The following is a 144,179-nucleotide window of genomic DNA, read 5'->3' on the forward strand; positions in this document are numbered from 1 at the left end:
TAATGACCACTAGGTGAGCAACTTACACAGTATGGCTTTAATTACTCGAATTAATTAATTAATTATCAAAAATATTCAGATCCCCCCCTGGTCAAGACTTTTTCCTGCAGGAAACCCTGAACACACTAGGGCATTAACGACTTGTGATTTTTGCAAGTCGACTCGACTCAGTAAAAAGTTGAGTTGAAGCCGACTTTATCGTTTGATGATGTCATCACATCACACACGACCCCCCCCAATTATTTTGGGGGGTCCCCAGATGATTAACTTAATGTGCAACATTGTTTTCTCACTCAACAGTAAACAAACCAACATAAAGTTTAAGTGTATAAAGGGTATCTGCACATTTCTAAAGTGACAATTTAAGGACTTTTAAGGACTTTTTAATACCTCTAAAATGACAAATTAAACATTGTCCAAATTGTCAAATATATAGAGGCAGAAATTGTGAAAATAGCAGATCTACATGCTCACAACGTTGTGAGCATGTAGATCTGCTATTTTCACAATGGAATGTTTTTATTTTTTTACTTTTTTTACTACTGACTTTCGACTTATGTAATGAAGACGACTGAAGCCCGTATCAGAGTCGGGTCCGGTGTAGTGCGGTGTAGTCTTTTTGAGCGTTAACGTTGTAGTTTTATGACTCAAAAAGACTACACCGCACTACACCGCGGACCCGACTCTGATACGGGCTTGAGTCAACTTGTCGACTTTTTTGTTAATGCCCTAAAACACACACAGACATGCATAGATTTGTATGACCTGCTTATGCTCCAGCAGAGCGGGCCTTGTAATTTATATCAGGTAAAATGTGTGTGCGTAGCATCATGTTTGTCTAGTGATGTCATATGTCGTAGGCTATGTCTTAAGCCTTTTTCCTCAGCGTTTTGCCATAGCAAAATGTGTGTGTGTCCGTAGCTGTGCGTGTGTCCGTAGCCTTTTTCCTCAGCGTTTTGCCATAGCAAAATGTGTGTGCGTAGCATCATGTTTGTCTAGTGATGTCATATGATATGTCGTATGTCTGTAGCCTTTTTCCTCAGCGTTTTGCCATAGCAAAACGTGTGTGTGTAGCATAGCCTGTACATCCTAGACTCAAATCCTAGTCTGAAGATGTTATGCAAGCACGACCACCGCTCACTTCACATTGGGTGTGATTTTTTTAGTTTATAGTTAGATAGTGTGGTTGCTATGGGCAACACACTATTGCAGGGGTCAGCAACCTTTTTGAAATGAAGTGCCATGTTTTTGCCAGACCCATGAAATGGGTAGGCCTACATAAGCAAATGTCGGTCTGTCCGGGTTTTCTATATAAAGGGTATGATGATGACATGATGATGACATGCCTACAAAAGGCATGATGTCATAAATGATGATGACAGACAGGGGGTCTGGCACAACCAGGTTGACCTGGTCTAGTTATTTTGTAGATAGGCAGTGTGCCACGTCATTTTCAACATAGATTTTAATGACACCCAATCAAATATTCAGACATATTTTGATTGTCAGGACAATGTTATAATGATCATTAGACTCAATTAGCAATAGCCCACCTATCTCCCCGACTCCCTCCCCATGTCAAAGTTCAGAATTTGAATCAATGTAGAATTATATGCAAGATGTAATTTGTTGCAAATTAGGTGACTTCATTTAATTGACCGTTTAAAACGATATTTGATTTTAGATTCCTCCTGCCAGCAACGTGAAAACTGTTTTTGAGCGGTGGTAAACCGCTCCATAGAGTGGCTGTGCATGTGTATGTAGCCTTTTTCCTCAGCGTTTTGCCATAGCAAAATGTGTGTACGTAGCATCATGTTTGTCTAGTGATGTCATGTGTCGTATGTCTGTATAGCCTTTTTCCTCAGCGTTTTGCCATAGCAAAACGTGTGTGTGTAGCATAGCCTGTACATCCTAGACTCAAATCCTAGTCTGAAGACGTTATGCAAGCACGACCACCGCTCACTTCACGTTGGGTGTGATTTTTTTGTAAACATTTTGAGTAATGTTAACCAGGTTGTAAGGCTGCACAGAAAGGTTAAGCTGTTGGTCAGGCAACCACACTTGCAATTTCCCAGAATTGCAACTTTCTAACCAGAAATACTGTTCCTACGAAACAGTGTGGGCTCACATGTAGCACCATGTATGGGCACAAAGATCTACCCTTTGGCTGCTCCTCATTGGCTAAGGGCCCTGCCTTTGTACTGTCGAGGAGAACTTGACTGATAGATAAATAATGAAGATAACATGTGTTTATTAGTGTGGGCAACACACTATTGTTCCCTGCGTTTTTACTCATCATCCCTTGTAACCCTTCAGCCAATAAGACATCACAATCTCCCCATATATACCTTGTTATCGTGGGCATAGACGGCCCCTCTCATGGCCCTTATATATTGTATGCCTCAATATTATGACATCACCCTTTAATTCAGGGGTGGGCAACTTTGATGATGGCGAGGGCCACTATATTTCCACCTTCACTCCAGAGGGCCACATTGCTACGTTCTACTTTGTCATTCTAGTATCTTATACAAAAGAAGCAAAAATAGCAGATCTACAAGCTCAAAACGCATCGCGCTGCGGTAATCCTGAAATCTAACCTTTTGTTTTCATTTCAAACGTTTTTAGTTATATACTCATGTTATCTTTATGAACCTAAATACAAATACATTGGACATAAAAAAATATATACATTTTAATACTACATACTAGTCATTAAGCTACTAAGATCTTCTTTCTTTTTTGTCTTTACAGAACATGAAGTTGACAAGAAGAAGTCATCTGTGCGGTGGAGATAACCAGGAAGTGGTGTTAGGATGACGACCGGAGCGTCGTTGTGCTGTTACAGGGTCCACATACACAAGGGTTCAATACAGCACTGCTCAACTGTCACTCAACTGTCACCCGGCAGTGATAGACACTAACCAATGGGACAGACCTAAATGCCGGTATAAGAACTGGCACTTTGTTGAGCCCTCCCATCAGCTGCTCAATAGTCAAAGTTCAAAGGTACGGCAGGAATTGCATCTGTACAAAGCAGAGATCCACTCTTTACAAATCCTACTGAGTGGCCGCAGCCAGAGCAAGGAGGATGTGCCACTACAGAGCGAATAAGATTTATCCACTACACCCGAGGATGCCCTTAGAGATGGAGATCTGGAGATCTCTCTCCAACCGAGGATGCCCTTAGAGATGGAGATCTGGAGATCTCTCTCCAACCGAGGATGCCCTTAGAGATGGAGATCTGGAGATCTCTCTCCAACCGTGGATTGGTCTGCGTGGGAGGAGTGGAGGATTCCTCTGTGCCGCCGGTCTGGTCTTCGGTGGTTTCGTGCCCGTTGACCTTGGTGCCCGCCGGGGGTTTCTTCTGAACACGGCTCTTGGTAGGACCCCCATTTAGGGCTGTCACAATTATGACGTCTGAATTGACGTTTCTCGCAAGGCTCTCGACCAGCCTCTCCCCGCGGCCGCCTCCGTAGTGGACAACGACGGGACCCGGCGTCGCCTCCTCGCGCTTATAGAATATAATTGTGTCCTCTCTATTCTTCTTATAACTCTATGCATAGGATTGCCGCTTGTTGGCCTTTTTGATCTTGCAGAATTGCATGACGCCGTCTGGAAGAATACATTGTACATACATACATACAGTGTACTTAGAAGACCTCAAGAATCATCCGGCCCTATGAATTCAACCCGTCATGCAATTTTAACAAATGGAAGACGGGTCTTTTTTAAAAGTACATTATATTTAACGGTTAGCCCTCAGCTACCAGCCATTGCGCAACTGTGCAAGAGGCAGTTTAGTCATTTTAGGCTTCCATTGCTTTTGCGTTTGCTCAACTGTGCAAATGCATTCTAAATTTGTGTAGCTGAGGGAATTTAAGTGTTAGCCCTCACCTACCAGCCTGTGCAAGAGGCATTTTAGTCATTTTAGGCCTCCATTACATTGGCATCATATAAAAATATCAATATATCAATATCAAATAATGCTTTACTGGCATAATATTACTCTTTGGTATGGGTGTTACATTGTGCAGTGAAGAAGCTTGTGTGGCTCTTCTGGGACAAACAACAGCCGCTAGAGGCCCATGGGCTCTGTTTCTCTACATTTGATGTTTAGCTGTAACCACAATCCTTGTGTTTGCAGTTGAAGTTCCCTGCATAGATGGCAGGTGCAGGTACGAGTGGGAGTGGCGAGTTCACATTGTCATGTCTTCAACAGATCGGCTTCCACCACCTCCTTCTAACACCTCCTTCTAACACCTCTTTCTAATCCCAACTCCTTCTAACCACTCTTTCTAACACCACCTTCTAACACCACCTCTTTCCATGAGGTCTTAGTGGTGGTGGTGGAAGATGGTCTGTAGAAGACACATGACAATGTGACCTGCCACTCCCACTGGTACCTGCACTTGCCATCTAGGCAGGGGACTTCAACTGCTAACACAAGGATTGGGGTCACAGCTAAACATCAAATGTAGAGAAACAGAGACCATGGGCATCTAGCGGCTGTTGTTTGACCCAAAAGAGCCCCCAAGCTTCTTCACAGCACAATGTAACACCCATACCAATCCAGACCTGGCCTATGCCGTGTCAGCAAAGGAAATAATTTGTGTAGCTGAGGTAATTTAACTGTTAGCCCTCACCTACCAGCCATTGCGCAACTGTGTAAGTGGCATTTTAGTCATTTTAGGCCTCCATTACTTAGTGAACAATGTTTTGCGGTTGTGCAACTGCGCAATTGCGTTCAAAATTTGTCTAGCTGAAGCTGAGGAAAGCAGTGCGTTGTGCAGCTTTTATTTGATATGAAAAGCAGTGCAAATGTGTTGCTTTCTAAATTAGTTGTTTGTTGGTGTTGATTGGGGGTGGGGGGTATCCATGAGATTTCTCTTTCAGGAATCAATTTGCATGACGGGTTCATTCATAAGTAAGTCTTGTCTGGAGTATGCAGTAAGATCCTGTCATCTTTCAAACCTGTAATCAAATCCAATTTGACTCCTGCAGTGTCATTTGGCACAGCAGACATTGGACTGGCTTTGTTAAACCTCAAATCGCAAATAATATCAAACAATGCTTTACTGGCATATATTCATCTCTGGTCATTGATCCCTACTGCTTTGCATCGTAAGCCATAAGATGACTAGAACTCGAAGTCGAAGAAGAACCATCTGTGGAAGCCGTCAGCGAAAACGTTTGACCCCTGAATGACCTACTGGAATGACAATGGCCATAGATATCCGACAGACGGTATGGATCAGCTGTTCTCGGCAAACCAAACCTCAAGCTTGAGGAAGTCTGGACTCAAACTATGGAAGTGCACATGGAAACCATCACGGTTGCCCTCCCAAATCTCTCACATCACCCGCAACCCCCTTTCTGTACACAGAGCTACCAGAAAGATGCAAGAGGAAATTTCACATCAGCATCTGCGACTTCAATGCCCAGAGAACATCATGGGCTTATGAGAACAACAACCAAGATGGAGGTGAAATTAGACCCCTACTGCTTTGCCTCTTAAGCCATGAGATGACTAGAACTCAAAGTCGAAGAAGAACCATCTTCATTCCATCTTTCAAACCCGTAATCAAATCCAATTTGACTCCTGCAATGCATTTGGCACAACAGACCTTGGACTGGCTTTATGTTAAGCTTAAATCCCACATGTCAAAAAGGTTGACACTGTAATCAACAACTCTCTCTGAACCATAACTGGCCGCCTGAAGCCTACTCCTGTGTCCTACCTGCCAGTCCTTGCAGGAATTGCCACCTCAGACGAGAGGACAATACAGCACTGCTCAACTGTCACTCAACTGTCACCCGGCAGTGATAGACACTAACCAATGGGACAGACCTAAATGCCGGTATAAGAACTGGCACTTTGTTGAGCCCTCCCATCAGCCGCTCAATAGTCAAAGTTCAAAGGTACGGCAGGAATTGCATCTGTACAAAGCAGAGATCCACTCTTTACAAATCCTACTGAGTGGCCGCAGCCAGAGCAAGGAGGATGTGCCACTACAGAGCGAATAAGATTTATCCACTACACCCGAGGATGCCCTTAGAGATGGAGATCTGGAGATCTCTCTCCAACCGAGGATGCCCTTAGAGATGGAGATCTGGAGATCTCTCTCCAACCGAGGATGCCCTTAGAGATGGAGATCTGGAGATCTCTCTCCAACCGTGGATTGGTCTGCGTGGGAGGAGTGGAGGATTCCTCTGTGCCGCCGGTCTGGTCTTCGGTGGTTTCGTGCCCGTTGACCTTGGTGCCCGCCGGGGGTTTCTTCTGAACACGGCTCTTGGTAGGACCCCCATTTAGGGCTGTCACAATTATGACGTCTGAATTGACGTTTCTCGCAAGGCTCTCGACCAGCCTCTCCCCGCGGCCGCCTACGTAGTGGACAACGACGGGACCCGGCGTCGCCTCCTCGCGCTTATAGAATATAATTGTGTCCTCTCTATTCTTCTTATAACTCTATGCATAGGATTGCCGCTTGTTGGCCTTTTTGATCTTGCAGAATTGCATGACGCCGTCTGGAAGAATACATTGTACATACATACATACAGTGTACTTAGAAGACCTCAAGAATCATCCGGCCCTATGAATTCAACCCGTCATGCAATTTTAACAAATGGAAGACGGGTCTTTTTTAAAAGTACATTATATTTAACGGTTAGCCCTCAGCTACCAGCCATTGCGCAACTGTGCAAGAGGCAGTTTAGTCATTTTAGGCTTCCATTGCTTTTGCGTTTGCTCAACTGTGCAAATGCATTCTAAATTTGTGTAGCTGAGGGAATTTAAGTGTTAGCCCTCACCTACCAGCCTGTGCAAGAGGCATTTTAGTCATTTTAGGCCTCCATTACATTGGCATCATATAAAAATATCAATATATCAATATCAAATAATGCTTTACTGGCATAATATTACTCTTTGGTATGGGTGTTACATTGTGCAGTGAAGAAGCTTGTGTGGCTCTTCTGGGACAAACAACAGCCGCTAGAGGCCCATGGGCTCTGTTTCTCTACATTTGATGTTTAGCTGTAACCACAATCCTTGTGTTTGCAGTTGAAGTTCCCTGCATAGATGGCAGGTGCAGGTACGAGTGGGAGTGGCGAGTTCACATTGTCATGTCTTCAACAGATCGGCTTCCACCACCTCCTTCTAACACCTCCTTCTAACACCTCTTTCTAATCCCAACTCCTTCTAACCACTCTTTCTAACACCACCTTCTAACACCACCTTCTAACACCACCTCTTTCCATGAGGTCTTAGTGGTGGTGGTGGAAGATGGTCTGTAGAAGACACATGACAATGTGACCTGCCACTCCCACTGGTACCTGCACTTGCCATCTAGGCAGGGGACTTCAACTGCTAACACAAGGATTGGGGTCACAGCTAAACATCAAATGTAGAGAAACAGAGACCATGGGCATCTAGCGGCTGTTGTTTGACCCAAAAGAGCCCCCAAGCTTCTTCACAGCACAATGTAACACCCATACCAATCCAGACCTGGCCTATGCCGTGTCAGCAAAGGAAATAATTTGTGTAGCTGAGGTAATTTAACTGTTAGCCCTCACCTACCAGCCATTGCGCAACTGTGTAAGTGGCATTTTAGTCATTTTAGGCCTCCATTACTTAGTGAACAATGTTTTGCGGTTGTGCAACTGCGCAATTGCGTTCAAAATTTGTCTAGCTCAAGCTGAGGAAAGCAGTGCGTTGTGCAGCTTTTATTTGATATGAAAAGCAGTGCAAATGTGTTGCTTTCTAAATTAGTTGTTTGTTGGTGTTGATTGGGGGTGGGGGGTATCCATGAGATTTCTCTTTCAGGAATCAATTTGCATGACGGGTTCATTCATAAGTAAGTCTTGTCTGGAGTATGCAGTAAGATCCTGTCATCTTTCAAACCTGTAATCAAATCCAATTTGACTCCTGCAGTGTCATTTGGCACAGCAGACATTGGACTGGCTTTGTTAAACCTCAAATCGCAAATAATATCAAACAATGCTTTACTGGCATATATTCATCTCTGGTCATTGATCCCTACTGCTTTGCATCGTAAGCCATAAGATGACTAGAACTCGAAGTCGAAGAAGAACCATCTGTGGAAGCCGTCAGCGAAAACGTTTGACCCCTGAATGACCTACTGGAATGACAATGGCCATAGATATCCGACAGACGGTATGGATCAGCTGTTCTCGGCAAACCAAACCTCAAGCTTGAGGAAGTCTGGACTTAAACTATGGAAGTGCACATGGAAACCATCACGGTTGCCCTCCCAAATCTCTCACATCACCCGCAACCCCCTTTCTGTACACAGAACTACCAGAAAGATGCAAGAGGAAATTTCACATCAGCATCTGCGACTTCAATGCCCAGAGAACATCATGGGCTTATGAGAACAACAACCAAGATGGAGGGGAAGTTAGACCCCTACTGCTTTGCCTCTTAAGCCATGAGATGACTAGAACTCAAAGTCGAAGAAGAACCATCTTCATTCCATCTTTCAAACCCGTAATCAAATCCAATTTGACTCCTGCAATGCATTTGGCACAACAGACCTTGGACTGGCTTTATGTTAAGCTTAAATCCCACATGTCAAAAAGGTTGACACTGTAATCAACAACTCTCTCTGAACCATAACTGGCCGCCTGAAGCCTACTCCTGTGTCCTACCTGCCAGTCCTTGCAGGAATTGCCACCTCAGACGAGAGGACGCTACCCTCACGCTGGCAAGGAAAGCCCAGATACACAACTGGCATATCCTGCACAACACTAAAGTGGATACAAAGCCTCCGAACAGACAAGTCCTGCCACCTTTACAACAAGGCTGCACAAGAGCTGCTTCGCTCCATCCTGGAGGACTTGTCCACATCATCACCACTACATCTGGGATCCGGGAGCAGGCGTTGAAGGAGAGTACCTACCACACCGGCAATGGACTCTATTGAACTGCCTGCGCACTGGAGTCGGCTGCTTCAAATCAGCTGTGAAGAAGTGGCGCTTGGCAGACAGTGCAGCATGCAAGTGTGGCGAGCCTGAGCAGTCTGCAAAGCACATAATTAACACCTGCCCCTTGTACAGACCACCTTCTGAGGCCGGCCTCTTCCAAGTGGGACCAGAGACAAGGGCGTGGCTACACAATACTGAGTTGGACATTTGAGGATGATACACGAAAGAAGAAGAGAAGCTTAAATCGCAAATAATATCAAACAACGCTTTACTGGCATATATTACTCTTTGGTATGGGTGTTACATTGTGCAGTGAAGAAGCTTGGGGGCTCTTTTGGTTCAAACAACAGCCTCTAGAGGCCCATGGGCTCTGTTTCTCTACATTTGATGTTTAGCTGTAACCCCAATCCTTGTGTTAACGGCTGAAGTTCCCTGCATAGATGGCAGGTGCAGGTACCAGAGGGAGTGGGGAGTTCACATTGGCATGTGTCTTCTCCAGATCAGCTTCCACCACCTCTTTCTAACACCTCTTTCTAACCCCAAATCTTCTAACACCTCCTTCGAACACCTCTTTCTAACACCACCTCCTTCTAACCACTCTTTCTAACACCACCTCCTAACACCACCTCTTTCCATGAGGTCTTAGTGGTTGTGGTGGAAGCTGATCTGTAGAAAACGCATGACAATGTGAACTCGCCACTCTCACTGGTACCTGCACCTGCCATCTATGCAGGGCACTTCAACTGCTAACACAAGGATTGGGGTTACAGCTAAACATCAAATGTAGAGATACAGAGCCCATGGGCTTCTAGCGGCTGTTTGACACAAAAGAGCCCCCAAGCTTCTTCACTGCACAATGTAACACCCACACCAACCCAGACCTGGCATATGCCGTCAGCAAAGGGAATATGTTGGCATCTCAGATAATTAATCTGACTGTGCATCAAGAAGACTGATGCCTTCTCACTTATTGAATATCCTGAGCTGGCCAAATTGACCTGACAAGTGCAAATTGAATTGAATTGAAGATGACCTGGCTTTATGTTAACCTCAAATCACAAATAATATTAAACAATAATTTACTAGCATGTATCCTCTTTGGCCATAGATCCCTACTGCTTTGAATCGTAAGCCATGCCATGACTAAAACTCAAAGTCGAAGAAGACCCACCTGTGGAAGCTGTCAGCGAATAAGTTTGACCCCCTGACTGACCTACTGGCTTTATGTTAATCTCAAATCGCAAATAATATCAAACAATGCTTTACTGGCATATATTCCTCTTTGGCCATGGATCCCTACTGCTTTGACCCCTGAATGACCTACAGGAATGAACATGTCCATAGATATCCGACAGAGACGGTATGGATCTCAAACCTCAAGGTTGAGGAAGTCTGGAAGAATACATTGCACATACAGTGGACTTAGAAGACCTCAAGAGTCATCCGGCCTTATGAATTCAACCCCCCATGCAATTTGAACAAATTATTCATTTATTTTCTTTCTTTTTTTGCATTTTGCGTGAAGAAGGGCCGGTTGGGAATAGCTGGCATCTCTCCCCCACACATCAGAAGAATGCATATTGCTCAAGATGAAGGAAGAACACAGGAGAGGGGTATTATACACCCCTTGCATTACCAGGTAGCCCCCCCACGCAGGCTCAGTTTTATGCAGACAGTCCTGCCCTCCAGACAATCAAAGAAGAAGCAAGGGCCAACATCTGGGAAGATGACTGGCAAGTCAATGACACACAAGCTCCTGAATGGTTGGACAGGGGAATCACACCAATGGAAAGCCTCGCTATAGTGGCCACAACCTTGGCTGGACAGTCTGGAAGTCACTTAATAGACTGTGTGTGAACAAGGGAGGTGCAACGCATGAAAGTCTGGAACTACACAACATGACACGTGCAGCTGTGGATCAGTGCACACAAGGTCCACCTACTGGGAAATGCAGTCCAGAATACCTGGCAGAACCTACCCCATCAGCTGTGGCTTGTGCCCAATATTGATAGCACGTCGTCTGCGATTACTACAGACTTGAAGAAGAACACAAAAGGAGAGATGGGGTAGAGTCACACCGATGAAACCTGATGCAAAGCAGCTTGTCAGATTTGTACAGGACAAGCCAACGACAGCACACTGGAAGGACTTGTTTATAAGCTATGCCTCATCTGTGTGACAGACACTTAAGTTGATTGTTTTCATGATGAAGGTTGTTTGTGCGTCATTCTGTAAAGATCATTAGACATGAGATGCTCAACTCCACCTCTGGGGACATATCCAGAGATGCATGGTTGGCAGCAGCTTGGAAGCAGGAGTGGGAGCCAGCCGGGCCCTCCCGCATCCATCGCTACATCAGGGACCTAGGAGGTGGCGCCATAGGAGGAGACGACCTACCACGCCGGAAATGAACCACACTGAACTGCCTACGAACTGGGGTTGGTCGCTTTAAAACATCAATGAAGTGGGGCCTGGCGGAGAGTGCGGCATGCGAGTGCGGTGACCCTGAGCAAACTGCCGACCATATAATCACCACATGCCCCTTATATAGACCACCCTTGGAAGCAAGCCTCATCAACCTAGGACCTGAGATGCGGGCATGGCTATGCAACACAGAGTTGGACCTCTGACGTTACGCAAAAGAAGATTGAATAGATAATGCTTATTTTGTTTTCTCTACATTTGCTGATGTTTGGCTGAACTTGTCATTGTCATGTGTCTTCTACAGATCACCTTCCACAACCACCTTCTAACCCCTCTTTCTAAAACCACCTCCTTCTAACACCACCTCCTTCTAACACCTCTTTCTAACACCACCCCCTCCTAACACCTCTTTCTAACACCACCTTCTAACACCACCTCCTAACACCTCCTAACTCCTCTTTCCATGAGGTCTTAGAAGGAGGTGGATGAAGATGGTCTGTAGAAGACACATGACAATGTGAACTCGCCACTCCCACTGGTACCTGCACCTGCCATCTATGCAGGAGACTTCAACTGCCAACACAAGGATTTGTGTTTCAGCCAAACATCAGCAAATGTAGAGACACAGAGCCAATGGGCTTCTAGAGGCTGTTTGACCCAAAAGAGCTCCCAAGCTTCTTCACTGCACGATGTAACACCCATACCAACCAAGACGGAAATACGTCATTACCTCCGAAAATCCATCTGACTGTGCACCAAGAGGACTGATCCTGCAGGAACCAGAGAGTTGGTGGCCAAATAGACCTGACAAGTTCAAATTGAAGATGACCACAAGCTGAGACAATAGGCCTACATACATGTCACACATGCAGCTGAAGACGGATGTTATGAGCAAGCTCATCAACCATTACTCCAGTTGATGCCTGTTGAGAGCTGTGGCCTGGATTCTATGTCTTGGGTCTACTTCTACAATGTTGCAGAATCATGGAGATGTTCAGACAGATCCCAGCTTTCAAAAGACAACTCTGATGGAGAAAAGACGTGACCAGTCAGCCCTGAAAAAATGCTCTTACACTTTGTTTGACTCAAGTTCGAAAAGAGGAAGTCATGCGTAGAGTCATCCATTGACGGAGCTTGGTCTAATAATACAAGATGGAGTATTGAGAGTTGGAGACCGTCTCCATGCATATGCCATGCCAACATAGAAAGCATCCAGCTATCATTCCGAAAGACTTGCACATCACAATGCTGATTCTGCAAGACATCCATGAGAAAATCAGACTTTAGGTAAGGAACTAACTATAATGCTCTCACAACTGTGTCAGAGATATATGTCCCCCTCGGCAAACTCTGTAGTGAGGAGGTTCCGGCAACCAGGATGTATTACCTGGAGAATAATCAAAGGCAAGGCACTAGGATTGAATATGGCAAACATACCTCAAGACACATTATTACCTGCATGTCACCGTTCACAAACATGGAGGTGGACTATTTTGGACCGTTAGATGTGAAGCAGCGTCACGGTACTGTGAAAGGGTGCAGAGTTCTTTTGACATGCCTCTCGGCCAGAGCAGGACATCTGGAAGTAGTGCACACATTGCACACTGATTCTTGCCTGAACGCTAGCCGTCACTTTCTGTGCAGACAAGGTAAGTATCCATCATGCTTTCTGATAATCAAACTAATCAATACCGAGTGTGAGCTGCGAGAAACCCTTCATCAGTGGAACCAGCAGAAGATCCGGGACACACTCATGATGCAAAAAGCAATACAGTGGCTGTTCAATCCTCCTGCCAGCTCTTCTGTGTTCAATCCACCTGCCAGGTATCACTTTGGAGGGATCTGGGAGAGACAGATTTGTTCTGAGAGGAAAATAATAGTATGTTCTGAAGGAGCAAAGCATCGACAATGAACGTTTATGAACATTGTTTTGCGTAGTGGAATCAATATTAAATGGCAGACCACTTACCAAGTCATCAGATCATCCAACAGATCTTGAGCCATTGACTTGTAACTATTGCTAATGAAGGAACAGACTGTCATGCCGCTTGGAATGTTCACAAAGGATGCACGCTAAAGTTGGAAGCAAGTGAAGTGTCTTGCTGACTTGTTTTGGAAGAGACAGAGTAGTCACACAGATGACCTGATGCAAAGGGGCGTGTCAGATGTGTGCAGGATAATACAAAGACAAACCACACTGGAAAGATCCTTTGACAAGATGTGCCTCATCTGTGAGACAGCCACTTAAGTTAATTGTTTTTATTGTTTGTCTCATGCACCTTCCTTGAAATCTCATGTACATGAATGTTTGGATGGATATGTGTAAATATGTATCTTATTGTAACCATGTTGTATACATATCTGTTTCATGTTTTCTCGCCAGAGTTTGTCTTGTCTTGTCACCCCTCCCCATGTGTTCTGTCCTGTGTCCCCTCTCCCCCGTGTGTCCCCCACTCTCGGCCTGAACCTTGTCGTGGTGAGTGGGCTTTAAACCAAGACAGGCCATTTTAACGACAACATACAGTATGAGATGGTGTTGCTGTACCTTGGACCACTGATCTGCTGTAACACAAGGAATATCAGAATAACCATAGCACTAATGACCTTTAATATATTGTGATCTAATTCTCTTTAATTGTGGGCCCGCTGAAAGCGAGACCAGTATGTTCTCCCAAATATTTATATAGTAAGGTTATTCTCCTCAAAACTGGCCGACAGTACAAGGTTTAGCCAATGAGGTAGCAGCGTTTTTGGTGACATCACCACCAACAAGTGCGACCTGAGATAAATAACACCCACATGAAATCTTTTGTAGTTTTTGAAATATTTAACTTTTAGCATCCAATGCATTTCCAATCGGACATAAGTCGGAAATCTATCAGTCAAGTTCTCCTCAAAATGACGTAATATGTCAATCAAGTTCTCCTCAAAATGATGTAAGACACTGCCTTTGTACCGGCAGGGCCCTTAGCCAATGAGGTGCAGCCAAAGGGTAGATCTTTGTGCCCATACATGGTGTTACATGCGAGCCCACACTGTTTCGTAGGAACAGTATTTGTGGGCTCACCTGTAAGGCGAGCACACTTTAGATATTGTCATTATTTATTTATCTAGTAGGTCAGTCAGACAGTTCTCCTCAATATTTTGGCACCTTTCTACTCCTGTATACTTCGACAGAAAATGAAAATAAAAACATCAATGTGTTCAGCTTACAGTGGCGACGTGTGCTATTACTTTGTACAGCAATCGGCCAAATGGTGGCGCTGTAGGAAGCCTTCGAAAGTGCGAAGGTATAGATCATGCTCTGTTTTAAGTACAGCCATGAAACCTGTATACACGTATGCGTCTCCTCATGCCGAACAACTGTTACGCTCTGACTTTTAACCTCTGACCTTTAGATCCCCCAGAATTTTGAATAATATGAAAAACTGTAAAAATCTATCTCCTCCTGGGATTTTTGCGTTAGGCGCACAAAGCTTTTTTCACATGAACTTTGGACCAATACGGTCAAACTGTCTGGTCGGATTTCTTTTAAAGCGAAAGATTATTTTTTAATAATTCAATAAATATTGCGGTTTTATGCAAATTATTCTTCTGCCTCTAAATCATACATGCAATCTTATTCCAATCGGCCAAAGGGGGGCGCTATACGAAGCATTTGAAAATTCAAACTTCAAACGGGCATAAGTCATGACTCGTTTCGTTTGAAGACATGCAACTTGCTTACACGCGTGCTTGACTCAAGCGGAAGACATCTGTGTCTTTGTTGAGTAAGCTCCGCCCTTAGATTTTCCGCCATTTTGAGCAGTTTGTAAAACGCTTAAACCCGCTTTTATTCTGGAATTTTCGTGTCACGTCCACAAAACTTTTTTTACATGAACTTTGGACCAATATCTAAAGATCTGTCAGATCGGATTTTTTTTTTAAATTGAAACATGCTTTTTTTATAATTCAATAAATATTGCAGTTTTATGCAAATTATTCTTCTGCCTCTAAATCATACATGCAAAATAACATGTTCATGGCATTTGGCAAAGATGTAGAGTGTTAGTCCAAATATCACTAAAACCAATCTTACTCCAATTGGCCAAAGGGGGGCGCTATATCATTTTGAGCAGTTTGTGAAACGCTTAAACCCGTTAGGATTTTTTTTAACAATTTGCATGAAACATTCTACACACAATCTAAGGACCTTTATTGTGTGTGTGCCTATGAAGTGCACACACACAAAAAATAAATAAATAAATAAATATAGCTGCAAGCAGCGATAGTGGCCAAAGCCAAAAACACCTCAAATCATGAACACATTCCCAATAGGTCAAGGAACAGATACCACCCTTCTCACATTGGCCTGTTATAGCGCCACCAGCGGGTCAACTTTTGCACAACACATTTTTGGAACAAAATGGACCAATCTTTGACGTCAGTAACGTCAAAGAGAGCACCGCCTGCGATCTTGACATTTTGTACTTTTATAGCCATTGTTTTCTGGCTTGAAGCGAGCCCACAATTGTTTCGAAGGAACAATATTTTCTAGTTATTTAATCTTTTCCCAGAAATTATTTTCGGAAAATGCATTACAAACATTACAAAACACAATTAAATGCAGCAGTATACAAAAGTAAACAAAACAACTTGGCTTTGAATATCAATAGTCTACTGTACTGTACAACACATGGCTTTATTTATTACATATTGAGAGAAAAGCTGTGTTTTTCATCAGTGCATAATATGGAAAGGAAGGAAGGAAGTTACATTTTTAACACAATAGACAAACAAACAGCGTGCATGACGCTTGGGTGTAGCCTACCACTGTGAATGAAGTAAAAAGAAAAAAGAATACTGATTGAGAATGGGTTGATCTGTTATTGAATGCAAATAAGATGCAGCAGCAATATTAGGATTAAGTGTCTCCCATTTTAACTCAGGATTCACTCCTAATATTAGAATAAGAAACGGTGTACAAATATAATTGCGACCAAAGGTTGCAGTATACCATGAGAAATGCCGCAGCTTGTCTCCGTCTGTCTGTCTGTCTGTCTGTCTGTCTGTTTGTCTGTGTCAGGCCCTTGTCACTGTGACATCACTCTGACATCATGCTCTGATGTCACTGTGATGTAGGGGAACCACTCTTAACAGAATGTTTTACTGCTCTGACATCACACTCTGGCTTTATGTCCCATTTATGCCCATTTATGTTATTCATAGTCAACAATGTGATGTCAGAACATGCCCATATATGGGCATTACCAGATCACACTTGCAAATTAATCCTGTCCGTGTTATGCCCATATATGGAGATCCCTGTCCCAGTGTCATCAATATTAAGGGCATATCTGGGAATGACCATATATGGGCATTCCCAGATCACACTTGCAAATGAATTACGTCCTTGTCCGCTCTATGCCCATATATGGAGATCCCTAGTCCGATGTCATCAATATTAAGGGCATATCTGGGAATGCCCATATGTTCTGAGAAAAAAATATCTCAACAGGCACTGTTGAGATTGGGTAACTGGTCCGATATACATCACTGGCCAGATAGCCCTTTAGGGCGAGGTTGCATGTCGCCCTGAGGCGTCTTATGGCTTACAAGACACACACAAAATATACATAAAATGTACATACACCAAGATACACCACAAACAGAATACACAAAGAAACTTATATTGATTGATTGTCCAAGCTGTCTGCCATGCTTTGTCTATCAATTTTGCCAAAACAAAAACGTCTTCATTGAACAGCCAGTTTAACATATAACATTCTGACCTCCAAACAAATCTGGATTCTTGTCTCTAATTTAATTTCTTAAATCATGGTACAGTGGACAAAACTAAATTAAATTCATCCTCCACAACTCCCAGGTCACAAAGAACACACAAACGCTGCTCCTCAGGAATTCCAGTATACCTACCCACCTCAACTGCCAGAGGTAATGCACCAGATCTTAATTGGGCACAGAGGGACCTCTGTCCTCTCTTTAAATTAAAAGAAACAGTTCAGTGCCATACCCACTTTAAATGGAATGTAATTTCTTAACTTTGCTTTTTTACAAGTGTCCACCCTCCATTGCTCCTGATGTAATATTGATAATGTATATTTAATAGGGCTGGGATGCGATTAAAATTTTTAATCTAATTAATTACAGGCTCTGTGATTAATTAATCGTAATTAATCACATTTTAATCGCACATCAATATTTGACCTGAGAAGCATTTTTTTCAAGTAAAACACATTTTGTTGTACAAGTGAATCAACACATTTTTAAATCTAAATTTCGCATCCACTGGGCCAAGCAAAGTGCTCTGATCAGCTACTTCTCCCTTTGCGTTTGTTGTCTCTTCTTGGTTGGTGCATTGCTATGATCATGATTGATGATGATTGCTATGCCCGAAACTGAAGGTTCTGTGGTGCAAAAACTAAGTGCGATTAAAATGCGTTAATTTTTTTAATCGCGTTAATTTTCTGTAATTAATTAATCGCAATTAATCAGTTAAAGTCCCAGCCTTAATTTATTTAACCGTATTTATATTACGTGGAGGCTATTCATGAAATTTAAGAGACCTAACAATAATAGTCTGTGTCAATAAAGGAAAGTGTTCCATTTCCAGCTATGACTTTGACACTCCTTGTCACTACAGCAAGAATCAAGAAGGTACAAGGAGCAAAATGTTGGTAGGAAACATCTACTGATGAGGTACTGAAACATCATTGTTTTCTTGAAACTTGAGTTCCTCAGGAAGACTTCTCATGTCAGATTGGGCGAAAACGTATACATTTTGAATGTAAGCCACTCTTGTTTGTCTGCAAAATGTAGAAAGTCCAATCCTTAGGCTAGGGCTAAAAGTACACTCTAAATAATTATGTATGTTCTCCATATATATTCTCTAAAACATAATTTATTTTTGGTGAAGGGAAGCTCAATGTTTGATGTAAAAGTTCAAATACATTTCTGTATTTTATGCTTTAAAATCTCTTTTATGTCTTTGAATGACTTTTCCTCATGAAAAGCACTTTGAATTGCATATTTCATTATAAATTACAAAACCACTTTAACTTGGCATCCTTTCATTTTTTTAACATAATAGTGAAAGTATATTGCCTATTCATGTTGTGGGCTAGAATAGGGCTAGAACCATAAAAAAGTAGTTTAGCTTAGATTAGTTGTTTCTCCATACTATACTTACGTCGCTTTTAGCTTTGAATTCCTCTTGTTCAAAGCTTATCTTCTCACATGCTTCTACTTTTTACATCAAATTTGAGAAAACTCAGGACAAATTACAATTGTGATCATTGTTCATTGTCTTGACACAACAGGTACATATGAAAGAATCATAAAGAAACCCTATAATGGAGTTTGTACAACATGTTCAGGAGGAAGACTACGCCTTCAAATAATAAAATCTTTATTTACCATGCTCGCCTCTCTACTACATGCTTCCTTCCTGCTCTACTACTCAGGTACGGTAACAGAACTCCTCCGCAATCATATGCCATGGTAACTGATTATAGCTCCACCTTTTGCCACACACAGTGGCACTGCTGCCATGGAAACCGATAGCTCTCCACCCCTTTTACAAATAAGGGTGGAGTATTTAAACCTGCCAGTCTTGCCAGTTACTCGAGCATAGAACTTTGCACCCCTCCTTCTCTCCCATTTTACAGTTCTAACCTGCTTTTCAAAGTTCCAGGTTCCAGATGGGGGTCTCGGAGTGATGGCGAATCCACAGACGACTGCTGAGATGGACACTAACTCTCCAGATCCCTTGCCAAATACTTCACCCCCCCTGGAGCCACTGGCTATGCTTCTGCCCTCACCCCCGCTTCTGTTAAATGGCCCAGCGACTTATTTCCCTCAGCATCCCTATGCTAAAACCTACCTGAGTACTTACCTTGCTTGGCCCTATTCTAAAACGTACCTGAGAACTTACCTTGCCTGGCCCGGTCCAGGAAGAAGAAACCCCAATGCTGGAAATAGCGGACATTATTACTATTATTTCATTTGCCATTATTTGTGATTATTTAAATAACAACAAAAGTACTTACCTTTTTCCTACCTTCCTGCAAATATCTACCTGTGTAAACGCTTTCCTAAATATATACGCCAGTTGGCTTTGCATTGTTTCACTGTGTGTTGTGTCTTGTTTCGGATCATTTCACCACATTATATGTAACCTTGCTTAACATATTTCTCATGCACCTTTAAAGCAATTATGACATATTGTTTTTACCAATCATAACAGTCTTTGTCCTGGTCCTTAAAACGTGTATTAAAATGTTAAAACTGAAAACTCCAGTGAGCCATGGCAGGATTTTTTCTCTCTATGTTCTGTTGCATTTTGACTTTTGACTAGGTGTCGCAGTTCAGTAACTTTCTTGTTAATCGTCACCTCTTTTGGAACACAACAACCACAGTTGTAAATGTTAATGGTAAAAATTGGAACGATACACAGTGGAAAGTAATAGGTAAATGGTAAATTGGAACGATACAAACACGGTGTAAAGTAAAAGCAAATGTGATAAAACCACACCCTCCCCTGGACGATGATGCATACGTCCAGAGGCCAATGAACTCACTTTTTTGAGCCTATCATTTTTCTTTTTGTGTAATTGAGGTCAGGAAACATGAAAGAAAACATAACAAAATTATGTCATATGACACCGTAACTTTAAGAAATGATCAAATTCCCTGTCATCAATCCGAACAACAATTCTAAACTTTCCTTCGCCGCAGTCCTAAGGGGTCAATGAGTAAGAAAGTGCCAATTCGATGTATATTTGTGATTCTTATTTATATTGAAATTCAACGTTTGTTGCGATTACAATTTATTGTGTTTTTCCCCCCCAAATACTTACTTTGCTTTTTATACACTAAAACATTTTAAAACAATTATAAACAATATAAACCATGAAAAATAGAATCATACACTGCAATGCAGCCGGATTAGCCTGGTAAACCACCAACTTCCGTAATCCAGAAGCAAATGAGAAATGAAAATGCTTTCCGGAAGAGGGCGGTTTATGAGGCTACAGCCAGATAGCGTCGGTCAGTCTTTCTGACATATAAAGAAAAATGATATAAATAAAATGAATAAAAACCCCTAATGCGCGCATGCATGCCTGCATGTGTTACATAGTCTAGCCTACATGTAATATGAACCATTCACTGTGTGGTTTCAATCACATGGTCTGTTGACAGAGTGAATGTTGATGGGTTTGGACCTGTACCACATCCTGTCACTCTGGGGGAGAGGAGTGTCAGTCAAAGAGATTCTCTGCTGAAATATCCATGTAGCCACAGATAATATTGTGCCCTGATAAGATTTATGTAGGCCTACTGATGCTAAAACACTTGCTTCATCCTGTGGTAGCATTATAAGACAGGATGTGACCAAGTACACAGTTACACAGAAACAGTCTTGCTTTGAATTTTCCTGTCAAGTGATTGGCAATTGGGGAAAAAAACATTATATTGGGCATATAATGTTTTCTGAGTTAACTGCAATTCCTGCGATATGAGCCTTCCCTGTGCTCTTTCAAGGGGGTTTGTGGTTGAAGCAGTGAGCATGAGGTTTTTACTGTTCCCTCACAAAACAAAACGTTGGGTTGTGAACACAGCCTCATGCCAGGTTCTCCCATTTTAATGGGCTAGTTCTTCCTCTGTTCATATCTGGGTGACCATTATGGCTGTCTTGGCTGATGGGAGATAATAAGCATTTTGATGTAGGCTATTTGAGTCCAGCAATGTAAATCTTCCCTTTTAAAATAAAGGGGAAAATGTTTTGTTTCTAATTTACCATTGGTCTACGGATCACATAAATGTGCTCATGTGAGGTAGTGGCAAATGTCGTCTGATGAATTTATTAGCGATTTCTAGGCATTCCCGTCCACCATCAGAGATATCTGTTTATGGCCTTATTGAATGGATATGAATCCAGTCTTGACTGTTTTGACCAGATTATGTATTTTCTCTTCAATATGTTTTTAATACTATACATTACAAAATATTGCTTACAACGTGAAATGAAAAAACATTCCAAGTCGTATGGGGATATATTATTAAATTCTCCATCAGGGACAAGTGATTAAACAAAGGGTGAGACTATTACACATGCACAGTTTTGGTCAAGTAGACCTATGTGATCCTAAATGCAGGATAATCTACAGCTTTGTGATCATAAGGGTCTGAAGGTTTTTCTGCTTAGGAGCATTTTAGGCAATGTTATTCTGGACATATACCGTATAGTACATAAGGCATGCATGGGATGTTATGCTTTAGGCAGCCATAGAGCCATTCTTCGCACTGAGCAACAATGCGCCTTTGTAAGATATCAGCAAAGATTGAAATGTGCAGAATTTGAGGATTAAACCCTCGTAGGGTCTTCGGGTCACTTTGACCCGGTTTTCAATTTTCAACATCAAGAAAAAGTATGTTAAAATATATTTTTTTCCACGAAACTTCTTCTGCTTGGCTTATTTATTGTACTAAACATGTGATATGAAAATGGTACATGTCATGCATTTGCAACACCCCCCTGTATCAACATATAACACCCAGGGTCTTCGGGTCACTTTGACCCGGCCATTGAAAGTGTATGCTAAATGGCTAATATTTAGACCATTTCTTTCTGAAAAAAACATTGGACAAATGAATTCTCTAGTACATAATTTGCTCACCATTAGAAACTACATTGATAACAATTCAATCAATATTATCTCCGCCAGGCCGGGATGGCCAAAGGCGAGTGATTATGTTTTCGTTGCTTCTGTCTGTGAACAGCTAATCTCAGTCACCGCTGGACCAGTCAGCGTGAAACTTTACATGTACTCCCCCAGGAGGCCTAGGAAGATATTCAACCCCAAATCATCCTGTTATAGTGCCACCATGAGGCAGAATTGAGCAAAACAAGTTTTGGGGGATATTTCCAAATTTTCTCTGGTCATTTTGATCAATGTCATGACCTACAGTATGTGTCACATTTTCTATTTAGAGTGGCCACGATTCCAAAGGTGCTTACGATTTTTGCGGGAGTGGCACATTTTGCTACCAAATGGGAACTTCATCCCTATGCCACTTTACAAATTCCAAGTTCCACAGCTTTCCGACGTGATTTGTAGCATTTATTTTATTTTATTTTATTTTGAGTAGCCAATTATGGTTTACCCACTTTTTCTCCCCAATCCAGTCCTTATGCCAATTGATTCCTCCCCTATGTTGTCACTGCTGTTGTAGCCTACCAAATCACCTGACAGTGAGGAGCCCCCACCGAGAGGACTATAGGGCCTTCGCCCTTCGTCCTACTCCTCCCTCCCAAAACCAGCTGCCACCCAGCCTGGCTGTAGGAATTCATGTAGTGACAATTATCACCCTCTCCGCCCAGCTTCCCATCCCTCGAACAACAATTGTGTTTACATAGATGCCCCACGATTGATTCAAATCCACAACCTCTTTAGTGGTAGCAGGGACACTGTGCCACCCGGGCACCTGTAGCACCTTGTGCAAATCAGAATGGGAGAAATATTTGATATAGTTCTTGATCAAATGACAATAGGGATAATATGTACCAATTGGTGTGAGGTTTGGACAAAGTCTATATGGTAATACCAACAAAATATTTTGCAAAGATCAGTCTCATGGTGGTGCTATGAAAGACAGATGGGAAAGATTTCTAGTGGAGTTTCTTTCTAGGCCTCCTTGGCGTATGTGTGCCAAGTTTGATGCTGAAGTGGTGCCTGAGATTAGCTGTTCACACAACGGCCTGATGGTGGCGCTGTGAAGAATTTGGGGAGGAGGTTCTTCCTAGGCCTCCTGGGAGTGTGTGTGTGTAGTTTCACACTAATTGGTCCAACTTTCCCGAGATTAGCTGTCCACAGACAGAGGGGTGAAAACATAATCCCTCACCTTTGGCCATCCCGGCCTGGCGGGGATAATAAAAAATATTGATTGAATTGTTAGTAAAGTAGTTAGTAATGACAATCAAATTGTGTTTAATATGATTTTTTGGGATTTCTAACTACTTTAGAATGGTTTAATATGAGCCGGGTCAAAGTGACCCGAAGGCCCTGGGTGTGACTAGAACACGAGGATCCTAAATGTGTACTGAGCAGGAATGTTTCCCTTGAAATGACTATATTAACACAATGTTTTTTTTTCTTCCTTCCACTGGTATTCTGTGTCTGCAGGGACAGTTTGTATTTCTTATTTCTGAATGCTTGGAAATGTTCCAATTCATCAAACATTTGTGTGATGTCAGTGACAGTTGGCCATGCCTGCAACCAATACCACTCCTTGCAACACACACCAGCAGTTGTTTGAGCCGTGGGCACGTGGCACGGTGTCACCTCACAGCTAAGGTCCCGGATTCGATTTTCACCGGGGACGCTGGGGCCGTGTTCTCTCCTCTACGTCATCAGTGCCCATACCCTAGGTGGGGTTTGGCAAAAGGGCCTTTCCGTGTGGAGTTTGCATGTTCTCCCTGTGTCCCTTAGGGTAGGTACCGTCACAAAAAACATGCAGTAATCCTGGTCTCTGTACTGCCTCCCCCTGGCCAGCCGGGGTGCTTGACTGAGAGGAAAGGAACTGGTTGGAATAACGTGTTCCTTCCACAAGCTACGTCCTACCAGGGAAACGCCCCCTTGTCAGGTGATAAGAAGCAGCTTGCTCACTCCTCATGCATTGAAGGAAGCATGAGTTCAGTTCGGGGCTCTTGGCAGAGGGAGAGTAGCGCGCAGGATTACAGTTTAGGAAATTGGTACAGCATGGGTGAAAAAAAAGTTACAACATTGTGTAAAAAAAAAGGATTGTGGGATAAGAAAAGCTGAGAGAAGAGAATCTATATGACACTTTCTGCTCATTCAGGGTCTGAATCTGGTGTCCATGGTAACGACTAAATAACATTAGACTTATCAAATACAGTACACAGGAATCAAGAGGAAGAAACAATAGATTAGACTGGCATGCACTCACAACTGATGTCACACTTTAAAAAAATACAAATTTAGATTACATGACATTTATATTACTTCCTTTCTTTAAAGATATTTTTTTAAGATGCAAGTAAATTATGCTAAATGTAAGATTGCTGTTGAATGAAACATTCCATCCATGCTCTGCATGTTGCACAGTAGCTTGTTCTGTGATTGCGACCGTCAGGTCGCAGTTACTATCAAAACCTCCACCGCCAGTCTGTCCGTCAGTCAGTCCGTCAGTCAGTCAGTCAGTCAGTCAGTCAGTCTGTCACGTCACGTCACGTCACGTCACGTCACGTCACGTCACGTCACGTCACACTTTTGCCCTACTCATATCTCCGCCATCGTTGCCCCTATCCCTGTGAAATTTTCCACACACAATCCTTGTCTGCCAATCCACAACCTCCACCCTTCCAGGGACCCCCGCAGCTCCAGGGACCCCCAGGGACCCCCGCCAAAAAGCTAAAAAATACCAAATGACGCCCCAAAATCGCCTGCTCAGGAGGGAATATGGGTACACTACCTCTGCCTTTCCTCTATGCCTGAGGAGTCCAAGCCGCTTCTTTTCACCTGACAGGGGGGAGTTTCCCCATATCTGGAGGTAGCGTGTGGAAGGAACATATCATTCCAACCAGTTCCTTTCCCCTCCATCAGGCACCCTGGCTGGCCAGGGCTGGCCAGGGGAAGGCAATATAGAGACCAGGATTACTGCATGTTTTTGTACTATGGTGATACATGGGAGAACATGCAAACTCACACAGAAAGGACAGCGCTATTGACTGCACCACCATGCCCCAGAAGTATTTTAATTTCTAATAGCCAGAAACATCAAATATCATAAATGTCCTGTTCTTCCAGTAATGGTTAATGAATAATACCAGTAAGACTCCCTAAATCGGGAGATAAGCGACCCTCAGGTTGCATGCACAAACTTTAGAAGGCATAGCCAATCAGGAGGGAATATGGGAAATGGGACAGATCCATGCTGATGTACTACTCTAATGTGACACTGCTGTCATTAGGCTACTCTACTCTGAAATATTGTGGTGATGTGATGACAATTTGGTCTATTAAAAATGTGATTAATAAATGTTGCTATTTCTTTTTAACCTATTCCCTGTGGTTGGTCTAAGGTTTAAAACCACTGAAAGCCCTTAAGACAGGCCGGAGTCTGTCTTTACGAGGTAGTAAACTGCGGCTCTTATAATCACCCTCATCTGAATCTCACTCCATTACGCCCAGACTCACCAACATCCCATGATAAAACAGTTACAGATCTCCATTACAAACATAACTAATTGGCTAATGGGGAATACACGTCATCATCTGCATTAGATGAGGAGATTTGGTTTCCCAAGGAATTGGATACATAATTTCAATCCGTCTGAGTGGCATAAACACACCATCATAACAGGGGTGTGGTGAAACTACAGGCTCAGTTTACGGAACATTTTTAAATATGATTATATGTGCACGCATAAAAAAACTGAGAATGCCACACTCATCAGAGCAATGTCCATATCAAAATTGTCAAGTACCAAAATTCCAGATACTGCAGATAGTGAAAACTAGCCAATGAAAGAAAGTACTTTTCACCATCAGGAAAATGGACAGTAACTTATATGAAAACTCTATTCATATAAAAACTGTTAATATTAATTCTGTAATTGTAATAATTCAATCTGATAATATAATGTTTGACAGGTGATGCTTTCCCTTTTTACAGTTTACCAATCATTTTTTAGTTTTGATTGAATCCTTCAAAAGCCTACTGAAATGATCAGTAGGCTACACAGTAAAATCCTCTGAGGGCACTATTTAGAGTTCTAGACCATCTATGGTGCACAGCACGGAACACAATATAATGGGCGAAAGCTGTGTGTAAGGTGTGTCCACCACCATTTTATAAGGGGTGGTATATTAAACCTCTGAATTAGTCATGGGTGTGTTTTGGGTGTTACATTAAAGGTAGTGTTAAATTGCTCTATATTCTGATAGTACTCATTGGTTACTATAGATTATCCCCCATCCCTCCAGCTCTTGATCTCTTAAACAGAACATGCATTTACAGGTCAGGATACCAATTCTTTACAATCAGGAGAGAGAGAGAAACTCTCCCCAGGATAAGCAAGTGAATTTGGAAGTGATGACATGAAGGAATATAAACTGTAACACTGAAAATGAAGCTGATAAATGGGTACTCTCTCCTGATTGGCTGAAGATTGGCCACCTTATTAAAGAGCTGGAGAGGAGACCCCTGTTACTCATCACAAATATAGGCATATAGTGTTTTAAACCTTTTAACAAGAAATATCCATGTAACAACCATGTAACAACGTTTTGTTTTAGTTTCAAATAGAAGATTCAAATGCTTCAAATATTGTTTATCTGCACAAAAACGATTCAGTGTTTCATGATTCATGTCATGTCTCTCTGAGAGTGAGCAAATGGAACCAAATGGACCCTTCCATAATGTTTCATGGACAGCTCTCACGTGAGTGGAACAATTCACTACAAGAATTGTTCCTGTAGTGGAAAGCCTAAATTGGATTACATCTCTCTCTCTCTCTCTCTCTCTCTCTCTCTCTCTCTCTCTCTCTCTCTCCCTGTCACACACAGACACACACACACACACACACACACACACACACACACACACACACACACACACACACACACACACACACACACACACACACACACACACACACACACACACACACACACAGTGCAGCACAGTACAGTAGCACTTTAAAGCCCCCTCCCTCTTCAGCTCATCGCTTTCCATCACGGCGGCTTCCCTCCCTGTGCCCTGCCCAGTTCATAGCAGTGATTCTTTGATTTCCCTTCTGAGCTTGCCCGGAGGCGAAAGTAAAAACAAACAAAAAATTAACAAAATTAAACAAAGAAGGGGAAACAAGAGCTGATCTGTGGTGAGTCATTCAGATACATTATGTTGATTTAAAAATCTTGCATGGGACCTGTTGAATGCGGTCAGCATCGTCTGCTGTTGTAATCTTTTATTTAGTTTGAAGCTATCACAGAGTAGGCTACTATTGGTACTGTATGATGCCATGCTGTTTTCTCTGTGAACTGAGATAAATGTTTTTTTGTTTGTTTTTATTGTTTGTTATCAGTTACGATATCCCCTCATAGCACATTCAGACAGAGGTCAACTGAGGTAATGCCTCTAGAGCTTTGACTTTCTGTCAAATTGTTGGTATATGCATGTTGGGGAGTCATTTCAGCATCTGTGTGTGAATGTGTGTGTGTGAGTGTGTGTGTGTGTGTGTGTGTGTGTGTGTGTGCGTGCGTGCGTGCGTGCGTGCCTGCGTGCGTGCCTGCGTGCGTGCGTGCACATGCATGCATGCATGCGTGTGTGTGTTAAATCAAAATCTTCCCATGTAGGTTATGATGTACAGTAACTTGTAGTGATTGGATGAATGCCTCTGTAGAAACCTGTGAAGAATTGGAGGCATTAAGGATTTGTCTGTTTGAATAACGCCTCCCAGTGACACACACGCACGCATGCACGCACACACACAACCCCAATCAAAGGTGGCGTCACTGCCATTACACCTTCCTTCACAGTGTTCCACATTATCTCATCTCATGACCACACCCTGGGCCTCAGTCTCAACAGTCAGATCATAATATGCTGTTTGGGGTCATCTGGGTGACTCAATTGGCTTCCTAAATCACAGCAAACCAGCCTATACAACCTGTGGTAATCTAGAGCTGAGCCTGTAAAATGTCTATCTATCAAAGTAATTAAGCCTATAATCGAAGGTAAACTCAACGGATATCAAAGCATCATTTGCCATGGCGTCCTGTCTTTAGTTTCACACAGGAAACAAAATGACGCTAGCTGAGTCCTACTCTTTTCCTTTGGTTAGACAAAAGCACTGTCCACAAATTCATATTGGAGACCATGATAAGTGGAAAATAAAAACATGCATTCTTCACCTAAGAGTCCTTTTTGTCATTTTGTTAAGTACGCTGTACTTTGTACTTTTGTTAAGTACAAAGGTCAAGGCCACAGAGTAACAGCACTTAATCAGTGAATGGAACATTATCCCAACAACCTTTATCCAAATATTGAGATAATGTTACAAATCGTTTCCTTCTAACCTCTGCCTATGATCATCTCTATGTGTAAGTGTCAGCTGCATGCATGGTACTGTATTTCCTAATGGGCATAAAAGTGATTCCATAACCATACCAACCGCAGAATGTCATTATGACTCGAGGCTATTTCAACATAATTATTCTCAAATGACTTGTGGCTAGGGGTGTAACGATATTGTAACAAATATTGTAATAAATTGAAAAATCGATTTTAATTTGCAATGATCTACTAAATCGATATGCAAAGGCAAAATGTCGTACCGTTTGGCTTTGTGTCGTATCGTATCGTATCGTTTTACAATGCAGGTAATCGGTATCGAATCTTTTTGCAATGCAAATTATCGATTGTATTGAAACTATGTATTTGTGTATTTTATTTAGGTATTTTAAGAGGGAAAATGAAAAAGAGGGGTCCAATTACTGTTCCATTCCATATAGCTACTCTTGGTCTATTGATAAATGTGTGTAATCTCTGTGTTCATGTCAAGGTGCGGGTTTGTCCATATGTGTTGAAATATAATGTCCATGTATTTGCTAGAGAATCACAGTGTTTACTTATTTACATCCATAATAATAGATTTTCCCTTAAAACCCTGCACTATAGGTGGGGTTGGCAATAGGGCCTTTCTGTGTGGAGTTTGCATGTTCTCCCCGTGTCCCCTGGGTAGGTACCCTCACAAAAACATGCAGTCATCCTGGTCTGATGGTGCCTCCCCCTAGCCAGCCTGGGCACCTGACGGAGGGGAAAGGAACCGCTTGGAATAACGTGTTCCTTCCACGTGCTACGTCCAAACCGGGGAAATCCCCACTGTCAGGTGAAAAAAGAGCAACTTGGACTCCTCGTGCATGGAAGGAAGCATGAGGTCAGTCCGTTATCTCCCCAGGCGCGGCAGAGGGAGTGCAGAGCCCAGGATTACATAGACAATTGGCACTGGGTGAAAGGGGGAGAAAATGCATTATTGACACGCTTCACACAGATTTCATTTCTTTGCTAAATAGTTACTATATCGATTTTAAATCATTGATTCTTATCGTATCGCCATGAATTAACCGATATCGTATCGTCAACCATGTATCGTGATTCGTGATGCGTATCGTATCACTATTTAATGTATCGTTACACCCAGGGGCGTCACACCAAATTCTGGGCCCTGGGTACAAGGATTCACTGCGGGCCCCCCATGAATGTTAACTATTGAAAAATAGCAGATATACAAGCTCACAGCGCGGCAGCTGCGAGCTTGTAGATCTGCTATTTTTGAAAAATCGTGAAAATGTGTGCCAAGAAACCTATGTTTCCATGTCAGTGATGCTCAAATGTTTTCATGTGAAGGACCCCCCCCATCTCAAAATATTTAGTTCCAGGGACCCCCAGAAGCAAAATTTGAGTTACAAATGTTCACTAAAAAAATACATATATTCAAAGATTTGCGCACATTTTCACGACTTTTCAAAAATAGCAGATCTACAAGCTCGCAGCGCGGCACTCGGTGCCGCGCTGTGAGCTTGTATATCTGCTATTTTTCAATAGCTAAAGTTACTAGGGCCCCTCCACCTTGGGCCCTGGTAACTCAGTCCCACTTTCCTACCCCCTGTGACGCCCCTGGTTACACCCCTACTTGTGACCCAACATGTTTGTTTTTCCTTTGTCTCTTTCCTCAGAGAAAGATCACACAACATGCGCAGACGAATTCTGAAGATGTACCTATCAGCTGCTCTCCTTTGGATGCTCATGGGTAAGACAGTTATTTGAGCCTATGCCAGACTCTGATCAAAAGGTTGGGGCTGGGGTGGACGAGGCAGCTAAGCAGCAGCGGATCCAAGGCTTCGGATCAAAAACAAGCAGAGTTATAGGCTAGTGAATGCAAGCCGTATTTAAACAGCCTCCATTAATGGGCGTGAGCTCTGATTGGATTATAACAGTGTGATGTAATGATCATCAATGATCAACATTTCTCTAAATTACGTATTGATTGATCTTGTAGATTTTCTTGATTTAAATAAAATGAGAAGTAGCGAGGGCATCAATTATGGAAAAAAATTATAAAATAATACAAATAAGCTCAAATAATTGGAGATACAAGGTTTCTGCCCAACAGAAACAACATGTGATCATGTATATGTTTTGTTGTTAAGCTTAGGGACAGTGGTGGGTTGGTCTTCAGATGTTTGGTAGAGTCCAGTATTTTGTGTCGTTGAAGTAGAGCAGCTTTCTCTGAGCCGCTGCTTCCATAAACAAACTCATCAACCAAGCTGAATCAACCTTAATCAGATCTGCTCACTGACTGGATTGGATTACACTGCCTGCAGAGACATTGGTTGTTGCTCGTGACTTTTACTCATGTTTGTACTGATACTGTTGTTTATAGTTTTCTTTTAGGTATACCCTCTGATAATTTAAGATTATATATATTTGATTGTATTTTCATATTATTATTTGTGTTGGGAGTTTCATTGCATAGTAATTAAGTAAGCAAATAATCCTTGTCGAGCTATGAGGCCCAATAGAGCAGGAGCCTAACTCCTGTTTCTGTACGTAGCATGAGGTATTTTAGCTTGATGTACAAGCACAGCCCCTGGACATGTCCCAGGGACTCAACCGTTGTGCTGAGTGCCAAGCAGGGAGGCATTCCGGCCGGGGACCAAACCCCAACCTCCCAGCCTCAGAGTGGACACTCTGGTACTGAGCTGGTACTTTTACTAATACTAATACTAATACTAATACCAGTAAGACTCCCTAATCGGGAGATAAGCGACCGTTGGTCGCTTATCTCCACAATCTGACGGTAGATAATGCCGGTCTTATATAAGGGTCATTTGTGTACGGTGTGATGTCATACTGATGTCAGCAGTGTGATGTCATACTGATGTCAGCAGCTATGTCTCTATATATGGAGTTATATGTTGTTCGTGTCCAAATATGGGGCTTGTGAGGTCAGACTTAGTGAGATTCGTCGGTTATCTCCATATATGGAGGGATGTGTTGGTTATCTCCATATCTGGAGATTCAACCTTCAACGTGTAACTATGGCTACCTAACGACTAGCCACATGACGTGAAGGTGAGTGAGGGTCTTTGTAACAGCCACCCCCAGATTTCCCGTGGAAATCTGTACAATATCGAGAAGGCCCGAACGGAAACTCTAGGTCAACTGGCCACCCCATCAAAGAGTAAAGGGACATCAAGGCCTCTCTCTTGTCAATGGGCTGGTGTCGGCCACCCCGTACGGGTTCTAGTCTGAGGTGATAGCCTGCCACCCCGTTAGTAGGCAGGGGTCCCGACAAGCCAAGGGGTCGATTGCACCAGCTTCCTCCTGCCGCGAAGGGTGCCAGCATGACTCACACCATCCTTCCTAGACGATTTTGACATCTTGTTACTAATCTGTCGGTAGATAATGCCGGTCTTATATAAGGGTCATTTGTGTACGGTGTGATGTCATACTGATGTCAGCAGTGTGATGTCATACTGATGTGGAGATATGAGCAGGGCAAAGGTGTGACATGTGACGTGTGACCGACCGACGGACGGACGGACGGACGGCCGGTGGAGGTTTTGATACTAAACTGCGACCTGACGGTCGCAACTAATACTATGGCTAATACCAGTACATTCGAGGTTGCGCCATGTCTTGGCCATCTGACCTCATATGGGAATGCCCATATATGGAGGCCACATCGGTCACATACCGGTACCACACTAACAGAATCCAACACAGATGGCCAAGACTGCCCATATCTTTGTGGCTGGTTCTACAAACAGGGATCTCCTTTCATCAGGGATCTCCATATATGGGCATAAAAGAGATTCGGTGATTGTGTTTCCCCTGACATCACAGTGATGTCAGCGTGATGTCAGAGCAGCAAACCCATAGACCATAAAAAAGCGTACACGTCCAGGCGTGGAGACATGATGTGCCGTTTCACATAACATACTAAGGGCGAAAAGCAGGGCGAGGTCGCGCCATCTGAATTGGCCATCTGTCTTGGCCATATATGGATTCTGTTAGTGTGGTTCTCCTAACAGGGCATCATCTGGGATACAATCCTTTTATGCCCATTTGGAGATCCCTAACAGAATCCCTTTTATGCCCATATGGAGATCCCTGCTCTGAGTATCTGACATCACTGTGATGTCACCTGTGATGTCACAGTGATGTGTCAGGGGAACCACAGCGGCAGGCGCTACCCATCCAGACGGACGTCTGGACAGACACGGACAAGCTGTGACGGTTCTGATAGTAAACTGCAACCTATGGTCGCAAGCTTGTTATCGAGCATAGCAGCGTTTGTCAATTGTCATCTCCATAGATGGTGGTCAGCCACAAACTCACAGTCACAACAACTGGCCAATAAAAAAGATACCAGTTCTGTTCAGAATTTGTCAGTCTCACATCTTTCAACAAAATATTAGAAAACGCTCAATATTGGGCTAGATAAAAGCCCGACTCCATAAGCAGGATCGATAAGGTGCTCATTATCAATAAGAATTTACAAGCTCCATCCCTACTATTGTTCTAGTCCTGTTTTCATATAACTTTTCTCTAATCCCAAAAGTCCATTGAGTTCAATGGACTTTTTCTGTCCCTTTTCTGATTGGAGAATAATGTCCAGTCAGACAGGATTGGTCAGGCTTCACGAGTAAATGGTTAAGACAGAATTCATTTCCCAGCAGATTCCTTGCAACCCTTGCAATTTCCCGTAATTGGACCTTTCTAGTATTAATACTAATACTAATACTAATATACCAATACTAATACTAATACTAATCCTAAAACTACCGTTGCTGCTGCTGCTGCTACTTCTACTACCAACACTAATAATAATAATAATAATAAGGAAGGAAGCTGTTTAAATTCTGAATATGGATTACAAAATAGTGTGCAATTTATTTTCAGGGGGTTGTTCTTCGAAGAAGAAAGGTGACTTTGGCATATTTACGGCCTGTACCAAGAACAACACCCTCAGGTTTCCTTTACTGCTACTCTATTACTGCTGCTATATGCTGCTGCTGCTGCTACGATATATCTGATATATCATGTACATACACCTTATATTGTAACTTTGAAATATTAACCAATATTTTGATTATTTAAGGTTGGAATGCATATATGCACCCTGCAAAGATGTTCCTAACTTCGACTGTGAATTCAAGGACGTCAATGGCACCTCGTTGCGCAACGGGACCATGGACAAATCGACAAATGGGACCGTGGACAAATGTCAATACATTTTCCCTGGTCATAAAGCACTGTATCTGAACCAAACCGAAACCTACAACTGCACGCTGACACGAAAGGGCAGGAGAGAGGACAAGAAAATCATCATTACCTACAGAGGGAAGGGTTAGTGAGCTTTGTCACTTAACAACTTCAGCCCCATTTTCAAAAATGCACTGAGAAGTTTCTAGCTTGAACATGGCATCTGACCACAGTGAGACTTGAGTCTCAGCAACACTTCAGGCCATTTATATTTTCCTTCATGTTTCTTCACCATGTGTGCCAGCAGATAATTAGAAGCAGTTCAACCAAATGCTTGATATTGCTTGCAGCATCCAGGTTGTGGCCAGATTAATGTCCGGACATAACTGAGATCTAAAAGGAAGTCGAGCCAGGCCACCTCAAAATGTGAGATTTGAGATCAGATCTCAACATCAGAATGGATGATAATGACTTCTTTGGGCCAAAATAAAATAAGATGAAATTTGATGGAGCACTAATTGAAAGTAAATGTGCAAAAAATAAATGGTCTGAGAACTTGAAGCTTGGTGAATCATTTCTAATTGTTTGTATTCCATTACTATTTTTGAGCGGTGGTAAACCGCTCCATAGAGTGGCAGTGCGTGTGTCTGTAGCCTTTTTCCTCAGCGTTTTGCCATAGCAAAACGTGTGTGTGTGTAGCATAGCCTGTACATCCTAGACTCAAATCCTAGTCTGAAGACGTTATGCAAGCACGACCACCGCTCACTTCACATTGGGTGTGATTTTTCAATACTGATTAAATACATTCTTCCTGTCATTTTTTAAATTAAATGTATTTAAGAAATATGTCTCTCTACTGAAGTGGATTAGAATAAAAACTAGACCAGGTCAACCTGGTTGTGCCAGACCCCCTGTCTGTCATCATCATTTATGACATCATGCCTTTTGTAGGCATGTCATCATCATGTCATCATCATATATACCCTTTATATAGAAAACCAGGACAGACAGACAGACCGACATTTGCTTATGTAGGCCTACCCATTTCATGGGTCTGGCAAAAATCAGATTTAATGGATTTGAATCATGTTGACATTAAAGATTTTAAAGACTAGACTTAGATTTGATCATTGTTGACTTCGAGTCTTGGCTTAGCTTCTGACTGAGCGAGTGACATTGCCCTTTTAATCTATAGTCATTTTTCTGTTGTAAAATAATCTAGTGCCTGCATTTTATTTTATGGACAGAATTTGCTTCATTAAACATTTTACAACTATGATGCTCAGCTTTGTCACTATATATAATCTGTAAAAATCCAAGGTAAACACTTTATGTCAACTGCATACAAAGTAGTGCCTCCACTTACGGTACACTACCACATCGGGTCAGACTGATTAGTAATAACCTATTTCTTTGCCGTAACGAGTACCGACTAAGATAATGAATTTAATCTACATTTCTTTGCCCTCATGCAGACAGGGTCAAGACCTGCGCCTCTGCAGGCTTGCTATTGCATGAAGCTCCAAACATGCTCTGGGCCGGGGTATTCCTTTTGCTGTGGAAGATCCTCACTGTGTCTGAAGCTATAACTGCTGAAGATATGACTGCTGTTTATAATGGCAATATATAAACTTCTATGAAAAAGCTTCACTTGAAAAGAAATGTACAATCCTTTTTGAAGAAATCTTTAATTTATGACTGTTTTCTAAGTGTATTGTCAAGACCAGTTTTTGTTTTGCTCGAATCAACACTTCTTAACGTCTTAAAACCATTATTAACTACTGAGATCAGCCATAACAAATGTATTGACTCTGAACTCACTCCTCAAATTCAGGTAATTGTTCCCAAAGTACCGGTATAACTGTTATTCTATGGAAGATGGATTATATACTGTATGAAAGATTCAACTTAATTTTACTGGAGGTTGTCCATGACAACAGAATTAGAATGGATTTTAACCATACAGAGGTTGAGTGTGCAATGCTGGGATCCAGGTGAGTTTATTTCTAAATCAATTGCACTGAAATATCTCATCTATGGCTTCCTCACACACATTTTCCAGATCAACCCATGTCCAGTGTTATCACTCATCTCTCTCAAGGTGCAATTGGGTGGTGCTTTGTTGTCTCATGCTCATATAGGCCTATACAGCTAGTATCAACTATTTTAAATATGTTTATATATGTATTCATAACATGTATTCATGTGAGACAGTAAGCGAAAGGTCACAGATCTAGATAGAATGTTCCCTTTTCTCTCTCTGGGTAGCCTCCAGATGTATAACTTAAGTAGGCTAAGTTCTGGAAATTTCCAGCAATGTTTCTTTTTTCTTTCTTAATGAATGGGGACACCCCAATACACCAATGCTGTATTATGCAGTTGTAGTTGTTACAGTACTCATTCTCTGATGATAGTTGTATGATTCAAGCTCTTAATAAATTATACCTGAAAGACTATTGTGTTTGTGTCATCTGATGATTCTTATTTTGGCAGGCATGCAAATATAAAAAATCACACCCAATGTGAAGTGAGCGGTGGTCGTGCTTGCATAACATCTTCAGACTAGGATTTAAGTCTAGGCTATGCTACACACACACACACACACATTATGCTATGGCAAAACGCTGAGGAAAAAGGCTACAGACATACGACATCACTAGACAAACATGATGCTACGCACACACATTTTACTATGGCAAAACGCTGAGGAAAAAGCCTACGGACACACGCACAGCTACGGACACACACACATTTTGCTATGGCAAAACGCTGAGGAAGAAGGCTACAGACATACGACATATGACATCACTAGACAAACATGATGCTATACGCACACACATTTTACTATGGCAAAACGCTGAGGAAAAAGGCTACGGACACACGCACAGCTACGGACACACACACATTTTGCTATGGCAAAACGCTGAGCAGTGAGCACGAAGGCTACAGACATACGACATATGCCATCACTAGACAAACATGATGCTACGCACACACATTTTACTATGGCAAAACGCTGAGGAAAAAGGCTACGGACACAAGCACAGCCACTTATAGGAGCGGTTTGCACCACTCAAAAACAAGAGAGATACGTTCCAGCTAGGTAGGTTATCACAGCACCCCCAATGTCTCTATCTCTAATTACTTATAATAACCTCTTCAAAGATTTTCCATTGAAAATATATTATTTTAAAGTTTGAAGCAAACAATCTGCTCTGTTATGTAGGCTAGTTGCAGTACACAGTGTGCATGCAGTTAATTTGGTTGTCCACTAGAGAGCGCCAGAACTCTCATTGTTAATGTTTGGAAATGCTTCAAACTTTATGTGCATGACATGTCATAGGTGCATGTTCATCATGAAATACATTACCATTTTCACAGAACATTTTGGATAAAATAGACAATTTTACATCGAGGTGGCAACATCCTGTATCCTCTTTTAACATTAAGAAACTAATGTATTTTAATTAATATAATGCAGCACTGGGCCCCTGAAATAAACTACAATAAATTACCACAAACGTCTGCAACACAGCGATCACGGTGAAACTGTGAGTTGCAAACTTGCAATCATAACTATCATCTATGCCTGGGTTCAGGTTGAAATGCAACTCGTAACATCTCTGTGTGGCGACAGAGTTCGATAGGACACTCATTTCAGTGTAACACAGTCGCGCGTGCGCAGAGCAGACGGTGAGCCATCCGAGTCTGTTGACAAATACCGGGGGAGGGACCACTGCTGCGTCGTAAGTAGATCTTTGTCCAGATGATGGCATTTTAACAACAATATCCCACCCTGTAAGCTAAATATAACTTATTAAATGTTGTGTTTCATAATTTCTGCCAGCTAGGGCAAACACACACCCCAATAAGCCTCATAAACCACGGCTAAGGGAAAAGTGCATAAAACATCTGCATAGAACCGCTGGGGCCGAGTAGTAGCATTGTGTAGGATATCCAGTAGCAGTGTAGCATTTATACTGTGTGCATTACAATGCAACAACCACGGTTCAACACAACTAGCTTATGGAGTGTGTGCACCACCACGCATTGACTGCATTAAGTCGTATTCTTGCGCTGGCTGCAAACCTTTTGCTCACTCGTTTCGTGTTTCTCTTTTCAAACTTGTGAACTTTTCTTCTCCTAGTCTGGGCTCCAGACTCCAGAGAGTGAGAGTGAGTGAAGGAAGGCGGTCTCCTCATCTAAAGACTGTTGGTGGAAATGAAGAGGTTAGAATAAACTATTAGAAAACCCCCATTGTTTTCTGTACATATAGTTAATTGCTATCTTGATTAATTGAATACACTACAAGGTCTAGGACATGGGTCTTCAACGTTTTCAGGCCAACGACCCCTTAGCTGAGACAGAGATGAAGCTACATAATGTATAAAATTGTGTTGCAGATTAAAAATGTTCATAGATTTCTTAGACAGCTTAGTTTAGACTTGTTTAACAGCACTGTCATCATGTTGGAGTAATGTGTATTTTCAAACATTTAACCACTTTAACTGTCAAATACTTTAGTCTTTTTCCTTTTTTTTGTCTTTTTCCCCTCACCTCTTTGCTAAAAAATAGCCGATCTACAAGCTTGTAAGCTTGTAGATCTGCTATTTTTTTTGCTAATATTCCACTCAGAATAGGGATCCTAGGGTTCAAGTGGTTAATGTAAAAAACATAATCCTATCACACAAAGATTTTGCAGCCCCCCTGTAGTAACTCTGAGGACCCCCTAGGTGTCCCGGACCCCCTGTTGAAGACCTCTGCACTAGGACCACAAGCTCTTAGGACTGTTTTTTGTTACCTATTTAGCATCATTGTATAACCATACCATTGTAGACTACTATGTACAAACTGTTAAGTGTTAATAACGTATTCAGTCAATCAATCAAACCTTATTATATATATATATATATATATATATATATATATATATATATATATATATATATATATATATATATATATAATGAATGAAACGGCCCATTGTCAACACTAATCATAACCCACCACTCTATATCTCTGTATGCAGTCAGCAGAAGAGCCCGGACCCAGATGGGACCATTCCTGTCAACGAGGAAGGTTGGTGTATAGTCAAGAAAAAGTTCTGCTGTAGATTACACTGTTTCCCAAACAGAGCTGACAGTTTTTTTGTGGGTCGCGACTCGCGAGTAAATACATGTCTAAACCTCAATTCAAAACAATTCCTTCGTTTTTTAAAAGTAATTCATAAATAAAATCTGAAAATCAAATACATTTTCCATAAATACATTTAAAAAAGGTTTAAGAATTAGTGAAAATAGCTGATCTACGAGCTTGTAGATCAGCTATTTTCACTAGTTTGAGTCGCGGGCAAACGTCTAATTTCTCTTTTGGGTATCGAGCTAAAATCTTTGGGAACCACTGGTGTAAACACATAATCTACGAATAATGGGAATTTGACCAGTCCATATCTGTTTTCTTAGGGTCCGTCGCCACAGCAGAAGCTCCAGCTGCTATAGCCACCATACAGTCTGCCACCACCTTCTCTGACCCACATATCAAATATCTCTTCAAGACAGAAGGAGCTGGTGGGCAGGTAGGATTTATGGAAAAGCTATTTCCTTACAGTAGCTTCTCATGCTTATTTTCAATTCAGAAACTAAGGGGATGCCAGGAGGGAACAACTGGGGAATAGATCTAACAACATCATTACCCTGTATAGTGCTTTTTAGGGGTTTCAGTAATACAATCTAGATCAAGGGTTCTCAAACCTTTTTAGGCTGAGACCCCCAAAATAAACATATTTGAACTGGGAACCCCCACCCTGACAAGCACTTGGAATTGTAGGTATTACATTTAATGTGACTCGGTTCCATAGATAAATATTGTGAAAATATATACTTCACAATGTTCGCCTATTGCTTACTTAATATTTGACTGACATTGTCACTTTGTGAATGTGCAGATACCCTGTATACACTTATACTGTGTGTTGGTTTGTTTACCATTGAGTGAGAAAAAAATTACACTAAGCTAATCATCTGGGGACCGGGACCCCACAAAATAATGTGGGGTCCCCACACAAGTTTGAGAACCACTGATCTAGATCAGGGGTTCCCAAACTTTTTGGTCTCAGGGCACCCCATAAATATTGTTTTAATCCGAGGCACCCCTACATTATAATTTTCACTCCCAGCACCTCATATTTATAGCATATCGTCGTTGTCGGGTGGAAACCTTGTATGTCCAAAACCGTTCGTTTTGTATTTATCATCTATAAAATTAACTAAACTAGTGAAAACAGCAGATCTACAAGCACACAATGCCTTCCATCGCGAGGCGTTGTGTGCTTGTAGATCGGCTGTTTTCACTAGTTTTGTGCGACAGTCTTGTATGATGAAGCAGGGCTTTGCTTTACCAAAAGACGTACACATTTGAAACTTGGAGATACAAGGTTTCTGCCCGACAGTGACGATATTTTAGTGATTATGTTGCGAGGAAAACATTGAGATAATAGCAATTTTGGTTAGAACTGACTGAAAATAACTTTGTACTTCAAGTTTAAAATGATTTCGCGGCACCCCTGGACTGCCGTCGCGGCACCCCTGATCTAGATCATAGAAGTGTAACTAGATATAAAAATGACTTATACAGCTCAGAACTGAGAACTTATTGCCACCAGTGTGTGCAGGACAAGTGCTATGAAAAGAGCTCAAAACACAATATCGTGGCTTTGCTGATTTAAAATGTATTATTATTATCATGAAAATCAGTTCAGATATTTATTTTAATGTTAGATGAATATCTGAAGAGCATGGATGCCACACTAATTACACCCTGGATTTTCAGCAGTCAACCATGGCGTCCATGATACACTAGGGGTGTCTTCTAAAAATCGACGAATCGACGCGTCGTTTTAAGCCCCGGGAATCGACGCCAATTGTTTGAGTCGAAGCGAAAATATATATTTTTTTATATCACCAGTTATAGCCTACTACTGCCAGTACTGCGGTGCACTCCTGGACTGGTGTGGTGTCATGTACTTCCAATGAGAAGCAGCAATTGGCGAACAGTTATTTATTGTCTCGCACCAGCGTCGGGTTGAAAGTGAGACGGAACGGCCAGAACGGTTCAGAACCGCCGCTTCGTTAAAACAGAGCCGGGACAGTGTTCCGTTAAGAGGAGGAAGCACGCTGTCAAAATCCCATATTAAATAACCTGCCACAGCACAAACGCGCGTCCACTAAGTAGTAAACAATCTTCTGAAGTCAAATTAACATACACAAGTGTAGGCTACAAGTTACATTTTCTAATTAAAGTGCTTCTGAATTGTTCCAGTGTTGTAATCCATGATGAATGATTGTGTTTCGCTGTGTTTGCGTCCATGACATGTCCACACTCCTGGCTCAAGCGGGAGCTGTGCCTCCACCTTTTTATGATCAGTTTCTGAAAGGAATCCGTTCTCGACACTGACTCATTACTCTGTCAGTGCTCTGTGTCCCGCGACTGCGGACTGGATCCCATCGTTCATTTAAAAGAGCCGTTCAAGAGAGCGGAATCGTTCGCGAATGTCTCATCTCTACTGCACGCTGCAGACAGTGCAGAGAGACGGGGCAGAGTTGAAACAGCGGAGATGTTTTATTTGTTTTAACGGTGTGTTATAACTCTATGATTGTACACTGCTATGCAGATAACATTTGTGCTCGCGCACCGATATCACCGAAAACACTGTGTATTCAATTCATCTCTTAATGTATTATTCTATTATGTTGACGTGGTTTAAAGCAACACTTTTTTTTTCTTTTTTTTTTTACACAAAGTAGACTATAAAACGATTCGTCGACGCGTCGGATTAACCCCCGCGACTCGAATCGACTTCATAAATCCTGTGTCGAAGACAGCCCTATGATACACACGATGTAGTTGATTTTTTTATCATCTATTCCCAGAGTTACATTATAAACGCACAACAAAGTTGGTAATTTAAGTGACCAGGTTAATATCGATGTGAGCATCAATGGAATAATCAATCGTAAGCATTCCAGATGTGCTGTATGATAAATGAAATAGGGCTGAAAGGATGAAAGAGTATACTGTACATTCGAATGGCTGTCATACAGGCTGGCACACTGAATTGACAGGAGGCAAATGTCCCTTTTTGTATTTCATTATAAAGCAAATAGATTTATTTCTTAATAAAAAGATGTGTGTACTGCAGCATATCCAGGATGGAAACAAAAAGCAGAGAACCAGGCAAAGTCCAACCAATCATAAGCGAGAATACAATCACAAATTATATGAATCACTCAGAGAATATGTGATTACAGTATGATACTGTATTATGTTTAAGCATAAATGACTGGCTGAGCTGTGTGTTATTTATGTCATTGTTATCAAAATAGTGTTGTGTTCTTTTCCTAGGACAATGATTACACTGGTACTAGTCAGCAGAGTACATAGAAATAAGTTTTAAAGGACAACTTTAGTTTTTTACAACAAGGGTTCATATTTTAGATTGTAATTAAAGAATATAAAAGATGAGTGTTAAAATTCTTTCTATTGTTTTAGAGATTCTTATTTCAGTGGCTGGGGGCATGCGTACAAGTGGCTAAATATGTCATTTTACACAGAATAAGCCCATTCCCAAGATACAACGCAACCTTTCATGGTTGGATGTGACTTATGGGGGCTAGAAGTGTTACTGTAAATAGCAATAAAGAAACTGCTGGCTTATTGTGTCTAAAGACTTATTTAGCCACTTGTACGCAAAACTACGCAACTACGCATGCCCCCATGCGTACGCATGCCCCACATTTTAGCATGGCAAACGCGATAAAACAATAGAACGAAGCAAATGAAAACATTTTAACACTCACTTTTTCTTTTCTCTAATTACAATCTAAAATATGGACCCTTGTTTTAAAAAAAACAAAGTTGTCCTTTAAGCATCAAGGCACATTTAGCATTACACATTCTCGGATTCCTTCACAACATTTTAAAATATATTCTTGAATACTCATAAGTCATAACCAGCTAATTTGGAGCATGAACACTACAGGACACTGCCAAGGCAAAGACCAAAGTATAGGGTGTTGAACCACGCTTTTGGATGATGGTGAAAAATGTTTGTTAGGCATTTCCCTGCTTCAATTCTAATGCAGATCAAATTATTCAGTAGAGGATAACAGCATTATCCACAGCCAAGCTAGAGCTAAAAGTTTATATTTATATTCCCTGGCATTTCTTTGCCCTCTAAGTACGTCATCAGACCTAACCCATCCCAGGAATGTGTTCTCCACTCCACTCTCCTTCTCTAAGCTTAACTTAACCTCTTCTGATTGATTGACCCGCCAATTAAAAAAGTAGAATGTTTGTGATGTGGCATGTTGGTTTTTCCTGGTTAGTGTAAACCTTTCCTCAAATTTCCTAACCCATGATGGAGTTTGAGTGTGCAAACTGCCTGGTTCCTCAAAGTTCACTGTGATACATATACTGTACTACGCAAAGTTCACCAACCTGCCAAATGCTTGGTATGCCATTTACTTGTTGAGAGATGCTATGTTCTGTTATTTAGACCAGTGGTTCTCAACCTTTTCAAGCCGCGACCCCCAAAATAATCATATTTTAACTGGGGACCCCCCACCCTGACAAGCACTAAGAGTTGCGACATTACATTTTGTATAACACGGTTCTATTGTGAAAATAGCCGATCTACACGCTCACAACGCCTCGCAAATTTCTGCATCTAATATTTGACAATTTGGCCAATGTTTAATTTGTCATTTTAGAGGTATTAAAAAGTCCTTAAATTGTCTCTTTAGAAATGCGCTTATACCATCTATATACTTAAACTTTAAGTTGGTTTGTTTACTGTTGAATGAGAAAACAGTGTTGCACATTAAGTTAATCATCTGGGGGCGCCCCAAAATAATTTGGGGACCCCCCTAGGGGTTCCGATCCAGAGGTTGAGAACCACTGATTTAGACCGATGCTAGGTTTGTTATCCATCCGTGGTACTGCTTATTCTGATCTGGCATTTTGTAAATGGCTCCTGGATAAGGGCTGTCTTAAATGCCTAAACTTGTGAATTGTGACAGGTGACCTACAGAGTGATCCAGGTGTCAGACGGTCAGCTGGAGGCTCAAACAGATGGAGGAGCCGCAGTCAGCCTGGTCACTGGCTTTCCTGCTGCTACACAGTCTGTCACACAGGTGACAATCCAAGCTCTTTCTCAACTCCATTTCACAGCTCTCCACGTTAACATAGTCACACCATTTTCATACCTATATATCCATCATTAATGCACACTAAATACTGGCACACTCAACACGTTCGAAATGTATAACACTGATGTGCAGTGTTTTGTTTTTATGTAGCGTGTATAATATACAGTAGCTGTCAATAATGTGTTGTTAACTGTTGTACTGAGCCTACGTGGGACCTAAATAACCAAGTCAAGTCTTCCTAGTTCACATGGTGATAAAAACTATTCTATTTATATATGAACAGGGTTTAACTTACAGACACACTGGACCTTATCTTGCTCTTGGAGCAAAGCAGCTCAAAAGCACAGCACAATTGTCAATGTCATTTTCACGCACAACGCCCACGCTGTGTAGTCACCCAATGCACTTGCACCTGTCTGTGCAGCCATGGCCGTGAACGTTGGTCTTTAAATGAGGTGTGGTTAGACTTACTGTAGAGCCTGTCTCTCTCTCTCTCTCCAATGTACCTCTCAAATAAAGCTAGCAATGACACTTGAGCTGTGCTTAAGTTGGCACCGTGTTGCACTGGGTGTATGATAGGGCCCATTGTATTATGTGTCTACATAAAAGATACACCCTTTGTCTACAGACGCTCTCTCACTACAGACACACACTGCCTTGACATACAGACACACTACATCTACAAGCACCGTCTATCTATAGACACACCACAGACACAAATGCTGTCTGCTCAGCAGTATACCATGTCAATTTATATATCGTCGCTGTCTGTCAGAAACGGCTAACTGCATTTTTCATAAATCAGTGCTATTGAACACCCTTTACATATGTGTGTTGGTTAAAACAATATTGAGCCATTGAAAAGTAGAAAAAAAAAGCGCTTCTCCACTTGAGCTGGATGTTTTTTAATTTCCTGAAAAATGTACATTTTGGAGTTAGCTTGTTTCTGCCTGACAGCAGATATGTATCAAATAAAAGTGCCTTAAAAGACAGTTCAGTAAGTGCTAGTATTCTCTTACAGAGATTTATTGTAAAGTATTTTTTCCAGACCGTGCACCCAGTAAGAAAGTTCAGTAATGTTCAAACGAGTTGGAGTCTTGCTCGCACCCTTGATTTAAATACAAACACACTGCTTTCTACAAATGTGGTCTTTGTACTACAGACACACATTAGTCTCTACAGACAGCTCTCTGTTGACACACTCTGTATCTACAGACACACTGTGGGCCATATCTTCTGTGCATAACTCAACAAATGCAGCTATGTCTTAACTTGTACCATGACGGTGTGTCCCGTAGCACTATGCCAAGCACAACACCAGCACTAGACAAAAAAACGTCTCCTGACGTCAGGAGACGCGGGTGAAACATAACTATGGTCTCTGCTAAACAACACATTACTTTGAAAGGAAAGATGTCCAAACGCAGTCTAATCACTGTATCCTCTGCCTAATCAAGTCTCATGTCCAAAAGACATCTTTGATATCTTGACATACCAACCAATATCCACATTCTCAGTTGGCGTATTATTATATTAACTCTTATTGTGCCTATCCCGAACTAGTTCGGGATAATTATTAACGTCCTGGGTGCCTATCCCGAACTAGTTCGGCTTTTTTTTTATATATTTTTGTAATTTTTTTTTTTTTGAGCCGCGCCGCCGGCCGTCATCTGTTTACACGGCCCGCGAGAGCGTCGCGCCGCCGATATTTACCATCCACTCCAATGCAATCCAGGATCTTTAGAGCTCATTTTCTCAGTTACATGCATATCCATGAGGTGTGCAAGGTTTAATCATGGCTAAATCGCCAAAAATAGGGCTTCTAAAATGCTTGGTAGCCAATAGCTAACTTCAAGCTAACTTCATCCTGTTCCTGTACATGCACAAAGGAAAGTGTTCAGGCGCATCATGGCTGCGCACGGCTTGTGCATATACCAGCGTATCTCTATGGTGTTTTCTATGGCCACTGGGCGGCCTCTAGTGGTGAAAAGGTGGCATTGAAAGGGTTAAAGAGATATTTCACTTTCAAAAAACATTTGGTAATTTTATCATCTAATCAGACTTTTGAGAACACCCATGACAGTTTTTGAATTGCTTGATTCAGTATTTAGATATTTGATATTCATTTGCCCCCTTCCTATACAAACCCATTGTAACTTCAAAGTCCATTTAAACCATGGTAGATTGAATGAAAACATGCGTAATTATTTCTGGTGACACTGTCAGGAGTCGAGTGAGAGCGAGTGCATTCTCCGGCTGCGGCAGAAGCCACGGCAACCTCCGGACCGTTACCTAACCCTACCCTTAACCCTTACCTCAGTAAAACTATGCCTAAACCTAACCTTAACCCTAACTTCAGTAAACTATGCCTAAACCTAACGCTAACCCTAACCACCGACTAATGGGACATCGCAGGCCTCCGTCGCGGTAAACTTTCCACTGCCGGTCCGTGCGGTAGTGGCTACCACGGCAGTTACCGGCGATGCTGATCCTATTGCCGGCAACGCAGTGCGACTGCTGGTCCGTGCGCCGGTTCTACTGCCGCGACTGCCAGTCCAACTGCCGGTCCGTGCGGCGGCCGCTGGTCCTATTGCCGGCGGTGCAGTACGACTGCCGGTCCAACTTCCGGTCAGTGTAGCGATGCCTGCCGCGGCAGTTCCACGGCTGCTGCCGCTGCCGGAGAATGCACTCGCTCCTGATTCACCAGAAAATATTACGGGTGTTTTCATTGAATCTATCACGGTTAAAATGGAGTTTGAAGTTACAATGGGTTTGTATAGGAAGGGGGAAAATAGGTGCAAATGGGGGGAATGAATATCTAAATACTGAATCAAGCAATTCAAAAACTGTCCCAGGTGTTCCCAAAAGCCTGATTAGATGATAAAATGACCAAGTGAAATATCCCTTTAACTATCCCTTTAAAGCATTAATCCAAATGTGTATGCGTTTCTCCCCCTTATCTCTTATCTCACAGTGATAGCCTTACAAAGCTCTCCAAAAGCACTTCGAGTTGAGAGACATTTGTATGTTTCACTTAGTTGCGCGCTACTGCTGCACAAAGATATCTGATCAGCTTGATTAGCCTAACTGGTAATACAAACACAAATGACACAAGGAATTAACAGTCACACTTTTGCAGATTGCATGAAAATTTGAAGCACTATCACCTAATTCAGAAGTGCCAATGTCCAAGTGTACACGCGCTGTGAGCCGCCTGCCGATGCGTGTGCTTGTGTACAACCAAACCCTTGCGCTCTGTGGATAAGATGAAAGTGCTCTGACTGCGCTACACCATGCCTCATTTTAAGATCAACCACACCTCCACTCGCAAAATCTAGACAATCTTAAATGAAAAGCAGTTGCGTGTCGGGACGATATCTCATAACGCCTGTGCAAGACACTATAAGTTCTAGTGCATAGTCCTGGTCTCTATAGACACACTGTTTTACAGGCTTTCATGCCCTGCAAGCTGAATTGATTCTTACAGACAGCTGATTATTCTGTATTCACCATGTTTTGTTTTGTATTGTTAATCATGTTTTGATAAAAAAAAAACGTGATGAGTAGACAATTAAATAATTTCTTTTTTTCTTCGTGTGAAAACATATTCCGGACACACAGACGGCTTACTTTATGTGCGTTATGTTTCAGGCTGTGTTCTCCCAGTCAGAGAGTTTAGAGGGAGATGCCTCAGAGACACAGTACACGTACTACCCTGCCACCATCGCAGACGCCACAACCGCTACCATGGTTACCACCGTTCAGGCCTCTGATACGTTGCTGGGACAGAGCACTCCAACAGGTGTGTGTGTGTGATTTACATTGAAAAGTTATTAAGAGTGCTCTGACATGGTAACCTTGCTAAGCAATAATGTGAATATTATATACAGTATATTATTAATTATTGTACGGGTACATTTATTTTAACATTCCTTTTTTTTCCACAGGGCAGGTATATGTGATGATGTCACCACAGGACGTTTTGACAGGAGCCAATCAGAGGACCATCGCGCCGCGTACTCAGCCGTACATAGCGTAATGGCACATTGTGTATATTACATTATCTAAACCTTTACGGTTTGAATGTAGCTGAATGTAAATAATTTACACATTAGAACAGTGTTTCTCAACTAGACAATTTAACTAAAACCTCTGTCACATACTGAAAACTCATCTCTTCTTTCCACTTCTTCTCCAAACACTGTATTTGTTGCCTATTTAGATCTATGTTGATTGTTGATGTCCCTGGACCACTTAACCTGTTGTTAGTTGACTAGAATTCATGTCTCTTACTCCAACCTTGTACTTTATAAGTCACTCTGGAATGGATGAAAGCTGGCTAAATGGTAACAGACAATCTGTGATATCTAAAAAGCTATGTTGTACTGATTGGTTTGTAGAAAACAGGACACTCCTCGGGCTTCAAGAGATGAGAAAAGACGAGCCCAGCATAACGAAGGTGCGTGCTCAGACGTTAATTTTTTTCCATATTCAGATATGCTTTATTAGGAAATACTACCAGACCTATGAATCCACCTGATAATAAAATGTGCGTTTTCTTTCCTGAAGTCGAGCGCCGGCGCAGAGACAAGATTAACAACTGGATTGTGCAGCTCTCCAAGGTTATTCCAGATTGTAATGTGGACTACACCAAGACGGGCCAAGTGAGTGTGAGTTTATGCAGCTGTAAAACTTTTTTCTTGGTAAAATTGAATGAATATGGATCTGAGCAAAATGGAAGACAATATGATCAGTGCAAAACACAGAGCTACAAAGATAGTAAGTTAAATTGTCAGTAGGAATCATAGTAGTCAGGAAAATGTCAAATGTACATCAGAGTGTATTATTTCACTCCATAGACAGCTGAGACTAAAGGCACATGAAGGCTCTTGAATTTGACAACATATAAAACTTATCATGCCTCTTCTTTTGTCTGGTTTCAGAGTAAAGGAGGCATCCTGTCCAAGGCGTGCGACTACATCAAGGAACTACGGCAAAGCAACCTGAAACTGGGAGAGGACATCAGCACCCTGGATCGTCTCAGGATTGACAACCAGTTACTGAGGCAGGAGGTAGAGTAGGAATTTTAGAACATCTCTGGGTGGATCGGTGGTTATGAGCACATCTACATGTTTCCATAACTGCCAATCAGAGCTGGAGAAATACATACCTGTGCCTACTGCAGAATAATTTGTCCCTAATGCTGAGTGTAACATTTCCCAATGAAGTCAAAAGTTGAGCATATACAGCAGTAGTTTATGAACTTAACACTTGCTCAATTTATCAATTGCATTGTTATGAGCTTGAATCCATGTTCCATTGTCCCTAGTTTTAGTAGAGGACATTTGCTGCATCCAGCAGGTTTTTAGAGAGAGAGTTGTTTTCGATTCATGCTCTGAAATTTTAAGATTCATTGAAAGAGCTGGAACAGAACACTGCCGACTTTGCCTCATAGTCGCCACTGCAATGCTTGATTGATTGATTGATTGATTGAAGACTTTATTAGAAGTTTGCATAGGAAAAGGTACAGTTTCACTGGGACACGGTCTACTAAAAGGACTTCCTAGAAAAGACTAAGCTTATTTCCATAGGAAACCATTGCAGTATCTCATATAACATTGAATGACAGACGGATAGAACACAGTACTATGCAGTGCAGTATATACTGTATATTATATGCTCATACCTTTTAGTCCTTATGATCAGCTATGATAACTGAAGTCACCCACTCCTTTATACATTGTGTAAACTGGACAGTAAGGCTGAAGTTAAAGTTAAAATAGGCCTATATGAATGAAACCAAGTCCAAAATCTGGATTTAAGACTGAAGATGACCAGTCTTTTGCACCTCAGCTGTCAAATTGTGGAACCCAGCATGGACCTAACGCTAGCATTAGCTTCTTAACAGTCAACTCTTTGGATGAGCTTTAATGTATCCAATCTGGAATCATTGTAACCTGGTCAGTGTTCTCTTATTTACAGTATGGTTCAACTTTTCCCTTTGCCTTATTGTTTTGTTGTTGTGCTTCACATTCAACACTTCTGATCAGATTGCAAGAGGTTAAGCCACAGTCTTTCCCTGGGTCATGAAAAGCATGAGCATCTATTGTGTTGTTTGGATGTTTGGTTGCTCAGGTGGCAGTAGTGTAAAGTGTCAAATTTTCAATCATTTTACTTCTACTCCACTACATCTTGGATCCAAATATTGTACTTTTACCCGTACTCCACTACATTTTCTTGAAAATATTAGTTACTATTTACTTTGTAGATTCATTATTATTACAAAACATTACTAAGCACTTAAACCTTATATACATTTTGGCCATCTAAAAGCCGATCAAAAAGCTTGTGATGCGACGCATTGTGAGCTTGTAGATCTGCTAATTTTCCAAAGATTTTTTATCATTTGAAAACTTGAAATTCTGCATAATGAGTACTTTTGTACTTTTACTGAAGTAAATGTTGAATTGCAGACTTTTACTTGTAACAGAGTATTTCTATATTGCAGTAATGAAACTTTTACTCAAGTAAAAAAAAAAACTAAGTACTTTTTCCACTACTGCTCAGGTGGAAGACTGGAACTCAAAGAACCAGATCCTGAGGAACCTGTTGAGACAACATGGCATCGTGGGCTCGTCCACCACAGACCCTCAGTGAGAAGAAGTCAAGTGATGACCACCACGCCCAAGATGACGTCAAGCCAAAATAGTACTTGAAAATGCTTTCAGATACATTATGTGGGACCTGCTCTCTTCCAATCAGTCAGATGTCGCTCATCATGTGGAGTTGAATGTGAATTTATGTTAACATCTTGATTTTTGTCTGTGGTTGACTTTTATTGGATTATATATTTTTTTTTTAAAGGACAGTTTTAGGATTTGTAAATACTGTTGTCCCGTTCACATAGGTTGGAGACTTGTGGATAGGCTTGTATGCCTGCCTTTATAAAGACAATCGTTAGAATCCTTTAAGGATAAAATGGAAATTCTGTTGGACGTGAATATTTTGGCAATAACACACAAATATAGTGTACTGTGAAATTGTAACCCTGCTGTGTCGTGCCAAGTTCAACCCGATTCCTATAGACTAGTGAAGTGTGACGTAATTTACACATCCTACCTGGTTCGCGGTTTTCTTCCCCCATTCTGAATTCCCATAGACCTTTTTCATATCGCGTCATATATACAAACTGTGTTCCAATTATAAACAAATTATCTCAGCGGTTTGACTCACATGGATATGAAGAATCAACTGATGGTGAAAAAAAACGCTAATGTTACTGTCGCCGAATTAGTTACATTTTCTCTAGAAACAGACTTTATCACTTATGAGTGACTGACTATCATAAACCATACAGAGCCACCTCGCCGACAATATCGCAAAGGCTGTTTGTTTATTTTTGGACCACAATGCTTATATGAGACGATTTAAGATGACCCAATGTTATTCTCCCTAGAGAATTACTTCTGTGGAACCACGGGATGAGCGAGTCACATCATGACTTCACTGTTCTATTGTAATTGCTTTACATCATACACTTTGATGTCATTTTGGTGGCAGTTGATACAGTATGTGAGTTGCCCATTTTGTGTGATTATTTGGAGGTAAAGAATTTTGGTCATTCAGAAGCTGAGAACCTCTTTTCATAACTCGGTGACATCTGACTGATTTGGTACAGCAGGTCACCCATGTTATAGATTGCGCATGAAACATCGCAGACCTTTGAATATTCATTGAATAGTAAGTTAAGCAAATGTATATTCTCTTTGACTCACATTCAGCTTCTTTGCTCTGAAATATTTGGAAGTATTCAAATACTGTTCCTTTTTTGTTATGAAGACACACCTATTGACCATTATCTATTGAAAAAAAGGATTGAAGTAATGTCAAACATGTTTTCTTGAGAAGCCCTTTCTGAATGCCTCCTTCAACAAACATGTTGTGATTTTCCATCAACATTTAATAAGCTCTTAACATATGAAAACATGTCATGTCGTATTTTTATTTTATTTGTTTATATTTTTCTTAACCTTTTCAGTACTGTTTTTTTTTATTATCAAAACGCACTCATATTGAAGTCTCCAAAATATTTTTTTTCTCTGACTTTGTCAGATTGAACAGATGATGTATAATGCAATTCATCAATGGTTAACTATTTTGCTTTGTATTTCTTTCCATTAAGCTCACTGGAGACAATGTATAATTGCATTGCAACAATGTAATAACTAACTAACTAACCAATTGAGAATGGGTTTCTAAGCATTGCATTGTATGTAGCCTATGTATGTCTTTATAAAATTAATAAAAAATAAAAAAAATGAGCGAAACCACCTGGGTCACGACAGTGTTACATTATTATAACCAGTGGTGTAAAGTACACTTTTTTATTTGTACTTGTATTTCCAATGTTCAGTACTTTTACTTTTAATCCACTACAATTATTTTAAAACTTTAGTTACCAGATCTTTTGAAATGTTTTTACATATTTAAAAACTTCATATGTGTAATTCCTACTTTTGGTACTTTAACTAGTAGGTCTACTTTTGTACTTTACTCAAGTATTCGGGACTTTTAACAGAGTATTCCTAGATTGGACAACTTCACCACCTTTCAACCTATCCATGTAATTGGTCCTCACTAATGTTTATGATAAAATAGCAAATTGTTTTCTACTCAGTCTCTGTCTCATAGGAGGGCTGTGGACAGTTCAGAAACCTGTCTACCAGTGACATCATCGATGGGGAAGTTACCATGCTATAATGGAAGCCATTGTTCTCCTGATAATAATCAAATATATATGGAGAGAGAGCGAGATGGATAGATATAGATAGTTTTTAGATAAAATCTGCCTAATGATGATGTCACTAGTAGACCATTCTCTCGAGACAGAGTCATGATCGCTTACGCTTCTGAAAGGAAGAGGGACAGACCGGGTGGAAAGCTTTCCACCTCAAATCAGAAAATAAGTGAAGGCCATCATAGTCAGTCACGGTGAAGTCCTTTTCACTGTGACTGACTGGTCTAGATCGACCAATCAATGAACGGGGTGAAGAGCCTGTCTGTCTGATAGTAAAACAGAGAGATGTGTCGGGACTCGCGGTGGAAAGCTCTTCACCGCGAGGAATGACGTAACGTTGTAGTTTCATGACTCAAAAAGACTACACCGCGGATTCTGATCGAGGCTTAACTGCCCACAGCCCTGCTAAGAGACACAGACCGAGTAGAAAGAAATTGTGTTATTTTGTGACCAATCAATTAGGCCAGTGTTTCTCAACAGGGGGTACTCAAGAGTCAAGATAATGTACATGTACTTTTTGAAGCAAAAAGTACATGGTGGCCGTTTGAGGTACTGCAGTTGGGTCAACTATTCATACAGTTAGTTCAGTTGAGGCAGATAGCCCCCCACTACCCCCGCCTCCCCGTTTCTCGCTCCCCGACCGTCGTGATTGGCTCAGAAGCCAAATAGTTGACCCAATACGTCACTTTTCAGAGGCTTTTCAAACGCGGAAGTACGCTTCATGCGCTGGGTGAGCAACTCAATGCAAGTGGACGGGCAGGGATATCAGTTGCCCTCTCTATTCTTATTATAACTCTATGGGGCCTTTCCATAGCATTGAAAGCTGACGTTTTTCTTATCAAACTTTACCATATTTAGACGGATTTTCATTCGGAAAAAAATGGCAGGCTGACAGAGTGGTCACTCAGGATCAAAAACGAGTGTATATGGCGTGTGCACGACGTGCACTCACTCCAGGATGGCTCCCGTTCGGCGGACCGGGAGCCATAATGGCGGCTCCATAGGCGGCCATTATGGGGCACAATGATGTCCAGGCTGAGTCCAGACTGCAAGACCTAATCGTTGGGCACACTCTAGTGGTATAGTATGTGTACTACATTCTGCAATTATATTATCCCTGCTGGGATAGGCTACTGATAACTTGGAAATTAATAATATTCCTGGCAGTATAGGCGCACAAGCATATTGTAAATGGCTGGGAGAGAATTATTATATACCGCTAGTTATGGTTTTAATTGCAGTTGGGAAAATGTTGTTGTCGGGTAAAGGGGGTACTTGGATTAAAAAATCAGCAAAAGGGGGTACTCAAGCCAAAAAAGATTGAGAAACACTGAATTAGGCTATATGAAGAAAAGGTTGAAAAGTGGTGAAGTTGTCCTTTAAGTAAAACATTTGTGTGCTTTAATCAAGGACACTGGCCCTTTAAGAGAAGGGGGCACTGGCTTTCTTGACGTCACTCTAGACTAGAGCTAAGCCTTTTCATTCCGTATTTCGTGTAGCCTACACTACAGTCATAGAAGTAAACACACTGTAAACACACTGTAACCAGCTCTCAGGTGCTGTCAATGATCTGTATATTAGTGGTGGCTGGCCACGGCGCCGTTTTAGAAGCCCAAATAAAGGTAAGTTGCTCCGGTGGTGGAAGTCAGAGGTAGGTTTGGCTCTGGACCAGAGCTAGTTTGGGTGCAAAGCTCACACATTAGAACCTACTGTTGACGCGTAAGCCAGAGCACCGACTTGAAGTTTGTTTACAGCAGCGGCGTCAGTTCAGAAAAAGCTAAGGTATGGCAACATGACTGGTGTCTTGCACGCAAGACACCAGTCATGTTGCCATACCTTAGCAACAGGCACGATTACAGTACATTTTGTTATTTCCCCCTGTAGCCAAGGTATGGCAGCTGCCATAGCTTGCCATACCCAATTGACGCCTCTGGTTTACAGTTCATATAACTGCCTTGAATATTCACCAGATCATCATTGTACACTGATATCTTGACATGTCCCAGAGCTATGGCAAGGTAAAGGTGCACTCATAACGGACCAAACCTGTGTGGCATTATTACGTCGTTATATGCCAGTTAATTGCCGATATAACAGGTGTGATTGTTAAGTTTAGTGGGCTATATTATGTAATAGAGAAAGTACAACCCAGTGTGTACATTTTTGAAAAAAGTGCAAAAAAGATTAAAAAGGAACGTGGCAGACAGTTCAAAACACCTAGTGTGTGTGTGTGTGTGTGTGTGTGTGTGTGTGTGTGTGTGTGTGTGTGTGTGTGTGTGTGTGTGTGTGTGTGTGTGTGTGTGTGTGAGTGTGTGTGTGTGTGTGTGCGTGCGTGCGCCGCGCGTAGCCTGCCCTAGTACAGCCAGCCTTCTTGTCAATGTGGATGAATGAACTGAGATATAAGCTTACAAGAAGCACAGTGGAAACATGTGGGGGAAGGCGGGTTATAAACAATGTAGATTTAGAATAGGGCCTATTTTAATTACACGTTGTAAAGCACCATAATTACCTTGTAATGCTTATCCTATAATTTATAATATTATTAATCATAATAATATAATCAATCATCATGTATTTGCATCTTATCAGCTTATAATAGGCTAATCATGGCAAAGCAATTTAAAACAAACATTATTATGTATTCAGTTGATTGGATCAAGACCTGTCATAGATTTATTTAGCCTGAATTGACATTTCAATTTAAAGGGGTGTGGCTAGCTATTCAGCGTCTGAACCAGGCAAAGATGTATTTTATTCTGACATACACAAATATGATCCAAGGCTATAATGGTTCCTCAACTCCAGTGGCCACGCAATGCCATTATTTGTTTTAATCACATGTACCGGTAATACCAGTATGGTGAAGTGCAGTCATTTTTATTTGAATGTCACGCCACTCTCTTCTCACAGAACGATGACACAGGCCTGTACGGCCACCTGGCCGGGGTCCCTAAGGCCCTGCTTCCTGGGGTAGGAGGAAAGAAGATACTGGACTTTTGGTGGGAAACTGTCAATACGTACGTTCAAGTGGCGAGTACAGATTGTTGTACTAAAGCCATTTATTTTAATTTGTTTGAAAGATGCTTCGTGCTTAGCCTATTACAGTTTGCTGGAGGTTTTGCCTCCGTCCTGCTGCAGAGGTTGAATTTACTTAATACCAATGTCCGTATAGAACTAACATCAACACCGTGTTCTTCCAACATGTAAGGTTTTACTATCCAAAACCCCATCATTTGATACAGTCACCTTAAACACAGCGTTAGGGCACAGCCACAAGTTCTCACAACACACTTTTATTCTAAGTGGGTGGATTCTGCCAATGCATTTCAATGGGAATGGAGCTTTTTTTTTTTGTTGCAGAAATCCTCAAATGGCAGCAAACCATTCCCATTGAAATGCATTGGCAGAATCTTCCCTATATAGAATAAAAGTGTGGTGTGACCGTGTCCTTAGAGTCATATACATATGCCACCACACACCACACCAGACAGGCAACACAAGGCCGGTTATCACTTCCCAAGGCAAACACTAATTTCTTGTAGTGCACAGTATAGTACAGAGCAACGGAAACATGAAATAATTGCCACTGCTAATGACCAAATTGAAAAGAAATATCAGGGAATATATTTGTATGATGTCAAGTGCAGTCTCAGGTGTTTGCCATAATGTGTTAACTGTAACGTTTAATTGAAGTTCTCACTAGATTGTTTAATGCATTTTTATGTGTCTTCATAAAATGATTAGGTTTTGCTTTTCAAATGTATGTATTGTTTTTGTGTGTGGACACCAGGAAGACTAGCTGTGCTTTAGGGCACAGCTAATGGGGATCCTAACAAAGAAACAAAATACTGTACTGTATCTCACATTTATTCTCTCCAGGCGTCAGCTGTTCACTGATGTTTATCTGGTCACGAATGCAGACAAGTGAGTAGAACTGCTCATTAATCTCATATTATTTAGAAACAATCCATGATATCGTCGCTGTTGGGTAGAAATCTCATTATGTCCAAAACAGTTCCTTTTCATGAAATGGAACGAAATTATTCAGAAATAGTGAGAATTGCTGACCTACAAGCTCACAATGTGACTCGCTTACTCGTGACGATTTGTTAGATTGTAGATTGTCAATTTTGACTGCTTTTGCTTGACACTCTTGTATGGCGAAGTAGGGCATTGATTAAAAAACATAACATTTTGACAGTGGTTTCTGCTTGACAGCCATGATATTCAGCTGTCACTGATGGTGGAAGAGCCTTTCTTTGCTTATTCTCTGTTCTCTGGCTCCCCTGCACGTGGGGCTTTGACCCGAACCACAGGATCAGCTTCTTGCCATGTCTTGCTCAACAGGCACCTCAACAACCCACCTGAACCAAGGGTCCAAACGGACAATTAGAAGTCTGTAACTGAGAGTGTATAAATGGAACCGAATGACCAAATGTACTGGAACCCCATACACTGTATTCTATTTAATCTAGGGGTCCATTTGGACCCTTGGTGGTCCTCGGGCCCGACATCGAGAAACAGTGACTTAGATCAGTGGTTCTCAACTTGTGGGCCGGGACCCCCAGAGGGGTCCCCACGTTATTATTATTATTATTTTAATTTTTATTTATTTTTTTTTGGGGGGGGGGGGGGCATTAAATTTAAGGTAATTAGAATACGAAAAAAAGACCACTACTGCATCAAAAGTAATCACTTTGCCAAATTGTCATATAATATAAGAAAGAGGTACAAATGGTGAGAATAGCTGATCTCAGCGTTGTGAGCTTATTTTGGGGGTCCCACTCCCCACTCCCCAGTTCAAATATGATTATTTTGGGTGCGACTTGTGCCCTGAAAAGTTTTGGAACCCTTGTCTTGTCTTAAATGATGCCGTCCTATGGTTGCAGGTACAAGCACTATGAGCGCTGGGCGACAGCCAACGACTTCCCGGTGGAGAACGTGGTAAACGACGGCAGCACCACCCTGGAGGACCGCCTGGGGGGCGTGGCTGACCTGGAGCTGGCCATCCGCAGCCGCAAGCTGCAGGATGACATCATGGTGGTATGCTCTGCTGTCTCTGTGGCTTTCTCTCTCTCTCTCTCTCTCTCTCTCTCTCTCTCTCTCTCTCTCTCTCTCTCTCTCTCTCTCTCTCTCTCTCTCTCTCTCTCAAACTCACATTTTGTTTTTGGAGAATGATGTCACATGGCTGTTAGCTGAACAACTCTGTTCAATGTAACCAGGGGTCATCGCCGTACTGGCTTGTGGTGGACATTTTTGTCAAAATATTTTTTTTGCCATGGACGTACAATAATATTACCATATAAACACATACTGTATAGCTAGCCCTGAATGACCATAACAGGTCTGTAACTCTGAGAGGGTACACAATCACATGGAACCAAATAGAACTGTACAGGTCCATTTGATTCCATTTGTACACTCTTAGAGTTAAGGGGGTTCTTGCAAATAAAGCATTTGAGAACCACTAGTACTAGTTGGACTCATAATATGCCATAGTGTCGTAGTAAACCAGTGTCATACTGTACATATTCTGAAGAAAACCTAGAGAGTTGACATCCAGTAATTGGTTATTATGATCAAAATAAGAATATTATAATGGTGGTCCGTGTGTTTCTGCCCGACGGCAATGTTTAGTGTTGTGATGGTGTTGTTTTTGATATGATATTGTGATGGTGTTGTGACTTGATTGTTATGTAATGTTGTGTTCATGATGGTCTTGCGTTTGTGATTGTGTTATGTTATTGTATTGTGTCATGACCGTGTGTTGTATTGTGTTATGACAGTGGGTTATGTTGTATTGTGTTATGACAGTGTGTTATGTTGTATTGTGTTGGTGAGCAGATTGCAGGAGACATGCTTTGTGCAGACCACAACTTTGACATCGCTCAAGTCATACGCTTCTTCAGGTCAAAGGTAGAATTCTCACTTTGTTTGTTTTGTGTATTTTGTCAAACTTGTATATGGGCAGTACAGGGACATGTTAGTGAACATGATAGCATAGAACCGAAACATTTTATTATTATTATTATTTCCATTTGCTGTGTGAATACTGTAGATAGGGTTATCCATTTGTAAGTATGAGAGTGTTCAAATCTAACCAAATAGACCCTTATTTGTACCCTCTCAAAGTAAAATTAACACTGAGATTAAGTGTATAAATGGTGTGTTGTTGTGTGCTCTGTAGCCTGGAGAAGTGGCCATCTACTATGAGCTTGAAGAGGGAGAGAAGAGCAGCTCCAGAGGGATTGTAGAAGTCTGCCCAAACACACACAGGTCTGAACAATTACACACAGATCTGATCAATTATCACACAAAACACTACAAAATAAAAGATGCAAGACTGTCTCAGATGTAATGCCTTCCTCAGAGTAGATTAAAAAGTATTGTGATCTAGACTGTAAAGCAGGGGTCTTCAACGCTTTCAGACCAAGGACCCCTTAGTTGAGAGAGAGATGAAGCAGGGACCCCCACAACCTTTTCATAAATTCCATATAGTTTAATCGTTTGATGACACAATCTTGTATTTTGGGTTCATGTCAATTTGTGTTTTCAGATATTTAACCACTTGAACCGTCAATACTTAATAAACTTGACCTTTCACTCTGTACTTGGTCTGCTCTTTTTTCCCCTCTACACTAAACCTCTTTGCCGAAAATAGCTATTCAGCTATTTTTGGCTAAAGTTCTCAGAATATGGACACTAGGGTTCAAGTGGTTAATATAAAAAATCAAACCTCGGTTCGAAGTGAAGCGGTGAATTTCTATTCTATGTGTACTAGAGCTTTGAAATCAGTGTTCCAGATCTATACATTCTGTGTTCTAGATCTATACTTTCTATGTGCTTTAGTTCTATACTTTTATGAATTCTGAATGAATGAATGAATGATTTTGTCTGGAGGGCCAAATTGTCATGTGAAGCTTGACCAATCCTCAATTCTGCATGCACGGGACATGTACGGGACAGACATTCTCACTCCTTGAGAATCTATGGGAATCCTCAAAAAAAGACAGGTACGGGACATGTACAGGACAGACATTCTCACTCCTTGAGAATCTATGGTAATCCTAAAAAAACAGGTACGGGACAGACAAAGCCACTCCTTGGAAGCGGCTTTCACCGCTTCAACAAAAAGGAGAAAAAAAAGTTTCTATCATAAAGATTTGGAGGCCCCCCTGTAGTAACAATGAGGATCCCCTAGGGGTCCCGGACCCCCTGTTGAAGATCCTTGCTGTAAAGTATTTTAATCTGCTTTGAGGAAGGCAGATTGGGTCAGTGTTCTTTGGTTTCTGTATCAGGATAACCCGCTTCCTGGAGAAGCCCAAGGAGGGCGTGACGACATCCAGACTGGCCAGTGTGGTGTTCTACTGTCTGCGTAGCAGCACATTGCCATACATCTCTGACTTCCTGGCTCTGCAGCTGCAAGCCAAAGACAGGAGCTTTGGCCGATTCTGGGTTTGTAAACAGAACATTTCCCCCATACACTTTCTACCAGTGAACATATCACATGTACTCCACTTGATAAAAGTACTAATAACCAGTAAGACTCCCTAATCGGGAGATAAGCGACCATTGGTCGCTTATCTCCACAAATAGGCCAAAAGTTTGTTTTACCAATTATTACACTCTATGTGAACATTTACATCAACAAATCCCAAGTACTGGTTTTTAGGGGTGCTAATAATTATTTACTTCCTGTGTTTCCTGTCTGTCCAGGAATGGCTTATAAATGAGAGGCAACTGGAGGTGTTTGGGATGAAGTTACCTACAGGTTTCCAACTCATTGGACAAGTGGTCAGTACCTTTACCCTTATTTTAGAAGACTTGTAGACTTATTTTTACTACATTGTAAATAGCATGACGTTTCTACTCTACACATGCTTTGCCATTTAGGTTTCAATGCTTTCAAACAACAGTCAGAAACATGACGTGTTCCATTTGTAAGCAATGAAATGGAAATTGGTCTATGTGCAGTGGAGTGGAGTTGGAACTGGACAATTATTTGCACATGCATAAATCTAGGACTCGCTGTGTACAGATTATTCAGGATTTTATTTGTATTGATCTGAACGGAAATGTAATTTTCCATCCTTCTATTCATCTTGTATATGGAGACAGCTGTGTCTTGCTCAAGTGCACTTAAGCAGAACAGACAGACAGACACGCAGACAGACAGTGTGTTACCAGTGGCTTTTAACTTCTGGTTGTTTTGTGTTGCCCTGATAGGGTCTCTCAGACTACACCAAATGGCTCACTCATTACTCTGCCAAGCAGCAGAACAATCCTGCTAATCCAATCATATGTCGCTCATATGCCAGGTAACACATTCAGTCATCCTCACAACATGTACTGGAACATTCATACAGCATGATGTATAGCCTACTTGAAATCCAATCTATACTACTGATCTGTACACTAAAATACAGTCTATATGCTGGATACAGTGGAAAAATACTGGTCTATATTCTGAGAATATCCTAGTCTATATACTGGAAATATTCTAGATTATATAGTGAAAATACCCTAGTCTATATACTGGAAATATTCTAGACAATATACTGAAAATATCCTAGTCTATATACAGTACTGAAAATATACTGGTCTATATGTTGGAAATAGGCCTATATGGCCTATAAAGACCTATAAATAGGTCTTTACTGGAAACTGTCAATACTGCTTTCTCATTTGAACGCCGGGGAATCAGGTTGGGACATTGTCCGGTGTTGGCCTTTCACACACGTAGCATGCAACACAAGAATGTCCGTTTCAGATGCGTTCACACATGGATTTTTTTACTTTTGTCAGAACGTTCTCCACTGCACCTCTGGAAAGTGGTGCAGCCTGTTCAAATATCCAGCCCCCACACACACTTTTATCAATGTTTTTTCAACATGTCAATGGGTTCTTCACAGGGTGGGGCTCATGGGAAACCCCTCTGATGGATTCAATGGAAAAACCATCGCTATGTCCATCTGCAACTTCTGGGCTGAAGTTACCCTGGTGGAGAGCCAAACTCTGGTAACACACACACACACACACACACACACACACACACACACACACACACACACACACACACACACACACACACACACACACACACACACACAAACAAATATCTCTAAAACACTAATATGTCCCGGTTTTCAACATTCACTGCAAAACTGTCCCGGTTTTCACCAGAATTAAAATAATAGTAGCTGTTTTCAGTGGGTGCATTTATCATGCATTTATCATGTTCTTTTCATGAAAACATGCTCACCTAACCAATCAGAAAAAAGGAACAAATTCATTGCGTGTATGAATTCAACGCTGAGGCTGTTTGTCAATCACTCACTGCCTGTTTGCAACCCTGCGGTGCGTGTGTGCGCGTGCACGAACGTTAGAGAATGGGCACGCGCGTGCGCGGTAACGTGCGCATTGCTTTTAGGGTCCCAGTTTTAGGCAACAGTGTTTTGCGTCCCGGTTTGAGTGGCTGGAAATATGGTCACCCTAACATTTACATCAAATATCTAAATATTGAATCAAGCAAATTAAAATCTGTTAAGGGTGTTCATAAAAGCCTGATTTAGACGATAAAATTACCAAAGTTTTTTTTTTAAGTGAAATATCCCTTTAACTTAATCTTCCTTGTACTGCAGGATGGGAATACTAATTATTGTAGCATAATTGGACATTCGGTCCTCATATGTACAGAGTAGACCAGTGACACACATACAGGTTATGAGATATCAAACATATAATTTTCGGAATGTCTGAGTGAGTGTCTGTCTGTCTGTCTGAGTGTCTGAGTGTCTGTCACAGCGTTTCTCCTCAGTGGCTGGAGCAATTGATCTGAAATCGCATCACCATAAGCATATGAACACACCTGACATAACTGTGAAGCCCGTTTGTCACTTTCACAAATCATATGCTGTATATTAGCATTTTTATGGTGTACCTATAGCTATTCTGCATCTAGCTTGAGGCATATCTATTCTGCATCTAGCATGAGGCAACATGTTTAACCAGCTCTGTGTGTGTGTGTGTGTGTGTGTGTGTGTGTGTGTGTGTGTGTGTGTGTGTGTGTGTGTGTGTGTGTGTGTGTGTGTGTGTGTGTGTGTGTGTGTGTGTGTGCAGGCGGGCGGGGGGGGGGGGGGGGGTCGGTTGTCTGGCCCTGTTACAGATTTTGTCCAAAAATCATGCAGATCGGTACACAGTATCTCTGTAGCCATTAAACGAAACGGGTATTTCTTACATTGATGCTCCTACATATTATCATGCAAGCACCAGTTAAAGTTACTTTCCATCCCTCATATACTGTGTGCACAGTGCACATCCCATAACCCACCCACTGCACATCATTTCGGAGCTCATATCTTTGAACGGGTAAGGGCTAGTTAATATAAAGAAAGAGAGCGATTATAAGGAATTACATAATGATGAATGTATGTATGTGTTCCAGGTTCTACTGCCTCACCCACTCAACGACCCCACAGAGTTTGGAAGCCTGCAAGATCTGTTCTTCATCAGCCGCAAGGAAGGGTGTGTACACAGTGTATGCACCATGGTGGATGTGGTTCTGTCTCTTCTCTCCTTTACTTTAAATTCACAATGTAACCTAAGGAATGGGATGCCTTTTGTGTGATGGAACAGTGTGTAGTAACTGGTGTTATCATGGTGCTGGAGAGCAGAGAGTGAATCCTGCCAGAAACCAAGTCTATCTCAATACTGTATTATAATGTATTATAAATCAATGTAAATGTATTTCAGGTACCTGGGAGGTCTGAGATTGCTTCAGGCTACCTGTAAAAAGTTCTATCAGTTTTGCTTCAAACAAGGGTAGGACTGGTGACACTTGGCTCTTTTATATGAATAATTACCGGACAGGAGTTTGATATTTCTTATTGTCAGCATTGATAATCTAAGTAAAATACCATTTCCTCTGTCTCAGTATTACTTTGACGAAGCAGAACTTCACGCTCAAGTACGATACCAACATTCCTAGACAAGTGGTGAGGATCTGAAAAGATGTTAGTCAACACAGTTAATAGCCCAATGAATAAATTAAAGATTCAGTAATTGTATGAAAGAGGCTTTTGTAAATATACACAAGTACTTTTCTCTAATCATCATCTGAATCTCTTGTCTTTTTCACTCTGTTTTGCTGCAGGGCCTCGCAGGAAGCAGGTGAAGAATCCCATTGACTTTGTTACTTGAATAGATCAACCAAGGGTAATTGGGTTTTTGGAGCTACATATTAAAGACTATTTCAAGTTAATTTCTTTTTAAATCTTCCTTTGCAGTGCTATCGTGTCAGCTACCCTGAAGTGTCTTATGAAATTCTACAACATCACAGACAGTGTGAGGATGTTAGGCTATTTCCACAAGTTCTATTTATGCATGTGTGTCACATTCATCTGTCCGTTATTGTCGTGTTATATATGTTGACATGTTCTACCTCAGGACCTTCCTAAACCGATCAAAGCCAACTTCATCCTTAACGTGGAGACAGATGAGCTGTTCATCACAGCGGGCCTACAGGACCGAGTTGTCCAGGTCAGCAACCACACCATGCTTTTAAAAATATATATGTTATTTCAATATTGGTCCATAATACGGTTTTTAGCTTAAACAACCACTCGGATATTGAAATGTCATGTTCTGTCTGTCTCTAATTCCAAGCCATTTCAGATGCAATACCAAAATGCCCTTTGTTGGCAACGGGGCGCTGTCTTTGGGCTAAAAACTGAACGATACAGAGAAGATTCTGTATCGTTCCAATTGTAGCATGGCACCATGCTAATCTTCCCTGTATCGTTCCAATTTTAGCACCACTTTACCCCAAAAGTACCGCCCCCTTCTCTTCAGTTGCCAGGAAACTGAAGTGGAGGGGCGGTACTATGTAAATCACACCAGTCCTCTTTTCAGGAGAGAACCATTCGGATACACCCACTCTGAGTCAATGAATTGTATTTAGCTTTGGGTGAAAAAATACACAGGGAATAATAAATACATGAAAATATAGACATTTTTGAATGTTATGGTGTGGCCCCTTTAAACCATGTGTGGTCTGTTGTGTTGCGTCACATGCATAGTATCTATTCAAACCTATCCTAACCTGACCTGGGCAGTGGTCCAGGCACCTAAGCAGCTTGTCAGCGCGTCGTGGGTTCATGTCCAGATTGTAGATAGGGATTTACTATCTCCCTGTATACTATCTATGTTGCATTGTTCTCATGTTGATGATATGAGAAAGTCATTACTACTCTGCTCTTTACAGGTGTATGAAGGTTTGGTCTACATGGATTTCAGCAAGCAACTAATGGATGAAAGGGGCTATGGTAAGGCCCAGCCACTTGAAAACATTCTTCTTCATACATCACACCTCTCTGTGGTGGCAGAATTTGGCCTTGTCTCAGCACATCTCACATCCTGTTTCACATCAGAAATAATATGAATATACTTTAACCTGTGAAATGATGATACCATGAGGGTTTATTTATTTTTTTCCTTTGTGTTTCTCCAATATCCTCAGGGGAGTACATAGAAATGGACATGACGAGTCTTCCTCCATTCTGGTTAGCGTACCTGAGTGACCCCAGTGACTCTGGACGCATTCACAGCAATGTCCGGCAGCGCTGGCTCAGTGGTACACTTTCATCTGTTCACCTGGTTCACAGACACATTGGCCTCGTTTCAGTTCCCTGCTAGCAGGACACTGGAGGCCACATGCATTCTATCTGCTGCTGCTTGCCTGGTCCCTGTTTGCTTGCTAATGACTTTTGTGTCTTTGTTTTCCAAGTCACATATCAAGCACAAAGTCGAAAGAGCGTATGCCCTGATCTGATCTGATCTGATCTGATAGGCATTATGCACTGGCGTATGCCCTGGCCACAGGAATAGCCACGGAGCGTATTCCCTCAAAGAAATTCTAGAACACACCACTGGTTATAACTGAATGAATCAACACAGTATTTTACTGTGCATTTCAGCTGAGATGATTGAAAACACAAGTGTGGCTAATGTTACATCTGCAGTGATCAATGCTGAAATGCCCTTGAGCAAGGCACGGAACCCCAAACTACTCAAGGAAGGCACATACATAGTAGTGCAGACACCCTGTGCTATGACAATATTTGTTTTGGAGATGTGATGAATACGTGGAAGGACAGATTTCAGTTACATTATGTGAAATGACTATAACAATACTATAACTGGATATCTTACATTGGCTAGCTGCTTTCATATGGAGCCAACTGTTCTGCAATGTATTTCTGTCTGTTTAACTACTTGTATCTTAACCTCTCTTTGTCAGGGGAGCCTCTGGTGGTTGAAGCCATGAAGTCATTTGCTGAGCTCACCGATAATGCCAGGTTGGTTCAGAACTTTTTGGATCTGTTCTATACTATCCTACGTAAGCCATTTACCATGAGAGGGAGTGGGTTGTTGGCGAAGCCGAGTGCCAAACAACCCTGAAACAGTGGTAAATCAGCCAAGAACCCACAACCCTCAAATGGTAAATTGCTTTTCTACCACTTCTACCATATAAATGAAAGAAAACACAGTTGTAACTTGCAAGGATATTTAGTTATACAACTGCAACACAACAGTGGGCGGGGTCCATGAGCCAACTCAAGGTTGTTGACTGATTTACCACTGTTTTAAGCCAATCAGAATCCAGTGTCTGAACGTGTGACCACAAAAACTGGTAGAAATACAATTAAGGGAAGTCACTCACACTCTCTCCAGTCACACTCTCTGTTCTGCATTTTTTTTCCTCGCTGGCTTGCGCAATTGATCTCCACTTGCACATGGCATTGACCATTAGCATTATTCAGACCGTGAGGAAGCCAGTTTTTCACTTTGTCCAAACTCAAGCTGTTTATTAGCATCTTTGGAAACTCAGTTTTCGCTGTTACTGCGCCGAGCCACTGGCGTATGCATCCACGGCCACGGGGTCTGTTTTCACAGCTACAGTCCCCCAGGCTATGGGATGTACTCACGTGTTATCACGGTCCTAACCATGCAGTGAGATTGCATTTGCTGCACACAATAACACAAAAATGCAAAGAGGAATGAAGCATCTCTTCTTTCTTTATGTCCTGGCTCTACAGGGCAGCTCTGCAGGCCAGAGACTGGAGCAAGCTGGCCCAGCTGATGGACCAGAACTTTCAACTGCGGAGGTAAGCAACATTTTGAATGTGCAGCTGCTGCACCCACTTGAACCTTAGCATCCCTATTCGGGGCCGAACATACAGTGAAAATATATTGAAGAAGCATTGCGATAGTTCAGGCAGGCACAACGATCAGGTATTTCTCCACACTCAGCCTCTCAGTCTCCCTTCATTCTCATTTGCGAACAAGCTAACACATGCACCCTCAACCTATTGGTTCTTTTTAATCATAACACTGTTCACTTTTCATATTTCATGCTCAGTATTTGTCACAGCACTGTTCTGCAGCCTGTCAACTCCCTCCCCAGCCTCTTCCTTGTGCCATCTATCTCTTCTCTAAGTTGAATTTATGTTTCTGTGGATTGTATGATGTTATAACTGTGTTATATATGTATGTTCATGCAATAACTTTGTATCTTATTGCACTGTTTCAGGGGGATATTGATCTCAGATTCTGTAATGCTTGCTCCTCCGATGACTCTGTGCAGAGTCACACCGCCAAATTGAATGCAATATCATTGCGGAATTGCATTTTATGGTTAATTCTAATGAAAGTGTCTGACTGAAATAGTGTAGGGCGAAAACAGGAGAGAGATCCAGTACAGTCATACATAGGGTTTAAGTGGTTGAGATAACAGACAAATGTACTGTTTGTGTTACGATTGTTTCAACAGGTCTGTCTACACAGACGAATGCCTAGGTCCTGGGAACCTCAAGATGGTACAATTGGCCCAGCAGGTTGGTCATTGTCTGAGATCTTACTTTCTTACAGTACTGCTTCAGTGCTTGAGTTTCCAACAGAATGCACAATCCCATACAGAACATAAATTATATATATTTCATATGTTTCAAAATATTTTAATGACTATGATATTTATTTTGTGCAAAATATGTTTTTGGCCCAATTTTCAAAAGCTGTTTCTTCTTTCTGCAGTTTGGCTCGGCTGTGAAGCTACCAGGCAGTGGAGGGGCAGTCGTGGGATTGTGTCTGGACCAAACTAAACTGGTAAGAAGGCTACCTGTAGCCTGATTCATAATCTTATCGTGTGACTGTGTAGAAATGAAGCATTATATTGACCAGCAAAGGCCATCTTCCTGTTAGCTCAGACATTATTTATGAATATTCTCTTCCAAAACTAGAATCCAGAAAGCCAAGACTCTACAGTTAGTTAAATAAATATATGCATCTCATGTATTTGTAAATATAGTTTAGACTGAAAATATTGTTACCATGTCAGCTCTGAACAAATAGTTCTAAAATCAGTTTCAAAATGTCACTGATACTTGAGCCCTTTAGTAACACTGGAACATTGGGCTGTTAGTTTGTGTGTGAATTGTGTGACAGTGCTGAGCTACTTAACACTTGGACTGTTTTATATTCCTACAAGGAAGTTAATTAATTACATGGCTGCATTCCACTTGTCTAAAACCTCCTGGTAGGTTGGAAAAACAACCATTGTTGGATTACCCAAACCCTGCTGTGTATTTCATCTGTTTATTGTGGTTGTGTATATTTTGCTTCTGATTGGCTACTTTAAATACACCATCCACCTTGGCTGTAGCAGGGCACTTATATTATAGCCCATATGCCTTTATAATAGAATCATTGTACATAGAACTCACTAGCATCAGATTAGATTTGTAGTTCTAATTTTAATGTATTACTGTGTGAGCAAGTCAAAATCCGTGAATGTACGACCTTACCTTACTCAGTCTGCCCTGCCAAATTAACTCTTTCTGATTGTGATTCTAATACTTTATCCACTAGGTGGCGATGAGACAAGCTTTCCAAGAGGAAGGCTATGTGTTCTGTATGATTGTTCCATACAATCCATCTGCCAGCACTTCCTCTCATCATCACAGTTGAATCAATCTGCCAGAGATCTGGGATATGGGGATAGATGACATAAACAATATGTTTATATTCTATAATATATATGACATATCAATTAAAATCAACACCATTTCACATGATTAAATCATGTGGAATAATCATGTGGAATGGTGTCTCTGTGTTGATTGTGTAAGGGTTGAATGTGGGATGAAATCTCTTTTATTTTTTAGATTGAATGTGATTTTTATACAGAATAAAGGCAATGTGCTATTGTACAGTGTCGGTTTTGTCATGTCATCATTTCATCTTTCACAATGAAACAGAAACACTGTCCCAGAAAATGTCCTTGGCTACTGTATTATTGCTGTTAATTAATTAATTTATCCGTGTTACTCTCAGGGCAATTTTTTTGTAGGCCTACACTTAGTGATTTTGTGACTGTGGCTCTTAATTCTAAACGTATAAACTGACCATATAGCCTAATAGCCCCCTTGTGTGAGTGAGTCGAGTGACAGGCATTCATTATCCTCACTTTCCATTAATCTCTCTCGTCTCTCTCTCTCTTATTCAATTTCTATCATGTGTGATCACATTGTGGTCTCCTCAGTGGTGTGTACACGTCACGTACACGAACACAAAAATACTGAGCATGTATAATTTGACGTTTCCTCTTCGGGGGCGGGGAAACTAGCAGCACTGTATTGGTCACATACACACACACAGCTGCGTCGCGCTGCGCTGCGTTGTTGAGTCTCCTGTAGGCTAATATTACTACTATACACTGTCTGCATGATCTGATCTCCTCTCATCTATGAATTGTTCTGTAAATCAATGGAACCGTGAACCATGGCAGCAAAGGAGGACCTCTACAGTAAGATCATCCCGAGGAGACTGAGGCAGAGCCGACCGGGAACTGTGAAATGTGGATCCAATTTGGACGTCCTCTTATCAATGGGCTTCCCCAGAGCAAGGGCGTAAGTACAGCATAACCCAGCGACAGGACATCACATTTGGGGATTTAATTGGGGATTATTCCAACAATATTTAGACATTTACTGAACCTGCGTCCGTCAGATATATAGATATAGGCAGGCTCAGATCAGATAAGTCATCATGATGACTGTATGTCTAAATAACTGTCTGTCATCGTTTTAACCGAGTTAATGTCATAGAATAGAGCACATCTCCCGTGCATACCGAGAATAGACATGTTTAACATCTGTTTCAAAATGCAGGCATTGACCAAATTGTATGGGCTATAATTTAGCCTATATTTTACACTTGGAAATGTTATTTATTTTTTCCTTTATATGGGCCCAGGCAGACTGTTCCCCGCTTCCCCCCATTAATCTCCAAATATATAAATATATATTGTTAATTAGAAACAAGACTTATTTTCACTGGGCTATGTTCTTGCAGTCTTGCTCTTGCATTCCCTTTCCCGTTGACGCTTTACGTTACGCTGCCTGCGGATGCAGATAACGGTTTACGGGTCCTCCTTATGGAGCGCTACAATGTAGGCTATATTGTATTTGTAAAGAGCTATTATTATAGTTTAGCCGTATTATGAATGTTGGTGGTATTTCAGTCCTTGGTATTTCAGTCCTTCGTCAGGACTTGTCTGCAAAACTTGAGAAGATAAAGATATGAGAGAGCTTCATAGTTCATACTACTGCTTTAACTGGTGATGAATCGGAAAATTGGAGTCAGGAGGGAGCATGAGTTTCATAACTCTCTCTCTCTCTCTCTCTCTCTCTCTCTCTCTCTCTCTCTCTCTCTCTCTCTCTCTCTCTCTCTCTCTCTGTGTGTGTGTGTGTGTGTGTGTGTGTGTGTGTGTGTGTGTGTGTGTGTGTGTGTGTGTGTCTGTCTCTCTCTCTTTATCTCTCCCTCTCTACAATCTCCACTCACCCTCTCTCCCTCCCTCTCTCTCTGTCTCTCTCTCTTTCTATACCTCTCCCTCTCCCCCTATCTCCCTTTGTGTGTGTGTGTGTGTGTGTGTGTGTGTGTGTGTGTGTGTGTGTGTGTGTGTGTGTGTGTGTGTGTGTGTGTGTGTCTCTCTCTCTTTATCTCTCCCTCTCTACAATCTCCACTCACCCTCTCTCCCTCCCTCTCTCTCTGTCTCTCTCTCTTTCTATACCTCTCCCTCTCCCCCTATCTCCCTTTGTGTGTGTGTGTGTGTGTGTGTGTGTGTGTGTGTGTGTGTGTGTGTGTGTGTGTGTGTGTGTGTGTGTGTGTGTGTGTGTGTGTGTGTGTGTATTGTCACAGTAATCAGCGCCAGTCACACTGAATGGGGGACTATCTTGTGTGTGACTCTGGTCAGCACAGTGAGTTCACAACTGTTGGTGTGTGACAGACGCGAGACGCCTCACTGAAGGCCTGGACTGTTACACCAGTGGTTCACAAAGTGGGGCCTGAGTGAGGACTGCCAGGGACAGGGTTGCTTGAGGGGGTATCCACTGAGATAATATGGATAATATAGCTTAAAAATCAGTTTAACCCCTTTAAAGGAGTAGTTCACCCCCAAAATGACTTTTTTCCCATTGATTAGTCACGCCATGGAGACTAGAGTTCAATAATATTTTTAGTTTTTTGTCGCATTCCTAAGACAAAAATGTGATAACAATAAATTTACCCCCATTCGTTCCGGATGGGGACCAGTTTCGAAACGGGTCCCCATCCGGAATCAATGGAGGTAAATTTACTCTAATCAAATTTTTGTCTTAGTTATGTGACAAAAACCCAAAAATATTATTGAACTCTAGTCTCCATGGCATGAGTAATCAATAGAAAAAAAGTCATTTTGGTGGTGAACTACTACTTTAACCTTTATACATTGGCTATTTGCAAATAGCTGATATACAAGCCAGTGATGTGACACATTGTGAGCTTGTAGATCTGCTATTTAGACAAAATGTGAATAATTTGGAATATTTCTGTCTTGTATGTGGAGTCACTCAGATGGGGGTCCTTTGGCCAAATAGAATACATCTATACTATAATTTTGCGAATGTCTGTCTGTCTGTCTGAGTGAGTGAGTGAGTGAGTGAGTGAGTGAGTGTCTGTCTGTCTGAAACAGCGTTTCTCCTCGGTGGCTGGAGCAATTGATCTGAAATCGCATCACCATAAGCATATGAACACACCTGACATAACTGTGAAGCCCGTTTGTCACTTTCACAAATCGTATGCTGTATATTAGCATTTTTATGGTGTATCTATATCTATTTAGCCTACAGTACCTTTTGTGACCACACATGTTAAGGGAGGGGTGCTGTTGTTCAGGCCATGCACAATCACACACAAACCCACACACACACACACACACACACACACACACACACACACACACACACACACACACGGGGGGGGGGGGGGGGGTGTGCAGGCAGGTCTGTAGCCATTAAACGAAACGGGTTTCTTACATTGATGCTCCTACATCATGCAAGCACCAGTTAAAGTTACTTTCCATCCCTCATATACTGTGTGCACAGTGCACATCCCATAACCCACACACTGCACATCATTTTGGAGCTCATATCTTTGAACGGGTAAGGGCTAGTATTATTAATTTGAGGGCCTTGACATGAAAAGGTTTGAGAAGCAGTGCTGTAGAACAGTGGTCCTCAACCTTTTCAGGCCACGACCCCCAAAATATTTTAACTGGGGACCCCCCCCCCAACGCCCTGACGAGCACTCAGAGTTGAGGCATTACATTTTGTATAACATGGTTCTGAAAATAGCAGATCTACATGCTCATGCTACATGTTGTGAGCATGTAGATCGGCTATTTTCACAATTTCTGCTTTGAGACGTTGGCCAATGTTTCATTTTTCATTTTAGAGGTATTAAAAAGTCATTTTTAATTGTCACTTTAGAAATGTGCAGATACCCTCTATACACTTAAACTTTATGTTGGGTTGTTTACTTTTGAGTGAGAAAACAACATTGCACATTAAGCTTATCATCTGGGGACCCTCCAAAATAATGTGGGGACCCCCCTGGAGGTCCTGACCCACAGGTTGAGAACCACTGCTGTAGACAGCAGATGGGATACAATATGTATCGCATGTCTGAGTGCCATCCAGTGGCCTTTAGTGTGGTTCGGTGCTGTTGTAAGGTCATGTCCAAATAGCAGCTGACAATTTCTAGCCATAAGTCGTTGAAACTTTCATGTTAGGCATGGTGTGTGTGTGTGTGTGTGTGTGTGTGTGTGTGTGTGTGTGTGTGTGTGTGTGTGTGTGTGTGTGTGTGTGTGTGTGTGTGTGAGTGCAGTGCGTGCACGTGGTTCCCTCAGAGGAAGTCTGCTGTGGTTTTGCTGAATGGACACAGCAGGGCAAAGATACACCCCCGCCCCCGGGGCTAACCCTCCGTTAGCAGCACACAGTTCCTTAGAGAGACCGCAAGCTCTTCAGAAAACAAGCTATGAAATAACCCCCCCCCCCCCCCCCCCCTCCTCTGTGTGTGTTCTCACTGTCTATTTCTCTGACCTACTCTCTTTCTCTATCTAAAGCACTGACCCACTAAAGGTGCCCTGGTTCTGTTCTAACACGATTTATTCTTATCCAACACTCCACACGGTCCATTGTTTTGGTTCAGACGGTCGATCTGTCTTGTGTTGTTCGGCGGTCTGTCTGAGGAAGAGCCAACCCGGCTCGAAATGTCACTTTTTGGTTGTTAATAGACCCATTACGTTTTGGGTCATTTAGTGTGAGGACTCAGTACAGTAAAATGTTTTTTTCTTAATGACAAACAAAATCATTTTAGAATGTTATATTTGCATGGCACATTCTAGAAGTGCTTCAGCAATAAATAAAATAGTAAATAAGTTATAACAACGGGCCATAAGAGTTGTGCATAGACATGGTTCATTGTAGACATTTGACTCTTAACCACCAAATAGTGGTTAACAGCAAAAGCCACTTAATATTGTATTTCTGTCAAAGTAGGAACTTTCTATCTGTCTTTAGAGTTTCCTTCCTCATGTCTATATCGTCGTTGTCGGGTAGAAATCTTGTATGTCCAAAACCTTCCTTTTTCACTATTTAAAATAGTTAAAATATCTGCGACACTTTTGTATGAGTTAGGATTTTAATTTACAAAAAAAGAAAACTAAAAACATACACATTTGAAACTTGGAGATACAAGGTTTCTGCCCGACAGTGACAATATGCAAAATAGAGGTATACTACGAAATTGTGAAAATGAAATCCTCATCTCATACCAATGTCAATACAATGTTAGCCTCGTATCATGCTGCATCATATGATGCAAAATGCATCATCATGTTGCTGAAATACTAAAATATCAAATGACAAATACCTGGCTGATGATAATTATATCAAATATTCATTATCAATAATGAGATATTTTGAAATGCATGGCGCCATGTTGCCCTGCATCAATTTGTTTGTGTTGTTTCCTTTTTTTAATCAAGGCACCTCTATCTACATATTCTGTCTCTAATATTGTTCATTCAGACGTCTCATCACTGTAAATTAATAGTTTACAGTTTTAAGTCTCATTTTTAAATAAAAATTGCATCGCTAGATGCAAGGTAGATAGTGCATTAGCATTGCTCCATTGCATCACCCTTAACCTACGTACAATTAAGTTAACTATGCGTCACACACATTGGAAAGTTGGGGTTCAGTCTGTGGCTGAGTGGTACCCAATTCATTCCTGCTTGGCACTTAGCATCAAGGGTTGGACTGGGAGTTAGGGTTAGGGGCTGCAACATTCTAATGCAGGGGTTCTCAAACCTTTTTGAGCGGTGGTCACACCGTCTCCATAGCGTGGCCGTGTGTGTATCCGTGTGTGTGTGTATGTATGTGGGTGGGTGCGTCCGTAGCCTGAGGTATTTAGCCTGCAATACCTTTTCTGACCACACATGTTAAGGGAGGGGCGCTGTTGTTCAGGCCAGGCACACTCACATTCACACACACATGCACGCACGCACGCGCGCACACACACACACGCAGCCTCCACCGCTCAGTTCACACGAGTGTGATTTTTAGGCTGTGACCCCCAAAATAAACATATTTGAACTGGGGACCCCCACCCTGACAAGCACTTGGAATTGTAGGTATTACATTTAATTTGCTATTTTCACAATGTTTGCCTCTTGCTTACTTAATATTTGACAGTTTGGCCAGTTTGGTATTAAAACGGTCTTGAAAGTCCTTAAATTGTCACTTTATAAATGAGCAGATACCCTGTATACACTTATTCTGTGTGTTGGTTTGTTTACCGTTGAGTGAGAAAAAAATGACATTAAGCTAATCATCTGGGGACCCCACAAAATAATTTGGGGACCCCACTCGGGGTCCAGACCCTAAGTTTGAGAACCACTGTTCTAGTGTCATGTCCAGGGTCATGGGTTAGAGAAACACTGTTTTAACATATATTTAGTTTTATTCAGGCTATGCTTTATCTGCGCACGAATGAATAAAACAGAGACACATATGAGGAAGAAAGAAATCGTTAGAGAAAGCGGAGAGAGTCTTTCACAGCCCTCCATTATCTCCAGTTCTTTTTCAGTGTTAACTGTGGCTGTGGTTTCATTAGTACGAGGCATCATCTGACATCATTGTTAAGTCTGAACAGTAGTTGGCTCTCTATGGCTGAAATAATCAGCCGTTTCCTCTGTGCCACTAGAATACATGTTGTGGTTCAACACTCACAGTTTTCTTTTATTCTTTTTCTTTATTTTTTTCTTTTCTTTTTTTCTTAAATCAGACTATATTTTACTATATAATTGATACTGTATACGGCTGAAAACATCTTGTTGACTGTTTCACATTTTTGTGAATTTAGTAAACCTTAGTTGAGATCCCTCTATTAAGGGTGGTGGTGGTGACGTGAATGATAACTACTTCTCTGTAATCAAGCAATGAGCTTGGAGAACAAGATGACCAGGCAATATCGCTCAACTAGACTATTGAAACTTGTATAGACAATATACAGTATAGTACAGGTCACAGAAAGGAACAGAGTATGATATGAATAAGTAAAATAAAATGTGATGTTCTACAATGAACTGTAGATGAGTTGTACTTCAACTGTTCAACACTTGTATCATTGTGCATGCAGTGTCCCCTGAAGCAATGACCTTGGCGTCACAAGCTGTATGTATGCTTATGCAGATGAGAGTGAACCTATTGAACAGAATAGGCTACAGGACAAACCAAATATATATTATGACACTACCAATGTTTCTAGTTTTCATTCAGAAACATTTAGTACCAACAACTTATATATATAGCAATGCAATGAAACACAATTAGCTATTATGCCATCATAATCATTTTGGTTAGAAAGTGTGGTTCTTTTTAGATAAGAGGGGATGTCCCCCTGCTTCCTGTGTAGATACTGTTACATTCACAACTGCTCTAGTAGCCACAGAAGATACTATCATTTCACAGTTGTAATGCACATTGATTGTCTCACTCTGCATTCACGAAGCTTAGGAGGGTCAATTAGAAAAGTGCAGTCTTCGGAGTGCATATCTCTGCCTGTGGCCGTCAGGATGTGAGGAAGCAGGTGGGGTTGCATTTCGACAAGGTTTCTGGAGGTGCCATGTTGTGGGAGCCTTTGTGGTGCCCCCTAATGGGTGTAAAAGTGAAATCGCTTTTGGATCTGTTGTTTAGAGCAGTGGTTCTCAACCTGTGGGTCGGGTCCCCACATTATTTTGAGGGTTCCCCAGATGATTAACTTAATGTACAACATTGTTTTCTCACTCAACAGTAAACAAACCAACATAACGTTTAAGTGTATAGAGGGTGTCTGCACATTCCTAAAGTGACAATTTAAGGACTTTTAAATACCTCTAAAATGTCAAATTAAACGTGGCCAAATTGTAAAATAGTGGAGGTAGAAATTGTGAAAATAGCTGATCTGTAGCAAGGCGTTGTGAGCATGTAGATTAGCTATTTTCACAATAGAACCATGTTACAAAATGTATTGCCTCAACTCTTAGTGCACGTCAGGAGTTGGGGGGTCCCTGGTTAAAATCTGATTATTTTGGGGGTCGCAGCCTGAAAAGGTTGAGAACCACTGGTTTAGAGGCCCCTCGGTGTGATTCTGTTTTGGGGTAGATCAGACATTGCATTCATGATTTGTGAATTGTTTGGGATGGCAATTAGAAGCCAATCAGAATGGAATATAAAAAATCGGAATGATACATCTTGGTCACATCATGTCTCCATAGATAATTGTAGTGATTTGTGTGAGACAAAATCCGTTAAGAGTAGTAGCAAAAAGTGGGTTTAAAAAATGTTAGGCGTAATTGGGCATGGCGTGGCATGATCGAAGGAATCCAGGATTTCTTTTGATTGTATGTGACCTAGGGTTCAGGAGTTATAGGCCAACATGTAAAGCAGTCTGATTTTCTTTCATGTATATCTTTTAACTTAGCTTAGCTTATATATATATACCGGTATATATATATATATATATATATATATATATATATATATATATATATATATATATATATATATATATATATATATATAGACGGTAAAGAGAAAGGAAACTAGTGCAAAGAGGGAGGACATGCAACAGAGGTCACAGCCGGAATCCCGGGATGTCGCAATGATGTGGTCACACCACTACAAGACATTTCTCATTGCTGGCTCAGTGCCAACATGTTCTGTTATCATTCAGCAGTAGCGTTGAATATTGACTTACTAAGTATGCCGTATATAAAGTTAGCCTTTATGTCAGAGTAAGCGACTGAGCAAAGAACAGTGAGCCACATATACTGTAGTATATACCAGGGCTTCAACAGGGGGGTCCTCAGATTCACTACAGGGGGTCCTCCAAAACTGAGTGATAGAACCTTTTTTCCCCTTTTTTATATTAACCACTTGAACTCTAGTCCATATTCTGAGAACGTTTGCCAGAAATAGCAGATCTATAAGCTCACAACGTCTTGCAGCTTGTAGATCGGCTATTTTCGGCAATGAGGTTTGGTGTAGAGGGTTAAAAGAGCCGAATACAGTACAGAATGAAAGGTCAAGTTTTTTAAGTATTGACCGTTCAAGTGGTTACATATCTGATAACACAAATTGACATGAATCCAAAATACACTGACGATTATGCTGTCAAACGATAAAACTATATGGAATATATGAACAGGTTGGGGGGGGCCCAGCTTCATCTCTCTCTCAGCTAAGAAGTCCTTGGCCTGAAAACGTTGAAGACCTGGTAATGGTATATACACAATACATGTACATCCCAGCTACGAGATGTCTGAAGTACTGTGGAGTTTGTAACAATCATGAATTATTGAGTAATTTCCTTCCTTGTGGTGTTAGCTTTGTGTTTTTGAAATGCAGATACGCTGCTGAGCTTCTTGGACAGCTTTTCCCCCCTCCACATTGGAGGTCACGTTTCTTATTGAAGCTCTGTCTATAACAATTCACAGTTAGCCACGAAGTACCTGGTGTTTTTGCTCAATGTCCTGTCACTGTGAGCCATGGCTTTGCAGGGGAGTAGCCCATCTCTAACAAGGTCATGTAAATGTCATTAGTGTCCTTCTGTGAAATAGGAGAGGAAGAATTGGCTGGACATGCTGTAGTGTAGCTGCTGCTTGGTCACTGGTGCACTTCCCCTGCAGCCAGTGATCATATCATCGTTCACTTGAAGCTCTGAGAGGAAGCGGGGAAACGGACAGCACTATCAGATGAAGGCTCACTGGACTCAACGAGTCAGAGATGACTCATGTAGAAAACAGAGCGTTTTTTGGAGCTGTGTGAAGCACAGGCTCCCTATACGTGGCCGTGTGGGTCTGTGTGTCTGTCTGTCTGTGTGTGTGTGTGTCTGTATGTAGCCTGAACTTCCTAAACTTCGGCACGCTACTAGTCCCACAGTTTTGCCACCACACACTCGCGCCATATGTCAAATCGACCGGCTTACTCGGGAATCGTGGGCTAGTAACTTGCTAAGAGAAAGGTTCAATAGTTTAATTGATATTAATTTATTAGTGAATTAATTTTCCCCATTGACTTATAATGGGAATCGCAAAAACTCACATTCAATTATTTGTCTCTCGCAAACCATAGGGGCTAGAGTTTCAAGACTTGGAGAGGAGGTTCATAATGATTTCAAGGATTAAATAAAAAATAATTGTGTCATTTGGCCGCATGGTGGCGCCATAACACCCCACTTTACGTTTTGGCCTGTAACTCTTGAACCGTAGGTCGGAAAATTAAAAATATTTTTTCCCTGGATTCCTTGGGTCATGACGCATCTCCCCATATAGGCCACGCCCATTTGCGCCATGATAGATTTTCCGCCATCTTGAATTTTCTCCAAAACACACTTTTTGCTCCTTTTCCTACATATTTTCTTCAAATGTCACAAAAATCGGTACACATGATCCACACACACACACACACACACACACACACACACACACACACACACACACACACACGCTCCACTTCACACGGGTGTGATTTTTTTATATAGACCAGACCTGGGCATTGTGTTCACCTTTGGTTCACTCTGACCGGCCCTTGTAGGGTTAATGGCAAATTACAAAATAAACAAATTTTACCTCATGCGTGGACATTTTACCTCATGCATGTTTCTTTTATTTTGAAGGTTTTTATTCATGTACATATGGACGCAATGCGTACATCAGCATGTGTGAGTGATCATTGGATTTTGTCTCAATAACAAGCAGGTGGTCAGACTGGTCACACGTCGAGACAACCTGCTTTAACTTACCTCTCAAAAATGGCTAAAGTATCAAAAAAAAAAAAAAGTCGATGCTGAATGTCGGGTTTTCAACAAAAATGTGACTGCTAAGTATTTATTTACTGAAGTCGGAGGTAAAGCTGAGTGTTTAGTTTGCGGGGAGCACATCTTGCGGGGAGCACTGCCTTTTGGCTGTGTGATGGTCTGTATCTACGTAGTGCAGTTTAGAACATTGGTGGTACAATGGGAGGAGTGTGTCATCAGCCCGGCCAGGCTGGCTGGTCACTGGGCATGGATCCAGGTGTCCCCTGAGCTTCAGGGCAGCCTGCAGATGAATCAATTGGGGCACACGTGACTTCAGTGGTAATTTGAAAGATGATTGCTACAGTTCTAACCAGAAACAAAGTGGCAGGAATAAGCTGCAATGAGGATTTCTCTCCGTGTTGCATGTGTTTAATATGAATACAGTTTTTAAGCTACCATACTTACTTACTCATGCCTAAAAGGTATTCCACCACAAGTGACTTGTGTAGACATCATTAATTTAGGATATAAGCCTTTGAAAGCCATAGACAGTAACAGTAGCTAACTGCTAACTTTCTACCACAGCATCACTGCCCCATTTAGCAAACACGCACATGCACGCACGCGCGCACGCGCGCACACACACACGCACACTTACTGTTACAGACTCCACCACCCCCTCTCTTTCGCTGTCTGTCTGTCTGTCTGTCTGTCTGTCACTCACTCACTCACTCACTCACTCACTCACTCACTCACTCACTCACTCACTCACTCACTCACTCACTCACTCACACACTTCAAAGAAGCTTTATTGGCATGAGAAAACACACACACACACACACACACACACACACACACACACACACACACACACACACACACACACACACACACACACACACACACATACACACACACACACACACACACACACACACACACACACACACACACACACACACACACACACACATGCACACACTCACATATTTACAACCTCACCTTGTGTTCATTCATTCACGTCACAAGCTCATCTTGTGTTTGAGTCTGAGTTTCTTCTAGTGGTGTGTTCTAGCCTAGGTCCTTTTTGGAAGGCATACGATAATCATTGACTGCGCGTAATCATGGTTACGATCGGCGCGTGGTCAATGGATGAAAAGGTTAGTAGAGGCCTACACTTTCTTTTTCAAAACAATTCTGCACGTCATACTACGTATGTAGCGAACACGGTGGAACACACCACTGGTTTGTTCATTCATATAATATTACAACCTCAACTTGTGTCATTCATTCACGTATTCTGAGTCTATGTTTATGTGTATTCATGCATTACAGTAACTTCATGTCCCTGCCATTAGATGACTGTATTCAGTGTGTGTGTATTCAGTGCTTGTGTGTGTGTGTGTGTGTGTGTGTGTGTGTGTGTGTGTGTGTGTGTGTGTGTGTGTGTGTGTGTGTGTGTGTGTGTGTGTGTGTGTGTGTGTGTGTGTGTGTGTGTGCGCGCGTGCGTGCGCGCATGTGTGTTCGAGTACATTGATGGTCGAGCCATCTGTGCTTGCAGTACCTTTGCCAGAACAGGGTTTAGGCTAGCCACAAACAAAAGCCCAGTGTACGCACGCACGCACGCACGCACGCACGCACGCACGCACGCACGCACACACACACACACACACACACACACACACACACACACACACACACACACACACACACACACACCTAAACCTAACCCTAAAATAATTATTAGTCCTGAAATGTACATTTTCCTCAGAACAATGTCCCCATAACTCAGATCTGTCTGATCCTTGTCTTGAGAGGATACAAGTATAGTCACAAACACAACATACACAAACCTCTATCTTGAATCAGCCTCTCGTCTGCATCTTGGCTCCAACTGCAGCGAGCGTCACTCAGATGAGTTGAAATGTGACGAGGTAATAATGTTTAATTGATGTGAGCGATGGCTGTTGTAGAGCTGACTGCACTGCAGCAAGCACCCTTTTCCTAACACAGATTGAGACACATTTTCTACAGCAGTCCAATCGAATCATGACATAATCATGACAGAAATTGTTCAATTAGTTAGTCTGATACATATTTCATATTTTCCTACTACTTCAACTCAATATTATGAGATATGTATATAGTATGTGTTATGTTTTTTCATTTTAAAGAGAAACAAGTATCAGCCAAGAAGAACATACTCAATAATTGAACTTGTGTGTGAGCGTGTTGCACTGAAATAGGCTAAATGTCATGATGAGATCTGTCCTGTCAGGCCTGCGTGGCGCAGCAGGGTAGGCAGTGGGCCAGGAGTGGTTTAGAAGCACTGCTGTTGCTCTGTAATGACAGGCCGTGTTCCCAGTATGTTTTGACCCTGGTTTGGCAAGTACATAGTAGCGCTAAACATACTGTGTATAAGATACAGTGAGGTTAAACCAGGTCCTCTTGCTTTCGACGTTGCATAAACCCATCCTTAAGTTTCCCAAGTCCATTAAAGTTTCAAATATTCTTTTAACCTTCACTTAACCAGGGAACCTAACACTGAAGCTCTATCCTGCTTCACTTGTTTACAACTATGAGCTTCTAGTGTCTCAGGAGGCAGAACGGTCACCTTGAAAGTTGTGAGGTTGCTAGTTCGATCCCGGACTCAAAGAGTCTTTGAGCAAGACCCTGGACCCCTACACAGTTTTATAAGTGTAGCTGTAGTGCCCACTGCTCTTAATATTTAAGATGGGTTGAATGCAGAGGGAAAAAGTACAGTTAAATCTATACCTTAACATCTATACTATAATTTTGCAAATGTCTGAGTGAGTGTCTGTCTGTCTGTCTGTCTGTCTGTCTGTCTGAAACAGCGTTTCTCCTCAGTGGCTGGAGCAATTGATCTGAAATCGCATCACCATTAGCATATGAACACACCTAACATAACTGTGAAGCCCGTTTGTCACTTTCACAAATCGTATACTGTATATTAGCATTTTTATGGTGTATCTACTATCTATTCTGCATCTAGCATGAGGCACATCTATTCTGCATCTAGCATGAGGCAACATGTTTAACCAGCTCTCTCTGTGTGTGTGTGTGTGTGTGTGTGTGTGTGTGTGTGTGTGTGTGTGTGTGTGTGTGTGTGTGTGTGTGTGTGTGCAGGCAGGCGGGTGTGTGCGCAGGCGGGCGTGGGCGGGTGGGCGGGGCGGGTGGGGGGGGGGGGGGGGGGGGGGGGGAACAGTATCTCTGTAGCCATTAAACGAAATGGGTTTCTTACATTGATGCTCCTACATCATGCAAGCACCAGTTAAAGTTACTTTCCATCCCTCATATACTGTGTGCACAGTGCACATCCCATAACCCACACACTGCACATCATTTTGGAGCTCATATCTTTGAACGGGTAAGGGCTAGTTGGTTATAGTTTGGGGTTAAATGTCTAGCGCAAAGGCACTTGGACAGCATGTTGAAGAAAGGGAGTGTGTTTCTCTTTTGTTTTCCCCTCTTCTCCTTCTTATTTTCATCCTGGAAAAACATTTTCATTTATAGGTTAGATATATTTTAGTCATTGCTGTTTTCTTTCTCAGAGAACAATTCCATGTAAGACTTTAATAACTACCGTATACTATCCTACAGTAACTGTTGGATAATGGAAATGAACAGGTTTGTTGACAGAATAATTAATACATTATTACTTTAGTTGACAACATTTCCATTCCCTCATAAACGGTATGATGTTTTGGTTTTCACTCCGTGAACTAACGATTTAGTGTTGGCTGCATGCTGGCTGCTTGAGTGTGTGTGTGTGTGTGTGTGTGTGTGTGTGTGTGTGTGTGTGTGTGTGTGAGAGAGAGAGAGAGAGAGAGAGAGAGAGAGTGTGTCATTGAATTAATGTGCGCACGCACACACATCTTCACGCAATTCAACAGCTAGGTAAACAGAGTTAGACATTCTGGTGAAAGTCTGTGGACTGGCATTTTTCTGTTTTGTTATGATTCATAACATTTGAAGTGTTCCATTTTGCCAGCAGGTTCAGTTTTACAAACAGTTTGTGTCTCAAAAAGCGGAGAGAAAAGTTGGTGATTTCTGGTGACCTTGAGTGAAAGTTGTATTGCCACCCGCGAATGGGGAGTGAGAAAGAGAAAGATTACATGTGCGTGTGCGGCTCTGCGCGCGTACGTGCATGCATGTTCGAATGCGTGTGTGCATGCTTCCTGTCTGTGTTTGTGTACGTGTGTGTGTGTGCGTGTGTGCGTGTGTTCGTGTGTGCGTGTGTGCGTGTGTGCGCGTGTGTGCGTGCGTGTGTGTGTGTGTGTGTGTGTGTGTGTGTGTGTGTGTGTGTGTGTGTGTGTGTGTGTGTGTGTGTGCGTGTGTGTGTGTGTGCGTGCGTGTGCGTGCGTGTGTGTGCGTGCGTGTGTGTGTGTGTGCATGCGTGTGTCTGCGTGTGTGTGTGCAACATTGTGCATCTATTTTCTTTGATTGTATCTCTGTCCAGTTGGAGCTTGTTAACAAATAAGGGCCTGGTTTTCATCCTGTTAGTTTGACCAGCTGGACTATCTACTGCCCACATATCAATTAGCGCTAATGAGCATGGGAAGAAAGTTGTGGCTTCCCTAGGCTCTGAATCAGGTCACCATTTTGATTAAAAATCCCCCCCCCCCCCCCCCCCCCCCCCTCAGCAAAAGGGGGGGGAAAAAGAAAAAAAGTTCCAGAAAATCTCTGTTGAGAGCAAAGCAAGTGCAGAATACTGGGATTTCAGGTAATATAAAATAAAATAACATTAACAATCCCCATGGACATTAATCAGTTTGCTATTATAATGTACATTTAAAGTTAAAGTTAAAAAGTTAAAAGTGAAATGTACACTGATGATTTAACTGTGTATGTGTCAATTATATCTGAATGATAGAGTGACTTTGAAATAATGGTCTATGGCTTACATTATTCAGTGTTGTAAAGATACTGTATATGTTGGATGGAAGCTATTTGCCAGTACTGAAAAGTTTGAAAGACTGGGTATTCATGTACTCTCACTTTTGCATATTATACGCTTCATAAGCAAATGTGTATTATGGGAGGTGGATGATGGGAAATGACACACACGTTATTCAGTCTAACGGGTCCTTCTGGTTCTATCTGTACACTCGAGTTAAATTAACGCTGAATATTTTAATGTGTAAACCGTTTTCTATATGGTTCAGCAGTAAAAATAAGACCTGTAAGGGTCATTTGGACCCCTGATGGTTCCCGGACTTGACGTTGAGAGAAACAGTGCAGTAATTCTAAATCACGAATACTGGCTTGGTTTTCACTTAAGAACCGTGGCATCGCTACTCTAGGGGGAACATTCTCCAAAAATAGCCAATTGTTTGTCTATTTTCAGTGAAGATATTTAATGTAGAAAAAAAAAAAAACAGGAGGGGGGCCTGGTATAGAGAGATTCAACTAAGTATAGGGTTTTAAGCGGGCTTAACCTGCGCTGCCAGTGATTCCCAGTACATCTGACTCTCGGTGGGAAAGCCGAGAGATTTTGGAGAGGTGTGTGTGTGTGTGTGTGTGTGTGTGTGTGTGTGTGTGTGTGTGTGTGTGTGCGTGTGCGTGTGCGTGCGCGTGTGCGTGTCTGTGTAGCTGTGCCAGTGTTGCTGGCAGGGTTTGGGACTCTGTACAACAATGTACAGTGAAACAGGAAAAAGATTATCAGTTCTATTATTGAGCAGCAGGAGGAAGTGTGTGCCCCCCGTCGCTCTGCAGGCAACACAATGCTGGCTCAGTACCGAAACAAAGGCCCTTAGAACAAACACACAGTTCCGTCAATAGAACTGGGACTGCCGCAGTCGCTGGACGCTCAGCCATGACATGAACAGTTATCGTCGTTGTCGGGTGGAAACCTTGTATGTCCAAAACCGTTCGTTTTGCATTTGCATATCACCGCGAGGCGTTGTGTGCTTGTAGATCCGCTGTTTTAACTACTTTTATGCGACGGCCTTGTATGATTAAGCATGGCTTTACTTTGCGAAAGAACATACAAATTTGAAACTTGGAGATACGAGGTTTCCACCCGGCAACGACGTTATGCTTAATTCATACTCATGTCATATACGACGGTGGCGAGCGCCGAAAATAGAGATCTACAGTTGCTCTACGAAGTTTAAATGGAGGATTTGCTGCACTATCCATCAAAGTCTGCTCAAATCACTTTTAAGGATTGTTTTCATGTAGGGCTGGGACTAATATTTATAAATATTTTATAGGTATTTTTATGTCACATAACGGTGTTAGGCAAATTGTGAAAATTGCCGAACTACAAACTCACGTTGGGATTTCTTGTAAGCGTTGGAAGATTTTGGCCTAATGACATGCCTAAAATAGGGATTGATTATTATTATTTTAATAAATGATCGATTATCTTTCAACCAATTCAATTCGAATCAATTAAATCGATTAGTTGGATTAGCCGTTGCACCTCTACTTTCATGCCATTACTGATTGATTGAGCCAGGACAAAGGAGCCACACTGCAAAATCTGTGTCAATTTAACCCTAGAACTGGAGATAAACTGACACTCATTAGAGAGAGCAGACAGGAAGTAGACCATGGGGCACATGATTGGCGACATAGATCTTTGGATGTTTGTGTGCGTGTATGCTTGCGTGCGTGCGTGTGTGTGTGTGTGTGTGTGTGTGTGTGTGTGTGTGTGTGTGTGTGTGTGTGTGTGTGTGTGTGTGTGTGTCCAACAGAAGCCTATGGGAGGAATTTGAGAAAGTAAGTTGCCATTGAATAATCTGATGTCTTTCAGCAGTCTAGCATCAAGTCTACTTATAAAGAACTATTTAGAAAGGGTTGAAAAACACAACGTGTGTTCGATGACAAACGATCGAGCGGTGCTGGACGTTCTGGGCCGTCACCGTTCATTTGGGCCGTGTCACCAGCAGATATAAGTCACTCTCTTTCTGTGATTTATAATGTCTTTTCAGCCCGCATGCTTCGACCCATTTACTCCAAAACCACAAACCATATTTCACCTGAAAAAATCGTGCTATGAGAGGGGTTTGATGTCATTCGTCGGCGGCTGTTTACAGTGCGACGGCTGGCTTGAGATCCGATATGTGTCGATTAACCTAGCGCTGGAGGTCAGCGGTGCAAGAGGCATGCAGGCCTATCTATGTGTGTGTGTACAGTATGCATGTGTATGCATGTGTGTGCTTGTTGTAGAACTAGTCTATCTTCACATTCATTTTATATTCTTGTGTGTACTATTATGTTGTGCACACTCATTTACTCCCTGCTGCCTTGACTGCATTGTTGTGCAAATGCATACTATGTGTGCCATATTCTCTCAGTGTTTTATGTGTGTTTGAGAGTGTCCGTTTGTAAACAGGAAGGGTGATAATGGGGTTTGAGGCCGGGGTGGGTTATTTATTGCATGTGTGAAATAGGCACAAAGTACTTGGAGGCCAGTCTATGACGGCAGTCATCTACGACGGTGGTTCTCAACCTTTTCAGGCTGCAACCCCCAAATGATCATATTTCAAATGGGGACCCCCCACCCTGACGAGGCATTAAGATTTGAGGCATTACATTTTGTATATCTCGGTTCTATTGTGAAAATAGCAGATCTACATGTAGACAACGCCTATTTGACAATTTGGCCAATGTTTAATTTGTCATTTTAGAGGTATTTAAAAAGTCCTTCAATTGTCACTTTAAAAACCCAAAAGAATTTGGGGGACCCCCCTGGGGGTCGCGACCCACAGGTTGAGAACCACTGATCTACTACATAAGTACTGTGACATCAGGCGTTTCCATATTTGGGCAAAGTTTCAGCCGAGGCAGCCGGGGTCCATTTTAAAAAGTAAAACAATATTAACGTATATAAGATCTAAAAAAGTTGCCTATGACCTTCACTGTATCATATAACACACTGCTATGGAAAGTTTCAGCCCAAGCCATCCTGGGGTGTGGGTGTGAATAAAAGATTTGTCAGTCTGACTGTTTGTTACAGGTATCGCACTTCCTGTTTACAAAGTGAGACGCACTCCATTCCTGCGAAATGCGTTTTTCAGGGCAAGGAGAGAGAGAGAGATAGAGAGAGCAAAGGACCCAGTGGTCCGAAAATAAATACGAAACGGGCGGCAGTGTGCAAACATGATTGACATAACGTGAGGTTGATTTCTTTATTTACGTGCTCCGAAAATTCGCTCCCATATTTGTCCAAAAAAACGCAGCAGTGTGCAACGACCTTTAGTGTTGAAGTGTGCTTCAACAAGACACTGAACCACTAACTGTTCCTGATGAGGGTTTACCCCACCGTCAGTGTGTGAATGGGTCAATGTAATGCACATTGTAAAGCGCTATAAAAATGCACCATTTACCAGACGACTTCCAACTTTATTTTGTAGACAAGAAGAAAATCTGGGGATGGCTATAAGACAACGTATATTTGTAACTGATAACACAGTGTAACATTGTAATTAAGATAACACACCAGACATACAGTACAAGACATTAATGGCACAGACATGTATAGTCTTCACATCACATCAAGGTGAGAAGCAGTCTAAGTTAACATAATTGTTATCTTTAAGGCCACAATTCTGACAGTGTTGATAAGTACATCACTCAGCAATGAACCAGTCACGCAGATTTCATTACATACAGTCAGCCAGGGGTCTGCGGGGAGAAGGAGTAGAGGCTGTCTGGGAGGAGGTGTTGTGCGCGTGTGTGTGTGTTGGTGTGTGCGCGTGAGTGAGTGTGAGTTGTGAACATGCTTGTTGTGTGCCAACAGTGCATGAGGATCCAGCTGGTTGTGTGGAAGTGGACAGGCGTCTGTCCAGTAACAGTTGGTGGTGCAGCTTGTCTCATGTTGCTCAACAATGCAGGGAGTGGTTGCTTCAAAATGGACAACTCCCACACACCAACCACATAGTATGTAAGTCATATGTTGGAAATTAAACAATGACAACCAACCATAGCACTGTGTTTCAGAATATACGTAACATATTTGTGAAAATGTAGTTCAAATGAGTATTTCTAGGAGGTTGTATTATGCATATTTTATGAGTACAGCAGTACTTTTCAATTGTGAACAACTGTACTGTACTGTGTATAATTTATACGGTACAGTAGCTGCTGCATGCTTTGTGCTATATTTCTCTGCTCTAAAGCATAATTTATACTCCATCACATCATGGTGTTGCTTGCCAACAAGAACTGATCTTCAAGTTGACAAAACGTATATTTGTCGATAAAGTTCTATCTATTTAAATTTGATTAACTCAGCATCAACTTTATGTGGCTCTGTAACTGTCTGCCAGCCAAGTTCTCTGCAAGTTCTGCATAATCGTTGAATGTGCTTGCATTTGTGTCCATTGTGCTTGAATCTTGAGAATGAGGTTGAAATATCGCTTGTTTCATTCATGCCATGCTATTCTGCATACCGTGAGGACAATGTAAATAAGTCTGCCATTTGATTATAAATCAAATGGACTTAAATCAAACCATTTATAGTTATCTATTGAGAAAATTGTGACGGAACGTAGACTATAGTGTTTTATACAATACAAGAGATGTGTCAATGGCAGCTTAGGTGTTTGGAAAAAATCGAACTATGCACCTGGACGGTTGTGGTGTGGGTTTTGACTGATGTCAGCAGTCACACTAACAAGGCTCTAGGCTGGGTGCGAAACGCGAATGATGCAAAATCCCTTCATGTCATTGGCACATGTGTGCCATCACACAAGTGTGATTGTACCCATAATCAGACACCACACTCACCACAATGGTACCGTACTTGAAATGTCCTTGAATTTGACTTTTCTCTGTCTATATAGTAAGGTAAAAACTAGGCCTTGCCGTTGTTTTTTTCCCTCTTCTGTTTGTACCTTTTAGTAATATATTTGCTCTTTTTGTAATGTTGCTTGTTTTCTTATTAGTATTCTTGCAAAATCCGGTGTATTTACACAGCATTGTATGTGTGGTGTTCATTAATATGCACTGTCCCTTCCAAATAAACGTATAAATAAATAAAATAAATATAAGCACAAACCCTATAAAATAAACTGCCTTACTGCAAAAAAGCGACATGAATCATTTTCACAGCTCACCTCGCCGCCTACTAGAGATGATTCTAACTTTGATCAGGCCTCAGTGTAACCTGTGGCATTTGAGGCATTTTGTTCAAAGCGAACCACTCCTGCAAACTTTAGATGCCAATCTCAGAAAAAATCTGTCTTGAATAATATTTAAAAAAAGCTAAAATGGGCCTTCGGCCTGGCGGAGACAAAAAGAATGAATAGCAGATCCACAAGCTCACAGTGCATCGTAATGTGATGCACTAAATTTACAATGCACTGCAGACAGTTCACAGCAGGACCCTTCTTGTGTTCCAATACGTGAGATGTTCCGAACAGGGTGATTGTGGTTGTGGTCTTGAATTTGCGTGCGTGCGTGCGTGCGTGCGTGCGTGCGTGCGTGCGTGCGTGCGTGCGTGCGTGCGTGTGTGCGTGTGTGTGTGTGTGTGTGTGTGTGCGTGCGTGTGTGTGGGGGTGGGCGTAGTGCTTAGTGCCTTGTCTGTTTGTCTTCCTGTCCCGGTGTGTTGAGCAGTCAAACAGGACCTTTGTATGGTTGGAAGACTCACTTTCACATCTCCACCGTGGGCGAGAGCTTCTCGCCTGAGAACCTTTCTCACATTTAGGAGATACAGGTATAACCGCTGAACAAATGGAACCACCCTTCACAAAATGAACAATTCTCAAATGGAACCACCCTTCACAAAATGAACAGGGTTTGCGTGGCTTGGCTGAGGTGTGATCATGATGATGATGAGGATGATGTTGATGTTGATGCAAGCATTTTCCTGCCGTGGGTTTAGTCCACCTTAGGTAAATGTCATTGAATACTAAACTCTTCTGAACAGTACATGCCATGAGACATCAGTCAGAAAGAAATATGATTGTTCATCAGTTGTTTTGATGAATAGGAACATGCACACCTACTGAAGTTATGAACTGCAGTACAGACGTGCGGTAATTTTCCTATATTGGAGATGAAAATATTTTGAGTGGTGAAAATACATTATATATATATTATATATATAGGCCTATATATTGTAATTGCAGGTATATTATGTGAACTAAAAATAAAGAAAAACAAAGTGCATCCACATTAACATGTCCAGGTGCAAGGCAGATAAAGATGAACAAACAAATAGAGTGTGCATGCTGGTAATAATCTATTTTTGCTATTTTTATGACCTTCTCTGACTTCAAAGTTTAAATCTACCAAAGTTTAAATCTACTTATGAAGGTGGATTCTGCTTTTCAATGGGAATGGAGTGGTTTGTTGCCATTTGCCATAAGAAAGGCAAAACAGGGAAAGAAACCTGTGTAAAAAATGCATCTGCAGGACATGTTCAGGAAAAGAGTTGAAACGGCACATCTGTAAGTTATGAACTATACACAGAGACATTCTGAAGTACATATGGAAAAACTAGTTTTCTTTTCTTTTCTTTTCTTTTCTTTTCTTTTCTTTTCTTTTCTTTTCTTTTCTTTTCTTTTCTTTTCACCTTCAGTTGAATTAGAAGGAGGTACTTATGTGACGGGGTGGCTCAGCATGAATGTTCTCTCTCTGTGGTCACCGGCTATATCCTCCCACGCCAAAACACATGTTAGGAATATACCCCTGCAAGGCACGGCTCTTAATTTATACTGTGTAGTACCACAGTGTCGCTTGCCAACAAGAACACATCTACAAGCTAAACATGCAATGGGTTGTTAGCTTGTAGATCAGTTCTTTTTTGGCAAGTGACACCCTTGCACGACAGTTAAGATGTGTTAAATCAGAGGACCAATTAATGATTAAAAATGTCCCCCTGTTTTTTTACAAAAGTTAATATAAGCAGCATAAAGGCTTTTGTTACTGTACAGGCTGTTGGAACATAGCTGAGCCCACATACTGCTCTCTGTGGTCTGCTGGGAGCAGGGGAGAGCAACAGCTGTGCAGCAGTAATGTCATGAGAGGGAGTGAGGGAGTGGCAACCAGACACACTTTAGTGAGGATGACCTGTGTGTGCGTGTGTGTGTGTGTGTGTGTGTGTGTGTGTGTGTGTGTGTGTGTGTGTGTGTGTGTGTGTGTGTGTGTGTGTGTGTGTGTGTGTGTGTGCGGCTGTGCGCGACTGTGCGCGCGCGTGTGTGTGTGTGTGTGCGTGCGTGCGTGCACGCGTGTCAGTTTTGATAGATGCTATGTTTACTATCCATCGATATTGGTCACTTGTTCTCATTGTTGTTACTTAAATCATTCAGTGTTTCAGTGGTGGAAAAAGTAAAAGTATCAATACCGCAATATAGAAATACTCTGTTACAAGTAAAAGTCTTGATATTTTTGGAATTCAAAATGTACAAGTATGAAAGTGTTGGCATCAAAATGTACTTAAAGTAGCAAAAGTAAAAAAATAGTAATATTTTATAGCAGATCTACGGTTATTTTCAAATAGCCTATAGGTATAAAATAGGACTAAAGTGGTTTATGTTTTACATAATATTATAATTTATACCTGCAAAGTAACTTGTAAGTAAAGTTTTCAAATACATGTAGTGAAGTAAATACAATACCTACAATATTTGGTTCCAATATGTAGTGGAGTAAAAGTAAAAAATACTGGAAATTGGAAATACTCAAGTAAAGTACAAATACCTCAAAATTGTACTTAAGTAAATGTACTTTACACCACTGCAATTGTTAAAACGTTTTATTTAGATAACAGGTTGTTTAGACAGATGGTTGGTCGGTGGGCTCATTGTTTACCTGGTATTCTAGTTTCTTTGAGGCACTACATTGTTCTCTCTGCACTCTGCTTATCTGACTATTGACCATGGTGTTTGTTGACTAGAGTTTATGCTTACTCTGCTTATTCCAATCTCACACTCGTAAGTCATTCTGGATAAGAACATCTGCTAAATGCCTAAATGTGTGACTGTGTCTGTGTGGGACCCCCTACTGAGAACCAGTGAGTTAAGAGCACATTCCCTTAAAAACAGCCACTGAATATATATGTATACTGTGCCATTGTACTGACTCGCATAGAATGATTTTGTGTGTGTGTGTGTGTGTGTGTGTGTGTGTGTGTGTGTGTGTGTGTGTGTGTGTGTGTGTGTGTGTGTGTGTGTGTGTGTGTGTGTGTGTGTGCGCGCGCCGTCTGTGCGTCCGTGCGTGCTTGTGTGTGTGGACTGTGTTATTGTTGTATTGTACTGTGTTGAAGTGATTAGCTCTGAACAGTCACTTTCAGGCCAGAGGACGACGACTGCCATTTGTCCAAGTACAATTTTAACTACTACAATTTTGAGGGACTTTTACTTTACTGGAGTAATTCCAATTTTACTTCTACTCCATCTCAGAGGCAAATATTGTACTTTTACTCAATTGTATGAAAACTTTAGTTACTAGTTACTTTGTAGTTTTTTACTTTTATTAACCCTAACCCTAACCCTAACTAGATCGGCTATTGTCAAATATACCTGGGCTATTTGACAATAGCCGATCTACAAGCTCACAAATCTTTGCATAGCGACGCATTGTGAGCGTGTAGATCTGCTATTTTCAACGTATATATACTGTATACATTTCAGCCATTTGAAAATAGACGATCTACAAGCTCACAATGCATCGCAACGCATTGTGAGCTTCTAGATCTGTGAGCTTGTAGATCTACTAGTTTCAAAGGATTTTTATACATTTTATACATTCTGCATGAGTACTTTCTACTTTTGGTACTTTTGTACTTTAACAAACTTTAGTAAATTCAGAATTCCAGACTCTTACTTGTAACAAACAGACATTGCTTAATAAAGTGAAGTCTGCTTCGATCTTTTTTTTTTTTTTTTTTTTTTTCATATGCAAACCTAAAACCAGCATTCATTCAACCATATATGGTTGGTTGGTAGACGGGCAGAGAGAGTGGCGGCGCCGGCGCCGCCCCTAGGACAGAGATAAACAACCAACAACCTGTAAACAACCAATCCTCCCCCATGTATACTCTGTTTGTGGAGGGCAGGCTTTCAGTGACCTTATGGAAGAACATACAGTATGTGGTTGACACCATGTGGACTATGTTAGAATGCAATAGCCTGACTCACATTTGGCTGGATTCTGTGGTTCTGCATTTTGAGTTATTTGTTGTGACTTGGATTTTCTCAAATAACTCACAATTGCAGTTCTGTGTTCTTGTGGGTATATACTGTCACTGCCCATATAAAATGCCAGATGTAGCTGATTCCAGAGCAAAACATCCTTTAAATAAATGGTTTTGCAGGAGCGCATATGATATGGGGGGTTTGATGTCGTCATGGCTATGGGACAGATGCCACAATCATGAAGATTTTATTTATGACTATGTATGATGTTTAGCTGATCATCCATAGCCCTTTCTCCCCGATTTATTATTCTTACTTTTTTGTTGCCATGAATAATTAATAATAACAGTAAATAAGAAATATATATCCACGAGTTTCCTACGCCCCATAGTGCATTGCGCAAACGTCTGCACCGAGGTTCCGCCGCCGATTTACAAGCTCACAACGGGTTGCATCTGCGACGCGACGTGAGCTTGTATGTCTGCTGTTAAACCCGGAAGTTTGGTCCTGATAGTCTCCAGTAAACTCCCGCGGAAACTTGTGGATATATATATTAATGCAAATAATTATAAACAATAATAAGAAAAAACAATAAGTCTAATAATAAAAAATGTTAATAAAGAGTACAACCACTCAACCAGTACCTGTTGGATAATGAACTATATTGTTCCAGGACTGTAGGTTAACCATAGAATAGTTTCAGTTACTGTATGATACTGTACAGTACCCAGCTTTGTTCTATGAGTAAAAGGTGCTGTGAACATTTAATTATTATATTATCTGCAACAATGAATCATCGTGGAAGTGTGCTTCAGATTAAAGGTATTTCCTTATGTTTCCATGTCTGCCTGTGGTTGATGATTTGGTCATATGACCCACTTCTCTTTTCCATATCCTCTGTCATGATTGTGAAAGTGAGATGGGTTTCAGTCAGATAGTGGTGTGTCATACAGTACAGCCCCTGGGTCTCCCAAGTGATAAAAAGATGCTAAACCCACAATGATGGGGTCTGCTGACTGGGTGGGTGTGGGGATGATTTACTGTCACTGCTGTGCGACTATGAGGAAGTGGTTCAAGGCAGAAACACGCAAAATCTTTTTTGCCATCTGTCACTTCTATATTTTCCACTTTTTATCAGGTCACAGACCTGTTCTACGTAACGTCCGGCACCATGAGTGGAAATCTGCGTTACTTTCTCCACATTGGCTGGTCCCATGGCTCTTAACGTATTTTCGATCATCTGCGGACGTGCGGGGGGCCACCGTGTGTTATACAACGTATACTGGAGCATCTCTTGTAATGCTGTCCTAAAAACAAAGTGACCGTGATAATCCACTCCTTTGCTAGGCTTGTTTGAATGTGGCTTGTTACTGCAAAAGTTCTGGGGAAAAATAGATTCGGAGATAATTGACTTTTCGTGGACGTCAATAATATTGACCCGGATGTAGATCAAAATCTCCAGATAGGGAAATAGCCGAATACAGTGTTTGGGAGGCGGGACAAGAGCGAGGACTCAATTAAACAGCGATTAAACAATAATTTCTCATATATTGTCAACGACATTGAGGGCTTATTATTTGGGTAGGTACCTTTTGCTGACAATAGAGGCTTTAGGCTACATGTGAAAACATAAATATTTATGTTTGTATGTCAAACTAGAATGAATAAAAATCGCATTTATTTTGGTGTAATTTATTATTCTTTGTTATGATAAAGAAAATTCCTGATGTATAATGACTTTTGTCATATCTAATTTCTCTTTCCCTCTCTACCTTTCAAATACAAAGTTGCCACACACATACACGCATGCGCGCATATGTGCTTATGTGCATGTCTCTCCTCGCTTCATATCTCACTCACTCTCACACACACACACACACACACACACACACACACACACACACACACACACACACACACATGCACGTACAGTATGCCATTCTCATGCACACTGTGTGCACATGTGCAGAACATTGGTGAAGTGACAAGTTGAAGTTTAAAAAGGTTTCCTTATAAGTATTTGAATTATTCTGCTTTAAATAAAGTAATTATCTCTGCCAGGCCTGAACATCCGGGGCAGGGATTATGTTTTCTTCCCTGTGGAATGAGACTGTCTGTCTGTCTGTGAGCAGCTAATCTCAGACACACACTGCTGCACTGATTGGTGTGAAACTTTGCACACTCCCAGTAGAACAAAGTCCTGATTTAAGTCACTTCACAAGGTCATGCTTATACTCTTTTATTGCTCTAGTCTATTGCTTGTTCTCCATCAAGCAGGATGATTGTATATGGCATGCGTTTGTATACCTTTTATTGATGGTGTCACATTATTCATATACTGTACATAATATTCAGTGGAAAGGCAATAAAATAGAATATGCCTATTTCTTTTAGAAACACTAGAGGTTTTGGGCCTGTAACAGAGAGGTCCTCTGTTACTTATGTTTGCACGTATACGTAACTTTTATTTATTGAATAATATTTGCACAGCATATTGGCATGTTAGGTGTTTGCACGGTGTAATTTGCACAGTTGTATTTTAAATGCAGTCATGATTTTATTGATTGAAGACTGAACATTTTTAGTGTTGTTTCCTGTCCAGTGGATCCGGCCACTCAGCCAATTAGTTCCACCTGGGGAGACATAAATGTTTGGAGATGATCATGATGAGCAAGTGCAAAAGAGATGAATGTACATATGTATGATAATTGAGAAGTGTAATAATGTTGAGTGATTATTGAAAGCTGTTGTGTTCCAGTATAATAGGGCTGGACCAAGAGGGGAGGTTGTGATGTGTATTTAGAGTGGTTATATGGTTTGTTGTAAGTAGGGTAAGGCTAGAATTATTGTGTAGTTCATGGATACTTTTAATATACTTTTGTGGGTTAAAGGACAACTTTGTTTTTTTTACAACAAGGGTTCACATTTTAGATTGTAATTAGAAAAAAAGAAAAGATGAGTGTTCTAAAATATGAACCCTTGTTGTAAAAAACAAAGTTGTCCTTTAAAGATATTTATGTTTTTATTGTGTGTTTATTTATATATTTATTGTATGCTTTATCTACACCCCTTAGAATGGTATAGTCCAGGCTCATTGGCTCATGGATAAATGCTAATATATGGACATGCTCATGTCTGCCTGTCTCGAGAACCAATGCTGCGGTGTAAACAGCAGCCAGTGGTGGAGTAGAAGTAAAATTATTGAAAATGGGAAATACACAAGTAAAGTACAAATACTCAAAATTGTACATAAGTACAGTACTTAAGTAAATGTAGGCTACTAGTTACTTTACACAACTGTTTACACCGCAGCAATGGCGGTGGCGCCCTCTACAGGGGAGCGCTCAGGAAAAACGCTCTATATGGAGACCTGTATCTGTCAATCCTTGTCACCTTTAATGCCCATATATGGAGATCTCTGATGTCATCAGTAAATTCCCATATATGGACATGCCCGCTTTTGTGCCCATATATGGATCTGACTGATTTGTTTGTGCTTGATGCCATGAAGACACATTGAAATTAGACAAAACACTCCATATTTGGGCGTATTTGGAAACTCTATATGGCTATGGCTGAGCGTGACAACGTGGTCAGTCTTCCTGCCCGTCCGCCTTCCCTTAAGCCAATGTTAATATATGCACCTTATGCATAATCTATCTATAAATGCGAGAAGTCTCTGTGTGTCTGTCTGTCTGTCTGTGTGTCTGTCTGTAATCCTCGTATCTCGAGAACCGTTCGTCCCACCGGCTTCAGATTCGGCACGCGCGTTCCCCGCCGCGGCACGGAGTGCAGTGCCGGGTCTCGACCCGACCCGACGCGCGGTTTTCCCGAACCGGCGCGAAACGTTCGGAATCTCCTTATGCGGGGTTGATTGTTGACATCAGGCTGTTCCGGAGGAAATCGGCGCAAGCGCTGACTCATTGTGACATCACTCATAAAAGGCTCTGACATCACGTACGCCACATGAGTCAACAAAAAATCTCTGAATATCTCCATATATAGCATATATGGGCATAAAATGGACGCAGAATCACAAAGATCTCCATATACGGGCATAAAGGGACACAGACAGACGGATACAGAGATCTCCATAAATGGGCATAAAATGGACGCAAATGGCATATATGGGCATAAAATTTACGCAGAATCACAAAGATCTCCATATACGGGCATAAAGGGACACAGACAGACAGATACAGAGATCTCCATATATGGGCATGAAATGGACGCAAATAGACAGATATCTCCATATATGGGCATATATGGGCATAAAATGGACCCAGAACTATATCTGCAGTGATCTCCATATATGGGCATAAAATGGACGCTGACAGACAGACAGATAACAGATATCTCCATATATGGGCATAAATGGACACAGGCAAACAGATGGTCAAAACGGGTCCTATGACAACAGGTATAATGGGGTTTGCATTAAAGGGCGGGGCATTCATTCCCTATTTACATCGTTCCCGAGTTGGCCAGGTCGCCGACTAGACGCTGGGCCGCCCGAAGCTTCTAGTATGTTTAACTATAGGAATATTTGATATATATATATATATATATATATATATATATATAATACCTTTTATATACATTTATACCTATTTGACAATAGCCGATCTACAAGCTCACAAATCTTCGCATAGCGACGCATTGTGAGCGTGTAGCTCTACTATTTTCAAACATTTTGTACTTTGGCTGCTTCAAGTAGCCTACGTTTTGAGGTCAATACTTTCACTCAAGCACATTTTGAATTCCAGACTTTTGCTTGTAACAGAGTATTTATATATTGCAATACTTTTACTTCATAAATAATATGAGTCCTTTTTCCACCACTGCTGACCTCACAGGCAGCAGCACAAGCCTCAGAGGTTGTCTGGTTCCCGAAGGAGGAAATGGCATTATCATTTATACGTTCTTCTCCCCTGAGCAGCTGCTAATGACATTCTGGGGGCCTAATATGAATAATCTAATAATGTAGTCCTCCAGCTCCCTTTCTTCTTCATTATTGTAACTGCAGCTCCAGGTGTTAGCGCTGCTCTCCAGTGAAAATGTTGTTGCGTTTGACAGTGGTTACACCAGGAACTAACTAACCAACTAACCAGCTAAGTAACTAACTAACTCATTGTTTCTCAAGGGGTCCTTGAGGGAGTTCCAGGGGGTCCCCAGCTAAATGATAGATAACGAGTCTATTTGGTTCCATTTATACTCTCTCTGATTTTACAATATAAATTGGGATCCCAGGGATATCATATCAATGCCATCAAATGGGGGTCCATAGTATAATGCACGTCAAACTGGGGGTCCTTGAAATTAAAATGGTTGGGAATCAATGCTAGAGCCCTAAAACCTCTCTTCTGGGGGTCCCTGGCGTATCTTTCCAAATGTAGGTACGCGGGCTGTGTCAATTTGGAGGTCCTACATGAAAAGGGTTGAGAACCACTGAACTAACTAACTAACTAACTAACTAACTAAATAACTAACTTGTGCATACTGTCTGTCTGTCTGTCTGTCTGTCTGTCTGTCTGTCTGTCTGTCTGTCATTGAAAATGCATTTTTCACAAATATTCTCTTTTTGTATATTTTGAAATGTGGAAAAACAGTAAAGAAGCTTTAGCTAAATGGGGTTTAGGGGGACCAGTACAGTATGAACCTCATCTTTCAGTCTAATGGTGACGTTGGAGTAATCCCTTGGTGATTTATTCATACTTCTATTCAGTTACTGCTCTTGTTCAGAGAGTTGATTTCCATCTCTTCTTCTTCCTACGCACAGTGTTATCTTCCTCCACTCTACCCTAGAGGCGTTTATTAGAAACCGATGTTTCCTTTGACTCAGGATTCATTGTTCCTTCAGAGGACTGTTGGCTTATGTTTGGTAATTATTTCGACTGCTTCTGTAGTTGTTGACATCAGAGCATTAAAAAACAAACAAACAAAACCCATCATGAAGTAAGCTAGTATTTATTCTGCTCCAAAGTTTGGGAGTGGTCATCAAAGTTCCCAGTTCAATCTCTGTTTAAGGACACATCGCGTCAAAGTACTGCTCCCAACGAAGAGATTGGTGTCTCGCATGGCTGCCTCCGCCAATGCTGTGTATGTGGGTGAATGTGAGTCATACACCATTTACTCCCCTCCAATATCTGACCAAAAAGGACCTTTCATCCATATTGGTGTTGAATTTTAGAATATAAGTTTTAATCATTTAAACATGACTCTTTCCAGCCTTTATCTCCTTTTCTGTATTGCTGTCATTAGTTTACAGCCAATTGCTGCATCCTCTGGCCTTCTCGTGGACCCAAATGTTTTAAAGCTGGAACTTTAAACATATTTTAAATCCTAATGGTTTTCTGAAAAACTTGTTTATTTATCTGTGGTGCTATAAGAATTTAATGTCAAGGACCCCTAGAATTATATGTATTTGACCACGGACCCCCATCTCAAAATATTTTGTTCCAGGGACCCCCAGAAGCAAACATTTGATTTAATTTGATATATTCAAAGATTTGCACAAACTTTAACGTTTTTTCAAACATATCAGATCTAAAAGCTCATAGCGTGACATGCATTAGGCTACGGACCCCCATTAATGGCATTTATATCTCTGAGACCAATTTATATTTTAAAATCAATGTTAATTTGTACAACAAATGAGTGTATATGGGTCCATTTGGTCCCATTTCTACACTCTGTGAGTTATGAACCCATAAGGGTCCATTTGGTTCCTAACTATCATTTAGCTGGGGACGCCCTGGAACTCCCCCAAGGACCCCTTTGAGAACCAATGCTCTAGGTCAGGACATGAAACCTACGGATTAAAGCGAGAGACTGAGTCATGGCTGCTTCGCTATTTGAAACTCTTTCTAGTGAGTCAGAACCCCAACAGGTGTTTAGTGAGTCAGAATCTAGTATCTGATACAGTAGTTGAGAGATAATCAGTCTCTGCTTCTTGGCTCGTTTAGAAGGGAGAAGTGAGACTTGAGACAAAATGATGCACTCGCTGATAAGTCTAAAAGTGAACTTCTCTTTGCTATTCATAGTCGTGTGAAATAGCATATTTGCACTTTCAAATGTCTTATCATATGTTAAAATGAAGGGGATATCCGCACTCTCTTGAACTTTAAAATGTATTTATTTATTTCATAAGCACAGTAGAAGCAGTCTATTTAGAGAAACGGACACGTTTCGGCCTAAAGGCCTTCCTCAGCGTTTCAAACTCATATGATCATTATGTTAACTCATACATGATTGTCCTGATTATTACGTATAGTGATCATGTTGATATGTATAAAATTAACACATGTTTTCTCTGTGTGTTCTACAGATTAAAAGCATTAGTATCAACGGGAGGCCGCAGTGTCCAAGCAGCATGTGACTGGTAAGGTGTGATACACATATTACGCACCAAACAAGTGGCATTATAATGAACTGCACTGCCCTCTTCTTCTACACAGTCAAATCCTCTGTGGTAGTTTAATTCTGAAGAGAGAACAAGAGTGAGCCATTAGGCCGTGTTGGCAAGCTGTGGTGCCCGGAATATATTATCACGTTTAACAAAATGCGTGATCCTGTCCCCCGTCTTAGGCAATCACAGGGCGTCTGAGCCTAGGTGTCTGCATGCCATGCTAATGAAAATGCAACTAGTTGCAACTACTTGCAATCATTATCCCCAAATGGCAGTTGCAACGAGTTGCATTGTTGTGACATGGCCTTAAAACTATTCTGTTGCAAGGAGTCGCGACTAGTTGCACTGGTGCGGTTTGGCCTCTAGATCAACACTGAGGATTTTACTGTTTGTAGAGAGGTGTTTCCAACACTTCCTTAATGAAAATATGTTTGCGTTGACCTTAAAAAGAGTGTAATTGATCGTTAAAAGGTTAAAGCTCTACAGTATATGCAATAGTAATCATTGCTATAGAGTGTTTGCTCAGTATCAGGGGTCTTCCCATCTCTCCAGCTCTATAGTAAAGTGAGAATACATTTTCAGGTTGGTATACCAATTTGATCTAATCAGGAGAGATAACGCATACATACAGGATACAGGACAAACACGTGAAATTGGAAGTGATCATGATGAAACATAAACAAAATATAAACAAAAGCCGAACAGACAAATTGGAACTGGAACAAATGTAAGTTGATACATTATCTTTGTGGAGTTCTCTTTCCTAATTGGATGAAATTGGTGTATTGGTGAAAATGTATTTTCTAAATGATGAGATGGGATTATTACTGAACACTATATCGGAATATAGAACTATTTAACACATATGTTGCGTGTTAGTGTGTGTGTGTAACACATCTTGAATGGCAGTTATACATACAAAAGGAAATAGCATGCCATGATAGCATATAGTGGAACTTATAGCCAAGACATCAACATATCATGCATCTTCAGTAGTGATGTGTCGTTCATGAGTGATTAGTTCATAAGAATGAATCACAAGAATAAAGGTGACTAATCAACTATAGAAATGATGGATGTTGTAAAGGTGACTAATCAATGAGGCCTACTAATTGGTATTATGACAAGTATTTTGCTGTCTCTGCTATAATTGGCAGCCGCCACATATGACGGAGATGCTGTTACTTATAGCCATTGAGTACTGAGTTACATGCTTATTGTATCATGAAGACATGCCATGAGTTTGTGAATATAACCATAAATGTACTTTTAACACATCGGGTGCCCAGAATTATTCAACGTTTTAATTTGCTGGTGCCTATGGCAACGCGTCATTTTACCTACCTTCGAAGTACTGGCGAGAAAAGTAATCCGAGTAAATGTAATCCAAGTATGTCCTGTTTATTTCGCGAAAATCTTTTCTTTCAGTCAGGACCGTTTTTTATCAATTCTAAGCCACAGTGTTTGTGTTACGGCCGGTAGAAGAGGCTGCCGTTTTGAGAAAAAAAAGAAAAAAGGAAGAGAATCCGGAGAAAACAGCATTTTTGTGCAGCCGCTAAACAGGAAGTCAACGAGACAGACAGCACGTCCGGGTGACGTAATTTCGCGCTTCATGTTGGGAAATGGAGTTTGTTTCATCACCGCGGTAGCCAAGTGCAGCAGCTACAGTACAGTATAGTTTACTGTACAACGCGCCGAACGCGTCGTGGGCACACGTAAAGATCAAAGAGATTGGCGCGTGGGCACCACGTGGGCACCCGATGTGTTAATATGTGTGGCCCTTTATGCTCTCCTTTATGTGGACATGCATGAATAAATTGTTATGCGTGTGTGTGTGTGTGCGTGCGTGCGCACCTGAGTATGTGACCCGTGCTGGAGTGCGACCTGTGTGTGCATGCACGTGTTTGTGTGAAATGTTTGGGAAAAGATTGCATGTGAAATGTAATGCCTATACCCCTCAGGCTGTTCTCGCACGTTGACGATCCGTTCCTGGATGACCCGTTGCCCAGGGAGTACGTCCTTTACCTGAGACCAAGCGGACCTCTGCAGAACCAGCTCTCCCACTTCTGGCAGCAGAGCCGGGTGAACTGTGGCAAGAACAAGGCCCACAACATCTTTCCTCACATCACCCTCTGTCAGTTCTTCATGGTGAGTTCCCTAAGTCGTTTTTCCTAGGAAAGCATACAGACACTCGGACAGGAGAGGTCATTTTTGGTACACTCAACACTTTTTAAATCTCTTTAAAACAAGGCAAGCGCGCCGACAGCAAGCCCCTGAGGCTCGTGAGGTGCACCTGAGTGAGCCACCGGGTGAGCGAGCGCCCACGGTGAGCTGTCGATGGCCTTGCACATCGACGAGCGAACCATCCGCGTAGGCAAGCTGAGTAGGCAAGCTGTGGTTGACGGGTTATCCCGTAAAACAAAATGAGTTCTCCCCTCCTGCATGTCAGCCAATCATGGGGTGTCTGAATTCAATAGTCCGAATGTAGCCGCAAATTGCAACACTAGATTTTTTTATAATCAGATGAATCTAGGGTTGCAATACCTCCCATAGGCAGCCAATGCATCAAAATGATTTTTGCTTTCTGATTGTATTAAACAACGTCAAACTCACCAATATTGAGGCTCTATGGAAAGCTTGGAATTTACTCTTTCTATCAGCAAAGGGTTTGTTTCATAAAAAAAACAGCCGTAGACATGTTATGAGCCTGTTTCTATCAAGAAATTTGGTTCAGGTGATCATTTTTTTCTAAGTCCTGGAGTTTGGAAGCGCTCGTGGAAAATCGCTCAACGGTCCTGTGACCAGCTGGTTCTAAATGTCACATAATGCAGGAGGCAGCGGGACGTTGCGTTATAGAAGACGAGCGCTTCCGAAGTTCAACACTTAGAAAATAAACCATGTCTGCTCGGATTTCTTGACGGAAAATAAATGTTTACGGTGAATTTTTATGAAACAAACACTTTGCAGATAGAAAGAGTAAATTCCAAGCTTTCCATAGAGCCGCAATATTGGTGAGTTTGACGTTGTTTAATACAATCAGAAAGCAAAAAATCGTTTTGATGCATTGGCTGCCTGGGAGGTATTGCAACCCTAGATTCATCTGATTATAAAAAAATCTAGTGTTGCAATTTGCGGCTAGTCCGAATGCAATCCTACGAAATACGGTATGGCTTCCCTGACACGTGGGTGCAAATATCATACAGTAAATCTGTTCTTTATCTGACACACTTGCTTGATTTTGTGTCATGTATTCATAGTATTTGCTGACATGCTGGTGATTATCATTAATGTGGCACTGTCTCCCACTTTACTGTCCATCTCAACAATAGAACGAACCTACAAGGGAAGTGGAATACCCATGGGTGAAAAATGAGCTATAGTTGAATCCCCTGGTGTCCCTGAGTGTGACGATAACCCCCATCCATTCATTCTTCTGCTTCTCCACAGTGTGCGGACCAGAAGGTGGAGGCTCTGTGTGAAGCTCTGCAGGTCAGCGTAGCACAGTGGAGAGGTCGCTTCCCCAGTCCACTGCCCCTGGAGCTCTACACCTCCTCCAACTTCATCGGTCTCTTTGTGGAGGAGCAAGTGGCCGACATTCTCAAGCAGTTTGCGACAGACTTTGCTGCAGAAGCTGCCAGGAAAGCAGGTGGGAGAAAACAATGGATGGGGGGGAGGCTCTGCACAGGGGACTTGGTATTGTTACATCTTGAGTATGAGTACATGAGAGTCAAATTATTTGTCGCTCCCTGGTGACATACTGTAAATAATGCTGAGCCTATGAGCCGCACAGCAAAGAATTTATTAATCCTTAATAGAACAAATCACCAATTTCAACCTTTTACACTCAAAAAGGCTTTGAAATGGAATGGTGGTACCCTTAATCTGTCCTCTGCTGTTCTCTCTTTTATGAGGCTTAATTCAGCCTTCAGGGTTGGTGCGCCAGTAACTTATCATCACTGTCAGGTGGTGCAAACCTTGTAGCCTATGTCCAAAATGGTTACCTTTCAGGAAATGGAAAAAAGATAACCTGTGTTCCATTGGTAAATATAAAACCCATAGACAGACCTGAGCACTTTCAAATTGTTCAAAAATAGCAGATCTATATGTTCACAATGCTTCACGATTCGACGTGTTGTGAGCTTGTAGATTGTCTATTTTCACTACACTAATTGAAAGACGGGCATTCATTTCCAAAATAAATAACGTAAAAAGTTTAAATCTAGCGATTCAAGGTTTGTGCCTGACAGCGGTGATATTCACACTCTCAAGCTGGAATGTTACCCTTGCATCCAAACCAGGTCAATCATCCTGTTCCATGTAACAGCACCAGTCAACTACTGGCCAACATGTCTGCCTTTGATGCATTTAGGTCTGTACAGAGATAATGACACTTGATATTTCTGATAACTGTCATCAGGCAATACATAATATTTTTGAAGCGGTGAAAACCGCTTCCAATGAATGGCTTTGTGTGTATCACGCCCATATATGGTCATTTCAGTCCAGAATGAACAGGCTTTTTCAAAAACAGAATGTCCGTTTAATTACCATATATGGTGATCTCAGTCCAGAATGAACAGGGTTTTTCAAAAACATGTTACCTTATGTCCATATATGGTCACTCCAGGCCAGAATGAACAGGTTTTTCCTGTCCCACAGAATGTCCGTTTAATTACCATATATGGTGATCTCAGTCCAGAATGAACAGGGTTTTTCAAAAACACAAAGTATGTTACCTTATGTCCATATATGGTCACTCCAGGCCAGAATGAACAGGTTTTTCCTGTCCCGTACGTGTAAAATATCAGTCCAGAATGAATAGGCTTTTTCAAAAAGCAAAATGTCGATGTCCCTCCCGGTTAGATGAATGGATACTTTGAGGATTGGTCAAGCTTCACATGATAATTTGGCCTTCAGGGTTTAAAAAATGTAGTAAGCCACAAATACATTCAGAATAGAGGTTTTATCTGTCCACCGCTTCACTTCGAACCGAGGTTTGATTTTTTATTTCAGATTTTGCCTTATTAAATGGCATACAGTATATCTTGTGGTATTCAGGTTTAGCTTACTGTGATTCAGAATCAGTTTTATTGTCACATCACAGGTTTACAGAAGTATAAAAGTGGGTGAAATTGGTTTTCGTGCATAGCATGGGGGGAAAGGAGATCAAGCAAGAAACAATCACACCCAGTGTGAAGTGAGCGGCGCTATTTATGTGAATACATGTGCATGATATACTTATGGACATTAGTTAAGGTGCATAAAAGTCAGTAAATCCTTAACCCCCAAATGGGCTATCAGGTTAGGTTTTTACATGAGGAGTGTGATTGACCGGTGCAGGTAAACACAACCAACTGTCTCTTTCAGAGGTCCATGTGGAGCCTCATAAGAAACAGCTCCATGTGACCCTGGCCTATCACTTCCCAACCAATCACCTGTCTTCCCTGGAGAAGCTGGCCAAGGGCATTGAAGTCAAGCTGGGCTGTGATTGGCTGGCGGTCCTCTTTTCGCGGGACATCCGCTTCGCTAACCACGAGGTAGGAACCCACTGAGTAGTCTGGTCCATGGGATCACTCACACACGTTCCCCACGATATGAGTGATCCCATGTGATCAGTTTGGCAACGCCAGGTTAGGAACCCACCAATGAACTACTTGTAATCACACTCTGTACATCCCTGTCCAGGAGATAGAAAGTGTGTAGAAAGAAAGTGTCTTCTCTTAGTGCAGGGGTCTTACACGTTTTTCAGGCCAAGGACCCCTTAGTTGAGAGAGAGATGAAGCAGGGACCCCCACATCCTTTTCATAGATTCCATATAGTTTCATCGTCTGAGAGCACAATCATCAGTGTATTTTGGATTCATGTAAATTTGTGTTTTCAGATATTCAACCACTTAAGCCGTCATTACCTAATAAATTTGACATTTTACTTTGTACTTAGTGTGCTCTTTTTCCCCTCTACACCAAACCTATTTGCCGAAAATAGCCGATCTACAAGCTCACAAAGCCTCGCGCTGCAAGGCGGTGTGAGCTTGTAGATCTGCTATTTTTGGCTACGGTTCCCAGAATATGGACTCCAGGGTTCAAGTTGTTAATATAAAAAAGATTGGAAAATTTGCAGGACCCCCTGTAGTAACTCTGAGGACCCCCTAGGGGTCCTGGACCCCCTGTTGAAGACCCCTGTCTTAGTGGATTAACAGTTTATGTATGGGGGCACATTGCCCTCTATTGGCATAATTGGTGCACTGATGCTGAAGCTTAATGAAATTAACTCATAAAGGCACTGCTCACTTCACACTAGGTGTGATTTTTTCATAGACTAGCCAAAGAGCGAGGGATTATGTTTTCACTCCTGTGAGTCTGTCTGTCTGTCTGTCTGTCTGTCCGTCTGTCCGTAAACGGCTACTCTCTGCGTGAAACTTGCACACACACTCCCAGTAACCACCCCAATTCTTTCAAACCGGCTTATAGTGCCAACATGATTTTTCTACTGCTACAGATACAAAACTCACCCAGAATGTGTACACCTTATCTCTGCTGTCATGTGATCAAGATGTAGCTGACAGAGTTTTCATATTCCATTCTGATTGGCTACGACTGGCTTTCAAAGTTTGTGGCCCATTTTGCCAAGAGAGATCTGCCACCCCACGTTTCAAATCAGCATTAAATCTCAAACACATGCAGCCCTGTTGAATTATACATAGGATTATACATTACATCATGTCTGTTTCGTGTGTTTGTCTGCAGTACTTATATAAGTTATACACCACTGACTAATGGACTTGTTGTGTAGTCGCCTCATACTTTACATATTTAAATTACTGTTCCAGGCTACGTGCTTCCTCCAATCAATTCTCACAGCAATATGATCATTTTATGCAAACAGAAACATATCCCACAAGAAAACATCCAAACGCAGTGTTGCTGTGGCCTCTCCTTCCACAGAGCCTGAGGGTGATGTACCCCTATGCCCCCCAGAATGAGGATGAGCTGGAGCTGGTCCCTGGCGATTTTGTCTTCATGTCCCCAGTGGACCAGGGTGTAGCCAGTGAGGGGTGGGTGTATGGGACCTCCCTGGCCACGGGACTGTCTGGCCTGCTGCCCGAGAACTACGTCAGCCGAGCAGATGAGTGTGACACCTGGGTGTTCCATGGGTGAGTGGAGGAACCTCCCTAAGAGGACAGTGTTAACCACTTAATCTCCTGTAGTCTTAGATCAGTGGTTCTCAAACTTTGAAATGTGAAGGCCTCCCCTTAACTTTGTGTATAAATGAAACCAAATGGACCTGTTAGGTTAGGTTCCATTTGGTTCCATTTGTACACTGTCAATGTTGCAGATAAAGGATAATGAACATTTTGTCCCAGCAGGGCAACTGATTCTTCTCTTCCTTTAAATCTTTGTTAACATTGTAATTTTCCCCATACCGAATTAATTTATTTCAGTTCGGGGAGTCACAAAATCTCTTCAGCACCGAACCTAACTGATTCTCTCTTCACTTCGGTCTGTGTAGTGTAGTGCCTGGTGTTTTGACTGGAATTCATGTATGAACAGTGTCATTAAAATGCTCTTATTAAACGTACATGAACTCTGCTCCCGCAGATCTCATTCGTTCTTCAGCTGTGGGCCCTCAGACAAGGCAGTGAAGGACAGAGGCATGTTTGACGGACTGCTGGACAGCCGTCGCCTTGACAACACGAGTCCTGGGGACACACCGGGTCTCAGCCTCATCTGCCATCCTATGCAGGTCAGAGTGACAGAGTTCAAACTGGACCATCTGTTCTATCAAGAATAGAGAGGAGCACATGGTAAACATACTGCATGAAAACCCTTTTTTCTGATGAAGCGCAATCTCTCTCCCTCTCCGCTGCCGACATCTTTTGATTGACACCAGGTCCTGCGAATCAGCAGTGGCCATTCCCGGCAGCCCAAGCGGACGCTGTTTGTATGTCGGCATGGAGAGAGGATGGACGTGGTGTTTGGTAAACACTGGCAGTCGCTATGCTCTGACAGTAAAGGTGAGAACCTCCCCATACCACCCCACCCCAAATAAGACACAACACATGATTCTTCTTCCTTTTATATGGGAAGCCTTCCACTTGTATTTTTGAGCGATGCTAAGAGCTCTTACATCCGCGTCTGTATGTATTAGTCAGGTTCCTTATGTATTTTTGTCGGATTTTTTTGAGGATTTGTAAAACTATACATTTTTGGAATCTTCAGAGCATGGGGAATCCAAAAATCAATGTTTCCATTTGCACAGACACCTGCAAAGCCGCCATTTTGGACGTTCAAAATGGCCGACATAAAATACATTATTTGTGCTATCTTGGCTTCTAGACAACCTAGAAACTTAATTAAACATGCCAATCCTATGTTTTCTGGGTCAAGGAATCGAATGAGTAAATGTTGGGTGTAAAATGTTCCGGACCCCCACCCCCTTTCTGGGGGTTATCTATTTTGGGACCTCCCAGAACATTACGCCAGCCAGTTAATGTCCTAATTTCATAAAATTAGAGTTGTTTTGTAGGTTTTAAAACCTCCTGGGCTCATTTATTGCACTTTTAAAGCAGCCAGAATAATCCTTCTGACTTTTGGTTGGGGTCTTTCCTCACCTGGGACCCCCAGACAGACCCCTGAGTCTGTCTCAGTAATCGCTCTGCTCCAGAACAATGTTAAATTAGATCATAATTGAAGCATAAAAGTTGTTGTAGCTGGGCTCTGAAAACAAAAAGGAGTAGTAGCAAATACCAGGGTTCTTCCACAGGGGGTCCGGGACTCCTGGGGGGTCCTCAGAGTTACTACAGGGGCCCACCAAATCTTGATGGGATTTGAAACTTTGAATGTTTTTATGTATTCAGGGTTTATGTACCGATGTTTCTGATTGACATTGGCACATTTCACTCAGGTTTTTTCATCTCACTCATGTCACTTTGTCTGCTGACCTCACTCAGCAATGAAATATAAATAAACGAAAATAAAAATAAAACAATTCAGAGGAGGCAAGCAGCGATCACCCCATGATGTGCACTGCAATGTAGTTTCAAATGCACTACATTGCAGGCGCTTTTTGAGAGTAAAAAACTAAAAAAGAAGAGGAAGACACGTGTGACGTGCATGATCTGGGCAGATTGCCCCAGGAAATGTGCCAATCTCAACCCAAAACAACGGTATTGTACTTTGATGGTTTATTAGTATTCTCAGTATTATTTATAACATTTTTGTGTTGGACAGTTATGGTTGACAGGTGTTACTGCTGGGATTGCAATATTTAAGGTATTGCAACTTCATATTTTGGGACACGCAGACTAACATGTCCATTTATTGCACTGCACTCACTGACAACACAACACAACACATACCCACCTCTGTGTTATCGTCACCCCAAAACCCGCACCCATCCTCTTAAAGAGCCCATGTTCAATTATGCCCAAGGAGATTCACTACAATACAGTAATTTCAGACATGCAGGATCGTCTTTATCATCGTCATCTTCAATGTCCAACCTAATAGTGTTGACACAGTCTCCACCATAGCATAGAGTGGAAGGCAGGTTATTTGAGCAGGGAGGGCAAGACCCCTGACTGGAACATACCCTCCACTCTCTGAATTTCACCCATTTTCTTCGATTGGTGGAAGCTTAGGGCAATTTGTCAGGTATGATTTATCCCGCATTGTGACATAGTTGGCACGGAGGATATGTGGTAGCAGTGCAGCACGAGTTGGTTGTTGGACCTTTTGAACTGTAAACACGGCATGCAACATGCTCCAATGACTGCAATGTTGATGGAAGCTCACCATTAATAAGCTCAGGAGAAATGGAACTCTTGCTAAGGTCCTTGAAGCGGTTAATGGCTTAATGTCATCATTATCAGGCTTCAAGTAGGCGTTGACCCATGACAAATTGTGTAGGCCAAGGAACCCTTGACATTTGTGACATTCAATAACTTGAACTCGCTCAAATATATCTACTTTTTTTTGTACCTTGGCCTTGACTGTTGCAAATTTCAGTGAAGTAACAGCAGTGTCGGGTGACCAAACACATTATGTCTCACAAAGCACCATAAGCAGCAGAGGCAAGGACTTGATGAGGAATCAGGGCATCAGCCTCTTCATGTGTGTGCACTTCCTCAAAATCATGTCCCTTGATGAAGGTATCGTATTATGATGCCTACTTTGTCATACCTGACAAATTCCCCTGAGCTTCCATCAATTGAAGAAAATAGATGGAATTCAGAAAGTGGAGGTTATGTTCCAGTATTTATTAGAAGTTTTGCATAGGAAAAATTACAGTTTCATGACAGTACAGTTCACTGATACAAGGTCAACTAAAAGGAAACTAAGGTAAGGCATAAGACGTTGAGATCCTTCGCTTTAACTCAAATAAATATAGGCAATACTTGAGCTCATCAAATGTGTCTGCAAAGCAGATTGCAAGGGATGGTGCAGCTGCTTAAACAATACAAACAAAGAATGTCAACATTATAAGGGAGGACATGTAGTGAATCTCTTTGGGCATAATTGACCATGAGCTCTTTAAGAGGATAGGGTGTGGGTTTTGGGGTGACGATAACACAGATGTGTGTATGTTGTAGGGCTGTCCTCGACTCGGGATTTTTGAAGTCGATTCGAGTCGTGGGGTTCATTCCGACGCGTCGACGAATCGTTTTATAGTCTACTTTGTGTAAAAAAAAAAAGAAAAAAAATGTTGCTTTAAACGTCCACATCAACATAACACAATAATACATTAAGATGATTGAATACACGGTGATATCGGTGCGCGAGCAAAAACGTTATCTGCATAGCAATGTACAACACACCGTTAAAACAAATAAAACATCTCCGCTGTTCAACTCTGCCCTGTCTCTCTGCAGCGTGCAGTAGAGATGAGACATTCGCGAACGATTCCGCTCTCTTGAACGGCTCTTTTAAATGAACGATGGGATCCAGTCCGCAGTCGCGGGACACCCATCACTGACAGAGTAATGAGCCGGTGTCGAGAACAGATTCATTTCAGAAACGGATCATAAAAAACGGGAGGCACAGCTCCCACTAGAGCGAGCAGTGTGGACATGTCATGGACGCAAACACAGCGAAACAAACATCATCATGGATTACTTACAACACTGGAACAATTCAGAAGCACTTTAATTAGAAAATGTAACTATTAGCCTACACTTGTGTATGTTAATTTGACTTTAGTAGATTGTTTAATTACTTTGTGGACGTGCGTTTGTGCTGTGGCAGGTTATTTAATATGGGATTTTGACAGCGTGCTTCTCCTCTTAACGGAACACCACCCCGGCTCCGAATGTTTTAATGAAGCGGCGGTTCTGAACCGTTCAGGCCGTTACGTCTCACTTTCACCCCTACGCTGGTGCGAGACAATAAATAACTGTTCGCCAATTGCTACATCTCTCAATTGGAAGTACATGACACCAGTCCAGCAGTGCACCGCAGCGCAGTAGTAGGCTAACTGGTGATATAAAAAAATATATATTTTCGACTCCTCGACTCAAACAATTGGCGTCGATTCCCGGGACTTAAAGCGACGCGTCGATTCGTCGATTTTTAGAGGACAGGCCTAGTATGTTGTGTTGTCAGTGTGAGTGCCGTGCAATAAATGGACATGCTAGTCTGCGCGCCTAAAGTAATACGTTGCAACAGGGACGGGGGGCTAGAGGGGGCTTTAGCCCCCCCCTAAGCCCGCCCTCCCCACAAACTCAATTAACACCTGTCAACCATAACTGTCCAACACAAAAATGTTATAAATAATACTGAGAATACTAATAAACCATCAAAGGTTACAGTTTCAAATCCCATCAAGATTTGGCAGGCCCCCTCCTGTAGTAACTGAGGACCCCCCAGGGGTCCCGGACTCCCTGTGGAAGACCCCTGGTATTTGCTACTACTCCTTTTTGTTTTCAAAGCCCAGCTACAACAACTTTTATGCTTCAGTTATGATCTAATTTAACATTGCTCTGGAGCAGAGCGATTACTGAGATAGGCTCAAGGGTCTGTCTGAGGGTCCCAGGTGAGGAAAGACCCCAACCAAAAGTCAGAAGGATTATTCTGGCTGCTTTAAAAGTGCAATAAATGAGCCCAGGAGGTTTTAAAACCTACAAAACAACCCTACTATTATGAAAATAGGACATTAATTGGCTGGCGTACTGTTCTGGGAGGTCCCAAAATAGATAACCCCCAGAAAGGGGGTGGGGGTCCGGAACATTTTACACCCAACATTTAATCATTCGATTCCTTGACCCAGAAAACATAGGATTGGCATGTTTAATTAAGTTTCTCGGTTGTCTAGAAGACAAGATGGCACAAATTATGTATTTTATGTCGGCCATTTTGAACGTCCAAAATGGCGGCTTTGCAGGTGTCTGTGCAAATGGAAACATTGATTTTTGGATTCCCCATGCTCTGAAGATTCCAAAAATGTATAGTTTTACAAATCCTCACAAAAATCCGACAAACATACATTTCTTAACATAACAAACCTGACTATATGTTCCGCCACCTTCCCACATTGGTCATGCTTTGCGGGACACATAATTAAATGAACTCATAAATAGCACCGCTCACTTCACACTGGGTGAGATTTTTATTTTACATTATGCTTTTCTGATGTGTGTTTGTTGTCTTCCCCAGGTAAATATGTGCGTACCAACTTGAATATGCCTCCCAGTTTGCCCCTGTGGGGAGTGGGGCAGACAGATTACGACATGGACTCTCCCATCACTGTATTTGGATCCACACAGGCTCGACTAGTAGGTATGTTAGCTCTAGTCTACACAGCATGACTGCATGTTAGTGAGCCTCAACCCGATACCCGATCCCAATACTGCTGGTTGTCTCTCCCAGTGGTTATCAAATATGTTTGTGCCCAAGGCACAGGCACACCAATGGACAAAGTCAAATTGTCATGGTTCACCTGTAGTCATAGGGGGAATAGCCGATCTATTGCACAAGCATTTGGTGTTTGTGATGCAGATCCACTTTGAGAACCAATGATTTATACGGTGTGTTTGTGTGTGTGTGTGTGTGTGTGTGTGTGTGTGTGTGTGTGTGTGTGTGTGTGTGTGTGTGTGTGCGTGCGTGCGTGCGTGCGTGCGTGCGTGCGTGCGTGCGTGCGTGCGTGTGTGTGTGTCTCTTTCTCTGTTGTCTAGGTGAAGCTCTGTTGGAGAGTAACACAGTAATAGACTTTGTTTACTGCTCTCCCTCATTGCGATGTGTTCAGACGGCTCAGAACATCCTCAAAGGTGAGCTCATCTTCAAATAGAGAAACATTTGTTCGTTTCATCAAGTACTGTATGTATGAAATAGAGGAAATAAGTATTTATTATCAGGCAGAGGTTTCTGTTGTCTTAAAGGCTCTCTGGCTCTGCTGTGCTGTGTGATGTACTGCAGGAATGCAGCAGGAAGGAAAGATGAAGGTGCGAGTGGAACCAGGCCTCTTTGAATGGACCAAATGGGTGTCTGGCAACTCTTTGCCCGCATGGATCTCTCCTGCTGATCTGGCCACGGCTCACTTCAGTGTGGACACAACATACAGGTGACTGGAATTCAGGATCTTAGTCTGGGCCCCCAATAATTCTAAAACAATCAAATCTAGAAACGTTTTTTTGGTGCCCCTGTATTAAAGAGTTTATATTCAAAAAGCAGCATCCTATTTTAAATGACAACTGATAAATAAACATATTGTTTAAAAAAAATAAAAATGACAACTGATATTGATAATAAAATCGTCTATGCAACATATTCCTAGCCAACAACTGTCTTCATAATTTTATTACATGTAAGAATTAAAAGGAAAGAATATATGAATATATATTTGAAAAATGGTCTTAAGTAAAGTGTACATGATGTGAACATGCACGGTACATCATTATCAGACTTAATTGTATCCTTCAACTTCTTTGTTTATGGCCCAAAATGACCCGATATGCAGGTTTTGTAGCAACTGTAGAAATATTGCACCTTAATTGTTGAATGTCTAAGCTTGTAATGATCATGTATACTTTCTTTTACTTAAAACCATTTTTTAAATATTTGATTTTTGGACAAAATACCCAATTTTACATTGAGGTGTCCAGATGTCCCTAGTGCCCACCTGGCCTGTTACTCTAATTACATATCAGTTTGGGGGTCCTTGACATGCAAATGTTTGAGAACCACTGCTGTGGCAAATGACTGTTGGTTTCCTCCATAGACCTCTCATCCCAGTCAGTAAACTCACTGTGTCAGAGTGCTATGAGAGCTACATCAGTCGCAGCTACCAAGTGACCAAAGACATCCTCTCTGACTGTAAAAACACAGGTATGTACACGTCTTAGGCACAATCACACACACACACACACACACACACACACACACAACTTGTATTACTGTACAAACTGTGTGTGTGTGTGTGTGTGTGTGTGTGTGTGTGTGTGTGTGTGTGTGTGTGTGTGTGTGTGTGTGTGTGTGTGTATGTGTGTGTGTGTGTGTGTGTGTGTGTGTGTGTGTGTGTGCGCGCGTGCTCGCAAGTGCGTGTGTGTGTGTGTGTGTGTGTGTGTGTGTGTGTGTGTGTGTGTGTGTGTGTGTGCTTGTGAATGCTCTTTCATACGTTTCCTTATCCTTCTATTTGTGACAGAATGTGCCAACGTGGATAGAAAAGCGAGGAAAATGTCATGGCATTTTGTTGATCCTCAACTCTCAAAAGGTTATTTGTAGGGTTTAAGTTAGGATTAAGGTTGAGTTGAGTTTAAGGGAAGCGTGTTGTTATTGTATTGTTAAGTTTGTGTTTGTTTGTGTGTGTGTGTGTGTGTGTGTGTGTGTGTGTGTGTGTGTGTGTGTGTGCGTGCGTGTGTGCGTGCGTGTGCGTGTGGTTGTGTCGGTGCTGGTCCCTCTTTCCACAGGAAACGTTCTGCTCGTAGCCCACGCCTCCTCCCTTGAAGCGTGCACGCGGCAGCTGCAAGGTCGCAGCCCGCAGAATGCTAAGGACTTCATCCAAGTCGTCCGAAAGGTCATACCTTAACCTCTACCTCTCATTTTTGTCTGTATGAATCCTCTCAGTCTCTTCTGAACCTACACCTCTCCAATACTTTTATATATCCTTCTATGGTCTGCCTGCATCTGTGGTCGGTGGCTTGATGACCAGTGTTGTGACCAAAGTCTGACTTGGCTACAAATTACTCTCAGGGCAACAGTGACCTCAAGTAATAAGAAGGTTTATTTTGGCATGTTCCACCGAGGAAAAGATCAATGATTCATTCTAGTTCAAATGTCTACATAATGTGTTATTACTGGCACAACCCACAGAGGAAAAGATGTTATTATTAATTAATGTAGTTTTTTTTTAAAGCATATCATTTGTGATGAATCATTTTTGCCAAATTGAATCATATACTGGTTATTCCATTCTATTTTAAACTGATCTTGTTTTTGTATTTTTTTTCCAACTCCGTTGCAAGACAAAATAAACGAATGGAAAAATTAGATATACTAATAGATATTACCAGTGCTGTGTTCTACCTGTAACGCACGTATATACGGCATCTGCTGTCGGAAATAAAAATATGAATAGCGTCTGCCCTCGTGAACCTTTCACCCTAAGTAGCGTATTTGATAGGCTTTATGCACTGGCGTCTGCCCTGGCCACACGAATAGCCGCGGATCATAGATTATAGTATGCCCTCAAAAAAGGTCTAGAACACACCACTGGATATTACATTGGGAAATCTAACACATTTATTGTAGGTACACATTCAAGCTGAAAGCCATCAGACAGTTTAGTGTGATTTGATTTGTCTAATAACTCGAGAATCACTGAAGACTAACACGGATGTGTTGATTTCACCTCCAGCAGCACATGTTCTCCTCCAGTTACCCCACACAGTTTACATTAAAGGAATAACCCCTAAATGCATTTTTTTCCTCTTGAGTACTTGTTGCATTCCTTTGCAAATATAAATACACAGGGAAGACAAATGTGCACATTATAACCACAGCTGGGGGTCTATTAGAGTAAATTTAACTCCATAGACACATACAAAAACAGAAAAAGTACAAAACTATGGCACCACCTATTTAATCATGTATTAAAGACTTCATGGGGCGAATAATTGATATAAAACAAGTCATTTTGGGGGTGAAGTGTTCACTAATATTTTAAGGTTGATCTATACTTCGTTGTGTGTCATTGTCATGCACCACAAATACCACCTATTGTAGCCTAATTCTATTATTTTACGCTATCTTTTTTTACCATGCATCACCTCACTTAATTATATTATCTTATCTTATCATCACTGTCGGCCAGAAACCTTGTATCTCTAAGTTCCAAATTTGTCCGTTTTCATAAAGTTAAACTGGTTGCACACTGCACTGCGTGTTTTCGTTGCGTTTTGGAAATCCAAAATCCAAAAGCCAGGGAGAGAGAGAGGAAAGAGAGAGAGAGCAAGGGACCGAAAATAAATACGAAACCGGCGGCAGTGTGCAAACGTAATTGACATAACGTGAGGTTGATTTCTTTATTCACGCGCTCCGAAATTCACTGCGATATTCGGCCCGAAAAACGCAGTTTGCAAAAGCAGTGTGCAAAGACCTTAAAACCCTGCTTCAGGCTGTCGCACAAAACTAGTGAAAATATCAGATCTACGTGCTTGTAGATCAGCTATTTTCACTATTTTAAATCATTTTTAAAATAAATACAAAATGTATGGTTTTGGACATACAAGGTTTCCACCCGACAACAACGTTATTATGTAACCTCCATTTCCATCCGTAGATCCCATACCTGGGCTTCTGTTGCTGTGAGGAGCAGGGGGACACGGGGGCGTGGCAGCTAGTGGACCCGCCCATCCTCCCCCTCACACATGGACCCAACCACAGTTTCAACTGGAGGGAGACCCTGCTGGAGGACTGACAGCTCCCCCCTCTGCCATTCTCCTTCCACTAGTACACGCTGCCTCCCACAGACTGCAGTGACTGCTGTTTTGGCCTGGTGCCGCAAAAAAAAAAACACTGTTCCCCCTCCCCCCCACACCCAAACACACACGTTCCAATCTGCTATGTATTCACTTCCTCTAACCGCTTCCCCCTGAGGGAATCCCTTTCGAAACCGGACGTTGAGCTGTCATCATCTTTAAGTGCCGTTCCATTCTGCCAGTAACCGAGGTGAAGTTTCCGAGAACCACCCATCCGAGGGAACGGGTCTGCAAAACTGTAAACTTTAAGCATCCACAGTAAATTGCCCATAATGCATTGTGATTTGATTTCCATAACTTTAATAATGGCAACGTTCCTACTCTGAGGGTGTTCCATTACATCCGAACAGACCCATCCACCCTCCTCACTCTAGCTTCTCACCACGTGGCTACTTGGGTAACATTTGTTCCCATACAGTACGAGGGACCAGGGCTGAGGACGTGTACTTGGGTGGATTGGAACGCAGCGCCTCTCTCTGGGTGCATCACCTTATAACCACACATACTTTGGCAGCTTAGCAGTGATTAAAATAGCGTTCTGCCTGAATTTGTCCTCAGCCAGAGAATGGACTCATCATCTTTTCTTTCCTGCTTATACCAGTACTGCTGAGCATCTAACTAACAATAATTGTGTTAATCCATTTCATATTGGATATCATTATGCTCGTGTAGCAGAAACAGACTGACACGATGACGAGAGTGATGATATGGATTGAGCCTGACTCACAGATGCCTGTGTGGTGTTGTATGTTTATGTCTCCCATATAGTATCAGGTATTAAGCTTGATTTATATGTCAGCGACACAGTGTCATTGAAATTACGTTACCTTTGTCTAGCGACATGCTGCATGATACTTTGTCGATGAAGCAAAAATAGGGCTTAAATCTCACTACAGCAGGGCATCGTCATGGCAGTAATTTAACATATTACCACACATCTTTCTTGAGAGTGATGAAAATGTGAAATGTTCTAATTGAATACAAACTGTCAGGATTCATTTACATTAGAGAACATGTCACAACCCCTGTTGGAATGTTTGAGAATCTGTGTTCTGTTGTGGTGGATGTTGTCAAATATTAGCCATTCTGGTTTTAAAGTCCTTATCAGGAGCTTCCCAAACAGGGGTGTCGCACCAAAATTCTGGGCCCTGGGTACAAGGATTCACTGCGGGCCCCCCATGAATGTTCTTCATAGGGGCAGGGGGTTTAACCCATTTAGACTGGGAACGCATTATTACGTATTATTTTGTGCTATTGAAAAATAGCAGATATACAAGCTCACAGCGCTGCACGAGTGCCGCGCTGCGAGTTTGTAGATCTGCTATTTTTGAAAAAATCGTGAAAATGTGTGCAAGTCTTTCATATTTCAAATCCTTTCCCATCTCAAAATATTTAGTTCCTGGGACCCCCCAGAAGCACAATTTCAGTTACAAATGTTCGCTTAACAAATACATAACGTCATTGTCGGGTGAAAACCCTGTATGTCCAAAACCGTTCGTTTTGCATTTATCATTTTAAAAATGATTTAAACTAGTGAAAACAGCCGATCTACAAGCACACAACGCCTCGCACCGCGAGGCGTTGTGTGCTTGTAGATCGGCTGTTTTCACTACTTTTGTGGGACCGCCTTGTATGATGAAGTAGGGCTTTACTTTGCAAAAGTACGTACACTTTTGAAACTTGGAGATACAAGGTTTCCGCTCGACAGCGACGATATATTCAAAGACATTTTCACGACTTCTCAAAAATTGCAGATCTACAAGCTCGCAGCGTGGGACTCATTGCCGTGCTGTGAGCTTGTATATCTGCTTTTTTTCAGTAGCTAAAGTATAAAATAATTAAGGCCCCTCTACCTTGGGCCCTAGTAACTCAGTCCCAGTCCACCTACCCCCCTGTTCCCAAATCTGGGATGTTCAATATAATGTTTCATAATGTGGTCCATGTTGTCTTGTACATCCATGTTAGTATGTCTAAATCAAAGAGTCCCAACAACAACAACAAAATAGCACAAAATGCACAACTGACAATCATAAAGTACAAGTATGTTTTGAATCTTGTCAAAACTGTGACACGAGGTCATATTTGTTACATATCTTATTTAAGGGGTCAGATGTAGCTGTAAATATTATTTTAAGGGGAGTGGGGGGGGGTCTTCCAGTTGATTTTTATTTATTGATACATTTATTTCAAATGTAAAAAAAGGAGAATTGTCCCCTTTAACCGCATGCAAGGAATTCTGCGCTGTCTCTCAGGTGTTGACTGTGCTTAGCTCACATTTGCAGCATTGTGCTGTGACCGGTTGGTAACAGTGTTATTGTTAGTGCCTCTTGGAACTAAAAGTGATGTCATCTGATTGCTTGACTGCCTAATTAGTAGCAAAATATGTTCAAATCTCTATTTATACAAACTCCATCAATTGTAAATCGAAATGATTTCAAAATGTGTTTTTGTAACACTTGCTTATAGCCTATTATTATTTTATGTGTCGATAATAATACTTTATTTGAATAACATCTTAGTCTATTAAACCACCATATACAGGTGAATGCACTCACTATCCCTGTCTAAAAGACAGTGGTTTTCAACCCTTTTCATATCAAGGTCCATTATTTATTCAGCATTTGAGCCACAGAACACCATTTGATGAGATTTAGCCTCTCTGACCCAAAACGTAGAATATGTTGTTATCGTTGGATAAGCTTTTTTCCCAAATTCCATGCTGTATTGATGTGGTAACCATAGGAGAGATAACAGGCAAACATTGATAAATAATAATAACAATCTATAAGGGTCCATTTGGTTACCAACTGTCCATTATTTAGCTGAGGACCACTGGTTGAAAACCACTGCAATAGAATACCAGCGGCATGGGTTCCAGAGGACCATGGTGGATGAAATTGTCTCTAGAGGTATTTAGATACAGTATTTCATGGTTTAATCTGTTTGAAATAGCCTGTGTCTTTGACAAACGTGAAAGACACAGTAGATCTGCTTGCAGATCTGCTATTTTGTAAAGATTTAGGATAGAATTGTGTGAAAATCTTCATGTGTATACTATACACAGAAAAACAACTTGTTTTGAACTATTGTCTCATCTATCTATCTCCCTGTTTGTGATGGACTCATGTTGTTCGAACACAATACACTTACGAACTGCATTTCTTTTTCTCCAAAGGATAAACTCTGGCCACTACTGTATGTGAAAGTAGACACCCTCAGTGACATGTCTGTAATTGATTTTGGTCAACCTCGGGCCTTAGTGAAATAGTCTATTGTAAAATTATGAAGCAGAAAGACATTGTCTGGCTTGTTGATAATGGGTTAGAACTAAAATTCAAAATCCACTGTATCACAGTATGTTCTCTTGTGCTTATAAGCAACATTTCAAGTAAGTGTTGCCATGTTTTGTCTTCAGGGATTGAAGTAACTGTGGAAAAATCTGTTTGTTAAAATGTTTTAATTTCTTCTGTTGTCAAATGTCAATGGTTTCAAATAGACCTGACACAGGGATGCAACAATGCACAAGTGGAGACAAAGCCAAGCAGAGACATGGAGGCATTATGACAGGAAACAGCCATTATGTGACTATACCGCTAATGACGTTCAAAGGAGGAAGCCATGCTATATACCGATATAAAGAAGTATTTAAGTATCCTTAATTTATTATCATTTCATTTATTATTACCAAATGTGTACAGCACTTAATTTAATGACCTTTCCTCATAACATTTTCTTTGCAAATGCAACATTTCCTTTGTAATTTAAGAAGGGTTGGGTGGTTCCATGAATATCTCAGTATTTTTGTTTTTCCATAATTTTGTGAAACATACTTTTATAAAGGCTGTGATAGTTCCACATTACGTGTGTGTGTGTGTGTGTGTGTGTGTGTGTGTGTGTGTGTGTGTGAGTGAGAGAGGACATTTAAGTTTCTCTATTGAGGCTACAATATCAAATTACAGTATTGTGTGTGGATACTGTAGCAATAACAAATCGGTGAAGGCAGGTCGTTATTTTATTGTATTATTTGGAACTATGCTACGAATACTATACACCCTTTTAATTACAATAAAAGGAATCCTTATGCTTTTGTATTTCGTGACTGCATCATAGGCTATTTGATTTAAATACAGTTGTCACAGCTCAATGCAAGCTCAATGAAAGTAATATTTTGCTACTTCAGGAGACTGTTTACTGTACAAAGTTCAGAGGAAGTGGCAGGCCACCTGAAAAGTTGTTGGTGTTTTTCATTGTTTAACCACATGCCATATCTTGATGGGTATGAAAAGAAACTTGGGGGAAATGTAGTTTTGCGATTTCAGAAACGTGCTACCCTTCATTGGTTCATCATTTATACTCCACAGACATACTTATCACTTGAACTTTCATTCACTTCCAGAATGTTTCAAAATTTGCAAAAATAGCAAATCTGCAAGCTCACAATGCGTGACGTGACGCATTGAGAGCTTGTAGATCGGTTATTTTTGCTACTTTTGCCTGACACTCTAGCACCATGAAGTATAGGGCATTAATTTAAGAAATAACCATTAAAAGTTGAAATATGGAGATTACAAGGTTTCTGCCTGACAATGATATCATCTGCTTGGTATCTGGGCAGTTTTACAATGTTTCCATATAATGCAAGTTGTTTGGATGAGGCACCAATAAAATGTTTTCAATAATTTAGCACTGTTATGAATGCCAATATAAGGATTATCAAAGCACCATTCTTAACACCTTAACTGAACACATATGTTCTTGGCTTGAAACCATGATTTCTTGAAAATAATAAAATTACAAAGTATCACATAGCTTTAACATTTCTTAAAATATGTTTTATTTGACATAATATTCACAAAATAAACAAAGCCAAGATGCTTTGCGATTGCAAGTGAACGTTTTTCATTAGCTGATTGATGGCAGTAAGGAATTCGAGTACTGAGGAAAATATATTCTATAATTAAGTAAATTAACGCTGCAAAACAAAAGATTTTATGTCGTCCTTTATCTTGGGGAAATCAAACTTATAAACATTGCAGCATTTTAAAATATATAAAAAAACAGGCTATAATGAAATACTGTACAGTGACATATATAATGGTTGTGGTGGAGGGAGTGCAGAAAGCAGGGATTATTCCAGTTAACAAATACAGACATGACCGACCTTTAAGGAAAACATGAAAGCTAAAATTGTGACAGTAACGGTGTAAATCGATGCCAACAACAGATACTGACTATGAATAAGCCTCTGTTCTGCTGGTGTTCTACTGTATTTTTAAGAATGTAATCGTAACAGTTTAAGAAGTTATGCTGTTCACTTCAGTTTGTGTGGACATTATTAATTGTGTAGATTTTGGGAGTATACTTTCAGTAGTGGAATTGGAGGTATTAAACTGCACATATACTGTATGCACTGTGGTGACTAAACTGTAGAAAATTAAGGTTAACATCAAACTGTTGGCTAGTATACGACAGTAATATGGCTTTGAATGCAGTCTGTATCTAGTTCTCTCCAAGCAATGTGTAAATGTTTCATATCCAAATAGTTAAATTGATTAATAAAAAGGCCTCTACTGCTACCCCAAGCTTCAATCTGTACTGTCAAAGACTCCACAGTAAAGACTGAGTTATTTGTACTAAGGCCAAATTGGGAGTACAATAGGCACTAAGCAGTGTATCAAGTAAAATTGATATAATGGATATCATTGTTGGTAAAAGAGGTAGCTAGCACATTGTCATACACATCAGCAGAGGATGGTTCAACTGCTTCTATTTAGAACTCACTTTTGTAAAAAGGAAAACATATTTCTGGCGTTAGAGAGGGGAGGCCACCCCAAAGACTGTTTGGAGGACTGACTTTGTGGACTGGACACAGATGTACAAGCAAATTAAGTGGACTTTCATAGTGGAATCAACTAGGAACCACAAATAATATCTTTGGTACAAAAAAATAATAATAATAAAGAAAAGGGGGGAAAAAAAACTCAGTAATTTCCTATAAAGCCAATAATATACAGCCTATAAAGAGCTGTATATTGGCATCCATTTGCAAAGAGTTTAGTGTTAGTGCTTCTCTATTGTTGGAGTTAATGTTTGTTATTTTTAGGTGTTTAGTTACCACTTTTATCCAGAGGATGTACAGTACTAGCCTGGGTACCAGCCTGCTACGCTACGTTCAGTGGATTTGTTTTGTCACTTCGCTTCTCAGTCTGGCCAGGCTTCCATCTCCAAGGGAGGTGGGACATAGAAAACGAGTGGAAACACTTGCGGCTTCCGATTGGTCTGTGGTGCGAGGCGAGACAAATACACCAGTGTGTATTGGCTGGCTGATGACGTAGCTACCCAAACCCTACTCTGATTCGTTGGAACAACATTCAATCAGCAATGACGTCGCCAATGTAGTGTTGCAGGCTGATACCCAGGCTAGTATAGTACCAAGATTGTGTTGAATTTACTGTTATCTTGGAATTATTGTTTTAAAAAATAAAGCTACAATCCACAACTTATTTTAACAAGTAAAATGTTATTTAGCCATTCTGTACGATTACAGAATAGACATGGGCTTAATATTGATGACATCAGGGATCTCCATATGGGCATAAAAGGGACAAGGACGGCCATATATGGTGCGTGACATGAGACTTGACTGACTGACTGACTGACATGAGGTGGAGGTTTTGATACTAACTGCTCCCTACAGTCGCAACAATAAACTAGCACATCTGCAGTGGATCGAAGTGGTCTCCCTTTTCTCTGTTGATAGATTTCAACACATTGTTACCTAATGGTTGACTATGTCAATAAAGTTATTTGAAGCAGACGGCGCCATCTTTATTGTAGCTTGGGCAGCGTTGCAATGACCTATCTCCGTCAAGGGGAGAAAAACGGACATAAAACGTGCAGATCGTAGCTTTAATAAAGGTGTCTAAGAAAAAACTAGGGGCTGAAAGCCTTGCTAAAGGACACTTGGTTAATATGGCTGCAGCAGGCGCTGAACCTGCACATGTTCTGTTACAGCAGGGGTCTTCAACGTTTTCAGGCCAGGAACCCCTTAGCTGAGAGAAAGATGAAGCAGGGACCCCCACTACATATTGTATAGAATTGTGTTGCAGATTAAAAATGTTCATAGATTTCTTGGACAACTTAGACTTGTTTGACAGCACTGTCATCATGTTGGATTAATGTGGATTTTCAGACATTTAACCACTAAACAGTCAATACTTAGTTTGCTCTTCTTTTCCCTCTACAAAACTCTTTGCCAAAAATAGCCGATCTACAAGCTTACAACGCCTCGCGCTTGGTCCACTCAGAAGAGGGATGCTGGGGTTCAAATGGTTAATGTAAAGACATGATCCTATCACACAAAGATTTGGCGGCCCCCCTGTAGTAACTCTGAGGACCCCCTAGGGGTCCCGGACCCTCTGTTGAAGACCCATGTGTTACAGGATAGTAACACAAAGGCCTGATGAAAGGCATAACAGAGAATGAATGACATTTTGCAACAATCCCAAAGCACAACACTGTTGAACATGACTATGTATATGTAATACTTGGATTCCTTCTCAATATAACCCTCCACCCCACACACACAAACATACTCCTCATACAGATATTATCTGGCATCATTCATCTGCCTGGCCACCGTCAGGATCTCCTTGGCTCCTTTGTCCAGCAGTAGATTAGCCAGGTCTACGCCCAGCCTCTCTGCGCTGTCCTGTGCTGAACTGGACACCTTGCAGGCAGTGATGCCCACATGCTGGAGCAGCTCATCTACATCCTCTGAGGGCTGACACACACAGGACAGAGGACATTTACTAAGTTAGTCTATACCAGTGGTGGGAAAAGTACTCAAATGTTTTACTTATGTAACAGTATCTTTACTGCAATATAGGAATACTCTTGTTACAAGGAAAAGTCTGGAATTCAAAATGTACTTGAGTAAAAGTATGAAAGTATTGGCATCAAAATACACTTGAAGTACCAAAAGTAAAATTACAAAATGTTTGAAAATAGCAGATCTACAAGCTCACAATGTGAGGCGTTGTGAGCTTGTAGATCGCCTATTTTCAAATGGCCAAGGTATAAAATAGGGATAAAGTGGATCAATGTATGTTTTATAATATAATTATTTATATCTGCAAAGTAACTAGTAACTAAAGTAATCAAATAATTGTAGTGGAGTAAAAGTACAATATTTGGATCCGAGATGTAGTGGAGTTGAGTAGAAGACGTAGATGATGCTGTAGTCACCTTATCGCAGTCCATTAGGCTGGTCTGCATGGTCTCCTTCAGACTGTCTGAACCATCCAGGCTGTACACCCCCCCTGTTAGGTAAAGCTGCACAAATCACAGGCAAAGAACACCATTACACCTTCAGCGTTCATTCACAGTAGCATTAAAACAATCTTACACCTTCAGCGTTCATTCACAGTAGTATTAAAACCATCTTACACCTTCAGCGTTCATTCACATTAGTATTAAAACAATCTTACACCTTCAGCGTTCATTCACAGTAGTATTAAAACAATCTTACACCTTCAGCGTTCATTCACAATAGAATTACAACTTTAGGTACTAGGAATTTGACACTGCACCGTATAACATGTATGAATTTTAATTCACCCCTTACAGGGTCCGAGGTAATGTAGATTCTTTAACCCATTCTTTTCCTTGGGCTGTTTATTTATTTATTTATTATTTACATAATTAAAACCAACCCAAAGAGTGACAGAACAAAATATGAGATGCAACAAAACCTGTGTGCACACATATTCTGTATTCAGGAGTATGCAAGCGACTGTTGAGTGTCTCACCTGTGAGTCTTTAATTTCAGTGTTTACAGCGACTGGAACACTGCAGCCTCCCTCCTACAACATGAGTCCCAGGGTTTACATGAGTCACAGTGTTTACACACACACTAATAAATCAAATAATGTACCATCTCAAACACTCCAGACCGGCAATACCCTCATTTCAGTAATAATAATCATATATGAAACCTAAACCCTGATGGCTCAGATTTAAAGCGGCAATATGTAACTAAACTGTAAATTTGTCCAATCTGTATGGTAGAGAATGTTAATACAGAATTGGGGTATTTGGTCTCCCGGCTCTCTATATTGAGACATTTAGATTGTAGGTCATCTCTCACCTAGACACACAGGATCTGACACCAATTTTGGTCAAGATTAAATTTATCCCCTGAGCAAGCAGGCAGGCTCTAATGGCTCAATGGTAAAAATGTCAGCATAGCAGGAAAACGGGTTCAAATCGAGTAGAAGGCCAGGACGGCTAGCTCAGCCGCCTGGGCACCTAGGCTGTTAATAAACGACAGCGTGTTTGCAGGTTCAAGTCCCGATGACCTTTGCTGCGTGTCACCCCCCATCTTTCTCCCAATTTCCTGTCAGTATACTGTTCATCAATCAATAAATAAAGATATATAAAGATAGAATATTTACGGTATATATCCGGGGTAGAAGAGGAAAGTTACATAGTGCAGCTTTAATCACCTTGATTGCCTTCATTATTACTATCTTTTCTAACAGGTGAGTGTGTTTTACCAGTGCTCTTAAGAATGCTCTCTCTGCAATGCAGCGCAGCAGTGTCTCTCTGTGATGGAGGACAGAAACCATCTCCAGGATGTCTGTGTCTATGGCTCGACCCTCTATCGCCAGGGCTCCCTGAACACACACACACACACACACACGCACACACACGCGCACACACACACACACACACACACACACACACACACAAATTGATGTTGATTCAAATATTGCAATGAAAATGCCCTTTGCTTCTCTATCACACATAACTCTTAATCATTTAATATATAATATACAGCATAGTATAACAAACAGAATCCTCAGTTACACACCTGTCCCACAGCATACATGCAGTCTTCAGGTTCCAGGATCTATCAGTGCAAATAAGCATTTATATTAAAATCTTTAGTACTTGAAGCACTTATCCAATATATAATACAGAATTAGTTAGAATGGGGTTGTATAATAAAAGAAGACATCAACTTAGGATTTTTGAGGGTACCTGGCTAATCCGGTCCTCCCAGCCCATCCTCTTGAGTCCAGCAGCAGCCAGGATGATGGCAGCAAAGTCCTGCTTTTCATCCAGTTTCTTCAGACGTGTGTTCAGGTTCCCACGCTTACAGGTCAAGTTAAGGCAAAACAAAAAGTCTCCATGACATTTATGGCCACTTCGACAAGGTCATGTTCCCCTGGCAGAAGGAGTCTAGGATTGGTCTGATCAAAATTTTACTGGCCCACAATAACCTACCTGACGTGGTGGAGACCTTTTTCTAGTTTTGTTATAGAAATATTATTACATTAGTTTAACACATTTCACCTGTGAATCTCAGTTTTTTTTTTAAAGTGTCTCTATTTGCCATTTTCATTCCTCATGTCATGCTTTATTTAGACATGACAGAAAGAATTAAGAATGTCTCTAAAGTTCTAAACACACACAAAAAAGGATACGATATCTTTGAAGTCCAAGTGGGGAAACCTTCTCTTCAACTGAGCCGCACGTCGTAATGAACTGGTACCTACCACGCTGCAGAAAGCACAAAAATCTGGAACATCAGCCATCCACACTCTGATCTGAGAAATTAACATTTACAAAAATATACTGTCTCTCATCTCATACCTGTTTTGGGGAAGTGTGTCGAGGGTTTTGCCTGCATGCTGCGGGTGTAGGACGACGGCATCATGGGGGTTTTCTCGCCTGGAAGCAGTGATGGAGGAGATGAAACATAATTGCAGTTATTCTGACACCAGGTTAATATGCGAAAGACCACAGAACCCCCATTTTCTAATTATTAGTTATTTTATAAATCTCAGAGATACAGATGATGAGAACCAGTAGTTCGAACACATTCCCTTAAAAAAGGTATAGTTCACCCCCAAAATGACTTTTTTTCTTACGATTACTCGAATTTGTGGATGTTTGTTTGTTTTTGTCGCATTCCTAAGCCAAAAATATGAAGGAGACTCTTTGTGTCTCCATAGGGAACAAAGCAGGCTCTTTGTATCGCCATAGGGAACCACTGCTGGTCATCAAATTATTGGCTTAGGAATGTGACAAAAACTAAAGTCCATGAATTCAAGTCTCCATGGGGTGAGTAATCGTTGGAAAGCCACATCTACTATACTGTATCATTGTACCGACTCACATAGAGAAGCTTGAGTGAGTGTGTGTGTGTGTGTGTGTGTGTGTGTGTGTGTGTGTGTGTGTGTGTGTGTGTGTGTGTGTGTGTGTGTGTGTTGTGTGCGACGTGCGTGCGCTTACTTCAGCACAGCCCCAATGGTGAATCCTGGAGGAAGTGTAGTGGGCAGGTCTTTCAGAGAGTGCACAACCAGATCCACCCTGTGGGACACAGCGGAAAGAGAACTGTGGTTCACAACTAGTGGATCAGCAACCAAAAGGAGGTCATGAGATGTTCACAGGGTCACAGACTCTGAACAACTCAGGAAACACTGTGCAATGTTGTATATCAGGTGGTGACCAGTTCAGATTCAGAACTACTGGTGTTTGTGGTATAATGCAGCCATTCACTGGTTGAGTTGACAAATGCATTAAAGTTTGAGCTGAGACAGTTTCTCTTCCCGGTTGTATTGTGTGAAAATTTGTAGAGACACTGCTTGGCTGTTATGTTACGCAGGTTGGAGGGGACTTACAAAGTGTAAGCACAGTGGTGCTTGATCATCATTGGAAACACACTTACTCATTCTTCTCTAGAGCATTCTCCAGCTCTTTGGTGAACAAACTCTTCTCTCCAATCTGTAATCAAAAACAGAATCTCTGGGTTACCATGTTGCGACAGTAGGCCGCAGTTTAGTATGAGAAACGTCACATCTTGTCTCTGTGTCTACAGTGTAACAATAAAGCTCACCTTCGATAAAGCTGTGTCAAGGATTTTATCTCCTATCGTTGTCATGCCAACTGAAATAAAGTGAATGCACAGAAGGATTTCATTGTCAGCATGAATAACAGTTAAGTATCTTATGTTGCACAGAAGGATTTCATTGTCAGCATGTATAACAGAAGTATCTTATGTCATTTCCCAATGGCATAAGATCTATAGTTGTGAAACAGCTCATTACAACAAAAGAGAGTAGGGAATTTAAGGGCCCCGTTTCTACTACCGCAACGTGAGGCGGGACTACGGCTGCTATGACGCCGCTGCGGTCCAAATCCTTAAGCAAATCCGGTGGCAGGTTTATCTATCGAGCGCTGATCATTTCCGGTTACCGTTGTCATCTGCCGTAGCCGTCCAAAGCTTAAATAGCCTAATATCTTCTAGGACTGCAACAATTCGATTATTTTCTTAGCGTTACGAGTATTCTACCGATTCCTTTTTCAAATAATCGAAATATAGTATTTATGTTAAAAAGAACTATATGTCAAATCGATTGACCACTTAAGCATTATTTTATACTTTGTCGTAAATTGGTCTTGTGCAAAAATAGTGAAGCTTTACTCTAATGGCATGCCTAAATAGGGATACATTATTAATTGATTTTTTTATTAAATAATCGATTATCAATTATTTTTAATAATCGATTAGTTTGATTAAGTGCTGTACCCCTAACATCCTCAGAGAAAGAAAAGCTGGTACAAATCCTCACCTATTTCCAACTGGACATCTGGGTACAGTTCTTTCAACTTGGCAGCAACAGAGTCTGTCTGGATGCGAGCCAACTGGAGCAAAAGAACATAATCTTTCACTGTTATACTTTCTCTATGATATTCAATATTATCCTTAAGTAGCACATTAACTGAAGTACCCTACATTTGATGTTATATTTTCATACACAGTCATTGCATGTTTGATAACCATATTCAGCTCTAGACCCTAGATAGACAGCCTGTCTTAGAAGGACTAGTCTATCTCAACGTCTTGTGCTGTATGTAAAGAAATGGATGAAGAATGCTCCCAATAATTAGAATTTGTTTAACAACTTAAACCCTCTATTCTTAGTAATACAGACCAGAGGTGTACTTACAAAGTGTGCTCTTTTTCATACACATACATTAGCTTCATTTACTGATCTGATATCAAACTTAGCTCACCCCTGGTGTAAACGCCATGAAACTGATATAAAGCCCAATACATATTCATTGATTTTTTTTCTCCCTTTGTTTTAAAGTTAAATCGCCAAACTGCTAATTAATCAAAAACATCATTTGATTGCCCATACCTGACTCTTGCGTGTTCCGATCCGGATGACTCTGGTAACTTTGCCGTTGTCATCCTGTTGGGAGGAGACAAGTCATTCATTTAGACATTTTTCAACAACTGGAGTTTCTTTGTTGACCCAACCACCCCATCACAATCCTATCTAGGCCTATCTTTTACCACTTTTACTACATGAGGCTGAACAATAATGCACTAAATGTCCTTTTTCCAGTTGACCTTACCCTAATGTACTTTCCTTGTCCTCCTTCCATGGTTGTCTACTACTGTACCGTATCCTGCGACTCTGTCTGCACTGTGTGAGCTATTGTGTGTCACAAGTGGCTCTGAATGCCTGCTACGTCTTGGCGAGGAGACTGCAGGGCTGAGGTCATATAAGTCACAGATAAGTGAAGTGAACAGTAGTCTTTTTAAACCACGCATCTCCCCTTCAGAGGCTCCACCCTCCAAGATATCTCTGGCTCCAAAAGATAAGTGTACTGATGCTCAGAGTCCGTTATAAGAGGCAGGGAGGGGCACCATGGGAGGTTCTTTCTTACCAGTAGGTGTGGTTGGGGAAATGTTGGAACAACGAGCAACCTGATGAACCAAGCAAGCTGTGTTCCCCAGCAAAGTTAAGCAACACATTATCACATCTAAAATCAAGATCATGTTGGGTAGTAGTGATAGTGAAATCACTTGAACCCCAGCATCCCCATTAAGAGGGGGGGGGGGGGGGCATTGCGACACGTTGCGTCATTTTACGTTGCGACACGTTGTGAGCTTGCAGATCTGCTATATTTGGTGAGGAAATTTGATTTAGTTCGAAAAAGAAGTATAGAGTGTCTAGTTTATTCACGATATAGAACCCCTGAGTCCCACATCCAGCTTGTTAACCACTTAAATCCTCTACACCACTGGTTATTAAACACTGGGTCAGGACCCATTTGTGGGTCACGACTCACGAGATACATTTTTATAGTTGTATGTGTCCCTTAATTTTTGGTTTCCTACATTTTGCTTTTATTATTTATTTGTATTAGTTATTTTTATTTCAAAACATAAAAAAAAAAACATTTCCAATAATGATCATGATTAAAAACCTTTTTTTTCTTAGTAATTTCATGAACAAATACAATTCTAAGAAATTCTATAAATTAGACTGAGACAACAAATGTTGAAGAAGTAGTGAAAATAGACGATCTACAAGCTTACAAGCATGAGCTTGTAGATCTGCTATTTTCACTAGTTTGGGTCCCGGGCAAACGTCTAATCTCTCTTTTGGGTCTCGAGCTAAAAGGTTTGGGAACCACCGCTCTAGACGAGGGGTCTTCAAAGTTTTCCAGGCCAAGGACCCCTAAGCGGAGAGAGAGATGAAGAAGGGACACCCACTATATTGGATTCATGTTCAACGTGTGTTGTCAGACATTTAACCACTTAAACCCTCAATACTTTGTCAATTTGATCTTTGGCTCTCTACTTGGTCTGCTCTTTTTCCCCTGTACACCAAACCTCTTCGCCGAAAATAATGGACTTGAGTTGTCTCTGTACTCCGCTCACAATGCGGCACAACACGTTTAGAGCTTGTTGATCGGTTATTTTTGGCTAATGTTCACCCCAAAATATGGATGCTATCACGTCTGCTATAGAATTACAATGTCTCATACTACTTTTTTATTCCAAGGACCACATAACTATGAGAGCGTACAAATGGGTCCATTATTTGGAGTCCCCTCAAGTAACCCAGAGGATCTCTGGATAACGATATTATTTTTTGCAATACTGTATGTATGATTGAATTTGTGTTTATCAAAATGTTTAAGGAAGGCCAAAGTTATAGACTTCTTAAAAATATAGGAGTCTTAAAGCAAACCGTTAAGGAATCTGACCGTTAAAGAGGGTATCCTTAGGGACCGAACCGGTATTGTTAAAATCGTAAAGGATCCCAACCCTATGCTGTAGTGCCTCTATGAACTAGGCTACTGTAATGTGGACTATTGGATTTATGCAGATTAAACACATCATTAACAGAAACAATTTGTAGAATCAATAGTACCGAACTAAGTCCTGACATCGCTCCCGCTACACATGGATCACAGTTATTTTTTCCTATTGGAAAATATTTTAAAAAATGAACAAATCAGCACATATTGTAAGGTGTGTGTCATTTATGTTATTGAGTTACATTTGATTATGTCTGTGTTTGGAGAATCTTTATAAATGTTCTTTTTGGATTCATTTTTACTTTTTCACCATCAGCTGAGGCTTCCTGAGGCTGATTAGTTTATTTTTTAACAAAGTTCTTATATGACGCACTCTACTTCCCTATGGGAATCTCAATAGCAAAATATCAAACCAGTGTGAACTGAGCGGTGGTGTCCATTCATTTCAAGGTGTCTCTGTGTGTGTGTGTGTGTGTGTGTGTGTGTGTGTGTGTGTGTGTGACCCAGGGGTGATGGTGCCCTCTAGCGGCAGTTATGTCAGACTTCAGTGAGCTCAGCTGGTGATCCAGGTATTTGTCCCTGATCATGCATTCAAGTAATGTAGGAAAGTGAAGATTTCTTTTCCCTCTTTTGTTTTCATTATTTTATTTTGGAGTAACTAGGTATTTGAGGATAGCGTAATTAAAGACAATATCAGTGGTCCTCTGAGGAGGCTTATTATGCTTCAAGCTTAACAACTGCAAAAGAGGATCAGCATTTTGGGATGTCCTGACACAGACTCTGTCAAAAGGACCATGAATGAAACACAGTCCCTTGTGAAGTTCCGGATGAGTTGTCAGGCAGAATTCCCAGAGCTTACAGTAAAAGCAAAAATAATTCGACCGTACTATAAGTATGAATCTCTGTGACTGACAATAGTATTTTCACGCTGACATACCTGAAGAATATACAGGGCAAGGTTCGAGACAGAAAATGCAATGAGACTCCACTAATAGCCAAGAAGAGACAGACATGGATGGACCATCCATAGGCTAATCATGTCATCACTAGTGGTCCGTGAACCACTAGTTGAGAAACAGCTCACTCAATGACCTGCTGACCTAAGATGACAGGTCAATATAGTTGACAGCACTGGGAGGTTCCACAGAAAACGGAGTTAGAAGGTGAAGTGTATGATATGATAGCATGTGTCTTCTCACTCATATACGGTACAAATCAGTATATCAGTTAACAGGAGTTTAATATGGAAGGCTGGATAAAGTAAGAGAAATTCTCAAAAACACTGAGCAAAAAATGCTCTGTTAACTAACATTGTATTTCAGTTGAATAATGACTGTTAATTAAGGGCTTGATAAAATGTGTTGCGGGCAAATCAGAACTTTAATAAAAGTCTATTTTTGTGATTGACTGGGTCACTCACTGGGTGTCCTTACTCCACAATGCCAAATGTCTGGGTTTACCTCCATAAACGCCACAAAAAGTGGGACATAGTACAGTATCTGTATCTGCTATACCATCAACATGTGGCACGCCCTTCCACAAGCCTTAAAGGAGAGCAAATCCCTAGCCTCCTTCAAAATTGGTATGAAAAGTCACCTTCAGACAGCTGCTACCCTTGACTTGTAAATAGACTAAGCCCCCGTGCTCCCCCCCCTTTTCTTTTTTTTCTGCCTTTGTATTTGATGTTATGCTTTTGAAACTGATATTATCCTAGATAAAGTACTATGTTCTATCCGTGTGTCTTTCAATGTTATATGAGATACTTAAAGTGTGGATCCTGTGGAAATAAGCCTCAGCTTTCTAGGATCTCCTTTTAGTTGACCTTGTACCAGTGATTTGTACTGTCATGAAACTGTACTTTTTTCTATTGCAAACTTCTAATAAATTCTTCAATCAATCAATCAATCAATCAATCAGTATGATATTAACAGAAGGTTGTACAACTTCCCCGGAATTATTCATGTGCTTCTATGATATACTGTAAGTGTAACTCCTCGCGAGAGGAGCATTAGACAATGGCAAGAACGTTTTCTGCAGTTCACATTCATTCAAGAAAATCAGGTTGCAAGATGCAACGTCATGACCAGGACCATGTGATTTTCTATTGTCAACATCGCTCAGCACCTGCCCAAACTTGGGTTGGGGATGTGCATGATGTCTGCTCTTTATATTCTATTGTCAACATCGGTCACACTGTTTTCCACTGCATACACTTATGTAGGCCAAATCAAATGTCAGGGGTAGCCTTGGTCTTGGATCAATACGTATTTAATCGACTCTAACTTTTACTTTCGTATCGGTGACATGCAAATGTCAGAATCTATAAAATAGCCTTACATGTATGATAAGTCTTGATCCAAGGCTATATGACAGTGTCATGTTTCAGGGCCATGTCAGTGGTAAGTCTGGGTTTCCGAGGCTATGTCAGTGGCAATCTCTGCTGGCTAGAAGTATTAGGACCATGCAAGTTCATCTAACCTGACAGAAACAATTACATGGAAAACATTTTCAAAGATCCTCTATGTGGAATCGATTCATGAACTATGAAGACAAGTTGGACAGTTATTACGTTAAACCACTAATATTCGTTCAATCTCAAATGCTCTCATTTGCTGCATGCCATTCCCAGGGTTTGACACAATTGACAGTCCGTCAAATACTGTCCAATAGCAGCGTAGAGTGGGCGGGAGTGTGGCACCGATAAGCCAATGAGCGTTATTCACAGGCCAACATGGCGCTCGCCGTCTGCATCGTTCAATGCGGTGTTTGCAGTGAGACGCGAGGTGATTTCCTACCTGACTGCTGCTCTCTCCGGACATCTCGGTGGTCGGGCAGCAACGGGACGGTATCGTGCGTGTCAATGGCGTGCCCGCGTAAAGGAAGACCCCATTCGGTACAGTTTATTCCTCGCAAAGCGGCGTACTGTGACTCCCGTGGGCGCTACACGACTGGAATGAACGCTCTGCTCTGATGTCATTGGACCGGCTCGAGGTCATTTCCTTGTTCCGCTAGTGAACAGGCGGTGATTGGCTTGCTGATGAACACACAATTCAATAGGACACCACTTTCGTTGTAGCAGTAAAGCGTCTTCCGGGCGTGAAAAGATAAAGATGGAGATGTTGCAATACCAATACAAACGTGGGTGGCTATCTGTTTCTGTCAAATAAATGCGTTGTTCTCCATGAATACAACGCCACAGTCACCCCACTAACATGTTATTGTTCTTCTAGTGACAGATAAAGACATCACACTCCTGATCAAGCTGCGTGCGACCAACAATCGCCTCTTCACCGGGAAGCGGAACTCTGCTCAAAGTGCATGGAGGTGAATGAAGAAGGGTGTATGGCACCCATACTACACTAACACTAGTATGTACTTACTACACATACAGCTTGAGCTACTATACTTTAGTTTACTACTACAAGTACACACCACTACATACATAATATCATACCATAGTTAGTTACTACTGTGTACCCCCTACCACATACTAGTCAGTATGCACTACATAAATAATGCTACATTGATTGATTGAATACTTTATTAACAGTTTGCAGAGGCAGGTTCAGGGAGGTAGAGTACAATACAAGGTCTGCTAAAATGATGTTTAGGATCCAAGAATTCCTATGGATGGCTTGTTTCCTTTGGCGTTCCTCCTGTACTCTATATTATGTGTAATAAAGTATAATATTCTTTAGTATGGATACAGTATAATATCACATGCTATACTTTAGTATGGATTATATTTAACTTTAGTATTTACAACATTTGCCATTGATGGAAGTTCAGCAGATGCTTTGTCCAAAGTTATTTGGGAAGAGCTACAACCTCATCAAAGATCATGTGAAACACCTATCAAAGCAATAAACTAAACTAAACAGACTCTTGTTACTCTTCAGAGCAATCAGACAGGAGATGGGACTCCAGGGGAAGGTGACACCCTTACAGCTGAAAAAGAAATGGGAGAATATTAAAGACAAGTACAAGGTAAGCTTTCTGTGATGTTTAGTCTTATGGCACTTAAGAGTTAAGATCTGTTTATTTGACAGGGACCGTGCTCATTAATGGACACTAAGGCAGGTATTCTAGCCGGGGTTACTGGAATGGCAATTACTCTGTAAATTCGAAATATATATAAACACATTTAAATTATTCTGTAGCATCTCAATTTAAATTATTCTGTAACATTTATAGGTCTTAGTAATCGTACAGGACTTATAAAAGCTGCTGTAGCAGCTTAATTTGCAATATATTATAATAGTATCTATAACGTATATTAGGGACCAATAAAATGATCTTACCTCTGTTGTGTTCTTTTCAGGAACTGAAAAACGCTCCGCCCGGGGTGGACAGCAAAGCTAATTCATGGCGCTGGTACCATCTCATGGACAAGGCCATGACAGGTCAACTGGCCAGTTCTGCCTCTGTCCTCGACCCCTCCCTATTTGTCCAGGATGATCAACAGGACTCGAATACAGGTGGCAACGTTGGATCCAGCAAGACTGTCCCAGGGTTAGAGCAAGGGGTCGTCTCTGGAGGACAAACACAACCTACAGCAGATGGTTCAGTAGAACTTGATGCAGCTACAGTGGAACTCTTAAAAGCCTTTAAGCAGGAGGATGAGGCTGCAGTGGAAGTGCTAAAAGCCTTAAAGCAGGAGGGTGGAGGAGAGACTGTGGATACATGCCATAAACCTACTTTGTTCTACGCCACTCAAGTATCCAATAGTTCAGTTAACTTGGGTACTGTACTCTACGCAACCATAGAATGTGACAACGATGGAACCGGTGAAGGGAACCCTTCTGTTCAGCTTGAGGATGTGATGGGCCGGACACCAGCGAACACAGAGAGAGATGTGATGATGGAGACCAAGGAACCAGACAGACGGATAGCGGAGCTGGAGCGAGAGAGACGGACACTGGAGAGAGAGCACTTGCAGTTAGACCGAGAGAGGTTGGTCTTGAGAAGAGAGAGAGAGCTGCTCACACAGCAGATGGAAGCTATAGAACGAGACAGGGCCTCACTGGACAAACACAGAGCTGCTGTCGAAAGGTGCCGCGCCGCTCTGGAGCGCGACCGAGCCGTTCTAGAGAGAGACAGGGCTTTAATGGAGAGAGACCGAGCTCTTCTGGAGAGAGAGCGTCTTGATGTGATGAGACAGAAAGGGATCTTCCCAAAAGAGAAGCCAAATGGTACCAGAGCAGAACTGGACGCAGACAGTCAGGATTCCAGACAGAGACTAATGTCTCTATTGGAGAGGTTCATCGACAAACTGTGAATCTCTTCTAGGGAGGGTATAGCGCGACCGCCTACTGTTTTATCTTTCTGGATTCTCTTGCTGAATGTCACATATTCCACCTGCATTGAGTGACGGCCCTTCGTCATGTACAGTGTGAAATTATTTAACAATCAACGATTGCAAATAATAAAACTGGTATTGCAAAAGTATTGGTACTTGAGGCTAGGAAAGTACACACACACAGTAGCAATAGAACAGGCGTATAGCAACCATTAAAAATCACGTGTTGTTAAAATAGAAAAGTGCATTAGTGTGCTTTGTGAATATAACCTCAACCTTCATTTCCCATATTTTGTAACCTGACTGGTTTCTTTTTATTTACTGAATGGGTTCCCAGTTTGGATTCAAGGAACCTGTAACGATGCAGTTATTTGTGTTGTCCACTAGAGTGCACCAGAAAGCTGTCGGAATGTTTGGAAATGTTTCATAATTATCTATCTATAAATGCGAGAAGTCTCTGCGTGTGTGTGTGTGTGTGTTTGTAATCCGCGTATCTCGAGAACCGTTCGTCCCACCGGCTTCAGATTCGGCACGCGCGTTCCCCGCCGCGGCACGGAGTGCAGTGCCGGGTCTCGACCCGACCCGACGCGCGGTTTTCCCGAACCGGCGCGAAACGTTCGGAATCTCCTTATGCGGGGTTGATTGTTGACATCAGGCTGTTTCTAAGGAAATCGGCGAAAGCTCTGACTCATTGTGACATCACTTTATAAAAGGCTCTGACATCACGTACGCCACATGAGTCAACAAAAAATCTCTGTGTGTGTATGTAGTAATCCGCGTATCTCGAGAACCGTTCGTCCCACGGGCACGCGCGTTCTCCATATATGGGCATAAAATGAATGCCCCCATATGAGAACCGTTCGTCCCACGGGCACGCGCGTTCTCCATATATGGGCATAAAATGAATGCCCCCATATATGGGCATAAAATGGATAAAGGGACACAGACAGACAGATTCAGAGATCTCCATATATGGGCGTGAAATGGACGCAAATAGACAGATATCTCCATATATGGGCATATATGGGCATAAAATGGACCCAGAACTATATGGACGCAAATGGCATATATGGGCATAAAATTTACGCAGAATCACAAAGATCTCCATATACGGGCATAAAGAGACACAGACAGACACACAGACAGACGGATACAGAGATCTCCATAAATGGGCATAAAATGGACGCAAATGGCATATATGGGCATAAAATTTACGCAGAATCACAAAGATCTCCATATACGGGCATAAAGGGACACAGACAGACAGATTCAGAGATCTCCATATATGGGCGTGAAATGGACGCAAATAGACAGATATCTCCATATATGGGCATATATGGGCATAAAATGGACCCAGAACTATATCTGCAGTGATCTCCATATATGGACATAAAATGGACGCTGACAGACAGACAGATAACAGATATCTCCATATATGGGCATAAATGGACACAGGCAAACAGATGGTCAAAACGGGTCCTATGACAACAGGTATAATGGGGTTTGCATTAAAGGGCGGGGCATTCATTCCATATTTACATTGTTCCGAGTTGGCCAGGTCGCCGACTAGACGCTGGGCCGAAACGTTCGGAATCTCCTTATGCGGGGTTGATTGTTGACATCAGGCTGTTTCTAAGGAAATCGGCGAAAGCTCTGACTCATTGTGACATCACTTTATAAAAGGCTCTGACATCACGTACGCCACATGAGTCAACAAAAAATCTCTGTGTGTGTATGTATGTAGGTAATCCGCGTATCTCGAGAACCGTTCGTCCCACGGGCACGCGCGTTCTCCATATATGGGCATAAAATGAATGCCCCCATATGAGAACCGTTCGTCCCACGGGCACGCGCGTTCTCCATATATGGGCATAAAATGAATGCCCCCATATATGGGCATAAAATGGATAAAGGGACACAGACAGACAGATTCAGAGATCTCCATATATGGGCGTGAAATGGACGCAAATAGACAGATATCTCCATATATGGGCATATATGGGCATAAAATGGACCCAGAACTATATGGACGCAAATGGCATATATGGGCATAAAATTTACGCAGAATCACAAAGATCTCCATATACGGGCATAAAGGGACACAGACAGACACACAGACAGACGGATACAGAGATCTCCATAAATGGGCATAAAATGGACGCAAATGGCATATATGGGCATAAAATTTACGCAGAATCACAAAGATCTCCATATACGAGCATAAAGGGACACAGACAGACAGATTCAGAGATCTCCATATATGGGCGTGAAATGGACGCAAATAGACAGATATCTCCATATATGGGCATATATGGGCATAAAATGGACCCAGAACTATATCTGCAGTGATCTCCATATATGGACATAAAATGGACGCTGACAGACAGACAGATAACAGATATCTCCATATATGGGCATAAATGGACACAGGCAAACAGATGGTCAAAACGGGTCCTATGACAACAGGTATAATGGGGTTTGCATTAAAGGGCGGGGCATTCATTCCATATTTACATTGTTCCGAGTTGGCCAGGTCGCCGACTAGACGCTGGGCCGCCCAAAGGGCGGCCCAGCTTCTAGTGTTTGTTAATTCGCCAGGCTAATGTTCACTATGTCTTCAAGTTATCTTCATCGATGTAAAAAGAGATTTTGATAGTTTTTATTTTGTGCATGGTAAACATGCGTCATCAGGATGCGACGATATGCCTAACATAACACCCGATCTACAAGCCCACAAAGAGTAGCATCCCCTAAGCGTTGTGAGCTTGTAGATCGATTGTTCTTAGTGCGCGACACCGTCGTACGACAAAGAACCATGAAATAGTTCTCTAAAGTTGAACTTTTTAACTTGTTTATTTACCGCTCCAGTTACAGTCTAGGCTACTACTGTCAACGTTATTTTTGACCGATTTGTTGATTAAAACAACACGCATCGACCTGGTATTGCAGTAGGCTACCTGAAAATTACGCGTGCGTGTGTTCAACTGTTATTAATACAGTGTATGATTCTCTTTATTTCATAAATAGATACAATTGTTTTTATTATTCCCGTTACATCAGAGATATACAGTAGGCTACTACAGTGAGTAGAATAGATGTGACGTGATAGTGTGATATTAAAATTATGTGGGTTAAGGTTATCCTCTATATTAATCCTAATAATCCCTTTGTGACCCAAGTTTTAACAGATATTCATAATTGTGTTATGATATATTTCTTTTCGTTTATGGTAGTTTTTATTTAGATAGGAGAACTATTAAGCACACTGCACTCTGGCTGAGAGGTTAATTCAGTCCTAGAGACCTAGACCTTAAATTGTAATGATATTGAGTAACAGTTGCTTTTTAAAAGCAGGAGGCAGAAGTTTGGAGGTGTGGCTTTTCTGTTGACATCCACCTCTCTGTTGACAGCAAGCAAGGGGGTAAGCAGCCATATATCTTTGCTTTATTAAATCTCTATAGGTCTTTAAACTATTAACAACATGATCATATCCCATTACCTTTTCATACAGCTTAGCTTTACCTATAATAGAAACATTTTGTTTTGCATAGAAAGCTTGTTAGCCACATTGTAGCTACAGTAGCTACAAAAATAACTCCCAGCTGACCAGCCAGCCAAAATTCAGCTATGAATAACACAACGTTTGGCTCTATGTATGAATGGCTTAAATCTCTTTGCAGATTTAATGGCACACATATTCCATGACTAATTTATGTTTAAGACAAACATACATTTGTCGGTTTGGGTGTGGGACGGCTACTAAAACCATTCTACAGTTTAGGTAAAGAAGTAGGCCATCAAAATCAACCAGGGCATCCATGACTTTAAGTACAATACCAGTCCAGGATACATGCAGAATGTCATCATGAGTCCTACACTGGTAATTCACCATTATTGCTGTTGCTGTTCACCTCTGTAAATTCTACTTATCATTGCCATTTTTAGTGCAGCATACTGTGATACAGTACCGTTTATGCCATAAGTATGTAAATGTATTTATCTGTTAACAGCTCTTCCTCTTGTTGCTACAGCACCATTATGGATCTTTCAGCAGTTCAAATGATATGAAGTATATTGTCCATCACGTCTAAACTGTGTGCTCATCATCTGTTGGTCATTGCAATTCACTACAATATATTTTTTATCCGCTTTACTTGCTTTGCATTTGGCGGAAGCGTTTGAATACTGTGTGAGCCAACAGACTATTCAGTATAGGAAACCACTTCCATATATTAAAAACTGTGTTTTAATCAAACAATAGCACACCATCAATGCATATGTAGTTTGTTAACCATGTACATTTGGGTGACCTTTCTGACACACATAACTACTAAAAGTTCACAGCTTATATAGTTTATATGATAAACTGAACTTTATTACATACTATATAGTGTAGGACATAGCACTTTATTTAAAATAAGTTAAATGCATTGACTGCACTTTTTGTATGTTAAAATGTGTAAAATAGCATACTAGGGTTTATCTGTCTGTATTGTTGATGTGTTGTCGTTTGTTATGCTGTGAAGTGTTTTTGTTGAAGAGGACCACAATGGAAATAAGCCCTCAGGCTTCATTGTGTTTTCATCCTGTGAGCCCTGTATGATCATTTCCTTGTCAGTAGACCTGTGATGGTTATTAAACATCTTTGTGTTACAGCACCAGATGTTCAAAAAATAAAATCGCACCTGTATCAAACACAACACATTCTCCTTGTATTGGCTGTTCTGTCCGACATCAGCTGTGGTGATGACGGTCTCTGCATACTTTCTATGATGTTAGTCACTCTTGTGTGACGTCAGCCTCGTGTCAGTCTTGTGCTCATACGGACACTCATACGTGTGACGTCAGTCTCGTGATCATTCGGACACTCATACATACATACACACAAAGCCAGACGTAGGAGCAGTTAGCGCCGCTCAAAAAGAATCCTTGTTTACTTGACAATGAAGTGATTCACTCTGGTTAGTTATCCATGCATGTAGAATATTAATATAGGATAAACTGTTTTTGAGGGGTGCTAACTGCTAACCGCTCCTACGCCTGGCTTTGTGTGTATGTATGAGTGTACATATGAGCAAGGAACTCCATGTATGGAGATAACTGACGTCACGGATAGAAAAGCCCATACAAGGAGATATGAACGTGTGTCGTGCCCAGGAGCGTTTTTTCTTTTTCTCAAAGCATTGTTGTAGAATAGCTAAATAACATTATGGAAAAAGCATTGAGAAAGTGTTTGTTAAGCTCCTCACCCTTACTTTCCAGCAGGAACTGTTACCATGTCCTCGCCAGAGATAACGTCTCTCTCCTGGGGCCACATGAAGGTGAAGGGATGTTCCTCCACCTACAAGGACTGTAAGGTGTGGCCTGGAGGCAGCCGTGCTTGGGACTGGAGAGAGACAGGGACTGACGTGAGTGTCCAGGGTCTTTCTGTATCGGGTCCTTTGACTTTACACTAAATAGGAATATATTCTGTGATCATATAATATTTGAGCAAATTCAATACATTCATGTATTCAATGTATTAATTTAATACAGCTTTATAGAGTGTTATAAGATCTTGATAAATCACAAAGATGGGTAGAAAGGTCTATGTTACGTAGAGCAAATATGTTCTTTCTGCACAACTTGGATTGGATTTGTGTATAAGAGCAGAAGTTTTTTATACAGACTTCAGAATCACACTATTGACCAAGTGGTCTAAGGAAACAAGACATTTCTGCAGAGCTGTGTTTCAAAATGACGTTAAAGTATTGTATAAGCTAACTTCACAGCCCTTTATTTTGAAAACAGTGACATAGTAGAATGAATTCATTGTCTTGTCTTGTCTTGTCTTGTCTTGTCTTGTCTTGTCTTGTCTTGTCTTGTCTTGTCTTGTCTTGT

At 41.4% G+C, this 144,179-nt stretch overlaps 6 protein-coding genes across 9 annotated transcripts in view; 5 read left to right on the top strand and 1 right to left on the bottom strand.

Annotated features, from left to right (window-relative positions):
• Nucleotides 1-37,354: 37,354 nt before the first annotated feature.
• Nucleotides 37,355-52,161, top strand: usf1 (upstream transcription factor 1). Of its 3 annotated transcripts, none has more exons than XM_080731466.1 (11): nucleotides 37,355-37,409; nucleotides 37,811-37,892; nucleotides 38,693-38,742; nucleotides 39,126-39,238; nucleotides 43,740-43,853; nucleotides 47,520-47,670; nucleotides 47,816-47,903; nucleotides 48,269-48,327; nucleotides 48,438-48,538; nucleotides 48,812-48,940; nucleotides 50,436-52,161. In XM_080731466.1, exons 2-11 carry the CDS (start codon nucleotides 37,885-37,887, stop codon nucleotides 50,523-50,525), a joined length of 903 nt encoding a protein of 300 aa, XP_080587592.1. In that variant the 5' UTR covers nucleotides 37,355-37,409; nucleotides 37,811-37,884; the 3' UTR covers nucleotides 50,526-52,161. The 3 variants fall into 3 exon arrangements, with proteins under 3 accessions (XP_080587592.1, XP_080587594.1, XP_080587593.1); XM_080731468.1 differs by having other exon boundaries at nucleotides 48,438-48,532; XM_080731467.1 differs by having other exon boundaries at nucleotides 37,392-37,461.
• Nucleotides 52,162-54,157: 1,996 nt separating this feature from the next.
• gkup (glucuronokinase with putative uridyl pyrophosphorylase) lies at nucleotides 54,158-68,928 on the top strand. Its single transcript, XM_080731502.1, has 23 exons — nucleotides 54,158-54,287; nucleotides 55,576-55,682; nucleotides 56,545-56,589; nucleotides 57,555-57,708; nucleotides 58,510-58,581; nucleotides 58,853-58,941; nucleotides 59,964-60,120; nucleotides 60,382-60,459; nucleotides 60,892-60,983; nucleotides 61,578-61,683; nucleotides 63,110-63,189; nucleotides 63,418-63,486; nucleotides 63,599-63,659; nucleotides 63,818-63,834; nucleotides 63,951-64,008; nucleotides 64,111-64,203; nucleotides 64,928-64,988; nucleotides 65,183-65,296; nucleotides 65,963-66,020; nucleotides 66,762-66,830; nucleotides 67,496-67,559; nucleotides 67,756-67,827; nucleotides 68,590-68,928. Exons 1-23 carry the CDS (start codon nucleotides 54,231-54,233, stop codon nucleotides 68,686-68,688), a joined length of 1,872 nt encoding a protein of 623 aa, XP_080587628.1. The 5' UTR covers nucleotides 54,158-54,230; the 3' UTR covers nucleotides 68,689-68,928.
• Nucleotides 68,929-69,487: 559 nt separating this feature from the next.
• On the top strand, nucleotides 69,488-118,870 carry ubash3bb (ubiquitin associated and SH3 domain containing Bb). The gene is made up of 14 exons (XM_080731199.1): nucleotides 69,488-69,629; nucleotides 100,819-100,872; nucleotides 102,861-103,047; nucleotides 104,347-104,545; nucleotides 106,267-106,436; nucleotides 107,844-108,052; nucleotides 108,498-108,642; nucleotides 108,790-108,913; nucleotides 113,550-113,672; nucleotides 114,068-114,160; nucleotides 114,309-114,453; nucleotides 115,111-115,217; nucleotides 115,799-115,905; nucleotides 117,670-118,870. Exons 1-14 carry the CDS (start codon nucleotides 69,502-69,504, stop codon nucleotides 117,805-117,807), a joined length of 1,929 nt encoding a protein of 642 aa, XP_080587325.1. The 5' UTR covers nucleotides 69,488-69,501; the 3' UTR covers nucleotides 117,808-118,870.
• Nucleotides 118,871-125,166: 6,296 nt separating this feature from the next.
• On the bottom strand, nucleotides 125,167-131,332 carry LOC308289606 (porphobilinogen deaminase-like; the record flags this gene model as incomplete). The annotated part of the gene is made up of 14 exons (XM_080731341.1): nucleotides 125,167-125,651; nucleotides 126,116-126,202; nucleotides 126,679-126,732; nucleotides 127,426-127,545; nucleotides 127,743-127,781; nucleotides 127,913-128,026; nucleotides 128,359-128,434; nucleotides 128,528-128,605; nucleotides 129,170-129,247; nucleotides 129,606-129,661; nucleotides 129,774-129,823; nucleotides 130,510-130,582; nucleotides 131,083-131,136; nucleotides 131,303-131,332. The coding sequence occupies 14 exons, from the start codon at nucleotides 131,330-131,332 to the stop codon at nucleotides 125,478-125,480; spliced, it is 1,083 nt and encodes a 360-aa protein (XP_080587467.1). The 3' UTR covers nucleotides 125,167-125,477.
• Nucleotides 131,333-136,104: 4,772 nt separating this feature from the next.
• LOC308290083 (uncharacterized protein) lies at nucleotides 136,105-138,278 on the top strand (the record flags this gene model as incomplete). The annotated part of the gene is made up of 4 exons (XM_080731858.1): nucleotides 136,105-136,138; nucleotides 136,231-136,324; nucleotides 136,900-136,987; nucleotides 137,322-138,278. The coding sequence occupies exons 1-4, from the start codon at nucleotides 136,111-136,113 to the stop codon at nucleotides 138,276-138,278; spliced, it is 1,167 nt and encodes a 388-aa protein (XP_080587984.1). The 5' UTR covers nucleotides 136,105-136,110.
• Nucleotides 138,279-141,662: 3,384 nt separating this feature from the next.
• Nucleotides 141,663-144,179, top strand: part of LOC308289272 (mth938 domain-containing protein-like) — a 3,575-nt gene continuing 1,058 nt past the window's right edge. Inside the window, exons 1-2 of one of the 2 annotated variants that reach the window (XM_080730916.1) lie at nucleotides 141,663-141,720; nucleotides 143,562-143,707. In XM_080730916.1, the coding sequence (XP_080587042.1) occupies nucleotides 143,576-143,707 (132 nt within the window). In that variant the 5' untranslated portion in view covers nucleotides 141,663-141,720; nucleotides 143,562-143,575. The remainder of the gene's footprint in view (nucleotides 141,721-143,561; nucleotides 143,708-144,179) is intronic. The other variant, XM_080730917.1, reaches the window with a different exon arrangement.

Source organism: Nannobrachium achirus, assembly GCF_963921795.1.
Source record: "Nannobrachium achirus genome assembly, chromosome: 8".
Classification (NCBI taxonomy): domain Eukaryota; kingdom Metazoa; phylum Chordata; class Actinopteri; order Myctophiformes; family Myctophidae; genus Nannobrachium; species Nannobrachium achirus.

Excerpts from the sequence above, each read along its gene's own strand:
- usf1 (XM_080731466.1), top strand. Across the intron at positions 47,904-48,268 it reads CGTACTCAGCCGTACATAGC|AAAACAGGACACTCCTCGGG; the intron begins GTAATGGCACAT and ends ATTGGTTTGTAG. Across the intron at positions 48,328-48,437 it reads ACGAGCCCAGCATAACGAAG|TCGAGCGCCGGCGCAGAGAC; the intron begins GTGCGTGCTCAG and ends TCTTTCCTGAAG.
- gkup (XM_080731502.1), top strand. The coding sequence starts at position 54,231 with ATGATCTGTATATTAGTGGTGGCTGGCCACGGCGCCGTTTTAGAAGCC. Across the intron at positions 64,009-64,110 it reads TCTACAACATCACAGACAGT|GACCTTCCTAAACCGATCAA; the intron begins GTGAGGATGTTA and ends GTTCTACCTCAG. Across the intron at positions 64,204-64,927 it reads TACAGGACCGAGTTGTCCAG|GTGTATGAAGGTTTGGTCTA; the intron begins GTCAGCAACCAC and ends TGCTCTTTACAG.
- ubash3bb (XM_080731199.1), top strand. The coding sequence starts at position 69,502 with ATGGCAGCAAAGGAGGACCTCTACAGTAAGATCATCCCGAGGAGACTG. Across the intron at positions 100,873-102,860 it reads GTCCAAGCAGCATGTGACTG|GCTGTTCTCGCACGTTGACG; the intron begins GTAAGGTGTGAT and ends TATACCCCTCAG. Across the intron at positions 104,546-106,266 it reads AGAAGCTGCCAGGAAAGCAG|AGGTCCATGTGGAGCCTCAT; the intron begins GTGGGAGAAAAC and ends TGTCTCTTTCAG.